At 39.3% G+C, this 137,476-nt stretch overlaps 14 protein-coding genes across 42 annotated transcripts; 7 read left to right on the top strand and 7 right to left on the bottom strand.

Moving 5' to 3' along the window:
- Window positions 1-293: 293 nt before the first annotated feature.
- Window positions 294-9,245, bottom strand: LOC127376013 (uncharacterized). Of its 6 annotated transcripts, none has more exons than XM_051422484.1 (16): window positions 8,962-9,245; window positions 8,465-8,680; window positions 8,217-8,347; window positions 7,968-8,077; window positions 6,993-7,874; window positions 6,541-6,703; window positions 6,198-6,295; window positions 5,818-6,036; window positions 5,573-5,660; window positions 5,117-5,238; window positions 4,880-4,985; window positions 4,627-4,698; window positions 4,391-4,500; window positions 1,841-4,306; window positions 1,590-1,689; window positions 294-1,486 (listed from the first exon to the last, which is right to left on the bottom strand). In XM_051422484.1, exons 4-16 carry the CDS (start codon window positions 8,024-8,026, stop codon window positions 1,340-1,342), a joined length of 4,632 nt encoding a protein of 1,543 aa, XP_051278444.1. In that variant the 5' UTR covers window positions 8,027-8,077; window positions 8,217-8,347; window positions 8,465-8,680; window positions 8,962-9,245; the 3' UTR covers window positions 294-1,339. The 6 variants fall into 6 exon arrangements, with proteins under 6 accessions (XP_051278444.1, XP_051278446.1, XP_051278445.1 ...); XM_051422486.1 differs by having other exon boundaries at window positions 8,217-8,306; XM_051422485.1 differs by having other exon boundaries at window positions 8,465-8,634.
- Window positions 9,246-10,047: 802 nt separating this feature from the next.
- On the top strand, window positions 10,048-12,451 carry LOC127376024 (Rieske domain-containing protein-like). 3 transcript variants are annotated; one of them, XM_051422524.1, is made up of 5 exons: window positions 10,051-10,113; window positions 10,235-10,350; window positions 11,049-11,160; window positions 11,353-11,387; window positions 11,598-12,451. In XM_051422524.1, exons 2-5 carry the CDS (start codon window positions 10,330-10,332, stop codon window positions 11,886-11,888), a joined length of 459 nt encoding a protein of 152 aa, XP_051278484.1. In that variant the 5' UTR covers window positions 10,051-10,113; window positions 10,235-10,329; the 3' UTR covers window positions 11,889-12,451. The 3 variants fall into 3 exon arrangements, with proteins under 3 accessions (XP_051278482.1, XP_051278484.1, XP_051278483.1); XM_051422522.1 differs by having other exon boundaries at window positions 10,048-10,350; window positions 10,921-11,160; XM_051422523.1 differs by lacking the exon at window positions 10,235-10,350 and having other exon boundaries at window positions 10,062-10,113; window positions 10,921-11,160.
- An 890-nt stretch (window positions 12,452-13,341) lies between these two features.
- gtf2h3 (general transcription factor IIH, polypeptide 3) lies at window positions 13,342-16,995 on the top strand. 2 transcript variants are annotated; one of them, XM_051422520.1, is made up of 14 exons: window positions 13,342-13,411; window positions 13,513-13,623; window positions 13,740-13,819; window positions 13,916-14,022; window positions 14,438-14,580; window positions 14,719-14,781; window positions 15,258-15,287; window positions 15,378-15,406; window positions 15,493-15,567; window positions 15,669-15,722; window positions 16,008-16,076; window positions 16,165-16,300; window positions 16,408-16,444; window positions 16,560-16,995. In XM_051422520.1, the coding sequence occupies exons 2-14, from the start codon at window positions 13,614-13,616 to the stop codon at window positions 16,627-16,629; spliced, it is 903 nt and encodes a 300-aa protein (XP_051278480.1). In that variant the 5' UTR covers window positions 13,342-13,411; window positions 13,513-13,613; the 3' UTR covers window positions 16,630-16,995. The 2 variants fall into 2 exon arrangements, with proteins under 2 accessions (XP_051278480.1, XP_051278479.1); XM_051422519.1 differs by lacking the exon at window positions 13,342-13,411 and having other exon boundaries at window positions 13,418-13,623.
- A 217-nt stretch (window positions 16,996-17,212) lies between these two features.
- On the bottom strand, window positions 17,213-19,291 carry psmd9 (proteasome 26S subunit, non-ATPase 9). The gene is made up of 6 exons (XM_051422521.1): window positions 19,138-19,291; window positions 18,909-19,008; window positions 18,363-18,556; window positions 18,129-18,230; window positions 17,778-17,866; window positions 17,213-17,562 (listed from the first exon to the last, which is right to left on the bottom strand). The coding sequence occupies exons 1-6, from the start codon at window positions 19,261-19,263 to the stop codon at window positions 17,535-17,537; spliced, it is 639 nt and encodes a 212-aa protein (XP_051278481.1). The 5' UTR covers window positions 19,264-19,291; the 3' UTR covers window positions 17,213-17,534.
- Window positions 19,292-20,466: 1,175 nt separating this feature from the next.
- On the bottom strand, window positions 20,467-25,697 carry LOC127376021 (rab5 GDP/GTP exchange factor). The gene is made up of 9 exons (XM_051422517.1): window positions 25,424-25,697; window positions 24,206-24,392; window positions 23,771-23,898; window positions 22,901-23,049; window positions 22,740-22,809; window positions 22,518-22,653; window positions 22,347-22,441; window positions 21,664-21,920; window positions 20,467-21,568 (listed from the first exon to the last, which is right to left on the bottom strand). The coding sequence occupies exons 2-9, from the start codon at window positions 24,361-24,363 to the stop codon at window positions 21,152-21,154; spliced, it is 1,410 nt and encodes a 469-aa protein (XP_051278477.1). The 5' UTR covers window positions 24,364-24,392; window positions 25,424-25,697; the 3' UTR covers window positions 20,467-21,151.
- Window positions 25,698-27,660: 1,963 nt separating this feature from the next.
- cfap251 (cilia and flagella associated protein 251) lies at window positions 27,661-34,465 on the top strand. Of its 5 annotated transcripts, none has more exons than XM_051422502.1 (20): window positions 27,661-28,016; window positions 28,169-28,309; window positions 28,473-28,582; window positions 28,682-28,790; window positions 29,215-29,295; window positions 29,403-29,480; window positions 29,573-29,614; window positions 29,799-29,992; window positions 30,086-30,262; window positions 30,335-30,585; window positions 30,693-30,844; window positions 30,981-31,157; window positions 31,269-31,453; window positions 31,566-31,680; window positions 32,062-32,225; window positions 32,320-32,410; window positions 33,350-33,493; window positions 33,585-33,813; window positions 33,958-34,068; window positions 34,160-34,465. In XM_051422502.1, exons 1-20 carry the CDS (start codon window positions 27,870-27,872, stop codon window positions 34,288-34,290), a joined length of 2,829 nt encoding a protein of 942 aa, XP_051278462.1. In that variant the 5' UTR covers window positions 27,661-27,869; the 3' UTR covers window positions 34,291-34,465. The 5 variants fall into 5 exon arrangements, with proteins under 5 accessions (XP_051278462.1, XP_051278460.1, XP_051278459.1 ...); XM_051422500.1 differs by having other exon boundaries at window positions 29,775-29,992; XM_051422499.1 differs by having other exon boundaries at window positions 29,727-29,992.
- Window positions 34,466-35,587: 1,122 nt separating this feature from the next.
- Window positions 35,588-50,764, top strand: mlxip (MLX interacting protein). Of its 5 annotated transcripts, XM_051422505.1 has the most exons (18): window positions 35,588-36,170; window positions 39,045-39,151; window positions 40,326-40,411; window positions 40,557-40,646; window positions 40,790-40,831; window positions 41,158-41,398; window positions 41,615-41,704; window positions 41,871-41,965; window positions 42,927-43,503; window positions 44,242-44,348; window positions 44,638-44,716; window positions 44,809-44,924; window positions 45,158-45,265; window positions 45,371-45,498; window positions 46,072-46,195; window positions 47,522-47,651; window positions 48,550-48,673; window positions 49,186-50,764. In XM_051422505.1, exons 1-17 carry the CDS (start codon window positions 35,848-35,850, stop codon window positions 48,654-48,656), a joined length of 2,550 nt encoding a protein of 849 aa, XP_051278465.1. In that variant the 5' UTR covers window positions 35,588-35,847; the 3' UTR covers window positions 48,657-48,673; window positions 49,186-50,764. The 5 variants fall into 5 exon arrangements, with proteins under 5 accessions (XP_051278465.1, XP_051278468.1, XP_051278466.1 ...); XM_051422508.1 differs by having other exon boundaries at window positions 40,796-40,831; window positions 41,227-41,398; window positions 48,550-50,764; XM_051422506.1 differs by having other exon boundaries at window positions 40,796-40,831; window positions 48,550-50,764.
- Window positions 50,765-55,370: 4,606 nt separating this feature from the next.
- Window positions 55,371-63,662, top strand: LOC127376020 (leucine-rich repeat-containing protein 43-like). Of its 2 annotated transcripts, none has more exons than XM_051422515.1 (12): window positions 55,371-55,909; window positions 56,056-56,268; window positions 57,006-57,116; window positions 57,368-57,507; window positions 58,554-58,792; window positions 58,945-59,108; window positions 59,746-59,905; window positions 60,354-60,493; window positions 60,564-60,653; window positions 61,846-62,064; window positions 62,310-62,412; window positions 62,623-63,662. In XM_051422515.1, exons 1-12 carry the CDS (start codon window positions 55,823-55,825, stop codon window positions 62,805-62,807), a joined length of 1,851 nt encoding a protein of 616 aa, XP_051278475.1. In that variant the 5' UTR covers window positions 55,371-55,822; the 3' UTR covers window positions 62,808-63,662. The 2 variants fall into 2 exon arrangements, with proteins under 2 accessions (XP_051278475.1, XP_051278476.1); XM_051422516.1 differs by having other exon boundaries at window positions 60,564-60,709.
- A 500-nt stretch (window positions 63,663-64,162) lies between these two features.
- clip1a (CAP-GLY domain containing linker protein 1a) lies at window positions 64,163-91,161 on the bottom strand. Of its 5 annotated transcripts, none has more exons than XM_051422475.1 (27): window positions 90,924-91,161; window positions 86,116-86,434; window positions 83,845-84,449; window positions 83,077-83,201; window positions 82,754-82,970; window positions 82,446-82,643; window positions 82,232-82,323; window positions 81,906-81,966; window positions 79,107-79,211; window positions 76,885-77,793; window positions 76,572-76,688; window positions 76,344-76,401; window positions 76,127-76,210; window positions 75,830-75,986; window positions 75,454-75,619; window positions 75,042-75,257; window positions 71,475-73,928; window positions 70,543-70,680; window positions 70,343-70,449; window positions 70,141-70,261; window positions 69,958-70,010; window positions 69,756-69,776; window positions 68,791-68,908; window positions 68,236-68,386; window positions 66,737-66,789; window positions 65,385-65,512; window positions 64,163-65,265 (listed from the first exon to the last, which is right to left on the bottom strand). In XM_051422475.1, exons 2-27 carry the CDS (start codon window positions 86,204-86,206, stop codon window positions 65,037-65,039), a joined length of 6,774 nt encoding a protein of 2,257 aa, XP_051278435.1. In that variant the 5' UTR covers window positions 86,207-86,434; window positions 90,924-91,161; the 3' UTR covers window positions 64,163-65,036. The 5 variants fall into 5 exon arrangements, with proteins under 5 accessions (XP_051278435.1, XP_051278434.1, XP_051278437.1 ...); XM_051422474.1 differs by having other exon boundaries at window positions 83,845-84,452; window positions 90,924-91,160; XM_051422477.1 differs by lacking the exon at window positions 79,107-79,211 and having other exon boundaries at window positions 83,845-84,452; window positions 90,924-91,160.
- A 1,245-nt stretch (window positions 91,162-92,406) lies between these two features.
- On the bottom strand, window positions 92,407-98,085 carry zcchc8 (zinc finger, CCHC domain containing 8). 6 transcript variants are annotated; one of them, XM_051422512.1, is made up of 16 exons: window positions 97,874-98,085; window positions 97,671-97,708; window positions 97,509-97,583; window positions 97,154-97,256; window positions 96,994-97,065; window positions 96,795-96,898; window positions 96,525-96,590; window positions 96,341-96,401; window positions 96,122-96,258; window positions 95,865-96,007; window positions 95,650-95,765; window positions 95,199-95,285; window positions 94,310-94,430; window positions 93,261-93,985; window positions 93,105-93,182; window positions 92,407-93,065 (listed from the first exon to the last, which is right to left on the bottom strand). In XM_051422512.1, exons 1-16 carry the CDS (start codon window positions 98,051-98,053, stop codon window positions 92,799-92,801), a joined length of 2,373 nt encoding a protein of 790 aa, XP_051278472.1. In that variant the 5' UTR covers window positions 98,054-98,085; the 3' UTR covers window positions 92,407-92,798. The 6 variants fall into 6 exon arrangements, with proteins under 6 accessions (XP_051278472.1, XP_051278470.1, XP_051278471.1 ...); XM_051422510.1 differs by having other exon boundaries at window positions 93,105-93,985; XM_051422511.1 differs by having other exon boundaries at window positions 92,407-93,182.
- A 308-nt stretch (window positions 98,086-98,393) lies between these two features.
- Window positions 98,394-101,087, top strand: si:ch211-110p13.9 (uncharacterized protein LOC562347 homolog). Its single transcript, XM_051422581.1, has 4 exons — window positions 98,394-98,676; window positions 99,331-99,460; window positions 99,557-99,690; window positions 99,798-101,087. The coding sequence occupies exons 1-4, from the start codon at window positions 98,557-98,559 to the stop codon at window positions 100,560-100,562; spliced, it is 1,149 nt and encodes a 382-aa protein (XP_051278541.1). The 5' UTR covers window positions 98,394-98,556; the 3' UTR covers window positions 100,563-101,087.
- On the bottom strand, window positions 101,085-107,056 carry rsrc2 (arginine/serine-rich coiled-coil 2). Of its 2 annotated transcripts, none has more exons than XM_051422579.1 (10): window positions 106,903-107,056; window positions 105,598-105,742; window positions 105,322-105,362; window positions 103,831-103,994; window positions 103,493-103,624; window positions 103,249-103,365; window positions 102,519-102,604; window positions 102,173-102,435; window positions 101,899-101,988; window positions 101,085-101,806 (listed from the first exon to the last, which is right to left on the bottom strand). In XM_051422579.1, the coding sequence occupies exons 1-10, from the start codon at window positions 106,906-106,908 to the stop codon at window positions 101,621-101,623; spliced, it is 1,230 nt and encodes a 409-aa protein (XP_051278539.1). In that variant the 5' UTR covers window positions 106,909-107,056; the 3' UTR covers window positions 101,085-101,620. The 2 variants fall into 2 exon arrangements, with proteins under 2 accessions (XP_051278539.1, XP_051278540.1); XM_051422580.1 differs by having other exon boundaries at window positions 103,318-103,365.
- A 461-nt stretch (window positions 107,057-107,517) lies between these two features.
- On the top strand, window positions 107,518-127,779 carry kntc1 (kinetochore associated 1). 2 transcript variants are annotated; one of them, XM_051421796.1, is made up of 62 exons: window positions 107,518-107,629; window positions 107,881-108,027; window positions 108,607-108,727; window positions 109,054-109,169; window positions 109,553-109,631; window positions 109,739-109,816; window positions 110,051-110,085; window positions 110,172-110,282; window positions 110,732-110,825; window positions 111,069-111,121; window positions 111,232-111,344; window positions 111,442-111,496; window positions 111,590-111,688; window positions 111,796-111,839; window positions 111,938-112,000; window positions 112,096-112,171; window positions 112,275-112,400; window positions 112,563-112,729; window positions 112,844-112,955; window positions 113,151-113,294; window positions 113,389-113,445; window positions 113,750-113,821; window positions 113,939-114,058; window positions 114,457-114,600; window positions 114,699-114,794; window positions 114,936-115,039; window positions 115,142-115,244; window positions 115,334-115,468; window positions 115,564-115,683; window positions 115,987-116,059; window positions 116,387-116,454; window positions 116,538-116,839; window positions 117,004-117,176; window positions 117,583-117,683; window positions 117,905-118,049; window positions 118,155-118,211; window positions 118,319-118,482; window positions 118,625-118,729; window positions 118,830-118,958; window positions 119,320-119,436; window positions 119,663-119,772; window positions 119,905-120,106; window positions 120,515-120,604; window positions 120,701-120,866; window positions 121,189-121,247; window positions 121,361-121,577; window positions 121,690-121,763; window positions 121,879-122,089; window positions 122,354-122,466; window positions 122,589-122,644; window positions 122,860-122,938; window positions 123,024-123,148; window positions 123,244-123,379; window positions 123,515-123,610; window positions 123,821-123,877; window positions 124,415-124,469; window positions 124,642-124,705; window positions 125,527-125,656; window positions 125,768-125,857; window positions 126,242-126,396; window positions 126,962-127,064; window positions 127,295-127,779. In XM_051421796.1, the coding sequence occupies exons 2-62, from the start codon at window positions 107,890-107,892 to the stop codon at window positions 127,328-127,330; spliced, it is 6,633 nt and encodes a 2,210-aa protein (XP_051277756.1). In that variant the 5' UTR covers window positions 107,518-107,629; window positions 107,881-107,889; the 3' UTR covers window positions 127,331-127,779. The 2 variants fall into 2 exon arrangements, with proteins under 2 accessions (XP_051277756.1, XP_051277755.1); XM_051421795.1 differs by having other exon boundaries at window positions 111,935-112,000.
- A 994-nt stretch (window positions 127,780-128,773) lies between these two features.
- Window positions 128,774-129,913, bottom strand: LOC127375682 (hydroxycarboxylic acid receptor 3-like). Its single transcript, XM_051421802.1, has one exon. It carries the CDS (start codon window positions 129,893-129,895, stop codon window positions 128,921-128,923), a length of 975 nt encoding a protein of 324 aa, XP_051277762.1. The 5' UTR covers window positions 129,896-129,913; the 3' UTR covers window positions 128,774-128,920.
- Window positions 129,914-137,476: the final 7,563 nt, after the last annotated feature.

Below are 137,476 nucleotides of genomic sequence, written 5' to 3'. Positions count from 1 at the left end.
CGAGAAAGTCAAAACAGGTTGTGTAAGTTTCTTTAGTGATGTTGCAATACTAGCTGAGGTGAGCCTCGACAACCTGTAGTGTTTAGGCTTTGTTTAGGCTGGCTTCTTCTCTAATTTAATTCACCCTGCTATCACCCTTAGCCCTCTGTGGAATAAAGGACTAAAGCTAGATTAATGAGGGCAATTTTGATAGACTGAGGTAAAAACAACACATCTGTACAGTATCTGACTCAGAAAAAACAATCATCAAATTACCTACTGCCTAAAACAAATATTTCACAACACAGAACACGTCATCTGATTATCATTCAAATTTATTTCAACCCTGAGAACTGTGTTTCTGAAGCTGTATCAACTCATGTGAATACACAAATAGTCTCATTGCTTTACAAGTGTCACAATCTTTTATCAGAATACTAAAACAATCTTGCAATTTATTCACAAAAAAGTGTGAATAAATTGAGAACCAGAACAAACAATTTGCCACCTGCCAAGTAAACAGCTCATTAGACACATGAGCTTAAGTTAAAGCAGGTTAGCAAAGCAAGTTGGTTCAGTGTATTTTCATTCCAGAGCCAGAACTTCAATCAAGACCATATTCAACAGAAGACCAACCCTAATCAGGCTGGGCTGGTTTGCTGGACAATCTGGTTAGGTAAAACACAGACTAAGATTAGACTAAAACTACAAACTGAAAGATTTGATCAAGGTCATATCTCAAAATGATCACATGCTGTGACTTTCATGTAAAAAAAAAAACAACAACTCAATATTAGTAGTTATTAAGACCAAGAAAAAAAACCAAAAAAACAAGAAAGACCAAAGCTGAGGAAAAATATTAGTCAGAATATCAGATTATAAGATACAATATACAGCACATAAATAGCAGCTATTAAAATAACTTCATTTCTAAAGACCTGTCATCTGCACTTACACAGCAGTGTAATACATCTACAGCTAAAGATGGATGTAACAAATTGTGATTAAAATAACTAAATATGTATGAATTTCATAATATACTATATGGATCTGAATTGGCATCTATACAGCACCGAGGGGAAAAAAAACCCCCACAAACCTGCATCTAGGAAAGAAACACAAACACACGTACACACAAGTACACACACACACACACACACACACACACACCAATCTGCAGACCATCAAGTGATATATGTCCTGTGAACTCTTAAAGCTTAAGTTTCTTGAACCGTTTATAAAATAAAAACATACTACCAATACTGTATCTAGTGCACTCATAAAGAATGGCATTTCTTCAATGTATGTGCATAAAAAAATGCAAATATTAGTGCTTAATATATTAGTTTATTCAATTAATTTAATCACGATTATCTTCTCCGTGGTTGTGTGGTTGGTTAGAATGACTGGTCTTAAGATATGGCTGCAGGTGAGATATCATGCTGTGGACACACTGAGCCTTTCTCTCCATGATCTCTCCCAGCTTGTGGACATACTCCCCAAATGCCTGTTAAGATAGAGAGACAGAGAGTGAGGACAGAAAAAAAGTGTGCAATCAATTTAATTGCAAAAAATGAAGGAGCTAACACATGGCTTTGAGTTATTCTGACCATGTTAGGCTGCTGGCACAGAAGCGTCGCCTCTTTACGACATAAAGCTTCCATCTCTTCTCGCTGCATCCAATGGGCCTGGACAACACAGGACCTCAAACTGGGTTCAATCAGACAACAAGATATTATTAATTATTGATATTTTATTAAAACTAATGACCACTAATGTGATTACAACAAACGCAATGTCACGCTATAACACTCATTAAGGATTATTGTGTAAGCAAAGTTGTGATATTTCTGGTACTTACTGGTCATAATCCAAGTCTTTCAGCGTAGACAGACGGATTATGGGTCTAATTTGCTGATTGTTGGAGCTCTCTTGAATATTAGATTCTGTAGGACCATTTGGTTGGAGTGAGATGTCTGAGTTTGGAGAATGGTTTGGAAGTTCTGTTTGACACTGCTTTGGCAATGTGTTCAACTGGCCCAAGACACTTTCTGACTGTGGTGTAGAAATGGAAAAATCATGTTTGTTGTGCACATTGTGTGCATATTTCTGTGGCAATTGGGTGGCACCATTTGTCATTAGACTGTGTGAGCTAAGTGAACCAGTGTTCATAGAGTGCTGGATAGAGGATGAGATGGACTGCATGACAGAAGTTTCCATAGAAGTACATGTAGAGGGCTTAAAGTGGGTTGCAGGGGCTTTGCTGCCCATGACTTCAATAGCTGGTGTGCTTTGGGGTTTGGGAGGGCGGTGGGTCTCTTTTTCCACTTCCCTTCTATTATCTTCTCCCCTTTCATTCTTAAGCAGACAGAATGATGTGTTGTTCTGTTGCCCTTGGAGGAACGAGTCTGTGGCGACCTGTTGATCCACTTGAAGCAGGGAGATGCTGAGGGGGTCCATGATATAGCTGAGAGAATTTGTAGAAGTCTCTTCTTGGGGTAAAATGGACATTTTGGCTTTTACTTGTGAATGGTTAATCTGATTTTCAGATAATATATTAAGGGGCTCCCTAGGTATTTTACATCCATTCTGTGTGTTGCGAGTAGGGGGACATAGAGTGACTGATTGAGCATTGGACAATTCTCTTCTATTTGCATTAGCAGCAAACCATGGTTCCTTTGCCCTACAGCTGCTTGGCACTCCCTGTTGGGCATTTTGCAGTGGTAGAGGCAGGATGTCTGAGTTGTATCTGGTATGTTTTAATTTAAGGGGGAGACCACTGAGTTCATTAGGGGTCAGGAGTGTGTTGGTATGTTCACAGGCTGGGGAGAGGGGTCGTTCTGCTGGAGCTCGTTGATGGGATGACTCAAGAGGCAAGTGGTTAAAGAGGCTGTTGCTGTCATTATTGCTGTGCGTGGACACTAAACTGTAGCCATCAGCTCCTTCTCGCTCCCCAGTACTCCTGTCCGTCGGGACATCTGAGGCATCTAGTCCTTCCTCCCCCACTTCTGAAACACACTTGTAAGACACTAGTGCCTCTACATCAGCTGGCCTTGCAGCTGTCATCTCGTCTGCCTGTTCTGTCTGCGCTCTTGCCACCCAAGCCCACCTCCTTTCTCCTCCTCCTTCCACCCCAGCTGGCCTACAGTCTTCACTCTTTACTCCTACCCCTCCTTGTGTACTTGTTGCCTTCAGTGACCTCCTCTTCTTAGTTTTACCTCTGTTTTGTCCAAATTCTGCCCCAGTTCCCTCCCAAGATACCCTCCAATCTTCACCAGTACCACATAAATCACCATGCCCAACCTTATCCTTATTTTTATTGCAGCTTGGGGAGGTTTCAGTTTGTAAGCAAATCTCTCCACTGGGAAGGGGTGATAACTGTCTTCTGCTACCATTAGCCCTAACCTCAACCCTGGCTCTGTACACATCTAAAATATCTTCCAAACCATGACACATAAGGGGAGACAATGAGAGGTGGGAACAGTGTTGGAGAGAAGAAGAGAAAGACGGGGAGACAGAGGAAGAGAGAGAGGCCTGATTACAAGAAGAGAAAGACGGACATGTAGAGGATGAGAAGAGATGGTCAGATGAAGAAGCAGATGAAGGCATAAACTGCTGCAGCTGCTGATGATACCATCTCAGGTGCCTCTCCCTCTCATCTCTTTCATCAACCTTTTGTAAATCTCTTTCCCTTTGCCTTTCTACTTCACCGCAGTTGTCTCTAATGCTTTCCAGTTGTCCTCTCTGTTCTATCCATCTTCTTTCCCCCTCTCTTCCCCCTTTCAAAGTGCTTTGGTTCTCCTTTTCTCTATGGCAGAATCCAGATTCCCTCTGTACCTCCCACGAGTGAATCTGCTCATCTGTTGCTTGTTCTAAGACCGGCCCTGCTCTGACATTGTGGCCCTCAGTTGATTGACCTGCACTGTCAGTTCCTTCATACCTTTCTCTTCTTCTACCTTCCCTCCCACCTGCTCCCTCCCTCCTCTCCATCTTATCACTTATTCCCAGAAAACCTCTGATTGGTGTAATTTGTCCAAACCCCTTGCTTGCTCTTGCTTTTGTACTTGTTTCCTCTCCCCATCTGCTGTTCTTGGGTGTGGAGCAGAGAATTGAGCCCCCTGGGGCCAACTTTGTGGTAGGTGTGGTGGGGCCAAAAGTCTCTCTTTGTCTCCCTAATTTTGGCTTTTTAGGGGGACTTTTCCCTCTGACGCCAACACTGCTGCCTCCACTGCTGCTGTTGCTGTTGGACAGGTTACGTTTGGGGGAGGGTATTGTCTTGCCTCTTCTTCCTCCTCTTAGTCCTCCCTGTCCCCTCAACTCCTTCACCCTACGAAAAAACCAAGTAGATGAAGATTACAGCAACTAATATCCAACCTTACCTTTCCCACACACATAGTACACAGACACTTACCGATCCGCGTATCTCAGTGTATTAAGTGTGTGTTCAGTTGCTAAGTGACCAGGTGAAATGTTGGCAATCATGCATGTCATTGAGTCACCAACAAACGAGTCTTTCAAAACCTAGAATGAGAACAATGTAGTCCAAAACACAGAGGAGTTTAATGATCAGACTAGACAAAATAAAATCAGCCACGATATCTATGATCAGTAACAGAACCATTGAAAAGTTACAACAAGTCTTAGTACCTGAGTCAGTTTACTTTGTCTGAAAGGTGTGTGTGATTGCTCTTGATCAAGGGACCGGATACATTCTTTAAGCTGAGAAAAAATAAATTTACAAATTAGAAAATATATAAAACCACGCCATACCTTCACAAATGTCTTTAACTTTATGTTTAATCTCTGAGTGTTTGAGCATATATATGTGTGTGTGTGTGTGTGTGTGTGTGTGTGTGTGTGTGTGTGTGTGTGTGTGTGTGTGTGTGTGTGTGTAGCTTACAGCCAACAGACTCTGGTTAATCTCCGCCCCCTCCATGCGACTCTGCCTGTCTGGTTCTTTGGTATCTGATGCCCTCTCACTTCCTGCCAGGTCCACAAACCACATTCTACAGACAAGCACACACACACACACACACACACACACCCCTTTTTTAGTTCAGTCATTTTACACCAATACTACTAGGCTTATTTGATCTTTAAGGAGCTATAATAAAATAAAACACATGTTGTCACTCACCTACCAGCTATCTGCTGGTTTGGACCTCTTAGCTGAATCTGAAGTAAGGCATGGGAGCGAGAGGAGAGTGGATTCACTCCACTCATCCCCTGTGTGCGCTCCTCTGTACCCTGTGAAATCACCTTTGTGAGCACAACAAAGAATGCACGAGGAGGGAGACGAGAGAGAGAAAGAGAGATTGAGATTTCAAAAGATGTTGAAATCAACTGCAGTATTTACTATTTCAAACGTAGAAAATCATAGAATTCTTTATTTAAGCTACTCAAGAGTCTGCTGGTGCATCTGTGAAGATGTAAGCACAGAATTAGCCAACTGAAGCCTATGTATATGTATATATGTATCTAAGGTTTAGGTTAAACACAATTAAAACTTAAAAGAACAAGGATTTTTCTGTCCTCTGCCAGCTCTGGCCAACACAGCATTGACATGAGGCAATTTTCAAAGAAAGGGGCAAACCTCCAGCAGTGATCGAACTGAGTCCACTCTGACGTCACGCAGCCCAGCAATGTGAACCACCTTCTGTCCATCTTCCCTGGCAAATAACCTTATGAAAGAAAAAGAGAGAGTTTAAGAGGGAGAAGAAATTGAGAAAGAAGAAAATGAAGGTTTATCATAAATCCAAGTATTGAGAAGAGGACATCCTGGTTCACTTTGATGATGATGTTGCCAAGAAGTAAACAAACACTGCCACAAACACGCACCTTTTCCTGTTGTCCAACAGGTCATACAGCTGACCACAGTAGATTTCAAAGAAGCTGACATACACCAGCAAGGGCGAGCATGTGTGTGTGGTGGAGAGGTGAGCAAAAATGTCCCGAACTGCCAATGAATACAACCCCTGTCTCCCAGGAGATGAACCCAACATGGTGTGAGTCTTCCCTGCACCTGTCTGCCCATATGCAAAGCAGGTGGCCTTGCCCCTGTGGGTGCATACAAAACACAGATAATGATAGTTAGGGAGCACGGATTCATAGAAACACAGAGCCAAAATGGCTAGAAGCATGTACGTCAAGCCCCAAACCTGATTCATTTGGACAACATACACAACTCCATAAATACCACTACATCAGTGCTACCCTACCCATTGAGCATATGCTGCACCAGGGGATATGCTGTTCTTTGATACACCTCCTCATTGGTGCTCTCCTCCCCAAAAACCTGGTCAAAGTAGAACCTGTGCTGCAAGGAGCAAGAGCAAAGGGGCAAGGAATGAAATAAACGAGGAAAAACAAGGCATTGATCTGACAAGGTGACTTTAACATATAAATAAAAATATAAAGTCCAGTATTTCATCAGAAAATACTAAGAAATTACCACAGTTTGAAAGTGTGTTTATTTGGTGTAATTTTAGTCGTACCTACAGTAGAAATACATGATAAAACGTAGATTGGTCATTGTCTCCTCTCTGGACATACTGTATCTACCTGTAGTATGTACTGTGTGAGATCCACAGCCTCTTTGCTTTCATGGACAATCACACAGTCAGCAGTTGGCGTTGTCACAACATCTTCCTCTCCTCCCCTCCACTCTGTGCGTGTCAGAGGTCTTTTCCTCACACACACACTGATGCGCTGTCCCCCTGGTTGCCTGCAACACACACACCAATCACAGAAAATCAAAAGAATGATCATGTCCAAAGGAAACAATGCCCATACGCAAACTTAATGCAAACTAATTCAAAGAAGACACAACCGCAAAAAGCATGTAAAAACCTCCCCCTCAATGCAAGTGTTGTAGCCATTTGGGCACTTTATAGCTTTCTGACTGTCTTTCATGTTCCCTAAATGCATTTAACATACTGTGGCTGTCTTCACTAAGATATTAATTCACAAATAGGGAGCTAGCAGTAAGGACAATACAAACCATTAGCACTCACTTTTTGTTTGGCGCAGGAGGGGAACACAGTGGTAGTCCATAGTTGTAGCCAGCTGTTGTCCTGGATTCATAAACAGGTGTTGCCTTAGTCATGTGTTCAGAAGCGTTGTTACTGCTGATTTCTGTATAGAGTTTTTCCTTTTTAGAGATTCCTTTTCTATCTTTGTGCCCCACTGGTTTGTTGCTAAACCTCTTTGATGCCACTGCTGAAGGCCTGGGTCTTGGTTTGCAGGATGAGGCACACTTTGGTGGTGATCTTGTGTGGGAGCTGTACACAGAAATTCCTTCCACGATGTCTGGCTTGGTTTTTGGTACTGTGTGATGATCAAATTGATGACTATGGACATCTGGCCTGTGGTTGTTGTTCCCTTTGCAGCTACATATCACCGCATGTGCAGTGTCAAGCTCAAGCTGCACAGGTAAGGCTGATCCTTGGCCTGGCTCATTGCTTCTATTATGACTTGCAGAGACATGAACAGTGCCTACTGGATGAGAAAGTAGCTTCTGATGATGATCGATGTTTTCAGAACTAAAATCAAGCCGCCTGCGAACACATGATGGTTTGGAAAAACTCGATGCATTTAGCTTACTCGCAGCAGCACCCTTCTCATCCTCATCATCATATACATCTTCATCAGGATCTCCACAACCATCATAAGTAATGATACTATCTGCCACAGCGTAGCCTTCATCACCACCGCCAGTATCTGCATAATGATCACGATCTTCATATTCAAGGCTCTCCAAGTCAAGAGTTTTGACCATTTGGACAAGCTGGAAGAGTCGAGTCCTGTCCTCCATAGAGCTGATTCCCAGGATGGGGTAGTCCTCCATGGTCAGCTCGGAAAGGTGGGCTGCGCGACGAACACCCACTGAGGTAAACCTGAAGGACAGGAGACAGAGGGAGACGGATGGTCAGAGGAGGAGAGGATTGGGAAAGTTTGAATTTGGATGTCCTGTGAGTTAGTGAGCTTACCTGGCATAGTGACCCTGCAGCCCAACTGCCCTCAGACACTCATACAGGCAAAGTGTCATTTCCTCCTCTTCTTTTTCTTTCTCTTTTTCTTTAACTTCACTCCACCTACCCTGGGAGTGGCAGACACGTGGATTTAGTCTCTCCATCAGTTGGTCACAAGAAGCAAAGACGTGCAAGAACGTGTACAACTAGAGTAATTCTATGATGACAGGCTAAACTTAAACAGAAAATTAAAAAACAACTACTAACTTGAATGGCCACAACACCAGCTCCTTTCTGTAGCTACACTCCCTCAGTGATTTCTGTCAGTGGCCAATCGTTCATTACTACCACACCATACTGTTGTGGTGGCAAGCAAAGCACAGGACACTGGTATGATGCTGAAATTTGACACTTGGTCAGGATGCACGGTGAAGTCATGTCACACATTTCTGTAATGTAGCAAATATGATAAATATAGCAGACACAGGCATGCGACTGTTGCTTCCTTGACTTACAGGAGATTGGCTGGCAGCTGCAATAGTCCTGACATATGGTACTTGAATGACACCCTCTGCATATGCACGAATACTGTGCTGTGCTGTTCATTACTGTGTTTATGAAACAGTACACTGCTTCAAATCCCACTCCTAGAGGTCCATATTTCCTCCAGGCTGAGCCACAGTTCCTACAGTGAATTCATGTTGGCATTTGATTGTCAGCAACTGTTAATTCTGCAAATTGAATTACACAAAGACAACCTGCAGTGCAGTTGAAATTACATTTAAATCCATCCTAACTACAGAGCATAAAGTATTATGCGAAGAGGGTTGTTGACACCTGATCTTTTGGAAAAGTTGTTGTGCTTTTTAAATTATTGATAAATCAAAAGAAACATCATAAATTCTTTTAAATAACTGGGTGCCTGTGCTAAGTAAAGAATTTTAGGTATGAAAAGACAAACTGTAAAGCTGTAAAGTTTCTACAAAAAGCAAAAAATAAACAGAAAACTTACCTGATTCACTGCAGACTGTTCAGCAACAAAAGACAAATGAGTGAACACGACGGTTTACCTGATGAACTCACAAAATGCATAAATATTTTACAAAGTTGCTACCGTGAGTAGTATCACTATTTCCGTACACGAAGTAGGTCTCCATAACAACGCAAACGGTTTGGGGAGGGCGCTTTGTTTTCCCGCTGTGGGTGAGCACAACTCCTCCAAACACAGTCCTTGGTAGGCAGACCCACAGGGGGCAGAAATTATGAGAAATGTTATCAGACGTAAATGCAGAAACACAGCCGGTCGAATTACGCTCACTTCGGCATGAAAGAGGGAGATAATCCCTCAGAGGGCTTAATGCCCACCAACAAACCTGCTGAGACAAAAAGCCTTCTCAGACTAAACCATTGAGACATTTGCCCCACTGGTGTTACAATATACTTTATGGAGATCTTAGTAATTGACCATTGATGGAGATGCACTTTCTGGGTTTATTAATAATAAAAAAAACCCACAGGTATTATAATTGTTATTATTATTTGACATAATAATAACAATACAGAAAACTACAGTTGTAAACTGGTAATTGGGTTGTTGTGAAATGCAGTAAAATGTAGAATCCGATTAAATAAATAAAAGAAAAAATTATACATATACAGGCTAGATAAAAAAATAAATACATAAATTAAAATATTTCAAAATATACACTATTTAACACTCTTAAACAAAATCTAAAGATCTCCAAGACTAGAAACATTTATTCGGGTTTATTTTTATTATTTATTTTCATAATTACACGTTTATTTACCCTCATAGGTCCTAACTCCCTGCCATAATCCATTACTATATTATATACCTCAACAGCAAATACATCCTGTACACAGAGCCATAGACTATAGAGATATATATAGATAGAGATATATCTCAATATGGCTCTGCATGTACATGTCTACGTTGTGTATACTTGGTACACCCTGTGTTTGCAATTTAACGAAGAAAAGTGGAGCCATATAGGAAACAACCTTTAAACCATAAAGGGGAAGGAGGCCAAGGAAACCCTGTTTATCCGCCCGTGTTTCACAGGGGACAACATTCGACGTAACACACAAACACTTCCTCAAACCTAGCAGACCCGTGGTTGTCGTGAAACGCCGACGAGTTTTGGTTTGCATTTTATAATTTGATACATGTCCAAATAAACGTAGACGGTCTGTTTCACACAGATAAGGCACTAAAAAATCCGTGCGTGTAATTTTAACGAGATAAAATCTGATGTTCCGCCCAGGACATGAAGCTTAATTAGCCTCATCAGCAACCAGTTGCTAGGCTACCAGACCCAGCCCGTGAGAAAGACTGCCATGGCAACCAAGTACAGAACCTATGGGTGACGTTCAGGGTCAGGTAGGTTGATCTAATTCATGAATGGACAGTTCATTATAAACTTATAGCTGCTGGTAGCTGATTTAAGGAGAACTACTACTCATGACAGTACTACTCAAAATACTTTTTATATATTCATGCAGCATGTTATCCCATTTAAGTATTATATATATACTTTATATATATATATATTTATATAAAGTATATATAATCTGTAACACCTTGCAGCAACATCAAGCTCATTCACAGGCCTGCAGCTTAACCCGGTCCAGTGACAGATGGATTTTAGGGGTGAAACTTAGATACTTTACTGCGCTGATGAAAATTAAAAACCTATAAGAACCAGTTTCTGAACATCCATGTGGTTAATGAAGGTGGTGATAAGGAGCAGGAGTGGGACTAATTTGAACTCAAAACCTGTGCCATATGATGATTTTCATGTGAATTGCGTTGCGTCCTTCCTCAAGAAAGTGAATTAAGTCTAATAGCTCAGCTTAAAAACAACATTTATTACTAGTATCTATCTATTTTGTTATTAATCATATCTTCAAAACTGAAATTACTTTCAAAAATGTTCTCTTATCATATCAGGAAACCTGCTGTAGGAAGTAATCAACATGTCGTCTGAGGAGGAGACTTCTCAGACTTCCTCTTCTTCCTCTTCTCCCCCTCTCTCCTCCTCCTCCTCACATCCCCCTCCATCACACTTCATCGGGAAGAAGGAGGACATTGTCAAGGCTGGGCGCGTGACCAAGCTGGTGAATGGATGCAGAGACGTACTGGTCGTGTGGCACCAGGGGCAGCTACATGCAATGGACATGCGCTGCTACCGTAAGAGTGTGGAGGGGTTGTTTGTGTTGATGTAACGTATAAAGCTACACTTGTAAAGCTTGTCCTTGCCTGTCCATCATCCTAGTTTTTAAAATGTGGAATTAACTTTGTATAATGGCTCATCACATGTTTGAAACACTGATTAAGAAACACTGCTGCTCTCTATAATGACACTTGTTTTTCCACTGACAGATTCAGGTGGGGCGTTACAGTATGGAGACATTGAGGTAAGTTGTGTACTATTTTCTCTGAATATACTCATGAATGAGTTTTTATAAGCTGTTTACAACCACATTCTTGTCAGTTTTCTACAAAGCTCTTGTTCAAGCTTTCCTGTGTATATAATAGCTTTTAAATACTGCGTTTTCTTATTAGATTGCCACTACAGCTGTTCCTATATTGTCTCTCTAATCATCTTAATTCTGTGTTAAAATCAGGAGTTTAATGGGCGGCTGTGTATCGTGTGTCCGTGGCACAAGTACAAGATCACACTGGCAGAAGGGGAAGGGCTTTATCAAGCTGTGGACGATCCTACAGTCAAACCCCTGAGAACTCACTGGCGCTCCAAGGGTGTCAAACAGAGGATTCACAAGATCACTGAGATCAACGGGGATGTATATGTAACATTGAACGACTCCAGCGAGGCCGTCGAGTCAGACGTCTACCAAACTGAGAGATATAGGACTGTCTTACTCAAGGCCCAGCCAGTACCTAAAAACAAGAAATAGAGGTGTTTGATTATTTAAAGAATACTCAAAAGGACTATTGGAGATGTTTTGTTTGTTTGTGTTTCACTGGGAAACCTTTGGTCGCATTTATAATTGTTTTCAAATACTGTTAACAACAGTGTGAGCTGAGTCAATCTAGGACAATGAAGGAAATATCTGATGAATGTATGAATATAGGACATTTCAGCAGTAGTTGCAGGAATTGTCCAATCCACCTGAATCTTATGCCTACAAATATACGTGAAACTTATGCCTTCATTTCACAAAGAAACTCAAACTACTGTAACTCTGAGCTTTTTCTACTTTGTGTTCATACCTTCTGTTTACATACACTGTTCATTACTTTGCTCTTGCTCTGATGGACACAGTTTGTTTTAGTAGGATCAGAAACATTGAACATTGAACAAATCAGCAGGTATGATGTAGAACTGTCTGGCATATATGAAATTATTCTAGCTTATTATAACACCTGGTTTTGCAGGGTTTTTTGGGGACTTCTGCACAATGTTGTGGTTTATAATTATTAAAATGTGTACAAATATACTGTTTATTTTGGGCAAAAATTATGACTATGTGTCCCATTGTCATGGTAAATGATATGAGGAATATTATGAGTCCTTTGTGACATCTGTTAAGCTAAATTCTTCTGAACACAAGTCAAATTAAGACAAAATATAAACCAAACTATCAGTCAGAAAACAATACACCAATATTATTCAATCATGAAAATAATAGTTAGTTGCAGCCCCGTTTAAGTATTTATTATATTTAAATATATAAGTGTTAGAGGACTATACAGACCACTGTCCTTGTAATGGCCCTGCACACCCCTGCAGGTCAACCAATCACTGTGACTAATTAGACCTCTAATTAGATCAATGCTAACGAGGATAAAGATGTAAGTTGTCCCAGCCTAGATGTTCAACAAGAAACTGGGGCAGATGTCAACCAAGCACATTCTGCACAGGTCTACACAGCCCTCTAATGCTTTAGAATATAACAAAGTACATTTAGTTATGTAAGTAGGTTACTATTATGAGGTACTTAGCCTTTTTCTTTTTACTACATTTATTAGACAGCTGTAAATTACTTTCAAGATTTAGATTTTACAACCAAAACATTAAATCAGCTTGTAAAATATGATGCGTTGTTATAGATTAAACAGTATATAGAAGTCTAAATGAGCTCTTCCTCAACCAACTACAACAGTAAAAGACTGCGTCCACATTACTGCATCACTCACCACAATCCAATAATATAATATATAATAATAATATAATGAAATAATGTTATTTAATGTTTTTACATTGTTTTATTGTTTCTTATAGTTAAAAAAAAAAGCTGAATACGTCTCCTAAAAAAGTCTATTCAGGCAGAATAAGTCAAAACACTGTATTGTGTATTAAGGGCGTGTGGGGACTTTAAGTGAAGTTACTCGATAGTAAACGCTACGGGGGCAGCAGAGGGCCAAAGCAAGTCGCAGCCTGATGACGCCATATTCAGGCTTCACTAGGGCTGAAGTGGTGGGTGAAAATGGCTGTATTTAAAAAAAAATAATAATAATTTTCAGTTTCTACTCAATTATAAAGTGTCAGAATAATCAGATTTAAACATGTGTGTGAAGCTTCAGGTCAGAGATGGAAGCTAACAGGAGATAAAGCTGCAGGACAACAACACTTCGCACTTTTTGGTCCCTCTTCGTCTCAAGCAGGAATATCTGCCGCGATGGCATCGGGTATGTGTTGTTTAAGATACACATACTGAAGGGTCTGATGTTGCACACTAGACGAGCTGGCTATCTTCTCCACTGAGCTGCATGCAGTTAAATCGTCTCCTTGTTTTTTTCTCCAGAGGATGAAATCAATCTGCTGGTCATCGTCGTGGATGTAAATCCGATTTGGTGGGGCCAGCAAGCTCAGCGAGAGCCAGAGGTAGTGCTCTTCCTCTGACTCATGAGTGGTTTTCAGACTGTGTGTTTTTTGTTTTTTAAATGTGGGGTTCATTTGTCCTCTTGTCTCTCTGTACAGTTCACCCTTTCAAAGTGTCTGGATGCAGTTATGGTGATGGGGAACGCCCACATGGCCATGACCAGGACAAACAAGCTGGCTGTCATCGCCAGCCACTGTCAAGACAGGTTTTATACAGTTTCCTGTGTTGAAAAGTATTCAAGTACTCTTATTGAAGTGCTATACTAATTAAATCATTTTAAAGTACTTCACTTACTTCTGTTCCACTACGGCTTGAAGAGGGACATTACCTTTATTTGACAGCTTTTAGGGCTAAAAGAAAAACAGTATCAAACTGTTAGCTGTCTATATTTTCTATATTTTAACCAAAAAAGGCAAAAATATGCTGCCAACACATTAATCCATCGATATATCACAAATAAATAAAGCTTTAATAAATCACTTTTTCATTAGAAGCCACCTTTTTTAATACTTTCAAGTAAATTTTGTTTCCAGGATTGAAGGGCCGACTGTCTTGGTGAATGTAATGTTTTGTTCCTGTCATTGCGTATATGCACATTTCTCCTCTTCCTTTTATTTCAGTCACTTCCTGTATCCCAGTAAGAGCTGGCGAGGCGGGGACAGCGGTGCTGAGGATGCATCCTCCAGCGGGGATGGAAAATATGAACTCCTGTCAATCGCTAATAACCTTATTGCTGAAGAGATCAGGAATGTTATGTCAAAAAGTGAGTACGAGGCTGTTTTATGTGGGTCAAATTAACATACAATATATACAGTGATTAATGTACTGCGTCATGTGTTTAATGATGTTGTTCGTTGTTGGTAACTAATTAATATTTACACTGTGTCTTATGTGTTTGCAGCTGAAGTGAGGGGAAATTCAACTGATACTTTGTTGGCTGGATCCCTTGCCAAAGCTCTCTGCTGTATCCTTTCAATAAAAACAGTTTACAGTTTTCAGCATTTACGACATGTACTGGACCTTTTTATTAAGAACAGGAAAGTGACTAATATAAGAATAAATTCACATTAATGAATGACTGTTACAAGTTACAAGAAGCTGAAGACATAAAGAAGGGCAAGGACATTTTATCTATAGCCTGCAATGTTTTGGGTGTCTGGATGTTTTGTTTTGTTACGACTGTGATAGACATTATTGTTTTTTATTTTATTCTATAAAATCAAATATATGTACTGTAATTGTGGAAGTTTCTAGTTTCTATATGTGCTCATACTGTTGGAAGTGATGTTTTTATGTTAGGACTTTCTATTGCTTAGATAATTTCAAGTTTAAAGGAACGTCTGCAGATTGTTTTTCATTTTCTTTCTGTACACTGCAGCGAGTGTGGCAGAGACTGAGCTGAGGTGTTTTCCAAATGTTCCTTAATCCTTTAATATTCAGATATTAACAGAGTCTCTAAAGACAATGAAGGTAACTAAAATGTTTTTATTGTTAAACTTAATAATGCTCTTCAATGGGTACAGTTTTCAACTCTATTAACGTTGCCTTTTCTTTTTTTAGTTGGACGGGATACAAAATCAAGACTATTGGTAAGCCCTAAATGGTCTAATTTCATGAGTGCTTTTGTTGTATTTTCTTACCACTTCGAACAGAACCTCTGTATTTTACCGGATAGGTGATAAAAGCAGCCGAGGACTGCGCCCTCCAGTACATGAACTTCATGAATGTCATTTTTGCTGCCCAGAAGCAGGTAAAATCATTAATCTCTCTTCTGTTTTTTTTTTTGTTCTGTTTTTCTTCTTGTAACTTTTATTATGAAAAAATAAACATTTGTTTTGTATTTTAAAACAGAACATCCTGATAGATGCCTGTGTGTTGGACTCAGACTCAGGTCTCCTTCAGCAGGTACATTTTTCCAGCTTTGTTAGGACATTAACAGGATTACAGTCTGTATCATGATAGCAAATACCATCCAACAGTTGAACCAAACTACTCGTGCATTGATATTAAATAGCTTGTAGAACAATTTAAAGAAGGCATACGTTCCTGGCAAGCTGCTCTCACACTCACATATTGATTTTTTTCAGCATAAGGTATGCCAGGGATGGTGTAGTGATACTTTGACTGTATTTTTCTGTCCTAACCTGTGTATATATCCAGTGTTTTTACCTTCAGATGTTTGTTTTGTAGGCTTGCGATATAACTGGAGGATTGTACCTCAAGATACCACAGAAACTTGCTCTGGCACAGTACCTTTTGGTAAGAGTGCAGTCCACGTTTCTGAGAGCATCATTTATCTTCCTGTAGAAAGGGCTGCTTTGTGATAATGATGGTGTTTTCTGAACAGTGGGTGTTCCTGCCTGACTCTGAGCAGCGTTCACAGTTGGTGCTGCCACCGCCTGCACACGTGGACTACAGAGCGGCGTGTTTCTGCCACCGTAACCTCATCGAGGTCGGTTATGTGTGCTCGGTTTGTCTGTCAAGTAAGTTTGATTCCCAGTTAAGAGAATAACTTTAATAGTTGTATATTGGAAAAAGCTGCAGTTACAGTATGTTTTTGTGACGCTTTCTCTTCGTCTTCCCTTTCAAGTATTCTGCAACTTCAGTCCCATCTGTACAACTTGCGAGTAAGTCTTAATAAATAATTAAATTCTACATTTTACACTGAACTGAAACTATACAATCTGACTTCGTCTGCACTTTGTTGGCTTTCATATGATCTACAATAATTTTGTTTTTTAGGACTGCCTTCAAAATCCAACTACCACAGATGGTCAAGCCCAAAAAGAAGAAACTCAAGCAATCTACGTGATTTTTGCTGGGGATACACAAATGTAGTGAATTTAGTTTCCTTTTTGATATTCAAATTACACCATTTTGTTTGTTGGTGATCTGTAACAAGCTTCAGTGACATCCTGGAAATGCCTTTGTGGGAAGCAGAGACATATGAACATGTTGACTTCACTAACATTGACTGTCTTTACATGCGCACGTAAGCTGATGCTTTACCCAACTGTTGTCAGAATAGTACTTAATAATTCCAGGTTAATTTAGTTAATGATGCTAAACACAGATAATCCACTCAGGCTATGTATAAATGACTTATTGCTTTTGATAAAATGTAAGATGGAGAATTTTTGGGATGTAAAGTTTTTTTATAATAAATGTTTGTCACACAGCTTTTTGCCATTCTCATTTTAATGTGGTCTCAAATAGCTGTTCAGATTCTTCAAGCTGAATCAGCGATTATGAAGGTGGAAATAATTTACTTGAGTACAATGAATTGTGTTCAGCTTCCAAACAGGTGAAGATGTATTAAACTTCAAGAAAATATTTCAAGTTCACGCAAAACAGAAAATCTTAAATTAAAAGTGGAACAAACATTTTGGTCATGATTCATCATTACTGAAAATAAGCATTTATTGATGGTAGTAGCAAAATAATTATTTTCCAAAGTCTCTTGTTGTTGCTTTTTAGTGTCACTTCAGATCACTGCAATATAGTTCAACAGCTACTCCACATTTCTGTCATTTATATTCTCTCAACTCTTAATGTATAGTATAAGGTAGCAATGTTTACATCCTGTATGAAGGAAAGTTCAGTTTCTGATTAAGATATTGAAAAAACAAACAGATGGAAATGTCTGCAGTATTTACAAATTCAGTTTGAAGTGGTCCAGGGGCAACATGTAGAGGAAGGGGTTTCATGTCATGGCAATCACCGACAGATTGGAACAATGTTACATCTGAAAAAGAAAACAAGGACAAGATAATGAACGATATGAACCACGTTATACCTGCTAATCCCAGCAGGCAGCTATTTCATGCATTTTAAAAGTGGATGTCAACAGAACAAAGCTGCCTTTCACAGCTTTCTTTGCTTCTAAATATTAGCTACTGTACTAGAATCAAATAACTCTCAATCCGAATCCGTGACTCTGATTGTGTCTGTAGCATTTACCCGAGCAGACCTCTGCCTGACCATCGCTGTGGAGTCAGGCTCATTTGAGCTTTCTGGCCATCCCGGACGACTGTGACACGTAATGGTTTCTGTAACAGAATATTACACTTCAGATATTACGTGTGTTCAGCAAAATGTAACCTACTGTAGGACAGTAAGAAATGACTTGAAGACTTTATTCTAATTGTAACAAAAGATATGGAAAAATCTACTTCTGATAAATGTGATAAAAAGGTCAAAAAAGGTTCATTTAGACATCGAACTGCATCACAAAACTTTCCACAGCACAATTAAGGTGCCAAATGACAACAATAACATTTGTTTTAGCTGTATATTGTGTCAGTATCTTACCCCTTCACTGTGTTGTACCACAGAAGCAATATTCTGGAGGTTCTGAAAGTTCTCCGTGTTCACAGAACCAAACTCAATGACTTCATCACCAACTCTGAGCCCCTTTGGAAAGAAACAATTATTGTAATCACAGCAACAAAAACAGCTATTTTTGTTCCGTATAAACTCCAAAGAACAGTGATGGTTTATCCAAAACAGCTGTCAAAACACAAAAGTGTAGTTCACATCACTCACAGCTCCACAGGCCGGTGAGCCCTGTGTCACAGCATCCACCCGTGCAAATGGCGGCGGAAGAGTGACCTGCTGCTCCATCGCCTCGCCCATGGCTTCTGTCTCATCCTGTTCCCGCTTGGCTTTCTCACGAGCATGCAGCTTGTGCAGGGCTTCTTCTATCTCCACCATGATGGCCTTGTGGTCGTTCTGCAGGCCTGAAAGACACGATCAAAGCATTAGCTTAGAAAAGAGATTATTTATTTTTCACACATTTAACTAGATTAAATGAATAATCAAGAAAATAATGATCTTAGATTGTAAATGTAAATAATCTGATATATTAACATATAAGTATCAGTTAGTATCATCTTTATTATCGGTCCAAGCTTGATGAACTGCCTTTATGTCATTTACCTCTCTGACAGAATGTACTGACACACGTTTTACATTTAGAAACATAAATTATCTGGAAAACCTGAACTTGTTTCATGTTGGCTCACAAACAAGTTAACCAACCTAAATGTCGTCAACAACAACAACAACAACAACAAACACGCTGCTGCTCACATGAAATATTGTGTCTTGCTGTCCTGATCTGGTAAACATTAACATCAGCTCTGGGGTAACCCTCATCGTCCACCAAGGGGCCTTGCACTCCGACACCTTGCTGTAAACATAAAGACACACAGAGACATGTTTCTGTTATCTAACGTGAGCCACATCCACTGGGAGCTGAAGCCTGCGGCCTCGTGTTGACTCAGCGGAGCCTGAATGACCGACTGACAGTAAAACTCACGTCTTCCAAAACATCGTAATAAGCTTTTATCTGCTCTTCAAGCTCGTCTTTCTTTTTAACAAGGTTTTTAACATCCTCCATTGTTATTTCAGACTTTCCAGAACTGTTTTCCCCCGTCATCTTCATCGCTGCTCAACTGACTGCGTACATCCGGTTCCGGTATTTATTTATTTATTTTATTTTTATTTATTTATTTATTTTATTGATCAAATTTTAAAAAAACATTGCATTACATTGTAAAAGTCACAATATAATACAATAAAATATAATTTTGACCCACCAGCATTAACAATATAAACAAATACATATAACAAAAACAAATAATAAATATAAATATAATAAATAATAATACATATAAATATAATAAATAACAATACATATACATTTTTAAAAATAATAATAATAAAACACAGACAACATTAAATGTACGAGGGAGTTGTAATATTAAATATACAGTATATAACTTATCTATCGTATCTATTTTTCTATTTATTCGAGGTGTCCTAATATCTTTCTTGTTTGATAATAATTAAGAAACAAAGAGTCAAAGAGATTTTGTAATTCAATATAAAACAGGTAAATATTGGGTGTGGTTTGCATTGTACTTCCGGTAGTGTAAATTCATCTGACTCAACGTATGAAAACATTTTATATATATATTTATACTTATATATATGACTGCACCTGATTGGTCGATAATAAAATAAGCAGTTGCAATGTTGTAGCCACAATCCTTCTTTCATTCATTTATTTTAATTTGTTTATTAAATAGATACTAAATGTTGCTGTAAATGAGCCAAGAGGCTATTTTTTTATTTGTAGTCTGTCGACAGATGTTACAATGTCACCATCAAAACAGATGAAAATTAAATAATTAAAAGTTATCACTTATAAACATGCAGAACAATAATAAAGAGAATAATGTTAAGTGAGTACTGTTTAAAACATACAACAAAAAAACATGTAATAGTATATTCACTAAGCAGTTGAAAAACACGTTCAAGATAAAGTTTTTTCCTTTAATATCGGAAGAGAAGAAATCTGTGGTTGGTCCCAAAAAACCCTTCATTAAAGATTTATTTTCCACAATCCATCAATCAACATTAAACATAAAAAATGTCTACCACACCTCTATTTCACTTCTCACAGCAAAGCACTCCTGTCAAATGTTCAAATCCTCAAACAGACATTTACACTCCATTGTACTTCATTGTTCAAGAACACATCAAAATCAATTAAACACAGGATATAACCATTTACATACCTAGTATTTTAATATTCAACTGCAGAACAAATGTTCTACAAAGAAAAACACAAAAACACACAATATTAAATCACGTAAGTCAACTTTAATATAATATTAGATACAATCAATGATCATAACATACACTGCTTTAATTACTTCTGAATCTTTTCAACAGCTGTAAACAATGTGTACCTCCTGCACACCAACGCAAGATGGTAAAATGTGTTATAAATTGTTTTGCACCAGGTTTCACAGACATTGAAGGCAGCAGCATGTTGAGAACAATGTTACACAACTCTGAAAAACATGGCTGGACTAAATACACCCCGCACTGACTTGTAGTGGTCTTCAACGGCCATATAACATTTTCTCCTGTAGCATAATTTGTAATTTCACAGTGGTCTATATATATTTAGGCACATTGGTATACAATGAGAAAAAAAGTGAATATTAAATAAGCACTCTTACAGTATTAGGTGTACCCTGAGTGCTTCAAATAATAATCTGGATCACATCTGTTACTATAAATGTATTGTTAATGGCCTTCATCCTGAAACAGGATACAAGTGCAAATAATTGATTAACAAAGTCATTAAATAAATCCTGTGTGCTCTGTGATACTAGTACTAATAGTTTTCCTTCATGTTCACCTTGTTAACAAATCCCAGCTTTCTGTTGTTGGAATATAAATCTGTGTTTGTTTTGCAGTCTACATAAATTAGTGCTGATGATTAAAACGACTGAAGTACCAGATTGTTATTTATATAGCTAACAGTCTGTATCTTTTGGACCTGCATTAAGATCCTTGAGCTCCAGCAGCGACTGGTCTTTGTCGTCCCCTTGCATTGACGCATCATCAGACGAGGATGAAAAACCCGGTGAGAGCTCAGCCTGAGCCGTGAGCTCCTTCTGCACTAGAGCCAACTGGGCTGATGCCTCATCCAGCTGTGAGTGAACAGCTTGGACCCACTTTTGTAGCTGCACGTTGAGAGCATCCATGCCTTGGTCCAGCTTCTCCTGTCTGCCTTGTAGCTCGTCTAACAGGTGCTGTGTGTCACTGGCAACCTCCTTCCTCTTGCTTCCTTCAGAGGGAGCACGCTGACGCAGCATGTAGCCCTCAAACTCCTCTGGACTGAGGCTGAGTGCTGGTCCATCCAGTTTCTCAATGAAGGCCACCGCACAAGACTAAAATAGGGGACAAGGGCAGAGGCAAGAGTGATCAATCGACCTCATTAAACAGCATCCTGTAATGTACGCTGGATGTGTAACTTAAAACTTACCAAATTTGTGAAATAATAGCCGCTCTCTCCTGCCATCAGACTGTGAGGGAGACCAAAACGAATCACGTATTGCATGTTGGAGTGTAGACGAGGTGGATTGGCCTTCAGCACCACATAAATCAGGCCTGACAGGAAGTCATCGGCATTAGCGGGCTCAGTGTTGGAGGTGGAGAGGGCTTCAAAGACATGCTGACTGCATTTGGACACACATGCCAGTTTGTCTTGAGGCGCTCGTTTAGCGTCCATCTCAATTATGGCTGTTAAGAAAAACAAAATGTCAAAGACTAGCATTTCAGAAATGATGTTTACAGCACATGGGGAAATATACCACTTTCTTTCATGAGCTTAAATGAGTAGTTTTGGGAAATACACTTATTTGCTTTCTGGCGGAGAGTTAGATAAGAAGACCAATACCACTTTTACATCTGTCCATTAAATAAACGGCTACAGCTAGCAGCCCAATAGCTTATAACAGCATAAAAAGGCATGAAACAACAGCTCTGTCCAAAGCAAACACATTCTGCCTTTGCATTTGTTAAATCAATACAAAAAACTAAAACCATGTAAAAATGTCTTATATCTTCCAGTGAGATGAGTTATATTGATTGATATTGATTTCTCCTCCAGAAAGTGCATAAACAACATGTTAAACTATTCTTTTCCGTATTAAAGCTGTGAATCACCTGTTATAGCAGGCAGAAAGGGGTCGCTGGTGACTGTAGTCTTTTTATCGGGGAAAGGTACACTCAGCATCTGTGGAGTAACCCAGTTTAAGGAGCTGCAACGTAAAGACATCGGTGTCAAACAGGGCTTTAGGTTAGATGTTTGGATCAAACACAGCACAGGTGACTTACCGTATCCTCCTCTGTAGAGCCAGGTCCTTCTGTTCATCGTCACAGCTGTCGTGGCAGAAAACCCATTTGTGCAGCCGTGTCATTATCAACTTCTCCACATGCTCCATTATCTGAGTGACCTGAGCCTCGGTAAAACCTGAAGATAAAAACTCAAAAGTCAATTAATGTCGACACTTTTTCAGAATAAACAGCCCAAGAAGTGTTGAAGTGATCTGTACTCACTGCTAAAATATTCAGCAAAAGACTGGTAGAAATCCTGCACGAGATCTGACTGCTTCTGTACCGGCAGATCCTGAACGGACAATGTGTGATCAGAACAGCTCTGGTATACAAAAGAGAGCTTATAAGAAGCGCCATGTTAAACTTTTCAAACAGATAATTACATGGTAAGCCTCCACTGTGTTGAGGAAAGCTGTACATCGGGACTGCAGGCGCTGGGAGGAAGGGCTTCGAAGTATCTTTAGGAAACCAGTGAAGTCCCCAGGCTCGAGGGTCTGGTAGGCTTTTAACACATTTGTAAAGCTTTCAGACTCTAGAGAGACAGAAAGTAGGGGTTATTCAAGATTAATAAATTAAGTGTTTAAATCAGTGCATGAAACAGTGAATGAAAAGAACACACAGGTGTCGAGGGGGCAAAGATGACCACAGATATTCAGGTTAAATCGCTGGTAGCAGGTTGGTTGTGAACCAGTAGTGATAAGACGACCACACTACCCATTCATATGCATATGGAGGTCTACCTGTATAATATCTAATGAAGGAAAACACCTGGTATTGGCCAGATTTTGTTGTCTGATGATTTTAGATTCATGATGTTTCCTGTCTAAGGCCATACGGAGGAGGATTTCTAAATGAGCTGGTTTACTGGAAATTGGAAAGTTTTATGTGAAACAATCTACTATTGATACATAGTCAATGACCAAAAAGGTCAGCAAGTAAAAGTTTCTGCTTTTATCTTAACAGACTTTGTCGGATCAAGAGACATCATAATAATAATAATAATAATAATAATAATAAGCAGTGTGAAGTTTAAGCCATCAACTGGTTGCAGTTTTTTATTCTGTTTTTGTTTTTCTGTCAAGCTCTCTTAGTTGTGTTCATCATTTTAAGGCTTTTGTTGCATCTGTTCAACAACAATAGCTGTTGTCTGAACCAAATGTGGGTTTTGGTGGGTGAATTTTCACCCTACGGCAACACAACCAAACACTCTGCAGATACTTTTATTACATGAACTGAACTGATAACTGAACTACCTTGACGTTTTGGAGGCGATGGGCTACCCCAGAAGAGCCTCCGCATGGTGTTAATTCGACGACTTTTCTCAGTGCTTTTCTTCTCCTCAAATTTGGAGAAGGTGACAGGAGTTCCATCATTGCTTGGCCTACAAAGTAATGACAACATTAAACAAATCTCAACCAAGTTTAAACCAAAAAACACTTTTGTTTTATGCCAATATTTAGAAGATAGTTATAGTAATAAAGCATATATTATCAGTACAAATATGAACTTCCTAAATCAATGCATGTCTTCCGACGTCTATTCAGGTAATCACGATGAAGTTTCCATCATGTGTTGCTTTTAAGATGCTGACAAGAACGTATCTACACAGAGACACCACCGTGTTCACATCATACACAGATCTAATTGCTCCTTTGAGTCTGAATGATCGTTAGCGGCAGTGGGTTTACCTTGCGTCTTGCCTTGTGGCTCCGGCCGTACGGGCTCTCTCTCTCCAGCACTTGGAGCAGAAGCCTTGCCACACAGGGTTTCCATAATATCCACAGGCGTTCTTGCAGAGCAGCTCCTCCTGAGAGACTCTGATTCCTCTTTGCTTGTCTGTCCACATTGTAGAGCTCTCTCGTATACTACTCCCACCTGTTGGACATAATAATAATAATAATAATAATAATAATAATAATACTTCAATCAGAAAGAGTTTTCAATACTCTGTGGGTCTGATGTTTAAATGACACTCAGTTTGTCCGAAGTTTTGTGACTGCAAGGGTCTAAATCTCAGAGGTTTAGTGTTCACTATAGCCCGGTTATGTTACACTTGGCCCTGTTTATGTATCGTGCAGACAGTGCTGCCATTAAGGGGACGAAAACAGTGATTTTGGTTAAACAGGTTTGAATTGAGATACTGTGAGATTGTACTTCTATGAAAACTACAGATACTTTCATTAACAAGACTCAAAAACACTTTGCAAACAAACATTGTATTGTGAGTATTAATAATTTACAAAAAAAGTTACTATGTAAATAACCAACTTACTTTGTTATCCGGTAAATTAAAAAGTACATTTTGCTCTCAGAACAAAAGGAAATGTTGTCAAAACACTACTACAAAACTACTTTATAATGCAAAGGTTCATTATAAGTGACTTTCTTATACACATATATATCTCTTTCATGTGATTGGCTAGGAACTACTTTACGCTATTTGGAAACAGTCAGTTCACAGCAGCTGGACTGACTGTGGAGCAGATTGAATCCTCTTTGGACTGGTTGCACAGCAGACATGGGAACTCACAGGTGTATTAATCAATGACAGCTGCATACCAATTAGAGGAAGTCCTGCTCATTGTGGAGGCCGCTTCACTGAAAGCCATCGTTACTCTTACTAGTCCGCATGTTTCTCCGGCTTAGACAAGTCAAAATGTCTTCAGAGCAACCAGTCCATTAAAAAGAGAAACAATCACAGTTCATGAGAGTTGATGGTTGGCTAATGGCGGCAGCTGACTGTCAGCTGAGGGGATTTGAGATAAGCTATCGTCGAGTGGCAACCATTTAACAAGTGTTAACCTATTAACCAATTAATTAAGTGTTTAAACTAACTCAACTTCAACCAAAAACAAGCAGAGTATCCATTAAGATGAGGTCCCAATTATTTAAAAACGCCTCCTCACCTGTCAGCTGGTGAAATCATAACTAGCCGCTTCCTTATCGGATCGTTGTTGTTTTTTCCCACCTTCCGGTGTCTTAAACGTCACAAAGTCATCGTAACTCGTACGACGACAATCCTTCAGATGTTGGAAAAATGTTCTGACCAAAGTAGGACACAGAGGAAGCGAAAAGAGAGGCACTAAATAAAGTTTAAAAAAAAGAAAAGTTGGCAGCACGACACGCAGCCAGAAAATCAGCTGCTTTCAAACCTGTGCAACCGGAAAATAGCCTCGTGGAAACTACTGTAAAGTTGGAAGAAGTGACACGATATCGACCCTTTCAAAGCAAAAGTATCACGGAAATAAATTTTAAAAAACCCAACTCCCCCCACTACAACACATCTTCTACCTAATGTTACATTTTATTTCCAATGTGTCTAATGGAATAGCATTATGCTATTAAGTCTGCCTTTGATGCCCTTTGGTTTGATGGTTGTCATGGTCATGAATGTACGTTGCCCTCTAGCGGCCACAGTGCGCAACCGTTATAAAAGTTTTATTTTGAATTTTAACCGGAAGTATTCTTTATAATATTGTATCTAACTTGATGTTAGTGGCGCGCCGTTGTACTTACTCGGTGTGACCACAAGAGGGCAGGAGCGCTCATTAAGAGCAGTTTAGTTTAACGGAGTTTAATCAAGAGTCAAGTCTTCAAAACAATAATTATAATTGATTAAAATGGTTGAGAATAATTAATATTCACGGGGAAGAACTGCAACACATTCAATTAACGTTAATTAATTAATTACTCACGTCACTGAAGACACTTGTAAGACATCCGGTTGAATACTTTCAAAATACAGTGACACAAACTGGAGCAATTATGAACTTAATAGAAATTATAACGATCAAAACTAATTGTTGTCAAGTGTTCACAGTTTGAGAGACTACACTTTCTTCCGTGGGAAAATACAGAGAGTGATTGTGGTTTTAAAATATGTTCGGTATTCATTGTCGTTTTAGTAAGAAGTGTTTTTAAAATAGCTATTATAACTACTATAATTATTAAAGTGTCCTTTAATCTCCTGCTTATGGTTCTTTGTGTTCATCTGTCTGCATGTCATCTCCTGTTAAGACATCCTCAGCTAAAAGTAACCTCTCCACTGTCTCTGTCTTTCCTTTAAATCACAACATATGCCATTAATCGCTTGATATTTTCATATTATATTTAATTCGAGGCTTCAAAGTCTGTTTCTTCAGCTGAAAATATTCCCAGATTGTCTAAATGTACAAAGATAACTTAATCCTGACAGGAGTATCCAAGTTTTCAAACACTGTTCACATGTAACACTTGTTAAAAGGGATCAGAATTACGACACTTTACTTCCATCCAGTGGTCAAATTGAAGAACAGCAAATTATGCAGAATTTAATAGAAATAAAAGAAAATTTAACAATTAATGTACAATATAAAGATTCTTAAGGTGTGTTCAGACAGAAAGCAATGTGGATTTTCACATTATTCACTCCGCTCTTGGCCTTCGTCTTTTCTCTTCGCCCTTTTGCCACAGACTCCACAAGTGCCCTCTCTTTTCAGTTAATATAATAATGGGAAAACTAAAGCAGTAACAAAAAAATAGATACATTCCCAATAGGCTACTCCACTCCTTGCCATTTTCATTTGTTGTTAAAGGCTTTTTGTGGTCTAAAGTGAACTTTCCAGTGGAAGGAGTGGCTCAGCTGGGTGTGTTTGTCACTGGTGATGTAAGGTGGGAAAGCACAGCACAACTAAGTAGGTTTGTATAGTTGTGTTGGTGTAAACCAATCCATAATCCACAAAGAAAAAGTCTATTTATTAAATATTTTTTGGACTGGTCTAAACATCTGAAATCATGTCAAATTAGCAGTGCAATGAATAAAGGTGGGGTGCTGGGGGTAATTGGGCTCCTAACCTTAAAATCCTGGCTGCAGTACTGGTAGTGCTCGGTTAACTCTTCCGCATACACAGTAGTTTAGTTTAGATTGTATTTTACTTTAGTATATATTTATTATTATATGTTTCTAAATTAAAATTAACTAACTAACTAACAAACTAATTTCCACTTTGACAACCTGGGGGCATCTGAGCGACAGTGCATCATACTTTATGGGATATTTGCATGTTTTGCATGTATAATCTCTTTTTGGGAAAGTAACAGGTAACTTCACTCCACTGATTACAGCTATCATTAATCGTGCTTTTAATTTGAAATGCACCTCCAGAACGCTCTCTCAACGGTAACTAGGCAACAAGACGCTTCGCAGACGCTAACGTTAGACCAGCTAAAACTAAACAAAGAACATTTTATCTTAATTTAAGCGACAGAACAAGGGGAAAAAAGGCTTAATGAAGTTGTTAAACAGAGAAAATTAATCATCCAAGACGTGAAGTGTGTGTGTGTGTGTGTGTGTGTGTGTGTGTGTTAGACATCATGTCAGATACTGAAGGTAAGGAGGAGACTTCAGGAGAAGAAACAGAGGCTGAGTCACTGAAGATGACCGGACAGTCTCAGGTCTACACTGCAACCAGAGACACACTTTTCCCAAAGAAGATAACTCAAACTAGGACACACTCACTGGTAAATATGTCTAAATGTGTCCAACTGGGCGCTATTTGTATATTAACCCCTGCAGCTGCACCTCAAACACAACATACTGCTTTAGATAAAAGGGTTAATGAAATATCTGAAAACTGGATTAAAACAATACTGCAAATGTGCTCTTTATTCAGTCATTAGATTGGGTATTAGGGATGAATCCTTCACTTCCTACCTTCAGTCTGCAAGACCACGATCAGCTGGTGGTCCTCTATGCTGGAGCTCATGTTGGGATCATTTACAATCACACCTCCAACTCCCAGCACATACTTCAGGTAAACATCAGTTTAGCCACAGTCTATAATAAAGTGTATAATAATATGTTATATATTCAATGGTGTAAGTGATCTGTGTAGACAAGCTGCAGGTATATTTTAATAGTAGCAACATACAAGTAGCAGTGTTGATTTAAATACTGTGTATATTGAATCTTCTCAGGGTCACTGCAGTCCCATCTCATGTATGTGTGTGAGTGAAGACAGACGCTGGATTGCAACAGCAGACCTGGGCCCGAAAAGCACCTTGATAATATGGGACTCCTACTCTGGGTATCCCCCTGATTCTACGTGTATTAATGCATTTGTGTGTGTGTTTTTATATTAACCTTTGCTTTTGATGCTTAACCACATGTACGATTGATATTGCAGCATTCCTGTACACACGATGTTCGACTGCCACCCCGAGGGGGGTGTCACTGCGATGGCATTTTCAAGTGACACCAAACATCTGGCAACCCTTGGGGCTGAGGAAGCTCAAGTGAGTATGACAGCATGGCATTTTTATTTTTTATAAATGCAGGTTTTATTAGTAGCACCTGAATGAATAGAAAACAGACACAGGACTCCCAAACGAAGGTCAAGAGTGTGACACCACCAAACACTGTGACAAAAAGTCTCTTATAATGACATGATAGTGTAGGTCAGATATATATTCATACATTTAGGACCTTTGAACATTATGTCATGGTTTTATTTTATTATTTTTTTAGGATTAAGGGTCATTTTATGTGAAATAATTTAAAGAATGTATGTATTCTTATCAGATATAATATATATATATATATATATATATTAAAAACAGCTTATAGATTACTATTTCATTCTGGATTTGACAGTATGGAACAGTACAACACTCATCCATCTATTCACAATCTATTAATCATACGACAATCTTCTCACAGTGTGTGTGTATTTGGGATTGGACAAACGACATAGAAAAGCCTTTGTGCTGTACTCAGCTCAATCCTAAACATGGTTTTCAAGTAAGTAACCTTCGTCTTTTTCTGATATTTTACATCTAAATGTCACCTAACTTCATGAATATGGTATTCAGGAGATCTAAGGTTTCAAATGTTGGATTGATTTTCAGGATTACATCATTTTTAATCCAAATGATAGCACTCAGCTGCTCAGCAGCAGTGAAAGACAGGTGTTATTTTACACCAGGGTGAGTCCTGCTGTTCCCTTTTTATTGAAATACATAGATAGCTGTGATTTTATTTTATGTTTATTGCAATAATCAGCCGGTCTCTTTTTCAGGCCGCGGATAGTCTGCAATACATTTCCCCGAAGTTTAAGAAGGTAAAGATCATTGTTAAAAATAAGAGGTGGCATCGTGGTATCAGAGATGTTTCTTTCTTTTGTGACAATGAGTGTTTTTATTAATATTTTAAAGTGTTTCAACACATCACAGCAGTTCTCTGAATCAGCCACCAGTGGATTTGATTCTATGTTTACGCAGACTTCTCCTGACAACTCTGTCAAGGTGGCTGGCAGGTCATTCAGCCAGTCTGTGTTTCACTGGAGAAACCCTCAGGTCCTTACAGCAACTACAAAGGGAAGCATTGTGGTGTGGGATGTGATAGAAGACTTGGGTCCAGACCAAAGCCTCCCCAAAGACAGAATCAAGTTCATTCTTTTACAGGACAATCCGATCACTGCTCTCACTGTAACTGACAGGTAGCCAGAAATATTCATCATTATTGTTTTGTAAGACATGTATTTATTGATTTCTAATCTCTCTTATGTTTTTTGTGTCGTTTGTTATTACAGTAGTATCGTGATTGGTGACACTCAAGGCCATATCAAGTTTTATGATGAAAAATTCAGGCTTCTCATTTGCTACAGCGACTTCAACCTGGACGCTATTGTTTCCATTTCCTTTTCCAAAGAGTGCACTGAGGCATACATGGAGGTTTGCGCTGTGGGGGCAAAGCCATTACTAATCAGGTAGGAGAAATACTGTCTATCTTCAGTCTAAACTGTTATGTGGATTTCAAGCTGGCCTCTCTTTTTCTGCAGGAACTTTGTTGTGTCCACAGTCAGTTCCACAGTAGTACACGTGAATACACAGAAAGGCATCCCTCAAATCCTTCTGCAGGAGAATTGTGAGCCTCTACATGCAGTGGCCTGCCACCCCAAACAGCCAGCTCTAGTCATGGGCAATCAAAGGGGTATTTTAAAACTGTGGGACTATAACAACAAAGTGATGATCTGCAGCAGGGTCTTCACGACAGAGAAGCAGATTCAGTGTGTCACTTTTGACCCTCAAGGTGAGCCAAAACGCTTACTGACCTTCTTTGCAATCAAACAAATGTTGCGTATAAACCAGTGGCAACATGAATCTGCAAATTGCTGCCTTTTTTTGGTCCCTCAACAGGATTATACATGGCAGTTGGCTTCGGCAGTGGAGCTGTTCACATACTGAATCCCACCACTTTACAAAGTGATCCAGAGGAGTGTTTCCATTACGCTAAAGACAGCATCCATCACATTACTTTCTCTTCTGACTCAAAGTATCTTGCCACTGCGGTGAGTGATTATGAAGTGTAACGTGTCTGGGCGTGTTATTGGCAACAGTGGTTCTGGACTGGAATTTGTGATATATTGTTAAAGCTCTTCTTATAACTTTAAATATGTATGTGTTTATTCTTGTGTTTACTGTTAGGATGCTGGAAAAGCAGTGACGGTGTTCCGCCTGCAGACCAATGAAGACTCTTTGCCTCGCTGGATGTATGTAGGCAGATACCGCTCCCACTACAAGCCCATCAAAGACCTCCTTTTTGGGGTTCACCTGGACAGCACCCAACCCAGACTGCTCTCTCTGGGAATGGACCGCCGACTGGTTAGTCTGCCTTGTCAGAGTTGTAGAGCTGTCTAGCTGACTTGTTCTGTGTTTTTGTGACGCTGTTTTTATGCCAAATGTTTAGCGCACACACCTCCTTGTGAATAATAGGTGGAGTATGACCTGGAAAACAGTGATGTGAATAATCTTCTCATCTTGAGCTCGGAGCAAATTGAGCAAAGTGCTGTGCCAATGTGCATGACTTGGTATCCTCCCCTCACCGCGGAGCAATTTCTTCTCATCGCCTCAGACCGATACAAGATGAAGCTTTTCAACAGCACTACCAAGATGTGCAGGTCTGTGAAATACTGTAACAACATTGGACTGTTTGTTAAAATGATATATATATATATCTGACTCATGGCAAGTACTGGAAAACTGTATTATTATGTGTTTTATTAAAAACAGAAAGACGCTTCTTGGGCCAACATATGGCTCTCCCATCAAGAAAGTGGTGCTTCTTCCCATGTCTAAAGAGGTTGAGACAAATTCGTATTACCTGGCGTACATCACAGAGGACCAGGTCAGTGCTGGAATTCCTTTGTTGTATTTTATTAAGTAATCTGCTATTTTTTAAGTTATTTTATCAAATAACAAAAGAAAATCTAAAGTAAGTAATTTATTACTCTTAGAAATAAACCACAAGTGTTTGTCTTTTATTTTATAAAAAGCAAGACCAAGCTGTTGCTCTTGTCGGTGTTAATTATAAATCTTTGTTCATGTTTTTGTGTGTTAAGTGTCACAAACGTATTATGTGAATATGTTCTGTTTAATCCTGTTTTGTGAGATTGACCCCGGGGCCTTTCAACTGTATTTAAATGTAGTCGTGTTTGGAGCCCAGTTTTGGTAAGGCCCACCGATTACCATCATTGATATTGCCACAAACAGTGTAATGTATTTCCAGGTGGGTCTCCAGATTTTGCCTCTGGACGGGAACCCCTACAGATCCAATGCTTTGATCTGCCATCCGACAGGGGTGTCTGCTTTTGCCTGCTCCCACGATGGCCGATTTGTTTTCACTGCAGGAGGATCTGACTGCACTGTCCTGTCGTGGGAGATAAGCTTAAAGTAAGGTCCAATAGTAACCGGAGAACCAGAGGAAATGCATGAGCAGTGTTATCATGTTTTCCAGAGTTTAACCTCTTTCTTGTCGTCAATGAAGTGCGTTGGAGGCAGCAGCTACCTTGGGAGGAAAGGACCTGTTGCCCTTTTACACTCTTTTAAAGGGAGGCAGAGATGGCTTATTCTACAGGGTGAGTTAAACGCTTCCTTGCTCTCTATGACTGCAAAGTGTAAAGTAAACAGTCACGGGTTATTCCATTAGCTTGAAATGAGCATGTTACCTCATATTGTCATAGTGCCAAGCTTATTAAAGTTGTGCATGTTATTTTTTACTTAACTGAAAGAATTTGTTGTTGTTTTTTTGGTTAAAGTAATTTTATAGAAACATTTGTGTTGTGGTTTTACTTTGTTATGTTAGTATTTCAGTGTGCTGGTGGAACATGGTTTCTCTACACAGTGAGAGTTTTATTGAGCTTTTGGATTGGTATTAGTAGTTATTAGTGCCCTTCTGTAGTATCATTGAGTTGGTCAATTTTATATTGATTTCCCTTTTACATCAGTTTGTTTGATGGTGAAGATGACTGGTGGATGTTTTTGTGGCAGAATATAATATTCAACATACAAATGTTGTCTGTAATTGAACAGCGTTGCTTATTAGGGGTGTAAGAAAATATTTAAAATATTGTATCATGATATTTTGTTTTGTGATAATTGACTGATTTTTGTGTTTATATACTGTTTACTAACTATGAGCGCTATGATGTTGCAACTTCAAACTCAGATTGTATTCATATGTTGGTGTGTTCTTTATATTATAACAGTTTTCCTGAAATTAGATTTTTTTTAAATTGCAATCTATCACCTTGCTATCGCAGTATACATTGAAATATGTTGATATATTGAATCATGACCCCCGGTATCGTAATGTATATCGTATCGCCAGATCCTTGACAATACAACGCCCTATTACTTATATTCACATATATATTATATTTCTGGATTATACAAAGCCACAAGATTAAGTTTTTAATTGTAGTTTCTCCTCCAGCTAAGATTTTGGACGGTCATTTCTGATACCATTTAAACCGCAGATCACAGATTCTCAGTTTTCTACGCTTTTCTGTCTTTAGGAGATGGAGGATTTTTTCTATTACTGCCAAGTCCGCCATCAAGGGACTGACTCAATGGAGAAACGACAAACGTCTACCAAAATCCCCCTGTCAGAGGTTCCCTCTTTAATGAGAGCTTTGGCCTACTTCCCTACTGAGCAAGAGGTACAACGTTTGTAAATCAAGTGACATATTTCAGTTTTACAGCTCAGGCCTGTATTTACAAACTGCTTTGTTGTTATTTTTGTATTTACAGATAGAAGATATGCATAACGAGGTCAAGTTCAGCAAGTATGCAGAAACAGGACAATATGTGACCGACATCGACCTGGAGGAGTTTATCAAGCTGTACGTCAACCACCGACCAGCTTTCGGCATCTCTAGCGATGAGTTTGCTCAAGCTTTTCATGTCCTTGGTCACTGTGATAGTACAGAACAGCCTATTCTGAAAAGACACGAGCTACTAGAACTTCTACAGGCTCGAGGTACGCTGCAGAAATGGATTAGTGTGTTTGTTTTTAGCTGTATTGCTGTCAAAGTCTTGATTCTCCGTTCCAGTGTCCACACACAATGTTTATGTTTCATTGTCAATATGGCACAAAATCACAAATTGATATTATCTGTGACAGGAGAACACATGACGGAGGAAGAGGTGACAGAGTGTTTCACAACACTTTTAGGTCTCAAAGAAGAGGAAGAAGAAGGAGTAGGGGGAGGTTCTGAGCAAGACAAATCTGACAGTATGTAAAAGAAACTCTCACTCACAAACCATAATCTGAGAATTAACATAACAGCTGATAAACAACCTCACTTTTTGATATGTGTGTCCAGGTGGAGACTCAGAATATTCACTGGAGTGCGTGATCCCAGATGAGATTTCTGTGGAGACGTTTACAAGTCGCATCCTGGGCTTCCCACCATTCTCGGCAGAGCAGCGTGGAAGGTCTTCCCCTCCAGAGTGATAAAGGCAATGAGCCTCAGACTCTTCTCCTCATTTTCTTTCCATAACTAGCCTAACAGAGATGCTGGATTTTTTTATGTATTTGAATTCAAAATATGATCGAAAACCTTAAGTTAGATCCTCATGTCCAGCTTTGTCAAATACTATATGAAATTAAATACATACAACATATAAAATGTATTTTTTTTTGGGCCTTTTTATTGCCTTTATTTTGATAGGACAGCTGAAGATAGACAGGAAAGGGGGGCAGAGAGGGGATGACACGCAGCAAAGGGCCGCAGGTCAGATTCTAACCCTGGGCCGCTGCAGCAAGGACTCGGCCTCAGTACATGCGGTCGCCAGCTCTACTGACTGAGCAGACCGGGCACCCATAGAAAATGTATTTGATGAGTGTCCCAGTAGCTCACTGGGTAGAGTAAGTACCACATATCAAGGCTGAGGTTCCTCATGGTTTGAATCCAATTGTTACTATAAAAATAAACAAAATCCCCCCCCAAAAATAAAATAAAATGTGTTTTGTAGGGAAAATGTAAAAGTATCTGCAGCAACTAATGGTAGTTTGGATCCAAACTAACATATTAAAACAAGTCACACAATAACACAGACTCACGGATCAAGGTCAAGTTACTCCCCTATTCTGCAAGGAAAATTAAGTTTTTTGTCAAATAAAAATGCTTCAGCTTCCCGTCAGAAAGAGCGGTCTGCAGCAAGGTAAAGAGGTTTAAATATTCTAAATATAGCGTACACTCAGACTGATTTTGAGATTTTTAGGTGGGCGTTATTGTAGGTGGCTTAAATAGGTTTTGCTGCAGCCCCCACTGAAATAAGGAGAAGTACCTCGTACAACTCCGCTTCAACTATCCCTTTTAGAAATAGACTGGATTACACTTCTCCCAACATTGGTTTATACAACTTTATTACACCAGTTGCATCCAACATTTAAGGGAGAGAGAGAGAGAGAGAGAGAGAGAGAGAGAGAGAGAGAGAGAGAGAGAACTGTGCAGTGGGGATCTCTGCAAGCATTAATTTCTGTTTCTAAATGTAATTTCATGGATAAATTATATATATAATTACATAACTAAAAAAAGGCAGCAAATGCATCCATCAATCGTTATTACAGTCTCTTAAAGGCTGGATAATGTTAGCCACATACAGAAGTTGTCGTTTACTGTCACCGACCTGTCGCTTCTGGATTATTTTGAGTCCATTGGTGGGTGGGGCTCTGACTCCGACCAATCAGAAACGAGTTAGCACAGGAACTTCCTGCTTCGGAGAGACGAAGCCTGCAAGCTGTTTTCTTTTTGGTCAGCTGGTCCTCCCCCCAGACTCTTAGTTACGTCAACTATCTAATAAGACAACAAGTTAACTCGGGGCTTCTTCTTTTTTTTTTTTTTTTTTTTTAAATGAGTGAATTAAGGACTCGGACTTTACAGCACGAGGCTGACAAACTTTACCCAGCAGCCTCACGCGCGTTGTTAGCGAGCCTCATGTAAGGGAGGTTTATTGTCCTAGCTCGCTGGCTAACGTTAGCCATTTGTCTGGTTTGAGTTTTGCCGACATGGCTACTAGAGAGATGGCTTCACGGCAGAGATACCGTCGCCCACCGACGAACATAAAGCAGGAGCAGGAGGACGACTCGGACGCCGAGGAGACTCACCTGGGGCTGAGGAGATCGGACGGGCTGGAGTCTCAGATCATCCACAGCGGACACTTCATGGTGTCCTCGCCCCACAGCGAGCACCCACCGAAGAAAGGCTACGACTTCGACACTGTCAACAAACAGACCTGTCAGACGTATCATTTTGGGAAGGCGAGCATGTCCCACCTGTCCATAGACGCTTCCCTCACCAAGCTGTTTGAGTGCATGACCCTTGCCTACAGGTGAGTTGTGACTCACTGCCATGCATTCACCTGGGAGAGGGAGGGGGAAACATTAATGTTCGCTTTGTTTAGCTCTTCAGTGCTGTGTAGATCAGTAAAAATCCTCAGGCCTGAGATGCATTGGTGTGAAATTGCTGTCACGAGTCCCCCCCCCCCTTCATGTAACTTCCTGATTGTCCACCCATGAGTCTGTTGTAGTGCAGTGGTAACCCTTTTTCACTTAAATAAACTCTCCATTTAATGTGCTGCATTCAAAATTCAGCTTTGAAGCATATAAATGTTATCAGACAAATGTAAATAATCTGCAGACATAATGCCCCTGGGGACTAATACTGTATTATATGCTACATTGTCAGATTGTTATTAGTACCTCTGTGGACCTGAATGAAACCATCAGAAGAAGTTTACAGGGGAAATCTCAAGTGGGAATACTAAGAATACATGAAATCTGAAAAACTAAACCCTAAACCAAAAAGGCTGGAGACAACTGGTTTAAATAATTAAATCATTGTAACTAGTGCACAGTAAAAATCTCTGAAATATAGTTGATTAAAAGTATAAAATAGCATAAAATGCAGTAAAGACCAGTAATTTAGCAAGTGTACATGTCATTTTCCATCACTGGATTGTGGGGACATTAGGAGCGCTTTAACATGTCTTGCCAAAATTCCCACGGGCTGTACAAGTCCTAGATTGGATCAGAGTGGTTTGACACCATTCTTTCTTTCATGACAAAAGAAATACAAATTTTAGTTTTGACTGTGCTGAAAGGCAACACTGGCATGCACAACTTGTTTAGTCATTTAACCTCATGTTCTGCTGTGGATCAGGTGTCAGAGCAGATCAGAAAAGTGTGTGCATGTCGGGCGGGAAATATGGACATTTGCTAAATTAATGTAATGTATGAGACCGTTGGTGGTTTCCTGTGTGAATGAGATTTTAACATACTGGGTATCAGCTGGCGAAGGTGAGAACAGCTTTTATGGTGACGTCTCTCTCTCTGTCTCTATCGCTGTGTAAACCAAATATTTTGAGAATTTTAGAGTCCAAATTCTTTTTGGGAGGGAGAGATAGCAGCAGTTAGTCTACTACTGATACCAAATGTGCTCTTTAACATGGCCGCTCTGACTTTGGCTGCTCGACTATTATTATTTGTCTGGAAATTATTGTTTTAAATGTCATTTAGTCAATAAAATGTCACAAATACTGACAGAATGAGTCACCACAGCTCAAATCAGTGTCCTCAAATCATTTGTTTAGGTGTTTATTCTGTAATTGTGTGAAACTGAAAGATGTAAACAACAACATTCATTCAATATTGGGAATTTTTACTTAAGAATTTACTAAAATTATTAAATAAAAATCCACATTGAACTTGACAGAGAAATGTCAGCATTACACCCAACTTAAAATAACAATTATAGACTCTTCATAACGGCACCACCTAATATTACAAAGCTTTTGTTCTCCCATCCTCCAGACCAAAGCCTTAAATTAAAAGCTATAATTCATAATGCAGCCTTATGTATTTATAGGCTTTATAGACACTGTAAAAGTGTAGTTGGTGCAGATAAAAGTTGGGTTTGTGCAGTTGACGGCAACAAGAATAAAATGCTGGTCTCACGTTACCCATAGTTCTCTGTTTACAGCTGTAGTGTTACTGTAGCGTTCCTGCCAGCTGCTCAGAGGATTCCCCCCAACTTTCCAAATGGCACCAACTTGGATTCTTTTGGAAGACTATTAATAGACCAGGAAGGCCCCTACTAACTACGACCAGTTACTGTTCTGCTGTTGTCATCCGTCCGAAACGGAGAAGTGATGAGTATTTATGTGCAAGAGAAAATATTCACTCACAGCAAGAATATTGGCAGAAGATTTACCCTATAATCCTGCCTCTGTATTGTTCATTGCACCAAGCAGGACTATCTACCTATGTATTTAAACAGCTCCCAAGGACTCGTACAGTACTCAAACAGAAAGAAAGCACACAAATGACAGCAGGAAGAAATGGAAAAGACTTGACAGGAAGGACGGACTATAAATAATACAGCACGGGAAGAATGGAAAGAGGGAAACTGAGCTAGTGCTTTTAGATTGTGAGGATTTTCCTATCAAAACAGATTGATTTTTTTCTTCTTGATCTTCCATATTTCCCGTCAGTTAAAAGGAAATGTAAGCATTGTAGTAGTGCAGCAGTATTGATACACTCAGATGTAAATTTCATACCAGTGTTCTTCGTGGCAACTTGGTTGTTTATTATTGCTTGTTTGACAAAATTGTACAAAATTGTGAACAGACGTTTGCACATACTGAAGCCACAGCCGTACACACGAAGCGCACGTGTTGTTTCCTCTGGGTTTATTTGACTCCTTGTCTCCATATCACAGTTGTAATTATCATTCTAACTTCAGCTTGACCTTGGCACATTCCTGCTTGTTTTTTTCCTTGCTTTATTTCTTGAGGTGTTTTCAGTACAGTGCCAGTGTTGATCAAGGTGACCTGTACCTTCTTTTTGTCTTTTTAATTTATTTGTATGCTTGGACTCTCAGGGTAGAGTTTAGCTTTTTTCTGTGCCTGTGGCAAGAGACAAATCCCAATTAGTGTCATTTAGTGTGAAGCCTTGGCTTTAGGAGTCAAATGAAGGCCAGTCCCATAGCGAAACAGTCATCAGACATGTAACTCATGTCGCCAACTGGAGCTTTCTTAACAAATCCAAATTAAGGCATTGTGTTATTGCGAGGTAGTAGACTGAGTGTTTTTGAATTTGTTTTGACTGACACAACTAACACAAAGGAGAGCATTATTGTTGAGATATTGGTGATGTATTTGAACAAGTTAACACACATTTCACTGTTCATTTTCTTGTCTTTTCAGTGGTAAGTTGGTGTCTCCCAAATGGAAGAACTTCAAAGGTCTAAAACTACTTTGGAGAGACAAGATCCGCCTCAACAACGCCATATGGAGAGCCTGGTATATGCAGTGTAAGTTTCATGCGGTATCCATAGACTGTATTGATAAGTTTGCAATGACTTAAAAGGTCCAGTGTGTAACAATAAGGAGGATCTATTGGCAGAAGTTGGATATAATATCTATAGGTACGTTTGCATAAGTGTATAATCACCTGAATATAGAAATTATTGTGTCTTTGTTACCTTAGAATGAGACACTTTTATCTACAGATGCCTCGGGTTGCCTTTCATGGCACCGGCATGTTGAATCACCATGTTTCTACAGTAGCCCAGAAAGAACCAAACACTAGTTTTACATTAAGGAGTCTGTGTTTTTTGCACGATCTGTGGTCACCTTAGTTTCTCCTTGGCACTTGGAGGGGGATGGTGAAGCAAGGGAGTTGCAGTTGGCAATTATACTGCTAGATGCCACTGAATCCTAACCACTGGACCTTCAGTTTCTTTAATCAAGCTGCAGTGAGGACATCCGGCTCAGATACACAAATCTGTTGTCAGAAATGGTAGAGGGAGTCCTTCATAAATCAGAGGCTTCAAATTGATAAATCTACATTTCTGCACATATTACCCACTTCAGAATCCAGGGTGTCACCAGACTTTATGTTTCCTCCCAGTTCACACAAACACATGACAGTACTTGCAACATTATCTGTGTAATCATTAGCTATTATTGTATGGAACTGAGTTCTTTTTTTTTTCAAGATAAATATTGTCACAGTCTTTTGCAACTTCCTGTAGTATATTTTGTTTACATACCATGAACAGTTTTATGACAGTGACTAACAGCAGCTCTCATTCATGTCTCATAACTGTGACTGTTCACCTGAAGCTGTTGGCTATAGTCAGTAAACTATAGCCAACAAGATGTCAGTAAAAAACTATAAATGGAAAAGCCAGATGTTAGACATAGACATAGGATGCTTTCCTTTAAAATATAGAGTTTGTGTGTAATAATCTAGATTATTTAGCATTGTGTAAAGCATGTTTTGTGAAATTATTAGTATTCTTTTGTGATGCTTTCTGGGTGTCTCGGATGGTGATGAAGAAACATTTGTGATATTTATACCTTTTAAAGCCATGGGTGCTATATCGTAATAATTTATTTTGCAAATGTAATTTACCAGTATAAAAAGATGCTCTGTGTATTACAGCTGAGGGGGATTTTGACGTTTGTTTTTTTTACCCCTAGATGTGGAGAGAAGGGAGAATCCTGTTTGTCACTTTGTGACTCCCCTGGATGGAAATATGGACTTGGACATTCATCGCCCTGCTGAGGTTAAGATCCTCCTGTGGATCATTTTATGTTCAGTCTATTAAAAACATGCTTGTTATTTAGTTTTATGTTTCCTTTCTCACTTCCTTTTTTTGTGCTGTGTGTTTGTTGTAGAGTTAATTTTCCATCTCCCTCTTTCTTCTGCAGGCTACTGCCACAGAGGGGAAATGCTGGAAAAGAAGAATTGAAATTGTCATAAGAGAATACCACAAGTGGAGAACATACTTTAAGAAAAGGGTATTATACTTTATTATTCAGCTTTTTATAAATAATGTTTCAGTTTTGTCAGGGGGGTACTGGACATTTTGTAGGTGTATCCTGTTTGTTTGATTGGTCATAAAACATTTACATAACGTGGCACTCACTACTTCTTTTTGTAGTTACAGAAGCACAAAGATGAGGACCTCTCGAGCTTGCTTAAGGTATGCAGAACTGCATCATGCAATGCTCAACTCATCAAAATGCTGTTCAACAGATGTCTCTCTCTGTGTGTGTGTGTGTGTGTGTGTGAGTGTGTGTGTGTGTGTGTGTGTATTTATTTATTTTTTAATTTATATATAATATAGATATATATAATATATTATATATATATATATATATATATATATATATATATAATATATTTTAAAAAGTGCATGAAGTGTGGGGAGAAACTGTTAGTTTAGTGCCATCACATGTTGGCTGTACTCAACACTGCATGCTTGTGTGTCATTAACTGGCTTGGTGGTTGCATTTTCAATATTCGAAGGGGCCAGAGGAGCAGTTCTCGCTGTTTGGGGAAGTCTCTCCAGACATGCTCCGTGTCTCCTTTTATCAGGATGAAGAGACCGCAGCGCGTCGTGTGCCTCGTAAGCATAATGAAATGCCTGCCCCTATGGAGATGGACCCCCTCTTTGACATGGATGTTCTGATGTCTGAGTTCTCAGACACATTGTTTTCTACGTTGGCCTCGCACCAGCCCATAGCCTGGCCCAATCCAAGAGAGATTGGTGAGAAAATCATCAGCTGTCTATTTTGTGAAATCAATAGAGACATCCTAATTAGATTTTTATTAGATTGTTTTCTCTACATTTGAGTCTGTTAACGAAGCTCTCTAAATTATGTAACATCTGAATGTGAACGTTGCTTGTGGCTGGATCTCAATATGTATCTGTCAAAATACTGGATGTCTTCCCCCTTGCTCTCCCTACCTCTGCCTTCCACAGCTCATGCAGGGAACGCAGACATGATCCAACCAGGACTCATCCCCTTACAACCCAACCTAGACTTCATGGACTCCTTTGATCCACTCCAAGGTAGCACTAAGGCACAGTAGTGACTGTACACACACTAATTATGCACACTTTAGAGTAATCATGCGCACATGTTCTAGTAACTCTGCTACAGCAGTTTGCTTAGCCTAACACAAAAAGTAGTGTGGTTTTTACTAACCTCTAGCTAACATAGAGACTCTTGTTCCAGACTTATTTCACAGCCTCCGTCCGTCCATCTTCCCCTCTGTTTCTCCCACTGCATCATCTGTCACCCCTCTACCCAGCAGCAGCTCTCAGTCACAGGTAAACACCGACCCAAGGCACAGTCCCTAACACACACCACCATGATGAGAGTTTGTGCAAGGGCTGTGTTATTTTTCCTAGATTCGAGAGTTTTCAGTCAAAGGATTTCCACCACACCTTCTATCACATTTCTGTCTTAATATGGTTACACAAAAAACTATGTAACATAATAATATTACTAAACTATATTTGCATAGCACTATTCATACATGACTTGTGGCTCAAACTGCTTAACATTAAATGTATATTCTCATGAGAATCAAACTCAAAATATGGCTGAATTCTTTGCTTGTCTTTCATGCTGTAATCCTTGAATCGCCCCCAGATGTAGTCTAATCAGCCATATTTTGTTGAAGTATGCTTCAGAGTTTCTATTGGATCCATATACGCAACTTTACTGTAGGTCCTTGTCTGACTTTTAGGTACAAAAAGATAATAGTACATTTATCTGAGAGCCATGCAAAGTTATATTTAAGCAGCATGTTAGTATAGTTAAGGGTACATTCATTAACAAGTTTAAAACAAATGAATGGATCCAGAAAATCTAATATTCAGTTTACTGGAAGCCAGTGGAGGGACCTAAAAAAAGAGTGATGTGACCTTTTTAATTTGCTGCAGTTGAAACTTATACAGATAGCAGTATCTTTAGTATATTTTGTAACATTTTTACGTTGTTCAGACTTTAAGCATTATAAACTTTGCATCTGCATGAAATGGTGGAAAACTAGGGGTTTAGTTGGTTGTAGTCAACATTGCCATTAAAGTCTTCTGACATTGTCGTTGCTGATGGATAAACCATGTAAAAGGTTTAGAATATGTAGTAAGACATAATCTAAACCAGCACAAAAGAGAACATTTCCAGCTAATATGAGCCTGTAAAGAACTGTCTCTCTACTATATCATATTGCACTAGAAAAAAGGACTAAGTGTTTGTTCCCTTTCCTTTGTCATCCCTTGCCAGGCCCAGTTAATGTCTCCCATGCAACTCACAACCAATCACATCTCCCCTCCCGGCCCCCTGCCCATCCCCTCTCCCATGGCCAGTCGAACTGGTGGCGGTGGTGCTGATGCTGCCTTTGTACAAAACTACATGCCTCTGTTTCCTGGGCAAGTGGCGCCCAGTGATCAAGCTGTAGTTTCTGCCGTTTCTCAGCCATTATCCCATGATCCTCTGGCACAGTGCCTCTCAGGTCGGGACATGGCCTCAGCGGCACCCATGGTTCCCTCTCCCTTGGACAACACCTCAGCGCTGGGTGAAACTGTAGCACCATCTGTGATTACACACACGGCTTCTTCTACTGTGACGCCCAGCGAAGCAGCCACCACCTTCAGCCATGGCTCAGACTATAGCTCCTTATCCAAACAACCTCCTCCACCTCAACTCCAACCCTTGGCTCCATTGCCTGCCACTTCTGTCCAGCACCCTCAGACTTTTGCCCTGCCTCGCCCCTTTCAGCCATCCAGTGCCAATAAAAACCGCCCTGTGCAAAGGATTGCTCCTGCTAACACCCTCCCCTCTTCCCACCTCATCCTCACAGGTCTGTTGTCTCTGATCTCAAGATTATTCATTCTGTATTTGGAAAAAGAATTGCGCATGTAACTTTGTTGATCTGGCAGTGGAGCTGTATCACTTAATTACCACAAGATAGCGCTCAAGTCATAGTCATTAACAAAGATGTTGATGTAGAATTGTATGCATATCGGAGTCACTGTAGCTGTGGCTTGATAATGTCTTTTGGCAACCACAGAAACTCTGAGGGAACTGTATTGGTATTTGGATAGATGGAGAAACATTTTTTTATGTTAATTTTGTTTAACAACATAATATCCACAATTTAAACATAACATCAGGATTTTAAACTTTCAAACCAAAAAGACCGACTGTAACTCTAATTAAAGCTAATATTGGGCTAATTATATTTACAAAAATTGGTTGTACATTCTGCTTTTAGTTGGGGATTTTTAGGGTGGGGAAGTGGGATATGCCTTTATTAGGGAGCTGGTAATGTCAGGTAGCTGGTCAGCACCCCCACCTCTGGTACACTCATGGACCAGAGGTGCTGCTTTTGTTTTAGTAGCTTATCTTAGTAAAATTCAGTTTCTAGATTTTCAGTTGTGCTACTTATAACCTATTGAGCGTTGTGTTTACAGTAAAGTTCTGTATTGATGGAAAAGTCACTGAGGAAAAAGAAAAAAATATTATTTATGGATATTCACGTGTAAATCCACATAAAACTAACACTGCGGTGCCTTATTGTCAATGTTCACCCTTTCAGCTCCTTTCCCAGGTCGTAGTAACGATGTGATTGTTACACCAACACCTCTGAAAGCAGATGTGGTCCCTAATACCGTAGTGGTCATTGCTCGTTCTCATCTTGGAGGGGTATGTTTTCAGCTCTGTGTGTGTCATCTTCACTATTTTAGTGTCTTCTTACACCACTGTGAGTCTTGGGTATTTAGTTGCCATTAGAAAATTACAAAACTGCAACATTTAGATAATTCATAAACAGGACATTAAACGTTAAAACTCAAGTGATCAGTTACAAATTAAGAAAGATCATATTTCAGTTTTGTGGTTCTCGGCCTTGTACGTCTTTTTTATTTCTGTTTGTATTGCCTATTTGTTCTCTTTTCATGTATCCTGGACTCATGGATTCCACGTTGTGTCTCAGACGCAGAAGTCTCCGCAGCCGATTGTCCCCAAAGAAAAGTCTTTTAGCCGCAAAAATCAGAAAGTCTCATCTAGTGTCGGTGAGAGTTCACTCTACACAGAAAGCACATCATAACTCCAAACCCACCATTTCTTACAAGTTACAAGTTTGTTTGTTTTTTCTTCCTTTCAGTTCACAGTCAACCGGGATCAGGTCAAGGATCACCGTGTGCGTTTGATCAAGTCCCTAGTCCCCAGTCACTGATTAGCAGCAGCAGTACACCTCTGGTAAAGAATGAACAAAATCAGGTTTGTGTCTCTTAACATAAATGGTTTGCTGGCACTCTGTTTTTGTGAGCATATTATTATTTTAATAACATTTAAGGGTTTCACAGGATTGGGCCAATCACAGACTGAACTTGATTCCCAGGCAAATGAAATCCTGTTTGTAACATCAATAATATTTCTGCTGTTCTGCTATAATATATGACACACTCCTCAGTAAGCCTTTGTGTAATATTTCCACTTCTGTTGTGTGACAGAGCCGAAGGACAACACACATATCTGCTGAGCAAAAGAGACGATCAAACATAAACATTGGCTTTAAAACACTCTGCAATCTGGTTCCCACTTTGAAGTCACAATCAAATGTAAGTCTGTGTACTGGTTTGTTTTCATAAAACATTCATAATAGATCATAATTATTTAATTGGCTTTCTCCCTTCCTCCCATGTTTGTTAACTTTGTGCATTTAGATCACAAATGCAGTCACATTGCAGAAGACAGTGGAGCACATTGGGAAGCTCCAGCAAGAGAGGCAGCAGATGCAGGAAGAGGTCAAGAGATTACGAGAGGAGATAGAGGAGCTCAACACCTCCATTAAGTATGTTAAAATGTTATATCATGGTCTGTATGAATACTGAATACTGGCTGCAGCATGTCCATTAATTCCTGATATAGGATTCCTACTAAATAGTTCCAGTGAAATGGAAATATCTGCCATTGCCAAGTCATATCTAAGGTTGGTCCTATTTACTGGAGTAGTAAACAACCAGGTTTCCATTGCATAAAAAATATTATGGGATGGGATTGTTCCAGGGATTAATCAAACCTCCTGGTATCACCAGGGAAACAAAGTTATGACTGCTGAAAAACATGAGATTTTGATTGCAATGAAACACATAAAAATCTAAATTATCTTAATTTTTTTCTTTTGACAAGTGACCATGGTATAAATAGGATAATGTCCTTCGAGGTGTCCATTATCAGGAATTAATGGACGCCACAGAGGGAACCATCCTGCTCTGGCTTTCCGTGATCAGTTAATTCCTGATAATGTACCCTTCATCTGGCATAATACATATCTCTCACTGCTATTATGAAAAAAAAAAAAAAAAGTTGCACAGACACTTAACTCTAAACTGTTTATTTTTCTCCTGTCACTGTTAAACCACAGCTTGTGTCAGGAACAGCTTCCTGTAACAGGGGTTCCCGTTAGGCGGAATCGCTTCGACCACATGCAAGAGAGGTTCAATGAATACGTAAAGAGCCGCACTCTTCAGAACTGGAAGTTCTGGATTGTATCCTTCAGTGAAAGAAAATATACTGATGTACGCTGTTACTGCTTAGTCATAACACACAGTATGGTGTAAGCGTTTTGCTTTGATCTGGAGCAATCTTTTGTCTGAGAAGTGCCTTGTTCAGATCAGACTGTTGCATAACCGAATGATCATATCCTGTGTCAAGCACTGCAAAGGCAGACTTAAGAAAAAGTACAGGTTATACAACTGAATCATTTCTAAAATCTTCCCATTGTTCTTGAAGAAAGCCAAGCTACTTGAGTCACACTGTATTTTACAAGCGGTTTTGTTTTGAATGTTTATTTACTAGTGTTGTCAAACGATTAAAATATTTAATGTCATAGTTAACTCGCAATTAATCGCACATTTTTATCTATTCTAAATGTCCCTTGATTCCTTTTTTCCCATTATTTTTTCTCATTTTAATGCTCTTTATCAACATGGAAAAGTGGATGGGCTTGCTTTGTGCAAATGTTTTTTTTTATTGAAAACAACATTGGCATATACTGTAGTGTTCAATTTCACACTAACATTCTCATGTGGAGCAAATAATCTCTCACACATACATACTGTCCATCAATAAAAGGGTGAAAAAAATCCTTTGTCACACAAACAGCCCCTTCAACAGCCCTTTCTAAGGGATCAAAACAGGGCAATACAAAATAAAATTACAAAGTGCACATGTAAGGTAAACTAGGACTCAGCCTATAGTGCAGTTAAACCATGGCTTAATGCTTAATTGACGAGGGGGCGGACAATTCGCATCAGCTGTGTGCTTGGCCATCAAGTGGTATTTCAGACTAGACGTGCTGCGATGATAGCTCAGTTAAAAACGGCAAAACACACAGATCACTTTGGTCTTGTCAATAGAACCATTTGGCAAAAGAACGTAAATCTTGCGATAAAAAAATTGACGCTGTTAAAATGGGTTTGCGTTAACGCCGTTAATAACGCGTTTAACTAACAGCACTATTATTTACCAAATTATTTTGAAAGTACAAATGCTTCCCACTCTGGAAGGTGTTGTCTACACACTGAGCCACTCCTAGAGCACCTCCAGCAACCTGTTCACATTATCTTTTGAATGTGGCCTATATCAGATTCCAGTGTGACCAGGTTACGGTCCTGAAGAGACCCACATGCCATCAAAACGTAGACATCAAAGCCACATGAATGAGGATATGACTGTTCACACTGAGAGTTAAGCAAACCACACATTGAAGTGGTAAAATGGCTACACACGTACATGTTCACACAGTTGGTCAGGCAGAATTACATTTGTCTCACTCTGTAGTGTAATTGATCCTTGACCGTCATCCATTGTAGTTCAGCATCATCATCAAGCCTCTCTTTGAGACATTCAATGGTATGGTGTCAACTACAAGCACAGCAGAGCTGTGTCAGACCACGTTGCAATGGTTTGATCATCACTGCTCCCTTCCAGTGCTCAGACCCAGTAAGTAAACAAATATTTCTCCTTAACAGATGGCACAAGCACACACACACACGTACATCACTAGCCAACCTACTCTGTGGGTGCAACAGAAAGAATCAGTAGCTGTGGGTCCTTTGCAGGCCAAAGGGGATTCTACAGCTGCATTCAGTTACTCTACATATTATCTACTGCCTATCTCTCACTATCTCTGTTTGTTTTTTTCCTGCCTTTTCTTCTGTGACATAAAAGGAAACAGTTTTTTGATAATACTGTACTCCACCTTTAATCTCACAGGCAGAAACAGTGACGATCACACTTTCCAATAGTTTTTCACCTCCCACTTAGTCAAAATAATGTTGTTCCAGACTCAGTCCAACTTCAGCAGTTACACTTTTTGGATCTGATAATTCAACTTGACGTCACCAGATTTCTGTAGTTGAGTCAACTCCGCTTCCGGATGCTCGTCCTGCGCTGCAGTATGAAGGTTGACGCTTTAGCTTTTTAATTGAATTAATTGAATCATTAGACTGTTCTGCAGTCACATCCTCAGTTGTAAGATAAGAGTTTTCCCATTATCCTGACCCAGAGTGTTTAATGCAGCACTTGTGAAAAACTCCCGGTAAATGACAAACTTGCCTACAATGTCCTGGAAAACATTAAACACAAAATTTTGTCACTCCCCCAAAATTAATGTTTTCTTTAGAATCTGAGCCTTGCCACTCATTATTTACAGTTGAGGGGTTGTATTAAGCAGCCAAATAACAATCAACTAGGAATGTGGTGAGTCAAGTACATACCTACTTTGTATCCCTCTGTAAGGATATATAGCACATATAACATATATAACACTTCAAGATGTTGTGTTTTACAGTCAGATTAGCTGGGTTGTGGTTATTAAATTGTGGTTTCTTATTTTCAGTGGTGCTGAGTACCCTTCGTCAGCTGAGCACAACCACGTCCATTCTTAGTGATCCATCCCTGCTGCCCGAAGAAGCCATCCAGGCCGTCACACACACAGATATGTAGCCTTAATCTCACAGGAGGTGAGGTCACCTGAACCTTTTAAACAGCAATCATCAAAATGACATATCACCTGTTAACCTTATAGACTTTTAGCAAGGTCACCACGTCTTCCACAGATCCACGACTTCCCTGAAAAATAAATGAAATTATAAATGCAAGCTAGGCTTACTATGGTCATACATTTTTTCTGCTGTGCATTGACTCACGCAGGGAACCCCACCTTTGACACATCTCTAACAATTGTGCAAAAATGGCACCTAATATTGCCTTTACTGACTTCAGGTGAAGATCTTCTAAATGCTTTCTTGGAAGGTGGTACTTGTGGTTTGATTTTTGAATAATACATATTTAAATTTCAGTTATTTTTACAATGTAAAAACACAGCATTGTGTTAAAAAGGGAAATATTGAGTGATTGTTCATTTATGTGTTCTCTCTCATGTGTATAAAGTGAAAGGATTTGATGCAGGAGATGAATGTGGGATTTTTTTTTTAGGACTAGCTAGCACTATAGTTTTTGTTTTTTTTTGCAGGATCTGAAACCTCCCAGAAAGACTTCACACCAGAATGTAGAGGGTTGCCAGAAACATGGTCAAGCAGACCACTCATGGGCTGATTTGTGCTTAATTAGTACTTGAAGATGAGCGTCTTTTTCCATCCCTCATTTACTCAGGTGATTGTTATTTTGCCAGTAAACTATAGTGGTTTCCTGGTGGTTTTCCGTCCGTGCTCGTCTTCCTTCGTGCTGTTTGCTCTGCCCATTTCCATCCAGTTCAACTACAAATTGTACAAGAAAGCGGTCATGTTAGGTACAGTATGTTACACACATGGGTTCCTACTGGGCAGGTCACAGAAAAATGGAGCGACATTACTTACAGCCCTCATAGGGAGCATAACTGAAATAGCAGTACAGATCATATATATACTTCATTCATATGTACAGTGTTACATGATCCTAGCTGAATACACAGAAGCTGTAGGGGTCTTTTCTTTGTTGGTCACTCAGGGCTGCGCTGGTCAGCGTAATTCATTTATGAACAAATGGAGTCAGGATCCTTCTCAGCAGGAGGACATGGTGTCTGTAAAGGTACAGCTTATATAACATGGTTTGAGTTACCAATGTTTTTTTTCTGCTTTCACAGAAGAAAATAGTCTGTCGTGTTATAAGACACAGCACACAGAAACAGACCAAAAAGCCATATCAGAGTAATTTACCTGTCCACTCAGTTCATTAGTTTTGTGTTATTGGTGTTATATTTGACGGAGCACTCTTGTGAATTAGACACTGTGCAGATTTAGTCAGCATGTCTGACGTGCATCAGCCTTAAGGTCAAATTAAGTGCCCTTACTAGTGATGTCTGCAAGCTCTTTTTTTGTGGTTCAGCACTCCTCAGGCAGACGTTGACTTTGCGACTTGGGTTTTTACTTTCCTGCAGAACAAACTTAAGTTTACTCTGACTTTTACATTAGGAAAAGGCGAGGAATGGATATTTGTTATTTGATGAATGTACAGCTTTTGTGCTGCGTTTTATTTACCTGTTTAGCAGTCATCAAAATTCCCTTTTTACGGTGTACAGCAGTGCAGCCTTTTTGAGGCATGTGTAACGTTTAGCAGCCACATTTATCCGAAAATATGGATGTTACTACATAGAGAAAATGGAAATGCGCCTCTGAATGCAGCTTTGGTTGTCATGATTGTGGGTTAAAATGTTTCCCTTTTTTGGCTTTCTTTTTTTAAATTCCCTTCGAACTGAGACTTAAAACATGATTTAACTTATGACAGAAATCCCACATGTTCCACTGCAGCTTGGCATTTGTGTGGTTTGTTTGTTTTCTTTCCTCATCCTATGATTTTAAAATGTTTATGATACCAGGTTGGATTTCCAACTTTTGTTTGCTGTTTCTGTGAGGGGAATTTGCAACAGATGATGTACAGTATATCATTGCAGATTGGATCTGCCTAAGTTGTTTCTCCCCAATTTAGTATTGTATTTAATTTGTTTTAAGGAGTAAAAGTATTTTATTATGCTGCATCTGAGTGTTTTGTGTTTCTGAAAGGTTTAATATGCCTTAAATGATTTGGAATCACAATAAAAGCAACAACAATGCAAATCTTCATTTCTTATTACTTTATTTTCAATAAATATCACTTTGTTTTTAATAAATATTACTTGAATATCAGATACTGATAAGTGAATAACTATCAAGTAACTAACAAGTTTACTTTCTCATCCATGTAATACTATTACAAAAATTAATTCTTCAATAATTTAAGGCTGTGTAAAATAAATTACATTCATTACATTCTTACTAATAGGCATTAAAATCAAAATGTAGCTTTGCTGAGCCTCTGGTCCAGAAGCTTCAGCAGACATCTGAGAAACACATAGCCATCAATGTCCTGCTCAAAGCTGGGTAGGCTGCAGTCCCCACAGGCTGTCTGGTTGCGCATCTGCAGCTCCACATCCTGAATGTACTGGCTCGTCGCCTGCAGCTCACGGGACAGTTCCGGGGTCAGCGTGGACATCTTGAGCATGTTGCAGCGGAAGGTGGAGAGCTGGTGCGCGGTGAGGGGCTGCTGCTCCGGCCCCACCAGCTCCGTGATGTTCAGGGAGTGGCAGGAGATGTTGGGAAGCAGTCCGGGCGCATCCTGCAGGAGACGGAGTGAGATTAGATGCAGAGTTTCTAAGTAAGAAGGCTACATTACTTAAGTATTGGACTTTAAATGCAAATTTTGAGATACTTGTGCTTCAGTTTAGTGTTTTAATGTGATCTTCCTTTATACTTCGACTTCTCTAAGCTACAATTCAGAAGGAACAACTTATTTGGTTACTTTGCGCATTCAGATTTTACAACATATCATCGGTTTATATCATATTTTGTATTATTATTAGTTAATTGTATTATGTCTTTTTACACATTACTCTACCCAGCAGTGTGAGGCAGATATAATTGTCTCCACTTTAACCAAATATATATATACAGTAGGCTACCGCGTAAATGTTAATGCATCAGTAATAAGTATCAAACATAGCCTACCACTGACAGGGATCATTCTGCATAATGAGGACTTTTACATCTCTACTTTTAACCTACTTCAGTAACATTGCAAATTAATACAAGACTTTTAAAGTAGCCTAAATGATCTGAACACACTGATAATTACACCAATGGAGACACTTAAAAATGTGAGCACCATCACCAATAATCTGACTGTAACCATTTCACCATAAATAGCCCTGAAACTAATCTCAGTGCTCTCAGTGGTAGCCTACCATATATTTATTTTAAACTCAGTATGCTTTTGATTGTACCAACACTGAATTATCCTACTCAGCTGCAATTCATCTCCCTAAAAGTACTTCATGGAAAATCAAAGCAATACAATATTAGAAAGCGCTTAATACCTGCAGAGAGTCCACGCTCTCCACCCCTGCATGTGAATATCCATATGAGCTGTTTAATTAATTAATAACTTAACACTGGCTAATAATTAACTATGCACAAAATAAAAGAAGCTTACAAGGTGGTGCAGAGAGGTGCCTATCTTTTCCCGAATCAACTGGATGGTTGCGTTCAAGGCCGCGGCTGGTCTTCCAATAGGGTTGCAGGCTGTTTGTGCAATGAGCACGGACATGAAGATGAGCACTACAACAGAGACATAAATGAGCAAAGTGGAGATTAATTATACACACACACACACACACACATGCACGCACACACAGACACACGCAGTCACCACTAGAGAGTTTCAGTGTTGTGCAACATTGACCGCAGAAATTAAAGTTGTAGGACTGCCTGGTTTAAAAATACAGCGGGACTCTGAACCGCACATCAAGATGCTCACCAGCACGGCAATCCATGACTCCAGGAGATTCTGGTCCACAGCAGGGTCTCTGGTTTGACGATTTCTCTGATCCATCTTTGGAGGATCACTTTTATTACGGCTCCTTAGATTAAGATCAACATCTTAATATTTTCCCTTGCGTTCACTGCCGCTAGTCATATCCTACAGGGTGCAGTTTTACATTCTGGGGCTTCCCTGTTTGGAGTCTGGCTTAGAAAAACCTACACATCCCGTAACATGACTACAGTCAACCAAAGTCTGATTAAATCTTTAAATATGAAATAGGTGTTAAAATACTCAACACTGTTAAAGTGGCGTGCTTTACCCCTTCTTCGATGATTTGATCTTTTGTGATTACTCATGTAAACAAAAAAAGAAATAGTGATAATTATGTCTAATACATCTATCATTGTGAGAATAGATTTCAGAGTTAAAACAACTTACTGAGGACATGTCAGCATTGTTAGGCCTGTTCTCTTTACTTCAAAGGACTGCTTGAAGGTTAAGACTTGGTTAAGGTTACTGTTTGAATTAGGTTTAGGTTTAGGTGTTTGAAATGGTTTGTGGTTGTGATGGTTAAGATGGTTAAGGTCCTCAGGTGTGTGTGTGTGTGTGTGTGTGTGTGTGTGTGTGATGAAAGATGAACAAGTGGTTTGATTGTTTTTTTTATTATTGGCAATTTATATTTTTAAAAAGTCAGGTTTTAAAAAAGTACTGCTATTTTCAATATAAATAAAATAAATACTGACAAACATAAATAAATATCAGATCAATAAATACACAAATAAATAGCCTACATAAATAAGTTGTCTAAGTGTTTTCTTTATATAATACAGGAGGAGTTTGTGAAACTCTTCATCCACTTTATAGTAAAGTGAATGATATTTAGGCCGATTTCTTTCCTAGCGTAATTGTGTGTTACATTTATGTGGCACTGTTGTGGGATCCTGTTTTCCTTTTGACCTCTGCTGGCCTGTCGAACTGCACTTTTGAACTGGTTACGAAATGCTGTTATGTTGCCAATGATGACGTCCTGGTGCTGCAGAATGAGAGTCCTGATGATTTTTGGCAAGTCACGCGTTAAGTAGTGATTGATTGCCCAAGTGGTCTGGATTTCCTCGGTGGCGTTTCCCACAGGCAAAGTTATGCACGTGAGAGGGTTTAATCGCATATTTTCAGGTTTAAGTAGTGTATCGTTGACCTAGAGAAAGAGATTCATTTTGACAAAATCAGTGATGGAGCACAAAGCTCCCAGGCTGTCTTTTAATAATGGGTTCAAACAGTCCCTCTACAGTGAGGAATCAGCTCTGTTGTAGCTTTATGTTGTGTTACATGAATTGGCTTTTACCACTGAACACACCATGTTCTTCAGTCAAAAATGTCAAAAATGTATAAACTTAAAGTACGATGTGTTTACTTACGTAATCCTGTTGTGCAATCTCTAGATTACAAATAAACATGTCTATATCCTTCAGGTTCTTCCGAAGTTTCTCTATGTCAATTCCTTGGGAGGCCATGAAGGTGATGTGTATCATCACGATGCAAGAAAGCAGGAGCTCTGCAGGAAGTCATACACAAAAAGATGTGATGTTGTCATCTGGATAGTAAGCAACCAAAAGTTTGCTCAAGTCTAAATAAAATCAACATCACCAAACCATCATCTTCAAAATTCAACATTTTACTGAGAGAGAATAATAGACTGGAGATGTTAAAACTCCAGCTCACGTTTTGGCTTGTGGCTTTCAGGGTCATCCAAATGAAATTAAATGTTCTTTATACTACAACTGCTCCTTGAGTTTTGAGCTACTCAGACTTCTCCCTTCTCCATGACCTTCGGGAGTAGGTGAAGTTGTGTGAGGAGAATAATAGACTGCAAGGGAATATTGCTTTAAATCTCATTTCAGATTTTAGGCAGCTTGGCTTCAGACTGTTCAGTCCCTCAGTAATCAGACAGCAACCATTAGGAAATCAACTGTTAATAAAGTCATAAAATGTCTGAGTTATTTCTTAAAACTTTATTTTGCCATCCTCCTGAAATCACAATATAATTATCAAGGAAACTCTAAAGCACTGTTACACATACACAATGAAAGTGACACGTTTCATTCTCCTACTCTAAATTATTTAATTTAAAGACATCTTACCTTTACCATGAGCCATTGTGTTGTTGTCTTTTGCTGTTGGGTTAATGCTCCTAAACTGGCACAGTCACTTATATATCGAAACATGGGATTTTTTTGTTGCATGCCATTCTCTAGTAGATGACGCCTTTGTGCCTTTATCCTACAGAAAATCTTATAGTAAATGTTTCTATTTTGCAATTGTAGGTCATTGTTGACCACAGAGATTTAATGTGGGTTGGCAAAGCAAACTGCCACAGCGAAGGTATCTGATGTTTATCAGTAGACAGTGGCAAATTCTGCTACTTGAAACAGGTTCACTTTTCATTTGTCACAGATCTTTAAATCCAGACATCCTGTAAGACGACATATATATGTATATATACGTATGTATTGGGCCTTTTTTTCTCTAATCAACATCCTTGGTACAGTGCCAGCGCTACCAGGTAAACTATCAGGTTGCCTCTCAAAATACTTAATTTGATCATACATTTCCTAGTATTTCTATCTCTGAGATACCTGGATAACAGACCACAGGATGTTTACTTCTCATGCGTAAGAGGAAATTCACCTTTAAGTATCATCATTAGTAATATTAGCAATGTTATGCATCAGCATGTGTTGATGTATGAATCCTACTGACTTTGGTGATCCTTTAGTAAGATGGTAAACATGGTTAACATTAAAAAAACATAGGTATGGGACAAGGTGTCCTATATCAGAAGTTAATGGACACGGTACAGCCAATCAGATTAGAGTATTTACCCAGACCATGCGAATAATATAATTTTCTAAATGATAAAAATGTTTACATGGGTAAATAAATTGTGACACTACAATGGAGGAAGAGAGGTCAGTATGAAAAGTATGAAATTATGTATGTAGGGAGCCGTCACTAGCCACAGCAGGGGGATTGATTACAAGAGCTGGCAGGCCTTGTGTGTTATAACATTAGAGGGTGCCAGTGAATGGGTGCAGTCGGATTAATAGAAGAAACAGTTTCAACAATTTCACTTACACAAACACTGAAGTCCTGACTCGATGCAGCGTTCCTGAAGAGAGCCTCAGCTGTTGCCAGGCAACCGACAACCATTTGTAAACAATAAACAGCAGGGGCCTTGTCTCTGAAAAGACTAACTGACCACCCATTTCCTGCAGTAGCTGCTGTTTCTCTCGTACGTTACACACATTATACAGTAAGGCATGAGCTCAAACACACTTTCTGCCGTGTTAGAGAAGCAGATTCACCGCCTGTGTCTGAAGGACTTCCCTTGTGGATACGGCAGCTGGGTGAGTTTTTGTTTCAGCTGTGAATTGGTCGCAGTGTTTTCTATATTATCTTATGTCTATTTAGTTGTTTAAAGTGGTCTCATCACAGCATATAGTAGCTTTCTTTTTGTACAAGATACTAACAAACGCAGTGATTATGTTCTCAGAGAAAGACAGGATACGGTGCAGGGGGAGCAGAGACGGAGGAGACAGACGCTCTCCTGGATCTGCTGAGCTGCCCTCACTCTCCATGGTTGTATGATGAATCGTGGAGTCCTCAAGCTCCGGCCCTGAGACAGCTGGCCGTGCTCGCACCTGAACGGCTGCACGCTGGCTTCATATATAATTACTTTACCACACTTCGCATTGTGGACAAAGGCGTGAGTTATTTTATTTCCCCTACACCCAAATGTTTTACATTTGATTCAAGCCACTCATCCATGATTTGATGCAATGATCCCCAAAGTCTTATGGAAAGCAAAGTTTCCAGTTCAAAATGGTCTTTTAGTAGCGGAACTGAGCAGCAGCAAATCTACTGACTACCTTTGCATTTTAATTTGAAGGTTCACGACAGTCATCACCGAACGGACAACACTCACAGTTTGACCAAATCATACTGGCTGAAATAACCACAGATATAGTGTAGGAATGGTGGAGACACTATAGAACAAAAACAAAGCAGAAATGTTACAGACACATACACAAACAGAAAGTGGTGTCTGTAAAGCTGTTGCCCTGGTGCATGCTGGGAGGCTTTCTGTCACACTTATCCTCCCAGGATGCTACAGTAACAGTATTTGTTATAATCCCTAAAAAACTAATGTTCCTAAACCCAAAAATCTGCTATATAAGCCCCCCAAAACTACATGATTTGAAAAGTTTTACGTAATGTTTTGAGGGATGTAACAAAACTACTTTTTAATACTTTTATTTCTAGGACAAAAATCTACAAAATATATTTCCTCTTATATCTTCTTTATCAACTTAAATAATCATTACTGAGGTAGGGTATAAACTGTGTTCTCTGATGGAGTATCACAATTTGTTTTTCACTGGTTTGAATCTTCACATATTGGTGTTGCAGTGTATCTTTACATTCCCACTATGTTGTGTTCAGGTATCAGTCATTGACGACGGCCTGTTAAAGTTCTCAAAGCTGGAGGAATTGGTGCTGAGCGCCAACAAAATCTCAGATATTCCTGCAGTAAACCTTCCCAGCACCTTGAAGGTGAGTCACGGTCCTTCACCAGCTTCCTCTGCAGTTCATCAGAATACTTGAAATTTTCACCAGTTTCCTCTGGCTAAAGTTTGTCATGAAACTGGGGGGTTCACAGTTGAATCACAAAGAGTAGTAATCAAAGATAAAACACATCACTGGCTGAAGTATGTCCAGTAGAGCAACAGTTCAAGCTAATAGATCAAAGCATATTGTGACATATTGATGATTAACTGTTTGTTCGTAAATGTGATTCTTTGAAGATATTGGAGCTACGTGCCAACCAGTTGTCTGCTCTTAACAGTCTAACCAGCTGTCCGCCTCCTCGCCTACACTACCTCGGCCTGGCCTCAAACAAGCTGCGTACCCATGAAGACGTCTCTCATCTCACAGGAAGACACTGGTTTGTTCGCACACAAACACACACAAACACACACGCGTACACACAGGAAGCCAACTGGTTTATAAGGAGATAAACTATAACCAGGTCAAAAACTCAAGTAGTAGTGTGTATTTATTTTATTGTTTGTAAGGTAAGACAAAGTATTCACACACTGATGACTGCAGTTGAGGCTGTGAGATAGAAAATCTTTTGATCCCACCTAAAATAACCACATCTTTTAACTGTGTGTGGAACAAAAAATTACACTAACTTTTCCATTTTGTCAGCTGATATCACAGTTTAGTAAATGTTTCTGTCAAAGCTGGGAGACACCATTAGACCTAGAAAGTAAATTCATTGAACCACTCTCAAGATCAACTCCTGAAATCTAATGTGGTTGTTGTATTAGTAAGCCACAGGGGAAATTACTTTCTTAAGCTTTCCTTCTTTATCATCAGTTAAACAGAATTGTAAATATCTTAAAATACTTACTCATCACAAGGAGTTTTATACCGCAAGATCTTCATGTTGAGATCAAATGTCCACCGCCACCAAGTGCTTACTCATGGTGGTACAGTCTAGACCTGCTCTATTTGAAAAGTGAGATAACTTTTGTTATGATTTGGCGCTATACAAATAAAATTGAAGAAATTGAAATTGAATTAAATTAGTTTTTTTTTTTAATCACATAATACATATAACCACTTCAATTAATAAAACATGGAAAATAATCCAAATGAATTGAAATGTTTGACCAAGTCCGGGTTTGGAATGGCCATTTGGACGCATGAGCTCAGTATGTCTGTGCTTCCGTTAACAGGCGTCATGCTTGAAAAGCACACGGTTTGTGTGTGTGTCATTAATTTAACACAAGTGAGCATTAGTTAGTTAGCTCAGTATTTCAATTTAATAATAAATTGATTGGCCCTTGAAATAATTAATGTCCAGCTGCATATAATAGAAAATGATTTAAAAGCAGCTTTATCTGTTTCATTTTTTTGCTATTCAATCGGTGTTACAAGTTTTATTTGTGAATAAAAAGGAAAAATGACTGTCACTGATCTCAGGCCGCTGCTGGTGTGTCTGGACCTGAGTGACTGTGAGTTTCAGGACCAGCAGACCCTGCTGAACGCCTTGAGCACGCTCCCCTGCCTCAGGACGCTGGTGCTGGAGGGAAACCCCTTCATTCTTGCATGCTGCTACCCGGGCTTCACCGTGGACAGTCTGCCACAGCTCTCTTGCCTGGACGCCTCATGGATCTCCCCTGAGGAAAGACATTGTTTCAGGGGCATGGCCAAGATGAGTGGTGAGACTGTGGACAGTGCTGTCAGTTAGTATGTCTGAAATCCTCTGAAAGCTGGCTCTTGTTTCTCTTTAATTTGAAGTATACAGCTCTGTTGTTTAATTTAGACAACATGGTAGTTGTTTGTAATATTAAGATCGTTATTTTCTGTACAGGTCTGATAGTGGACCGGGCATCCGCCACAGTGAGCGTGGGAAGGATGAGAGGAATCCCAGACCCGTTGTTGAGTGCTGATGAAAACACTCCGGACTTCCCTGTTGTCACCTACAGATATTTTATCACATACGAGTTCCTTAGTCATCAAACACCCATGAACCTGGTGATGTAACACTGCCACACTTTTCAGTCTGTTTACATCTCTAAATTTAACACTGTCCAGAACATCACATGTGAAAACTGCCTTCAAAGCAAGTGTGTTTTTGATATAATTTTGGATTTCAAATGGGATTTCTTTACATTGTATCATATGACAGTTTTTAGTTGACAATGATAATTCATACATGTTTGATAATATTTATTTTACATGTAAGAATCTAAAAGATAATTTAAATTATTTTGTCTGTCTCAACAATACTCACATGCCCAAAATGTACATTTCAAGTCATTTGTTGCTGTAATTGTTGCTCTATACTATACAGTATGTGGTTTCAGCAGTCTGAGTTAGAGAAAACAAGTGTGTTTCTTCTAAAGTTACAGTCCTTTTAGTATAACATTTCCTTTTTGGCATACACTCCTACGACCACACCACAGCAAGGAAACAAAAAGGGGAAATTTTTAGAAAATATTTAAGCTCTAATTTGTCACATGGGGAATTTCACATTGACAGTTGCCTTGAATCCACATCGGTTTTATATGTGCTTTATTTTGTAAGATTATCTTAAAACAATCAATCACTGTGGAATGTGTGTTTATATCATCCCTTGTTTCTCTCTTTCTTTTGGTGGTGATGTTCACAGAAATTGGATAGTGAGTCTAAATTTGATGCCGCAGCCACAACACACGTGACAGACGGAGGCTCCAGTGATGCTGACTTCAATCCAAACAAGAAAGAAACCTCCAAACTTGACAGACGTGACTCGATGTGTACTGAGGACACCTGCCGTGATACTGCACATGGTAATAACACTAAACGCATGTAACCTTCGCAGGTTTTAGGCTTACAGGAAGAGGGACAGCTGTAGAGCTGAAGCAGTTGTTTATACAGAAAGATAAGAAAGATAAACCGCTGACATTCAGCTCAGTGATCTGAAGGAGTTTGGAAAATATGTCAGCTTTCATGTTTGGATTTTCTAAACTTAGTAATGTATCCTGTATAACTAGGATTTATTTTTCTTATCAGTTCAAGAGAAACATAGTCAGAACAGCCAGTAGAGTGTTACACACCCAGAAACTGGTTAACTGATCATTTATCAACCATTATCAGGTTCCTTGTATATGTTCTTCTTCTCAATTATGTGTCTCTGACTAACCAAAAATCCTGACTTGCATCTTTGTTTTTCAACATGTAGTACCTGCTGCGCGTCCAACTTTGACTTGTGTCATTTCCTGATTTCATTTTCTACAGTGTCGAGACACTGCACATCAAAGCTGACATGGTCTGAGTCCATGGACGTCAGTGACACACAAACATACATTGTAAAAGATCTAAGTGGCTTAAAGAGATTTCTCAATCAAGGACTTTACCTTAGTATAGAGGAGGAAAAGGTACAAACTATGAGATTTGAGGGGGGCAAACATTTAGACGCAAAATGTATAATGACATTTGACATCTTAGGTCTTATCGTGGCCTGCAGTTTCGGAGGACGTCACAGTGGCCAAACCCAGCCGGACTGGAAAAGAAAAGAAAGGCGCTAAAGGGAAGGAGGTGACTCATCAACTGTTGGCACCCCTTGCATTAGTCAGCTGGTGGCCCACCCATGAGTTAGTTGGATTTGTTGGCTTTCTAGGGAATCCTGGATTGTTTATTCCCAGCTCACAGGAAAGCCCACTGATATGCTAAAACTAACCTGCCATGGTATTTTAGCTCCTGCTTATCATTCAAATCACTTTAGCTGTTTCTACTCTCATTATACCGTGGCTACATGTCAGAGTGCAGTTCATTGTAATTCATAATGGGCGTTTCTTTTAAATACGTTCCCTCAGTATTATCCACATCGTCAATCCAAAAGCAATTGCATAATTAATTATTTTTACGGTTACATTATAGTTTATATTTTACAAAGTCTTAGGCTGACCAATATCCAGGGTCGTCTATTTTCGCTCATCCTACATTTATATTCTATTTGAGCCTTCCTTTTCAATATTATATTAACAGTAACATAAATTGACAAAAACAGGACAATTGAAACAGTGTATCATGGTTTCATTAATGTGTGGATTGGTGGTGCATTTTATTTAAAACAAATCAAGTTACTTTAAGATGTTAAAGGTTGAGTATGTAACATTTAGGAGGATCTATTGACAGAAATTTAATATATTATATTTATAATCACGTGAATTTAAGAATCATTATGTTTTTGTTACCTCAGAATGAGCCGTTTATATTGCTGCAGTTTGTGTTCAGTGGAGTCTGTTGAACTGCCACATTTCTACAGTAACACAGCGTTTTGCTGCCATCATATCCTTCAGGGTTGGAAAGGGAGGGTGCGATCTGTATTTACACTGTATATGAAATGAGTAGTATTTATTTAGTAATGTTATATTATTCTGAAATGTTGTGGGAACATTTCTAGCGGACACTTCAACAGGAACATTAATAACCCTAAGGAGGGCCTTCCTTTCTGTACAAAATAAAACATTAGGTTCAGCCCCAATCACCACCACAATTATTTACTTTAATTATTTATAGGTAAATGTGGTCAATAACATGCAGTAACATTTATTGCTCATAAATGATAGCGCTCATTTATTTCTGATGTGCCAACTAGCCCTTGACTTTAGTGTCAATGGTTATAAAGTCAGCAAGGATCGTTATAAACAGTCATCAGGTGAATCCACCAGAGTTTGCCACATTATCTCTGTGTAGCATCATTTCACTGCTTTCTTATTGTCCTCAGTCTCCAATCAAATCTGGTTCCACCAAAGACAAGTCTAAAGACAAAAAGAAGAAATCTTTACCAGAGCTGGTCCAGGACACCCCCATCAGAAGAATCCTTGGCTCTGTCCACGTCCCCTTGCAAAGCCTCATCAAAAGAGGTCAAAAGGTCAATGTCCTCTGTGACTTTGGTGCTTTGCACACAGAGCCTGAGGTGGAAGCTATACAGACCCCTGAAAAGGCAAGTTTACATGCTAAGTAGGTGTTTACACAGCCAGCACTTTACAGAGAGAGCATGATCATTATCTGGTCCATTCAATCACTGGAATCACTGGGAAACACTGAAACAGGATGTATATTGTCCAAAAGAGTGATGTTGACTATAAGATGAATAGAAACTAGCAACATGTGGGACTACCAAAATAATAATCCAAATGATATGGAGCCCGACTTCATGTGGGATTTTTTTTTTTCACTCAACGTTAGGGTCCAGGAAAGAAGATCAAAGAGGACAAGAAGAAGGAGGAAAAGGAATCAAAGCACAGAGGAGGCAGTGATACTAAACAGAGGAATACAGCATCTTCAAAAGGTACATTCATTGTCTGTATAACAGCATCAAATAACTCAGATTGTTCATTTTAAAATGTTTTTTCTGTACTGTAAAATATGTCTAGACAGTGAATATTATAGAAGATGAGTAAGTGAGGGGCACACTGTAAAATATTAAGAATTATTCAGTGTCCTCTTCTTTTGAGTCTGTTTAAAAATCCTAAATCCTGTTTGATGTTGTCATCTGTAGGCAAAGGGAAGGGAAGGAAGGAATGCGAGATGGATGTCCTTACAGACAACTCTGTGTCCGTCCAACTGGAACCAGTGACTGTGGAGTTGAGTGTGGAGCTGGAGAAATGGCAGTCTGCGTCTGAAGCTTATCAATTACTACATCTACACCAAAACTCCCAAAGCAAACAGCCTGTTTTATCTTAAACATTAAACCAGCTCACTATTATAAATGTGGCTTATTTTCAGTTTGACCTGAAGTTATTGAACTTGGCCAGGTTAGTTTTCAGGCTTCAACAATGGTACGATCTACCAACCGGTCAAAAAACTGCTTGTTAAAGAAACCGTAGACTTTAATGGCATATTTAATTTATTTAAATTTGATGTAGGCTGCAGTAATTGCCCTCCTCAAAGGTAGAATTTATACACTAATCAAGCTATAGTACCTGCATAATATTGGGCAGCTTGAGGGACATTTGTTTCCACCATATGGAGGACATTATATCACCTTTACAAACCAAGTAGCATCGTAATTATAAGGTGAGCACTACAACAAGCTGAACAAACATGTAGGTCTGCTTGTAAACGTGCTGTCAAACTTTCCTTTATGGCTTCATATACGAGTGTTAATTACTTCCTACTTTAAGCTTGCTCTGTGGCTGTGGACATCACAGATTTCTGTTTACCTCTAGTGAATTAACCCATCAGAACCCAGACCCATTTCTCCTTGAAGGGAAATTATGGGGGATATACCACAGACCAAGTAGAACTTATAGAACACATTTCTGATGTTTTTTTCAATTTCAAAAATGTCAAATATGTTTTGTGACCTAAAAGTCACAATGGGCATTTATGGTAAATAAATATTTTATTAATACCTAAATAATTTGACATTATTTTTTGTTTATATTGCTTCAAATATACTTTAAATTGAACAACAGGGCATATATTCATTCTAAATAAACAGTGAAATTAATTGAGTAGCCTATCACCTTCTTTGTTATTGTTACAGACGTCACATCCATGACAACTTTACGATTAAAAGCCCAATGTGTTAACGTACACACAGCGACTTGTTTTATATTATTTTGTTCAGAGAATATGGTCAGAACAGGTTAAATGCAATACAGGACACACTATTAAAGCATTAGAATTGTTAAATGGGTTTAAACTTACCATAGTAACAAAAAACAAGCTTTTTTTAAAATTCATTTCTGTTTACCAGTCACACCCACATTTTGGAGACTGTCATATGACTTAATGAGTTATGGTCAAGCATAAAGCTGTATATATATGGAAGATTCAAGAACATTTAAAGTGTGTGTCACCATGGGTTCACCGTCTTAGAAAGGCTGGATTACTTGATAGCCAAATGTCCTGGGGACTTTCCCACTATGACCACAAACCAACTAGGAGTACTGGTTGGTTTCTGGGGCTCTGTGTAAAATATTAAGTCATATATGTAGTGTGCTGTGTGCAGGACAGTACTTAAAGTTACATGGTAAAAGCACAGTGCAAAGAAACGGCTCATAGTGCTTTCAATTGAACAATCAAAAGAGATGTTTGATTTTTAACTCATACATAAATTTCATTTATTTTATACAGATATTCAAAACATTTGCCGAAGTATTTCATTGTTTCATACAGAAATCATCTTTTAATTGCAAAGAAACTTTTTTGGAAAGGCCCTGTCACTGGAACTGAGAGTTTTCAGCAAGTGTTAAGTGCTTGAAGTTTCATTGTTTACTTCTTACGAATCATCCTGCAGCTCCCTTCATCAAGACCATGAAAAAAAGTTCCAATTAAAGCCAAACAGCACTGGGTTTAACCGCTTCCCTCCAGGCAGGAGTGAGCAAATCTCTCCCGGTGTGTCCCCCTCACAAAATGACACACATACTATCAAACCTTTAAAGAGTACATAGTATTTCCAGGCATAAAAAAATAAACTATAGCTCACCAATCTTTTGTGAAAATTGACTGTTTTTCAATCAAGTAATTTACAGTTTCAAATAAACACCTTTTATGATACTATATTATCTTTGTAATCCCCCAACAAGCTGTGCAAACAATGTTAGGATATTGATAAATTAAATGATCTGAAGAAGACCATCGCTTCTCCCACAACAATACATCCACCGACAGTATCTCCTCACTCACACAAACCCAGGATATCAAACAGTTTCCGCTCAAGTCATTTACAAATACAAATAGTTAACTGCTGTTTATTATTTTTCTGGATGTATGAACTTTTGGAAAGAGATTCTGAGGAGACCATTCTCCTATAAGAGCGCTTAAGGACTGGCGTGGACAATAAAGACGCTTGGCAAAAACAAGCACAACGAAACGCACACATACAAACCAAAACCCCAAAAGCACCGCATAATCTAACATGATGTGCAAATATAGTGATTGTGCGAACGAGGGTAAAAAAAGGCTTCAAAAGGTCTGGTCGTCGTTACAGGAGTCGGTCCAGTGGCCAAAGACCTCACAGATGTCGCAGTAGGGCCGTTCTTCACCCTTACTGCCGTGGTAGGTGGTGTGTGGAGGGGAGTCGGGCATCTGCATTTGTGTGGGACAGTCCTCAGTGTCGTGGAGGTCGAAGCAGTCACAGATGTCACAGAACAGCCTTGGGGGAGCCTTCTTCTTCACAGGTTCTTTATCATGGCTGCAGAGAGAGGAAAGCGGCTCCATGTGTAAATGACTGTCCGGTGGTGAGAAAACTGTGCCACACAGCTGGCATTATTTTAGAGGAAGTCTAAGAAGGTCTGCTATGATGGGACTCACCTATCGTAGTTATCCAGCTCACTTGGATTATTCCCATTGAGGGCAGCAGCGGCCATTTTCTCCAATTTGTCCTTGAGTTCCTTATTCTTCCTCTGGAGGTCAACAATGACTGAATTCAGGAACTCAATCTGTGAAGGAGATACACAGCATTAGCTCCAGTGCTGCTGATGATTAATGGTTATTATCCAGTAACACATTTTCTTACATAATATTTATTTTAAAAAATGATATAGGGTCTCCCTGTGAGGCTCATTCATTATATAAAGTGCCAAGACTTTGCCTTAATCCTATTGGACTATAGGTAGTATAATAGTAACCATGCCTAACCTTATCCCCCCCAAATAATTAACCCAATTTTGATAATGTCGAATGACCACTGTGAGTTGCTAGCCAAAGAAAAATCGAAGCTTGGAGAGTCAGTAAAATACCCACTTATGACGTGTCTTACTTAGTAAAAGTAATCCTTAACAGATCTGTTATCTGCTAAGCTTCTATGATTAACTGCAATTTTACCGAGGAATTTCAACAGAGAGCTTAATGAGTGCGAAAGGTATTGAGAAATCAAGCTTGATTTGTCTTTGGAAGATAGTTTGACACCAACTATAATGTGACGAAACATGAGAGCCACAGTGACAGTGACAGAAAAACATGCACAAGTGAAGCTGATGAAAAACATTAACAAACCGCTGCCTGATGGTGGTGTAGCATTGCCAACATCAGAGACAGGGCAGAGAAGAGGAATTGGGATTTAAGAAAGAGGAGGGAGAAAAAAAAATTTAAATTCAAATTAGGACCTACTTACTGCCAGGCAACACACTCAAATCATCACTGATGCAGATAATACAGTATAACGTTTCAGAATAAACAGAGGCTGGAGGTTCTGAGAATGATGACACGGCATCATCCCACCACTGTGGGTGAAATGCTCCAATAAAACTGAGATATCAACTCATGTCTATTACCAATGTAAGAGCGGAGATGATGTCACAAGCTAGATATGCTTGTAAAGAAATTTCAAATCAATTTTACACCCATTTCGCCTCTGTAAACATTATACTGTAACAGCTACATGAGTCAACAGTTAAACTGTAAAGTTCAGAAGTATTTGTTAGTAAATGTCTGAGTAAGCAGCACAGTCATTTCACAAACAGCATTCAGTAAGAATATTTCCCTACAACTGCCCCAATATGATGAAAATGTAAATTAGACCGAGTTAGTTATTGTCAAACCAGAAGATTCTATGGGCCAGGGTAGGGAAGCATCTTTACACCGAAGGTATGAAAGGCAAAAACTCTCAACCTATCCAGGCTATGATTGGTATTATTTAGGACGAGAGGAAAGATAAAACATACCTGACTCTCTGCAGTCTCCTTATCCTCCCTTAGTTGATCCAAAACTGCATCACCTAAAAACAACATCAGGTACAACATTAAAGGGGAACTTGGCAACTCTAGCCATTTCTTCGCTGGTTTTCACTTTTGTCGTCGCATGTTTTCTCAACGAGCTCCCCCTACAGCTCTGGGACGTATATTTCAAAACACTGTCGTAAAAAAACTCACACCCTCCTCCCCCTTTCTACCGCTGCTGATGTGCATTTGTTGCCAGGCAACTTTTTCGCATAGAGTAATGTCTACCGAGATGGATAATACATTCATCATCGCTTGTTCTTATAGCCGGCATGGCTAACCGGTATTGAGGGGGGCGTGTGCGTTTATGTGGAATTGCTGTAAAGCAGTTTGTGTTTCTCGCTCGTTCACGCTTCTCACGATACTTCCTATTTCCAACTTAACGGGACGGTAGTCCCATATGGAGGACTGAAAGTGCCACAATTAAATAAATAAATACACCATTAAATAATTACTTAAATGTGTCACTAATTAATTAAAATTGGAATTAAATACATAAGTGATATTAAATGTGTCATTAATTAATTCAAATACCGATTCATTTTATGTAAAATACATATATAATTATTTCACTATTTACATTTACATTTCATGGTCCTATCCCAAGGATTTCGTTGAGCAGAAGCCTAATGTGACCATACCTTGTTTGTTCCTAATTATCTGCCTTCATTTCGTCATCATGTGGTTAACACACTTGTACCATTACATGAAGATGATTGACATCACATAATTTTAAAGGGGTAAAGTACCTGAAAGCATTGTTTGGCAGGCTTTGAAGGAAAAGAGCAGCATGACATACCATCCATGTAATTACAATCGCACTGCATGTTAGCAAGTGTCACACAGGTGAAGGCATTTGTTCTTTTTTTTCCCAGTTCAGTGGCACACTAAACTCCCATATCATGGAAATGCTGCTACATGAGTCTAAGATTAATGCCTTTCTTCATCATCTGTGACATCAAAATATCAGATTTCCACAGTTAAAGAAAGTAAGCGTGCGTGCTGCTTGTAGTTCAGTTATAAAATCTTAGTGCACAATGGAGCGTCTCTCCTGCCAGGTTGCTGCAGCGCTGTCAGCTGCTATTCATATTGGACAGAAGTAGAGGAGGTCGTACTGCTGTTTAAAAGTGGTTTAACTGGGGTGTCCTGCCAGCTCAACAGGAAGACCCCCGTTTCCGACACAGTCATTTTGACACTCTGTAAAGTTTACAGTCTGATATGGTGTCACTCTGTGTACAATGACGCAGCTAAAAAACTAAAGTGCAGAGACTTGACTGACAAAATGCACGTCATTTTGGTGTCTTCTCGACTGATGGCGTGAATCATCGACCTTTTGTGGGCGGCCCCAGAGTACACAACGTAATCTTTTCTTCTTTTTGAGGTCACCTCACTGAGAACTGATACCAGAAATATGAACTCTGGTCTGGAGTTAAGCCCACTCTTACCTGAGAACGTGTTAATGGTGTCAGGCCCTGCAGTCAGATCCTTCTCCAGTCTCTGAATACGCTCCTGTAGATAGGCCTTGTCCTGCTCCAAGGCCTGAATTGTGCCCTGCAGTGTCTTAACTGAGGCACTTTCCCCACGTAGGACAGCCAGCTGGGAAGAAAACAACCCATGCTATTCAATACTGGAAAAATACTAAATATTACTCTTTGCTCTATAACAAATAGTGTTATGACAACGAGTAAAATCACTCAATGACATGTTCATTAACAACACTTATGCAAGCACAAATTCAATTCAAGCAGTTATTCAATCTACCAGTCGAGCGCGAGTACACAGTCCTTTGAAGAAATGTGTCACTAGGTTTTCACAGGGCTTACTTGCTCACAGTCGCATTTTCAGGTCAGGAAGGTTGTAGGATCCTTTGCATACACATTCAAAATGAAAGCTGGCCTACAAGTGACTCATATCTTGACTTGCATGAATTCATTTTGCGCAAGCTCAACAGTTCCGTCAATAAGACAATGGGGGCGTATCATCATGCAATAGCTTCTCACCTCATTCCTCATGGTTTCCACCTGCTGGTCCTTTTCTGAAATTAAGGCACTGTTTTTATGGATGGACTGTTGGAGGGTCGCCTTCTCCTTGTCAAACTGCTCCTTCAAGGTGCTCTCACTATCAAATACACAAAACCAAATCAATCTCAGAGGTACAGTACACAATCACTCCAGGCAAAGAATATATGGCCCCAATTTACCACATCGTTTCTCAGCAGATGTCCAACTTTGGAATTCAAACTATTTACCTGAGATTTGGGTTTCACAAATTTGAGGCGACATACAGAAAATTAAGAGCCATTTCTTCTCTGGCAGTAAATATATTTGTATGTAATATATAATTGTAATATTATATCATGTATATATCATGTTGACTGTTGGAGATTCAGAGCACAATGGCAAAAATCAGTAATGAAAGCAGATATAAAACTGTTAAGCAGGTGGGATGCTAAATAATATGTATATAGGATGTGTTGTGCATTGCCTTAATGTATGGTCACATTACATTTCAGTCCTACAAATATTGTTTCCCATTCCCTTCTATTGAAGTCTGTATGACTGAACAATTTAAGTGTGCGTTTTCTGGTCACAGTGCATCTTTATTTAGCTTTGACCGAGCGGATGTGCCTGTTCTGCACGGGCACACTGCTGTTAATATTTTAGCTTCTTCTTTAGTTTCTTCACCATTCTTAATACACTATCACACTACCAGAGTACAAACTGTAGTGTCGCTCTCATACACTTTCTGATTGCTCTTATCAAGACTTATTTATCTGCATCACAAACGTGACATCACATCCTTTTTTGGGGCCGCATGTGGGAACATTTCGTTGAGCAGAAGCCTAATGTGACCATACCTTGTTTGTTCCTAATTATCTGCCTTCATTTCGTCATCATGTGGTTAACACACTTGTACCATTACATGAAGATGATTGACATCACATAATTTTAAAGGGGTAAAGTACCTGAAAGCATTGTTTGGCAGGCTTTGAAGGAAAAGAGCAGCATGACATACCATCCATGTAATTACAATCGCACTGCATGTTAGCAAGTGTCACACAGGTGAAGGCATTTGTGCTTATTTAGGGAGCATGCCATAACATATTGGTGAATTTGCAGAGATGTGAGAAACTGCTTGAATCACAAAATGATAGTTTATTCTCTTACCTTTGCTTAAACTCTTTTAACTGCTTTTTGAGTTTTGAGTGCTCATCCTTGAGCTAGGAAAAAAAGAAAACACAGTTCAAATCCAATAATGGTCAGCAGATCAATAGCTTAAACACAAAATGTTCTGATGCTCGTAGGTTTATGTCAGATTCAGTTTTTAAATAAAGATGTAAAGTGTTGCACCTTCACAATATCACTCTGGCCTTTGTGATTGTTATCAAGCTCCTGAGTCAGCTTGTTGTTTTCATCTTGCAACATCTGCAGGGACTGCGTCTTCACAGAAACTGCTTCTTTAAGCTCCTCACTGAATAAATACAAGTGTTAAAATCATCAACCCACGTAGACAACATATTATAACAGCAGCCAAAATGAAGGATATACTCACATTTCCTGACACAGACTCTTAGCCCTCTGAGTTTCTGTGCAAAGCTGCTCTTTGGATAGATTCAATTCTTCTTGGTACTTGGATTTGTCTTTCCTCAATTGTTTTAGCTAAAAACAATAACGACAAACATATTCATTTTCACAACTATATGACACACATATGCCAATTACCAATTTTGTCTGTCAAGACCCATCTCTTACCTGGGTCTCCACCTCCTGCTTGGAGTTCTGGAGCTCTTCCAGCAAGGATTGGGCTTTGTTCTTCTCCTGCATCAAAATGGCTTTCTCTTTTGTGAGCTGTTCGAGAGCCTCAGCAGTCTTGCCAGAGGCCTCTGTAGCCTAAATGGTGCATGAGCAGGATATTTGCTAAGAACAACGGTTTCAAATCAAAAGTTGACATCAACGCTTAATGACTTTAACCAGCCACCAACCAAAATAATAATTGTGCAGGTCATTTGATGAAGCTATTCATAATGCATTGACTTCAACCAATTCTCTCATTTTGTTATTCAATAAATTAACTGCATGCTTAATGCAACCTTAATGACTGATTTAGAATCAATTATCCAAATCTCAGTTCGATGCAATTTTCAAGTGCATTCTGGTTGAGAATTAATAACATAACTACACATATACAATTATACTAAGGAGGAAATAAATTAGTATATACTCTACAATAATCTACAACCTGTGGCCTCAGAACGGATTCTGACAACACATCACCTTTTTTAATGTGTCAGATAAAAGAGATTATTGGGGCTATAATCATAAATAAGTGTGATGTAAATGTGTGTGAAGAAATCTCCACTCCTTTTTAGGTAAGTCTATTAACATCAATTATACAATCAAATAAAATATGAAACACCATTACATGGTGTGTGTGATAAAGATTACTTTACACCTACATAATCATACCCAGAAGAACTTGTGTTAGATCACGTTATAAGCCCACAGGCAAAGGCTGGGAACTAAGGGTAATAAACAGCGGTTAGTAAATGGAAGATGAAAGTTAAGACACGAAAATAAAAAGGACAGGGGAAAGGGAAACAAACCAGCAAGCATGCAGTGATTAGGTGACATAGCCCCAGCCATTCTAAGGTACGTGTCAGTGATTACTACTGGAGGAGGTATACCTCAAGCTGCTTAGAAATGGCATTTTTTAGTTGGCACTCGAGCTGCCTGACTTGCTGGGTAGCTTCATCTCTCTCCACCTGCAGGGCATCCTTCTGAGCTGTTAGATTTGAGATGCTGGAGGAACTCTCTTCTTTCATAACAGCAGAAGCCGATACCTCCTCAACAGCCTTCTTGTATTGCTTTTCTAAAAGTCCTTGTTCAGTCTGTAGGCCCTTGATATCAACCTCGAGTTGTTTCTGTCTAAGGTGCAACTTCTCTACCTCTCCTAGGAGTCTTGATCGTTCTGCAAGCCAGTTTTCTTGGCTTGTGCGGAGAGAAGAAAGGTCCTGCTCCAATTTACACTGTCCAGCCAAAAGGTCCTCTTTCTCTGTGGTAAGGGAGGTCATCTGTTTTTCCATCTCTTCACGCTTAGATAAAAGCTGTTCTTTATCTTCAGTCAACCGACTAGTTTCTTGTTCTTGCTGCTTCAATTGTGCTTTCAACGCATCCATATCCACCATAAAAGACTTATTTTGCTCATCAACATTCTTAAGGTTGGAAGAAAGCTCTTCGTTTTCTTGTGTAACTTCGGACAACGCTTTCTGCAGCTCCTCAATTTGTTTGGAAAGACCATCCTTGTCAGATATCACTTTATTCCGTTCACTGGATTCAGCCTGTAGCTGGGTCTCAAGAAGGTGCTTGGCCTCTGACACTGATTTTGTCTGACATTTTAACTCCTGGATCTCCAGAAGCAATTCCTGTTTCTCTTTCTGCAAGGACTGCAATTTTTTACCAGCCTCAGTCTGCAACGATTGCAGACACTGACAATCTTTTGTAAGGTTATCAATCTGTTGAACAAATTCTAAATTACCCTTCTCAAAATCAACTTTTAGTTTAGTATGCTCTTGAACAAGTTCAGTTTGGCCCTTTTCAAGAACTTCAATGTCAGACTTGTGTTTTTGCAGTTCATTTTGTAGGTCAGCCTTTTCTCGTTTCAAAGAGGTCATCTCTGCTTCAACTTCGTCTTTTTGCTGTTTGGTTTCCTCTAGCATTGTTGTTAAATGAGACTTATCTTGAATAAAAACAGCATTGTCTTTGGAGTAACTGTCTAACTGGTCCTTAGTTGTTCGGATATCACTAGCTAGTTTATCCCGCTCGAGAGACAGAGTATTTTTGTCAGACATGGCTTTTGTGTACTTCTCCTCCAATTCTCCCTTCTCCCCTGCCAAACGTTCACAATCCATTTTCTGCTGCTCTAGCGCTGCATCCAGGCTCATCTTTTCTTTTCGTATAGCATGTAGAGCCATCTCAGTTTCAGAATGCTGAAGGCGAAATGCTTGCTTCTCTTGCTCCAAAGATGATAATGCTTCTTTAAGTTTCTCATTGGACTGAGACAGTTGCTCCGTTGAGACTTGAACCTTCTCCTTTAATTCTTCTATCTCTCTGAGGAGCTCTTCCTTCTCATTACATACTTTTCTTTGGGTTGCAAGTAAGTCTTCTTTCTCCTGCAGAAGGTGAAGCCTCTCAGAATCAGTCACTTGACTGCTTGTCTTGAACTCTTCCAGCATCTGGGCCAGGCTCATTTTTGAGGCTTTAAGTTCTTCACATTCACGGACAGAGATCTCCAAGTCTTTCTTTGTACCAGTGAGCTTATTCTGGAGCTCCTCCTTTACTGTCTCAAGGCTCTTTTTATCCAACAAAGCAGCACTGATTTCAGAGGACAGCTCCACCTTCTCTTTTGACAATGTTTCTGTGAGGGCCTGCAGCTGGGTATTCTTCATAGTAAGATCTTCTTTTTCTAAGTTCAAGGATTTAAGTTTTGCCTGCAACTCAGCATTCTTAGCATCAAGAGATTTTTTGGCATTTCTAGCAGAATCTCTCTCTAAAACTAGATTGTCCTTTTCACATGTGAACTTTGACCTGCTGTCATTGAGGTCATCTTCAAGTCGGTTCCTTTCTTTGCAGACATTTTCATAATCATCAAGAAGTTGCTTCTTTTTAGCCTCAATCTGCTGGATGTCATGTTGATGCTTTAAGAGCAAGTCATTCTTCTCTGTATTTTGTCTTTGAAGCTCCTCAATATGGGCCTGGTGTTCACTTTTAGCATTCTTCAGGTTTTTGTTTTCAGTCTGGACTTCCTGAAGAAGATCTTTGAGCTTCTCCAACTCCTTGTTCAATGAAAATCTTTCTTCATCTGAGCGCTTCTTACTGTTGAGTAGTTCCTCTTGAGTTTTTGAAAGCTTATCCCTTGTTATTAGCAGTTCTTCATTCTTTACTGAGAGCTCTTGGTGACTTATCTCAAGGGCAGAGAGCTTAGTCTGGACATCTGAAAGCTGTTTCTCCAGTATGCCTTTCTCAGCCTTAACAGCCTCACTTTCCTTACACATATTTTCCAGATCTAGACTCTGCTTTTCCAGTTTTTTGGACAAATGTTCAACATCATGCTTGTAGGAGTCAAGTTCAGCAGAAAGACACTGGGAAAATAAAGTTGAAAGAAAAAAAAGGAGGGGAATATATATATACACAGGGAAAAGAAAGATGAATCCAAAAATAAACCAAGCAGATATGCACATAAGTGATATGCAATTGGAAAGGTTAAGCAATAGAAGCATCAAAAATGGCAGAAGACACACCACAGCTTACACCACAATGGAAAAATAAAAGTGGAACATTTTCACTTCAGCCCTTACTTACTTTATATAAATGTATTAATTACATTGATGCCAACAACTTTCACTGGCATATAAACAAACAGTTTTAGACAAACAAAGAGTTGATCCATGATGTTCAAGTACTTTCTGTATATAATGGCGTTAGATAGAAATGAAGAGAAAATGTATACTTTATAAGCCAAAGTTGTCCTTGAATGTAGAAATACACACAAAAACCAAACTTTTTGTTAGAAAGTGAAAATGCTCTACTTAAATGAAATATCAGGCTAATAAACAATGCTAGCAGGGATACACAGGAAAAGCAATTATCACTTAATTTTAGCTCAACAGCTAAACAGACTCAACTTGAATCCCCAGAGCATAAATATCCATTAAACAGCCACAACAAAACTATTTTCTGTGAAAAATTTATTTGGCTTTCCAATAAATTGTCTTTAAAGACCCCTGCAAGCCCATAGCCCATGCTAAGATGAATATGAAAACAGAGGTTATTAGCCTTAATATCGCAGGAAAATTAGCAACTCATCACAAATAATCTGTATGGTGGTAATTAAGAATGAAAATGTTGATGACAACATTAATTCATTTACTGATGTTAAATGAAGACATAAATATTACACATTTACATATAGGTCTGCCACTTTGCTGTAAAGCTTGGTTTCACGTTCAGTCTTGGTCTTCAAACTGTCTGTCCGCAACATCTAATGTAATAAACATCACCTTTCTTGATGTATCAAATTATCATCAACAAAAAGGATAGGTCACACTTTTCCTGATAATTTTTAATGAGTGAACATTAGTATAATAATACCATCATACATCAAAAACCTTTTAACTTCAATTGAGTTATTTGCGGAAAATGTAAAACATGTTGATTAAACTAATGTGTCTACACTTTTGAGGGTTTGTTCTTACCTGAACCTGTTCCTTGTATGGCTGCAGCTCAGATACCAACTTGTCCAACTCCTGGGTTTTGTCCTTGGAGGAGGAGAGGTCCTGCTTCAGCTTGTCAACTTGATTCTGCAGTACCTCAAGTTCCTTCACATGAAGCTCTGAAGCCTGAGAGAGGGATTTCTCTTGTGAGGCCTTCAGCTCCTCAACCAAGGTCTCACCCTGTTTAACAGTATTCTCCTAGAAAACAGGAAATGAGAAAGGCAATAACAAGTCATATTAAAACATGTATCTACTTTTTTCGAAGCAGCCAGTGACTGAAGGAGACAGGTAGAAGATGCTACAAATTGTAATGTCTATAAAACTATTTCTGTCTTTATCTGAAATATAATTTTCAAACACAAATATTTTTTTGTGACTGCCCTACAATACTAACCAAGTTAGCAATCTTCTCCTGAAGGCTACTTATTTGAGACTGATGTTTATCTCTGGTCTCTTTCAGCTCCTGCTCTTTACGGGACTGTTCCTGCTGGAGTTGTTCATTCAAGTGTGCCGCCCTCTCCTTCTCCTCTGCTAGTTGGCTCTGTAACTCCTCGAGCCTCCTTAATGATGACAAAAAAAGAGGATGTTTGAGAAGATGTTCAGTGACAGGTTAGATAACTGAAAAAAAGTAAGTAAAGCATAGAATAAAATAAGATTTGCATATTGATTTTAACATGCCATAGTGAAATAAGAATCATATTGTGACATGATTGGTATAATTTGTGGAGTAATGGAGTGATATAGGAGCAGGGAACAATAAAGTGTGGTACCTTTCTTTCTGTATGAGGTCTTCATTCATTTTGGTCAGCTGTACTGAACTATCACCAGATGCCGTCATCATGTCTGAAATATCATTTTCCAGCTTGCTTTTGTCTTTTGAAAGCTGCTCAAGCTTCTCATCTGCAGCCTTCAGCTTCCTCTCCAGCCCTGAGTGAATCCAAGACGAGTTTGTTTATAGGTTTTACAGTTATTATTCAATGATAAAGGGGAAAAAAACATAACACACCAATAATACAAACTACTTAGAAAACATTTAACACAAAAGAATGCATTTCAAATATTGTCACCAGCAAGTTGACTTCTTAGAGACTCTGATTCTGTGGTCAGGGATGTGCACTGCTCTTCCTTATTACTGAGCTTCTCAAGTGTTTCTGCAAAAATAAAAATGTTACATTTTAGATGCTAGAAGACTTTGTAAACTGAAGAAGGCCGAACAGTAGCAGATGACAGGTAAGAAAGGTGGGAGGAAAAACTGAACGAAGAATAAATGCTTATTTAATTTACCTTGCATAGTTTTTGCTGATTTTGCCTGCTCCTCTGTGCTTTCAGACAACTTTTGTTTCTGTGGGGAGAAATAATATTGCATCAAATTTCTGTACATGATTGCACTAGAAAAAAGTACAAGTCAATATTGAGTGTTGTTTAAGATTTCTGTGGGTTGTACAGCATTTAAATGTGTCTAATGCAAAAAGGTACTATTATCTACATCCAGAAACAAGGCATAAGCCTCACCAGGCCTCCAAGGTCCTGTTCCAGGGTGTCCTTCTCCTGCTGTACAGTGGTCAGACGCTCCTGTAAAGAGAGGACTTCCTGCTGCCTGCCCTCCAACTGAGAGCTCAATTCACCAACCTACAGCACATGTCAAGTAGAAAATACAGGGGACAGAAGAGCAGAAACAAACAGAAAAGAAATATTAAAACAAAACAATCATTGTCTAACAATGCCATACTAACCTTACAGAAGAAATATCAACACCACCTCACTAAAACATGAGACACACTGAAAAGGAAGTATTTAAAGAGGCAAGAGGTGAATAAGAACCCACCTTGGCACCTTGGTTGTTTCCTTGGCTCTGAACCACCTCTAATTGACTCTTCAGGGTTTCAATCTCCTGGTTACATTGTGCTACTTGGCTGCGGAGAGCCACTATTTCTGCCATCTGCTCTTTGGTTTCTCTGACCGTATCTTGGGCCTGTTGTGCCAAACTTGCTTCTTTCTCCTCAAGCTCCTTTACCCTAAGTTCGGCAGCATGAAGCTTTCCAAGAACATCCTCCATCTCCACAAGGTGCTGCTCCTCTGTTTTTTCAACACTGGACCGTAGCAACTCCTCCAGTCGCTCCTTGTCATCAGTCAAAGACGACAGCTGTGCCTTCAGGGCCTGCATCTCCCGAGTCCAAACTGTGGCGTCAGCTTCATGTTTGGCTTCAGCCTCCTCTACAGCAAACTTGTGCTCCAATTTCAGCCTTTCTAGTGTACTTTTGGTTTCTACAAGTTCTTCTGTCTGTGCGCCTGCACCTTTGCTGAACGACACTTTCAGCTCCTCCATGGCTTGCTGGTGAGAGACGACGGCAGACTCCAACTTGGAACGCCAAAGTTCAATAATGTCGGCGTTCTCTTTCTCAGCCTGGCTTAAGCGCATCTGCATCTGCTCGTTGTCACCAGAAAGCCTTACAGATGTAGTCTGAAGCTGGGCAACTGCCTCACTGTGGCTCTTTTCTTGAGCTTCTAGCTTCTCCTTATATTTTGCCAACTCTTCTTGTTGTTTAGCTTCTTGGGAAGCCAACTGATCCCTCAGAGAATTTATCTCTTCGAGAAGGGGAGAAAGAGTAGAGTTTGAGTCCTCAGAGCCCAGCTGGGTCCCAAGACGTAGCTTCAGGTCAGCTACCTCTCTTGTTCGCAGTGAAAGGTCCCTCTCAAGCTCCATAATACGGGATCTTTCTGACACAGTAGCAACCTTTAAAAGCAGAAATCTTAAATTTAAAAATGCGTCCAAAACATATTGACCCACTGTACTAACAAAAGTGTGTTAGGGACTTAATCATACTATACAGTTACTGAAAGAATGAAAAACTAATTGGTAACTGCCATAATGGATAGCAAAGCACTTGGTAATTGTAAAAAGTAGGCTTGCTTTTTGATCCCAAAAACAAGATGTTATACTGACCTCTTGGGGCTATAAAGGGTATGGTCCAAATAATGGAAGTGAACACTGAAAGCATGTATGGCGCTATAGTAGTGTGTAGACATTTTCCACTATCCATTAAACTAAAAAATTCATGCCATGATTTAGGAGAGGTATGAACTAAGAAAAACCCTGAGGGAGCATTGACATGTTCCATTCTTTGTATGTAAATCCAGCTATGTTTATTCTAATGTTCTTTAAAAATGCATCTCTATTTGCAGTTTAAACTTAATATTTAATGACTTGGTTAAGACAGATGAATAATTTAATCAAAATCAACATTTTCTTAATAAAATAACTCAAAACATAACCTGTAAAAACTATGACCCGCATCCTCACAAAACTATAGGACTATATTTTTGCTGATACGTCTTATATCTATAATACCCTAGGGCAACACGAGGATGCGTAGTCTGGGAGGTGCAGCGGATTTTTGACTAGCAAAACGCAGAGACACCAAATAAGCAGGACAAATGGATGCTGGGAAGGACTTGGGAATAGAACATAGGATAACTGGGAAAATGATTAGCTGGGACAGGGAGAAGTTTGTCTGTCTGGTTAAGCAGTGATTCTAGTAAAGCAAGAGTGAGTTCAAGTTGGGTAACTTATTAGAAAATAGTACAAGTAAAAGAGCTGTCACTCAAGACAGCTGAAAGATGCACGTGGTTATTTTTTTTTTTAGTTATAACAGAAATTTTGTAACATAATGGAATTTTGCGTGGATCCATTTAAATGTGAGAGAAGTTAATATTTCCAAAATAGTCAACAAATGAATCTGCCACAAATTAGGATGCTGAATTTGCATATCTAAGCTTTACGCAGGATGGACTGATTTGAGCATTTAAATAAACCTAACATATATATTAGTTTATTATTTGATTTAATTTGTTTGTTGTAAAAGCAGGAGTATTTCTTAGGCAAAGCTCAAAAAATGCATTTGTGGGGTTCATTTACCACAAGCCCATACAAAGCAAAGCTCGAGTTGCTGTTTGGCACCTCTCGGTACCACTTGCAAATTATTGGCCACTATCCCCGGCCCAGGCCCTCTTTTCCAACGCAGCACACTGCAGAGCAGAATTCATTACCCTAGTGTCTTCTAACTCTCTTTGGAGTTTCTCAGCTTTGGTCTTTTCAAAGAGCAGGCTCTGTTCAAGCTCCTTAATGTGGGCATGCTCCAGTCTGGTCTGCGTCTGTTAGTAAACAAGGGGGAGAGGAAGAGAACACACCAGTGCCACCATCACATGCCAGCCCAACGCAGACAGAAAGGGAGGGAGACAGGAGAGAGGATGGAGGGGTTTGGACGATGACAATGGTGATGGTGTGTGTGCGTGTGCGTGTCTTTGTGTATGAGACTCGGGAAAGTGTATTGAGTGGGGGTGGGGAGTGGCGGATGAGTGGAAATGGGAGGACACCCCATGCAGAACTTTCAGGCTGTGCCATAAATAGTTGCATACTGGGAATTGTGTGAAAGAATGGTGGGAAATACGGAATGAGCGGCAAAAGAGGGGGGGCATGTGTTATGGATGTGCAGAATGAGTATGTTGATGGAGGCAGTTTAGAAGTAACCATGCAAAATTGACACCTGGTGAACAAAGCACATCGATTGTTATGATACATAGAAATTTAATAATATGTCAAGCCAGCAAGTAAATTAAGTGAAAATTATTTCCCCACATCATGGAGAGAAAGCAGTGATGGTTGTTTCCTGATCCCTATACTTCTTTCTGTAACGTGAAGCCAATGCACTTTATTATTAAGTTATTGTTGTAGATAGAAAGTCACTATAAAAAGATATGTTTCTACATTTTTTGTATTTTCAACTAAACCCACATTATGTCTTGATTTTGCACTCAGAAACTCATAAACCCTGTATCTTTTTGAATATCCACACTGCTTTCTCTCTTTGGTTATAAGGCCATTGTCCACACTGTACACAGTAAGTATTATAAGAAACCACCAGTTATCAGACCACCATGTGCAGGATTTGTGACCAACTTAACAAAAATCAATCAGTAAGATAGAAGCATGTCAGGCTCAAGAAACAGAAAGCATTCCCATTTCACTTCTTGGTATTGTGTCCTATGAATAAGTGTTTTATGGGATCTTAATGAAGCCTTTCCTGGCACAATTTTGTGCTTCTAGTCTTACATGTTACAAGTGTATGTAGACCTAGAGTTTCATTTTAAAAAGGGGAATAACACCAATTTTAAATGTTATACTAGTGGCCCAACCCAGGTAATACAACATGAACACAATCTGACAAAGTGAGCTGTCATGTCTAACTAAATAACTAACTAACTAATAAACCACATTCAAAGGTAATGAATGAGGAAAGAAGGTTATGATTATGAAACTATAACAAATACATTTTAGGGCTCACTGGATATTTTCTGTGTACTTCTAATGAAGGAATACACAGAAACAGTTGCACTGTCTATTGTCGATGGAGTAGGTATCAACTATACTGTAGCCTGGTACGTATATCTTTGTGTAAAAATAATCACATTTGAATTCTTAAACTGAGTGTTAGTCCCCCTTTGTTGAAGTGAGCAAACTGAATTCAGGTCTGTGACTGGGCAGTGGAATGACAAGGGAGCATCTCCAGTGGTTCCATGCTGAGCACTGGACCAACATGAAAGACGAGGACGAGAAGGAAAAAGAAGCAATAACGTCACATCACTGAACAGGGAGGCACTGAGGGTTATAGCATAACATTAGTACACCTTCAACAGTTTGAAGTCAATAAAGCAGTTGTGGCCTATTCGGAGAGATTTTCTGTCCGTGTGTTTCAAGCTACATGCAAGTTTTTAAATATATCCACAGCTGTGAGTAAGAAATAAAATGTTAGTATACACGTTTAAAAAGAAGATAAAGGGATACTCTAACCCTGTAGCCCTCATTTTAAACATCTATTTTGAGCTTGGATGCCTTCAGGGTAACTGAGATGATCCCCTGTGTAGCACTGTGGAATAAATAACAAATCCTTTGATCAGATATGAACACAGATAATAATGGGCCCCAATACTCTGCTTATCATTAGTTGGGATAAGAACATCACTCACTTGAGAAAAAGACAATGAGTAATCAGAGCCTACTGTATAAAATGACTATAAAATATTATGTGAAGGAAAAGGCTAAATGCATGCCTTTTCATAACAATCGCCATAGCTTTCATAATTAACTAGGAGAGCAAAATATTTTATCAATCCATAATAAGTAAACATTAATAAAAAAAATTTTTAGGTGGAGAGTTCCATAAACATATCATTTATCTTTCGACATTAATACGTTTTTCACTTGGCTAACCCTAGTACAACAATGAATTAGCCTATTAAGAAGACAGGTTTAGTGACCTGGTATGTATTTATTTCTGGTGGCCTGTTCTTGACATCAAAGCCACAGCCTTTCTGCACCACTGGGTGCATTTGACAGCATATCATCTAATGAAAGATGAAGCCAGTATCATGCAAACATTCCTACTAAGACTGCATAGTGTAATGTTTCTACTTCTAACATAAATGAGAGATAATGCAAATGCTCTGCCTGGACCCAACTGTAGCTCTGTGACAAGGGATACCAGTTAATCATGTGCAATCTTAAAGTGCATTGAACCTGCACTCAAAGAAACAAAAACATTTAAATCACTTTGCCATGGATATAGAGAAATGTTTGTGTGAACTGGAATCCTGAAATGGAGCTAGGATGCAAGGTGACTGAAGCACCTGCTGCTTCTGAGTTTATATTCAAATTTTATTTAAGAAAAGTACTAGAATTGCAGTCTGGTTTAATATTATTGAACTGATAATTTTGTTTGATTGTTTTGTTTTAAAAAATTCAATAAAGTGTGTTTGTTTCAATTCTGTGTATCTGTGTTGTGCATTTACCTCTAGGTCTCCTTTGGTAATGCAAGCTTCCTCTACACGGAATTGAAGGTCCTCCACCTTCCTATTGAATAGAAAGAAAAAAAATATCTTGTTGTTGTTCAACATATCTGCGGAACTAATGACCTTTAACTACAATGACCAAGAGCAAGGTTAGGCCAATTCAGGCACAGCTCTTTTCTCGTGGCGTTATAGGACTGTAATAGTATACACAGCATTATGATCTTTGCTGCCATTTTCTAATTTTCTGTCCAAACAAACTAACCTCATAATATCAAAACTCTGAATGACTGTCATGGGTGACTAGTCACACCTCTGGGAATCCTTACCTACGCTCCTCCTCCAGCTGATTGAGCAGTTCGACTTTGTCTTTGTCAGCAGCTTCTACCAAGGCACGTAACTGGTCCATCTTAGCCTCCATCTTCAACAGAAAGGTTGACATTGGACAAAAAAATCAATATAGAAGACGAGTCAATTATTCCCTAATTTATAATCAACAGGAGAATCATGCAGTTTTATTACGAAAACAGTGGGTGAGCTGACCTGCTCCTGATCATCCCTGAGCAGGCTAATTTCTTGCTCCATCTCTCCAACATGGCCAGTGGCCTTGGCAACTTCAGCTCTCTCCATGTCCCTCTCAGCCATTAGCTGCTCAATATGCTGCTGCTTTTCCTTCAGCGCCTCTTGCAGGGCTGTGGTGCCTGAAATCTTACGGTTATACCGTGACGATGTCTCTGTTAGCTATGGAGTGACAGAACACAAGCATGGTCAGAGTGCTGAGTAGGCACCACATTAAAATGATGGATGAGTACTTTCTAACACTGTTGAAACTCAGTATGTCCATGTCTCACCAGGCCTGTGCGGCTGGGCTTAGCGCTGACAGAGGATGCCACAGAGCTCATGGTACTGATGGAGGAAGCACTAGGGCTGCGCTTTAGCCCTGATGGTGTGGCCACTACTTTCCGAACTGTTGTTTTTGCTTTGGCTGGTGTGGTGGAAGGGAAGCCAATGCGTGTGACTTTGTGCACTGGAGCAAATAAGCCATACTTGGGTTGACACTGAAAATATCTGGGGACAGATTTGAATACAATCATGATTATGAAAGTCATAGTATATAGTTAGCAAGTATAACAAATTTTCTTTTAGTTATTAACAGATCCAGTGGATTTTGTACCTTGTGCCTGCCACTGCGCCGTCATTCTTTCCTAAAGGCTCATCCAATTCCACACCACACCACTCGCCTTTGGCGAAATCTGTTTCTCCAAGGAAACGTACCACCCCTGCCTTTGTACCACCAACCTTAGAAGAAAACAACAAATGTTAACAAACATTTAATATCCTCAACAGATAAGAGGATGACTAAAGAGCTTTGCCTGGTGAACCTGTGAGATAATTCCATTGAAGCAACAGAAACAAACATATACAAGCTTTGAGTAGAATGTGGCCAACCTGTCAACATGTGAAACTGTTTTTGTTTGAAATGTTCTTTTCTTTCATATATTTAAAAAAGGTCGAATGAGTAACATTTGGATTTCGAAAAGAAACTGATAAATATTCTTTGGCGAATCTACATCTGTATGTAAGCAAAGAAACTTTAAAAGGTTACATTTAAAAAATGAATTAATTTTAAATATAACTGGAAAAGTAAAACAATGTGTCCTTAAGCAAAGAGGAGAAATATGGCTCTGAAATAATGTACAAGTTTGTTTGTAAAACAAATATTTCTGAGTGGATCGTTGAAATAAACTAAAATATGGAAAGACTTGTAAAACATGACCCATTTAACAGTTTGTTTGTACATGTCCAAATGTTCTGTAATATTGCAATTAATTTCCAACATGCGTGTATATAACCATAATTAGAAGATCAAGCAGAAGTTTAAGTACATTGAAAACCTATTAACATCACTGCACTCCAGGGAAGTTATTTTTTTTTACTTTACCAATACACGGTCGCCTATCTTCAGTTCCCTTTCTCCCTTCTTGACTGATCCAGTCTCTGAGAGGTTGGAGACAGATTCACTGTTTGTGCGTGCAAGGTTGGAAGATGGTGTAGCTGGTGTAGCCGGCGTAGCTGGAGTAGCTGGCGTAGCTTGAGTAGCTGGAGTAGCTGGAGTAGTAGACGAGGCCTTCTTGGCTGCCGTGGTAGTTGAGGGTAATGTTGATTTTGTTGTGGGTGTATGTGAGGCTACACTACCAACTGAAGGAGTGGGCGATGAAGCGCGTGAGGGAGGTGCTGTCTGAGTTCCATTAGCCTCCCCTTCTGTGTGAGACAACTTGGATGGGCGGGTGAATATTCCTCGCAGGGCTTCGCACTGGAAGTAGCGCACCCCTGCCACCGACCCGTCATTTTTCCCAATTGGCTCATCTAAAACAATCCCTGCCCACTGTCCTGGGGCAAACTGTGTCTCTCCCAAAAACTGTATGTAGCCTGGCTTATTCCCATTCACCCATACTCGCTCCCCAGTCTGGAAGTTCTCCCCACCACTCTGGCCATCTCCTCCACTGGCACTTGCAGCCGATTTGTCGGCCGCAGCAACTTTCGCTCCTGCTGAAAAATAAGGAAAGAGGAAGGGGAGAGAGGAAGAGAAAAACGGTTTTTAAAACTCAATTGAGTAATTGACATGAGAAAGATAAATGTCACAATTGCTGTGCAAAATATCATGTGATTTGATTTCATGTCCAGATTATAGTAAGTTTATTCTTTCCTCTGTTTAAATGTATTTACTTACTAGCTTTACATTAAATCACTTGTTTTTATTGACAGGGTCTACTGTGACAATTCAATATTATTGTTTATTATCTTTCCATATATGTATTGTAACAAAATACAAAGAATGCTTAAATAATTGAGATCATATATACTTTTTACTAGTGATTCAAATGGATGGTTTGGGTATAGTGAAGTGGGGTTGTGTGGGGTAGGTAAAAAGCAGCCTGAGAGATAGACAGGAAATTGGGGGAGAAGGGGGGATGATACGCATCAAAGCACATGTCAGCCTTGGTACATGGAGCACAAATGTGAAGTTTGATTAGTTTGAGATCTGGTAACTTTCTGACCCAAACAGGTGATCTGCGAGTTAATACAGCGCACAGCACAGCTAGGTTTATGCGCAGAAGTTCTGCAGTTAGTGCTGCCAACGAGCACTTGGCTGTCTGACCTCAAGATAAAGCAGTGAAAATATTCTTAACATAGCATACACTTTGAGGTGGGCCTGTTTTATGTGGCTAAAATATTTCTTTCTGCAACCCCTGTCCACAGCGGTATATAGCTCTGCTTCTGTGCCAGTATCCCTGTCTGCAAGCGGACTGACAAATAAACTGACTATGGATGTGTATCCCACACAACACACAAAAGCAAGTGTCTAAATGCCAACAGCACAAACAATTAAACTCGGCTTGTTAGATCCACCACAGTCTCCATTAGACATGACTTCTTTTTCTTTTGGCAGTTAGATGTTTATAGGAGCATAAAAAAAACAAGGTTCTGAACCTCACTGTTTATTCATAAAAACTGGCTAAGTGTCTTCATCAAATACCAAGGTGGGTCTCCTGTTGTATAGTTTGGCTCACAGGAAGTAGGCTGTGGGGATAAGCCAGTCAGTGGCCGGCTTTTTCAGCTGGAATTCTCCTCCCCTTCAACTATCTTCAGACACTATTTTGCACCAGGCACTGTAACTGCATCCTGCACTTAGCATTACCCAAGACACTATGTGACTGATTTAAAGACATACCACACCTTTTCTCCACTGCTGGAACTAAAATTAAGTGTGGAGAAGTCCCTTGTGTTAAGATAAAACAGCTGTTAGTGTGTCTCATATTTTATGTGTTCTCTCAATCTAACGAAACTGTCTAATGAAATTGACCATCTCGTTTATCGGTTCTGGCTGGAGTTGCTGACTAAAGACAGCATGAACCCACAGAAAAGTCTGTTTAGCCACAGCCTGCCACAAGCTGAGCTATATCACGGCAAAAACTGGCACCAAGCACAATGTAAACAGGTCTGCTGACAAGTATGGGGACAGTGTGGCACATGTGACATGAGGTCACATTCACAAGCCCTATTGAAAAGATATAAAATCCCTTGGTACCACTCACAGCACTCTAACTACCAACAAAACAACCCCTGGCTAAAGAACATTCAAGGGCAAACATTGCACTGCCACATGTTCACCACAATTTTAAGAAGCTACACATGAAAAAAAGTTTCTTACCTGCGCTGGGGTTGGTTCTGGGGGCTGCTGTCCCAGGTTGCTTCGATATCTTGCTGGGCACTTTGATCCCACTGGGCTTAGCTGTGCTCATGTTTCCTCCTGTGATCTCTTAGACCAACAAGGCTTGTGTCCGTCAGTGGGTACAGACTGACCCCAGACCATGAAAACAAATGGTTGCAGCTCTGCGATGGCGAAGTTGTTCCGCACCAAAATCAATTCAACAAAAAATTAAAATAAAAACAAATAAAAAGTTTTAAACAAAAAAGAAAAAACCAGGAAAAGGGAGGAGGGAGAAAAAGTGCTGCCCACGAAAAGCACCCTGTTTGGAGAGACAAAAAAACAAAAAAAACATTATTTGATTTCATTTAGGTTTACTCAATTCAATTTTTACTAAGCACTGAGAGTAGAGATGGCTAATTAACTAGTAATTTAACAACAAGTTAATTAATCATTTGGGGAAATGTACTTTTCTTGCCTCTGATTCTGCTTAGTAACCTTGAAAATAAATAGTAAATACAAATATGCCTTGGAGGCATGTTTATGTACTTTGTTTTTGGTGCTCCGTTAATGGAAGCATTTTGTTTCTGTTATGACAACAAGCTCCTCAGCACACACCACGTCACAGACCTAAAAATACTCTGTCAAAGGCCAAATGATATGCAGTCTATGTTACTGCCATCATGAACACCTCAATAGCTCATCATCTGTGACCTTGACCATAATACACACAGTACCACAAACAAAGTCTCTCACTCAATCCATCATTCTGGCACGCAAAATCATGCAAATCTGGTTGGCAGATTTTTATAAAATAGGATTACTGTAGAAACAAGACCACCACCAGCAGCAGCAGCTGATCCTATTTGTCAGATTACCCTACCACAGAAACTGCACTAGCTGAATGTACTATTTAAACACAGTCCCTCTGTTGTTAGTTGTGTTCTGACATTGAGGCAGTAGGATTGTTTTTATACACTGATAGCCTTTATTATTTATATCAAACAAGAGCAAAACTACTGAAAAGCTTCGCAATCCAGGCCAATCTGTAGTACCTCAGACATTTCAGTGGAGGATTACCAACATGATCTCTACAAATCAGGAGCACAGAGAGTCTACAACACTAAGTCTGATGCTTGGTAGTGCAACCACAATCAGTAAAAATGAACCACACACAAGCAGCCTAAAGCAAGGATGAGCTGCTTTGTCAACAACATGACCCACTGCACAGCGTATGTGAACAAACATGCCTCTATAATTAAGCCTTATTGCAACCTTACATTTGGTTAAAAAAATAAAATAAAATCATGTTAGGACAATATGCATACAACCGTTACCAAAGGGACTTAAACATTATTGAATATAGTTATTGGATTTCATGTGCTGCTCACCTGTCTGAGAACAGCGTCACTTTTGGATAAATTAGTGAGAACAGGGAGCTTATTGACTAATTATTAACAGAATCATTTTCTGTTACACACTGCATGCCAGTGCCTCAGAGCAGTGCTTTTGCTTATAATTACTCTTACCACAAATACAGAATATTAAATGGCTTGGATATATTTTTAAATGGTTTCATTATTTTCTGTCTTTAGCACAATTAATGACAGGAAGATCCTGCGGCAAAGTAACTTAATGGTGAATTCAGAAAATGTTCTGAATGTTCTAAGAGGGTGTTCGATTGGAAGTGGAGGCAATTCTTTTACTTGTCCTTTGCAGTAAAATAAACCTATATAAAATCAACCAACCCAGTGCCTTCACACTTCTCCTGCAAAGTCTGCAAACTGTTCTGAGTCAGTTTTAAAATCAGCCATGACGCTTGACCTCACACAAGGTAGAAACATAATATAGAACTTGTTCAACGGTGTCACACAAACATATCTTTCATTCCTGAAAGGGCCAAAGAGCTACAGTATGTAGGTTCATCGAAACAACCGAGGAGACACCATGTCTCACACCCTCCTAGATATTTCTCAGCAGTGGATAAAGGGTGGCCATCAGAAGGCAGCGACCTAGTTCAAATGCAGTGTTCCAGTTTTCGCCCGCTGTGTCTTTGAATGATACCGACTAGTGCCCTCAGGTCAGGACATCTCAATGGCTGAAGACCACATGGTTGAAATTAAAGTCACACAAAAGGAGCCTGTATGTGACTTTTAAAATCTTTAGTAATTCATTTTGCACCAAGAATAAAAGGGAAACTTGTATCAGTACCTAGTCTGATTAACTCAAAAAACAGCGAAACATGAGAAGAAAAAGTTTCTAAAAATCATAATGCATTGTGATGTAGTAGCACTCCACCAGGATTTACTACAACTGTCTTGTGAGCATTAACAAGAGACGTTTCAGCTCTGATTGGTGAACTGAAGCAGTCAGCTGAAAATGATCCACTTACTCTGGAGAATTTCCCACTGCAGTACTGTTAATCTTTTGCCACTGACTCTCACTCTAATCTGTAGGTAGGAAGAAAGCCAAATCAACATGTTTTGCAAAAGTTTAAGGGAATAAATATGCTGGTGTATTAAAAACTAGAATTCTTAAATACATTAAACATTAAGTAGTAGCCATACCCAAATCCCATATAGTCTGATTTAACCCAATAGAAACGGGTGGATGGCTAGCTTGTAAAACAGAACTGAGATTCACTCTACTTCTCAAAAAGACAGCATAGACATAATCAGCTTCCATGTTGGTAATGACAGACATTTATGTGCTCAGAGTCTGTCCAGGCAATGAACAGTATGAACCGCAATCATCAAAACAATGTTGGACAAACCTTCACACAGAATAAAACAAAATCCATCTGCGGAAGAATATCTTCATAACGCTGTTACATAGATAACCAGCTGACTGTTCAGGGTACAATACGTAGAATTTACATATTTTTTTAAGTTGAGCATATCTTGCTGACTACAGGAGTGCAAAACCACTTAAGATACAGACGATAGCTGAATTTGCCTGTCTGTTTTGTAACGACAGTAGAAACTCTTCACCCTCCCAAGTATTTATTAACTGATGGGAGGGTGTTATTGGTTACACAATCCAGAAGGCTTTCATTCCACATTGTTTTCCAGTGGCTAGCCTAATATTAGCCATTGACATCAAGAATACTGAAGTGCACGCAGGTTTCTTTGCAATGTTTTTACAGGAAGTCCAGCTGTGACTAACTGGTCTAGTCTACAGGCCTGGCTGCTGAGACATCCCTCTTCATTTTTGCTTCACACAGACATTCATTGTGAGATTCATAAGCCTAATCCAGTAAAACTCACATACAGTTTATACCAAAAGCACAACCTTAAATATTCAGAAGTGTGTATTCACTGACCACGTAACCTACACTCCTACACACTCGTTATTGTCATCACAAGGCAAAGGCAAGCTCTGGTTCTTCCTTTTTTGAGGAAACATCTGCTGGGATGATTATGTAGGCCCCTGCTAGTAACGACAGAGGAAGGTTTAGAAAAGCATTAACAGGACATAAGCACAGAATAAGAGCCAGAAGCATCCTGTGCCTTCAGTATTATGAACACAGATCCACCTGTTTAAAAGAGTCTGGCACTTACAATTGTTCCCAGACATAACTGAGACCTGGAATATAACTATATGGCCGGGTAGTCAAGGCTTCCACTGCAGCCCCAATGTAATATCCAGACTTTCCAGAACTAGTATAACCTCTTCAATTAGAGCAGATAGGGTGTATTACATTGAGTTACTGTAAAATCAAACATAATGGGCTCCATAGTGTACGGAAATCAACTAATATGATACATACTAAGACAAGATACTCATAAAAATATAGATATTTCTGTAATGTTTCCTGTAAGACATCCCCTCACCATAAATACCATATTGAGAGGTTCAAAGACTAGTAGATAATACAGGACTGTCAGAGTTTGAAGGGGTGTTGTCTTTGTAACCCATTAAAGCTTTAACTCATGCCCGTCAGTCCAAACAAGTTAAACTGCTTCTTGCCTGAAACAGAAAGGCTTCATTATAAATACCAAAGTCACACCTTTAAACCGCACTAGTGTCTAATGCAGAGACTCCTCTATTGCACAGCTGCTTCACTGACACATTACACGGTGTGCCTGTGCAGCTTCCCAGCAAGTGGCCTACCTCGCCTTGTCAAATCTATCAGTAGCCAGCGGACTGAGAGCTGTCGATGAGGTGGCACATCTGGTACGAGGGAAGTCTGTAAAAACCCATGTCAGCTTAAGTTACCTTACTAGCAAACTCTCTGATGAGACAATATCCCGTTTGTTAGGAGCTATATCGGTAGGCACATCCACATGTTCAAACATCCGAACAATAACCCCACTGACCGACCACCGTCCTAAGCACAACAACCGAAGCAAATTCCACAAGTCCAAAAGTCTCCGCAATGTCACCGAAGCTCCGGTAGGGCACACTGCTGCTACAAGTTGAGAGTCGGCATGACAAATTGTTACAGATAATACCACCTGAAAGGATAGCTCGCCGTATAATGCTGTTGTAATAAGCAGCACGCTGACTGCCCCTGCCACCTCCCCGGCTTAATCCCAGTCTGTTATCACGATAAGAATAGACGTGATTAGTTGCTAAGTAACGTTAGCAACGAGGCCCGAGCGAAACCGGTGGTCGGGGGACCGAGAGAAGCTGCTTAGCTAGCTAGCTGAACTAACACCTCAAGTAACGTCTACGCGTTTACCTGAACAACTTCAACCGCTCGTTTAGTTCACCCTAACTACTTTTATCAGCTCAGAGGGGGGGAGGAAAAAAAAGGAGAAGTACAGTTCACAGAAATACATGACCTCGACGCGATAGCTATTACTGACCTGATGTGTTTCTGTGCAGCCTACGTCTTCTGAGGGGGGGAAAAGAAATTACACAGCTAGCAAGCTAAGTGGAGAACCACCACCACCACGACGACGACGACTGCTGCTCGGATCAGACACAGGCAGGCACAGCCCAGTTTACGGGCTGTCTGTCCAACGGCCGAGGGGAACGTCAACGGTAGGTGTCGACCAAAGATGATATGTTCAGTAAGATGGGACACTCCTCAGAGAAACAACTTCCACACACACACAGACACAGAGAGAGAGAGAGAGAGAGAGAGAGAGAGAGAGAGAAGGGCGCAGCGATTAGGAAATCAAAGAGAATCACATAAAGCGAGATCGGGGTTAATACTTTGCTGGCAAGGTACAGGTATGTAGTGGTGTGTGTTAATGCTGTAAATAAAAACCGGTTTTAATGGCTTGGTGCAAATAAGCATACACCCATTAAAAAGCTTTGTCAGTGTTTAGGAATGGATTCATTGAAAAATGGTCTACAGTTAACGTTGTGTATTAATTTCAGACTTTTGAGAGGAGATTCATTAGATGCATACTAATAGAAAAGTTGGAATTGTTCAAATAAAGTCAAATTTGGTGGGGAAACTAAACTATCTGAGGAAAAAGAAAGTCTAAATTAATCAAAATGTAACTTGCATTCGGAATTTTTAATATAAAGACAGCATGTAAAAGTGGAGTTAAAAATCCTAAGCATATGGCTGCAAGGTACTATCTTTATTATTATTATTATTATTATTATTATTAACACGAGTATAGACACCATCAGTTTCACTTGACTTTGCAAGGGATTAAATAAATCTGTCCTTCTCTGGGCTTTCTCATAAATTGACAACACCCAGACACGAGCCTTTGTATGCATGTACATAGCTATGTATTGTATGTAGCTGTGCGAGTATGTGTAAGTCCTTTAAAAGTAAAGTGCAAGTATTTTATGCGCATGAGTGTATATTGCAATAATATACTATGCTGACTTTTTAAAACTGTAAATTCTGTAAATATTCTCAATTGCATCTATGAAATGATTAGAGATACCAATTTTCCTGCTCCTAAATTAATTATATTAAAGACTGTATGCATAAGAATAGTAGTTTTACCCACCAGGCAACCATTTTATAAATGCCTAATAATGACTGACTGACACTAACATGCATAGCTACCCTCTAAAGTCAAACATATTGCTTTATTAAAGTTGTGTTAAATCTGTATTTGGACATTTTATGATGCCTTTTTGCTGGTTAATCAGTTTGAAACGGGAGAATGAACTTTATTTCAGTGGTGATATGAATCTATTTGCTGAATGGTACAATAAAGTCAACAACTTGGGTCAACTCACAAAGAACTGCTAAAGATGTCTAACAACTATATACACTGTTAGCTCACATATTGGACCATCTGTACTGTCAACATACAGAAAGTTAAATTAAACCCATTTCTAGTCATAGGGTGCCAGATAAAATAACGCACTGAAGCAAATACAAGAATGTTTACTTGATGATTTTAGAACAATTCAAGTGGGACAAAAATAGAAAAAGCCATGTAAACACCATATTAAAATTAATACAGCTCAGGAAACAACCTTTTACAAATGTACAAGAAAATAAACCAAATGAGTAACACTACTGCTACAAAAAAATTAGACTAATTCACCTACGATCAATTGCTGTGGCAGCATCCCTCAATGCCCCTGTGTCATTGTATGTTAACAGATCAAATGTATATACAGCATAGACAATCAACTTGGTACAAAATAATAAACAGCTAAAAAACATGCTTGATAGGATGGTCATGAAAATGAAAATATAACTTCTTGCTTAAAAAATATCCATGTATACTCCTGTTTCAATGCAAGAAGGTAAACCTTTATTTCTTCTTTGCCAAATTTCGAGGGGAACTTTTAAGCAAGTCTCTGATCTTAAGGTATGTCCCTGTGGCTTCAGCAACCTCAGTGAATTCTGGTGTATCTTCAAATGGAACGATGCCAGCTGCAAAGTTGCTCCGATGAGGAACAGCGGTTACCTTTTCAAAATGCTTAGGAGATGCACAATCTCCAGCCCCGCCGTTAGAGAAATCTGGAACAGGGCTCTGAGGATTGTCTTCCTGGTATTTGAATGGAACAGGGCTCTGAAGGTTGTCGTCTTGGGTTTTGACTGGACCAGGACTCTGAAGGTTGTCAACTTGGGCTTTGACTGGACCAGGACTCTGAGGGCTGTCGTCTTGGGCTTTGACTGGACCAGGACTCTGAAGGTTGTCAACTTGGGCTTTGACTGGACCAGGACTCTGAGGGCTGTCGTCTTGGGTTTTGACTGGACCAGGACTCTGAAGGTTGTCGACTTGGGCTTTGACTGGACCAGGACTCTGAGGGCTGTCGTCTTGGGCTTTGACTGGACCAGGACTCTGAAGGTTGTCAACTTGGGCTTTGACTGGACCAGGACTCTGAGGGCTGTCGACTTGGGCTTTGACTGGACCAGGACTCTGAGGGCTGTCTTCTTGGGCTTTGACTGGTTCTGGGCTCTGGGGGCTGTCATCCTCAACTTTGACCGATGCAGAGGCCTGAGAGGAAATCTCTTGAATCCCTGGTTCCTTTGGATTTTCGCTGCTATGACAAGTTTCTGCCGGTTTTGTTGTGTCCATCGCTTCTTCAACATTTTCCGTTTCTGTGTCTACATGCACAGGCGTGGAAACACTTGGTGAACTGGGTACAGGTGTTCCCATTACAGGTGTGTCACAGTCACTATTGGTGGCAGTGTCAGCATTTTCTAACGCTGCCCAAATGAGCCTCTGCTGCTCTTCCAGTTCCTCCAGTGACAGGTCATCCTCTGGTTCCTCCACAGTCTCATCAACTGCTACCCAGTTACGCCCCCGCAGAGCTGGAGAGCCGTTGGTGGGTGTGGGAGGGGGTGTACCTTTAGGAAGAGGTGGGGGAGTGGGTGTAGCAGGAGGAGTGCCATGGGGTAAAGGAGGAGGTGAACTGAAGCAAGGCGAGCCAGGGGGCAGTGGAGGTTGAAACTGGAAGTCACCTGGGCCAGTATAATAAGGTGTTCCTGGATCTGAGGAAAGACATGAATAAAGTCACCCAAAAATTATGAAGTGACATTGGCCAAACAAAGAGACAGCGGATTCAAGTATTCGTGTATATTATTCTGCATTTCAGCTATGAATAAAACAAAAGATCTGTTTATTTTAGCATTTTAAGCATTAAGTCAAGAGAATAAAAGAGAGGATATGGAGAAATCAAGAGAGGAAAGTACAGATTACTGTTGCAGTTTTCGACTCTTAGCTAGTTTTAAAACATATCTTGTGTTCACTTGTAAAGGACATTTAAAATGCATAGTGATGTGCCTGCTGAAAAGAGAGACAAAATTAACAGTTACCTGATTCAATATCCATATCTGAGCTTCTATCCGAGTTTCGATCAGGACTGGACCTCGTCTTCTTCCTTAGCTGTGGAGATGAGTCAGATTCGTGCCGTCTCTTGTTGCAGGTGGCACCAGGCTGTTGGCAAGAAAGAAGGACACGTACAATCAAAGTATTCAAGGGCTCTTCCCAAAATACATAGTCATCACATCTCTTTTTCAGTCTGTAAACTGATAAGGATGGTAATGTGAAAATCCAGAGCCTGGAATGACAGAGAAGACTCTGCGCTTTAATTAGTATGACTGGCTGTTCAAATTTTTTGTCTAACTGTTAACTGCAGCACTTCAGTTCATCAATCCTCTATATGAATTACATATATTTCTGTATTCCTAATGTTCTTCTACAGTTTTGTGGAATATGTATTTAGTGTATTAATATGTAATCGTTCTTTTGGAAATGTTTGTAAAATCAATCATATAAGTATGTACATACTATGCATCTGATTTATGTTGAATGATAAGGATGCAACCACTTAAATTCCAAGTATTTTATGAATGAATAACCATGAGTAGTGAGGAAGCAGTATCAAGATTGAGAAGAGCCAAATTCATGTTTTAAAAGGTGCTAAAATTACTGCAATATCTATTATGGGGTTGTAATAATCCTCATGTAACATTAAAGCCCTCAGTATCTTCCATCTTTCATTTTAAGCCACAGTGGTGTCACGGAGCACAAGTACAGGTCTGACAAATAGTACCCGAGGTTGCAGTAGTGTTGACAGTAATATCTGTAGTTTGGTTAAAGCAGTGTAAGACAGTCAGATATGAAGTTGTTGCAGGAAGCAGGTTTGGACTACATATTTTGAGAGGAAAACCCCAACCACTTGAGGGATTTTAAGATAGTTACCATAGGGAAGTTGTTGGACAGGTAGGCTGCGTAGTTTTGCTTCATGTGAATGGTCTGCATTGGAATAGATCCATAGTGCCTGAACTCCTGCAGGTAAAAAAATAAAGAAAAATAAAGAAAAAGTGTGAGATGCACAACTGTAGATGACATGCAGCCAAAAGGCAATTAACATTTTTACTTATATGACAGCATATTACCATTATAATGCTGACTCCTGACAGACAAAATAAATTATACACATATAGCTCAAAGTGACTCCATACTACAGGATTTGCAGAAATCAATTATATTCATTTTGTGACAGAAATATTGTATTTTCAGATTTTTGAAAAAAACGGAAGCTGTAAATAACAAAATGTTAATATACCTGAAATGTAACTCAGATATCTGGACTCACATAACTAGTGATACATTCAAGCACAACATCTGAAAAGATTATTGTAGGACTTACATCTTTGATTCGGTTTGGTGCAGGTACATTGAAGCCTGGGAAATCGACCAGTTTGGAAACATCATAAGAGATGTTTTGCGAATTGGTGTTGTCTGTTACACTGCCGTCATTTGAAACTAGTGAACAGATAAAACACGGATTCAGCTCAACCTCTGTACATTTCAAAATAATTATGTTTTGCACTCACACTGGTTTCAGTGTCATTTAAAACGTACCATTTCCATCATACATCGTTATGCCCGAGTTTTCCATCTCTGCCTCTTTGAGCCAACCTGGTGGGTAGCCCAGCTGCCTCATGCGATAAATCAGAGGAGGGAGGGTGTCGCCATCGATTCCCAGTGCTGTCAACAGTTCCTCACTGTTTAAAAGCACAACGTGGTTTAAAACATTCAATGACCATTACTTGTTACAATAGATATTGCATGCAATTAAATTATGTTTGTGTCTGTTGTGTACAAAATAACAATCCTACCTCATGACTCCAGGCTTGTATTTAGCGAACCGCTCCTCCACTTCGTCAGCATGGTATCGCTGGTTACTCTGCATGCCCTGGTTGCTGTTCTGATTAAACTCCTTTCTTCTCTCATTAATTGCAGCCATGTCTTTAGGCTAGGAAGGTAATAATATATAAATGTAGTAAATCAAGTTATGACCCTTCTAATTTTTAACTTAAGTATTTGCGTGTTCTTACCTTGGGACAGTCTCTCAGCTGATGCCCGCTCAAACCGCAGTTGAAACACATGGATTTGGGTCTACAAGGAACAGATCAGTGATGGACTCATTATATAGTTAGATACAACAACAGAACCAAACAGGGCAAGCAATAAACTGAATATGGAAAGTCAATAAAGCTCCATTAACAAGCCCAGACATACCTTTTGTCTTTCATTTCTATTTCCTGTCCATCTGTGCCAATGACTTGGTTGAAAACCTGGTGGTAGCTATGCAACAATTCAGGAAATTTTATCATGTTTGTGCAAAACATAAAATCATTCTCTTTTCTAATTCAACACCAAAGAAGTTCCTCTTATACACTGGATATTTTTAAATAAACTGAACCAGGACAACTATCTCAGAAAATTCTCATCTCGTGGCAAAACAGTTCAAAACATATGGCCTGACAGACCAGACAGACTTAAAGATACGTTGGAACGTCCCATCCATCTGTCAGCTGGGGGTTTTCATTCACCAGAGGCTGTCCAAGTTTATCAAGACTGAAAGTAGTGAAATATAAAACACTTCCAACCACCTACGAAAGAACAATAACAAAAATATATGAGACAATTTGAAAGTATCCCATATTGTTTTGCTATCCGCTTCAAATTACAGTAACGATAGACTCACTTTAAATGCTTCTGTTGTTGTTCTTACACTACTGGAAGACGACAGATCTTCATCCACAGCAAAAGCTGAATTCTTCATAGAGGGTAGAACATTTATTTATCTTAGCAAAATCATAACTGTATTGATGTTAATCACAATAAAATACATTTGGAGTATATACCTGAGGTTTAATGTGAAAGGTGGATTTTTTCTTTTCATTGCTTGGGTTCTGGTGCTTCAAAATCAGACTACAGATACAATCTTCAATTTCTTGACGACACTGCCTAAACGGGAGACATTTATTATTGTTTTTTTATTTTATGATCATTTGCAACACAGTTTTTACACACACACACACACACACACACACACACACACACACACACACACATATATATAAGGGTGGTTATTATGCTTTAATTTTATTAGCCGTATCGTAAAAACTAGTGTTGAGGTAAATGTTTTATCACTGACATTAAAGTGAGCATTGCTAAGTGTCTTCAATTCAACATTATACATGATAAAAGATTGCTTACTTTGAAATCATGTTGTTTGAATAAAGGATTTGAAGAACTGGCCCGTCATAGTCGTCATCTTTAATAGCAATGCCGCTGTAAAGTCAGGAGAAATACAGCATTGGTTACTTACCAGTTTCGTTTAATTTAAAGTGCGCATTATCTAATGTCAGCTAAACGTACCTGGGTCGTGTCAGGAGGTTCTGTTTTCTTCTCAAGCTGTTATGTGGTCTGCGAGTTAAGGAAAGAGACAGTAAAAAGCATACATATTGTTCAGGTTGAGACGTTTTGTGTTTTGGTTAAAGACACAGCCTGTGTTAGCCGACGTTAGCTGCGTGCTAATGTTACATCCACAGCGTTAGCACAGTGAGCGCAGCCGACACAAGGATATTCTCCTCCGTGAGTCTCTGGAGGTAGTCATCACTCTCCTCCAGTCCGCCCCGCGCCTGGACCGGCTCCTCTTGGTCTTCCTCATCATCTGTGAAGCGGACATGCGTCGGGACCGGCGGTGCGGAGTCATCAAGCTGCTCAAAGAGCTCACTGTCCCCGAAATCGACTTCAGCCATTTTTTTTTTAACCAGCTCTGCGGTACAGGACGGGAGTTCAGAGGTCGTAGCAGCTGCTCTTCGTATTCATTGGTCCTCCGTATGTCACGTGTTTGGAGAATACGTAGTGGTGGTTTTTTTGTTTTTTGCCCTCAATTTTGTTTTACAGGTTGGGTAAATCTTATTAAAAAAAAAAAAAGAGATGGCTGCTGTAGGTTAAACATAAACCAAGCACTACGATGAAGTGGCTTATTTTCCTACACAATATACAGCTGTGTATAGATTCTCGTGTCTTTTGGAAGAAAGCACTTCAATTCATAGCGGCTGTATGTGGTCTGTAAGACATAGTTGAGGGCTTAAAAAAACTCACAGTGAAATGTTTCTCTTCTGTTGAGCCTGCTCTGTTTGTGGACGTCGTTTGGTTTCTTTGCCTTCGTTTAACAGTATTCTGGTAACACATTACGGGTTTTATACAGGATAAAACACAACTGTGACTGAGGGAGAAGCTTAATTTACCTCCAGCAATGTCAAGTTGCTCAACTATCCACTTAACTTTACCGCAGTGGGACGGAGGCTCACGGAAAATTCGCTTTATTTACTTGGTGAATGTGACATCGTTCAGGCTGACAGGGTGTCCCAGCAAGGTGAGTGTGAAGTGTCACTGCAGGCTCAAATATGTTTCTACTCTTATAGCTTCGAGGATGTATTCAGAATTTCCCATATTTCCTGAAACCAGCTGCCAGAGGGTGCTAAACTAAACTAAAAGATGCATTTTCACATAATTTTTAGACTATAAAAACCCACACAGGTCGAGGTTTTCACATTACCCTCAGACTTTAGGAAGCAAAATGTCCTAATCTGGATTAGAATCAATCAATTTTAATCTAGATTAGGACATTTTAACTGAATATTGTTTCTAGAGGAGCAACAGTAAAGTTTACAACAGCAAAGTCACTGTATAAACTCAATAACAAGTCTAAAATGTTAATTAAATAAATAACATTCCTGATCAGTCAGTATCAGTGCTTCCTCCTGTCATCTCAGATTAATGGCAAACTAACACTTAGACTACATACAGACAGCTTTATTCATTATTAGATTAACAAGTGCATCCTGAGATAATGCCACACAAAAACACAAATTCGATGTAGTGTTTATTAGTGATTGTGTCATTTACACGAATACCATTTTAACACAGTTACTTCGCAAGAGATTGTTTTAATATAAAAATCTGTCCATTTCCCAACGTATGTTAGTGTGAGATGGCTTCATATGCATCATCTCTGTATCTGTTTCAGAGTCCGATGGTTCCTCTCTATTTAGGAGCTGATCTTTTCTCCAACACCGACATCCGCACAGAGAACCATCCCAGACACCATGCCAAGTTTGCCAAGAAAGGATTGGCAACAAAAATAAATTTTTCCCCAGGTAAAATGCACACTAAAAAACTGTACCAAGACATAATATTGACTTAACTTACATCAGTGCACAGTTATAATTCACAATGTTCTCTTCTCGTTGCAGCATTCAGGTTTCATGGGTTGAAGGTGCCTACTGTCAATAACAGCCTCTGGTTCTACAGCATTCAAGGACTCTTTCGAGTCGCCTTTGAAATGTACAGTAAGCAAGAGCAGCTTGCTGTGCTAGAAAACTTCCAGGTACAATACAGTTCAGCAGTTGTCTCTAAAAGTTACATTTAGTTTGTTCTATACTGTATACCCCAATTTCTTCTATCTTTTAATATGTGAATGTTTTTCTTTTGTAGGATGTTTGGAAAACGCAGATAAATGACAGCCCTCTGAAAATGGGTTACAGCCTCAGTGTGCAGCTCGACTTTGCTCTATCCAGCTGCTCGCATGAGACAGAATCAAGGAATGAAATGTCACAACCTCAGCACTGCCAGGTTGGCAGAGGATCGGTGGATTTATACAGCGGTGACACATCGGCAGATCACGATTATTGCTGTTTTCCCAAGAAGAACTTGCAAACTGAGCAAAGCCATCTAGTTGTATCCAAAGTGAGACAGAAATTGCACAGCTTGGATGACAAACTCTCTTCTGAGACTCCAAGCTACACAAAGCTTGAGACGATCTTGCTGCTTTTGGAGAACATTGATCGGTACATAAATGGGAATCTAGAAGAAAAGGATGTTACAGAAACTGTGTTAACCCTGCTCAAGGCCAAAGACTGGGGCTGTGTGTATTCAAGTTCCCTGCTTAGCTGTATAGGACGTTGGCTTGGCCAGCAGTTTCACGCAGCCAACAGCAGCATCAGCCAGAAAGTGGAGGGCTTTAAAGTTCATCATATTGAGCGAATTAGTGACTTGCCTCCTGCCGAGGAACTGGCCACAGAGCTATTCCCAGAAGCCATGCAAACACTGCTGCTTCATTGGATGGGCTTAAGTGAAGAGTCCACCCTGGAGAAGAGACACAGCGAGTACCCAATCCTGCTCCTTATCCTCGAGTTTGCCAATCACAACCTCATCACTGGTGTGGCTCATGTGTTGTACTCCAGTCTTATATGTAAATAATTATAAGTTTCCATGTAAGCATCAACAGAAATCCCTGGAATTTAACTGAGTATTAGATTAGTGTATTAGAGTACTGGATCCTTAGATAAATTGCATCCACTGGAAACAAAATACCTGGACCAGCAAGAGTAACTTAATCTCTACGCAAATTGTTAACATTTGTATTTTTGTATGTTAACTTATCCTTTCTTACTTTGGACAGTTTGTTTTTGCTACAGATTACTTCTATAACTCAGGCTGGATGACAACTCAATGTTCAATATATTGCAACATGATCATTACATGGTTATTATTTTATGTTTAAAAACTAATACAAATGAATGTGAAGACAAATGCGAGTTATTTGTTTGATGCAATGCTTAACTGTTAAAACATTTGATATCAGTTTGATCCTTTTGTATAATTTTGCCTTCATTTGTTGCAATATATATTGATACTGGAATCTAGCAACAGCGCAAACTTCATTTGAACCAAAATGTACACATAATCACATAAAATAAACAAAGTGATGTATGAAAAACCTTATTCAACACAAAACTAATTTATTTCAAGAACAATGTGATTACTCCTCAAGCACATCTTTGTCCAAGGCAAGCCTGAAGACAATATGTATTACAACCCACTGTTTTGTTTTTCCCCCAATAAGGAGAAAAGAAACAGATTCTGATGATGCTACACTGACTTCAGATACCTTTCCTTAAATGGATGTAAACAGTGTTCACTTGAACCACATTATATTCAGTTTATGTTCAAACAATCACATATCAATATATATTTGAGTTTAAAAAAAAAGCTACCACATTATTCAAACAAATGTCTAATTTTAACCAGTATCAACCAGTCAAACTGATGCATCCTTTTGCAAAGATGTACAGATTAATAAACACTGAGGCAAACTCAGCATCTGACTATTTACACTGTAATGTTCCAATATGTGAGATGTTTGTCTATAAATAAATTACAAATTCAGAGCAACATCCATGCAAGCTTGAGGGCTGGCGATGAATTGGTGGTCCTATATGATCAGATGAGTGGCAAAAGACGGCCAATGTTTGGCACTACATAGAATCCATTCCACGTGAGAATGAGGAGGAGAAGCCGAGGCCCATTCCCCTCTGGGTGTGTGTCTGAGACCGAGCCATCTCGTACTGAACGTCAAGGTTCCTAAACATCTCCTCCTGCTTTTGAAGAGTCTTAATGCCTTCATCAGTAATTGGTTTGGAAGCTTCAGCCTCATCGTCTCCCTATAAAAAGGCAGAAAATTCAATTTAATTCGGTTGATGGTTAGAAAGACGAAACACCCGTTGGTTAAGTAAAATACCAAAGTTATACTTACTTTAATACCCATTAGTTTGCGAAATTTAACATTTTGGTCCTTGTTTCCAAAGCTCAGCTTCTCCCACAGCTCAGCTGTCTGGGACTTGTCCTTAAATATTAAGAACAGAAATGATAAAAATCATGTAATGATAAGTAAATAAATACACATATTGTAAATCAAAATATCCTTTTCTAGTTTACATATTTTCAACACCCTATTTAAACAAATGGAAAAGCTGGGCATGCTTAAAACTGGTAGATAAATAACAAATAACAGCGAAATCTAATCTTACCCCCTCCTTCTTCCCCTGCCATAGCATTTTTCTCTTTTTCTCCTGCTCTGCAAACTTCATGGGGTTTACAGAGGACGGGTTATAGTAGCTGGGCACAGCAATACCAGTCTCTGCCAGTGTTTTTGCTTGAAGGGCTGCCATCTGTGCTGCCATAGCAATCTGAGGCGTGACCTGCGTCCCAGAGGCCAGGAGGGCTGCCACATTGAGGCCAGGGTTCGAGGCGGCGGCTGCAGCAGCAGCAGCTACTGCGATAGGGGCAGCCACTGGAAACAAAATATACAGAAAAGGTAAGTAACTGAATCAAATGAGCCAGGTCTTAAAACTTGGCTCAAAATGCGGCTCTCACCTGCAGCTATCTCCTGCTGTTGCTGCTGCTGTTTCTCAAACATTTCCTTCTCCTTTTGCTCCTGTAGTTTCTTGGCTCTCTCTAGCCTGGTAAGAAAAAGAGTGAAGACTATGTTACCCGTTTGGTTTAAAAGCATACTGTGTTCTCTGCTGTGTACCTAAAAGTGATAATATGCCCTGTAAGCAAAAAAATCATAGCATAACATGTTGGAGACATCAGCCAGACTTTACATAAGTATAAATTGAGCATTTTTTGCCTTTATTTAACAGGGGGCAGTACATATTTGAAAGGAAATGAGGGGAGAGAAAGGAGGGGCAACATGCAACAAAGGTCCCCGGCCAGACTAAAAAATATGGATGTTGAAATTACATGGTCTGTGTCTTAGACACCTAGGCCACCAGTACACCCCACCTATCATAATTTTATGTTTCCTTGTTTTCCTACCAATGTGATTTCCTTCTATGAACAATGCTCGCTGGCAAGTGCAACATGGATGAAAAGTCAGATTACAGCTAATGAACCTATGCTTGACTGCTAGCCATATCATCTTCTTAAAATGTCAGGCGTTAATAAAGCAGTAAAAATTGACAATGTCTGTAAAATAAGAAAAAAAAGGCTTTGTAACTGCATTTATGCAGATGCAATAAGAGCCACTAGCATTGCTCAGAATTGGCCAAAACAGAATGACCAACCATCTATATTGTAAATGCCCTGTAAGCTGTTGCCTTGCCTTCTGGCCAGGGCCTCTTGTGCATCCATAGCTGTGTTTCGGCCCCGGAAGGCAGGTGGATTAACAGACCTGCTTCGACTCTTTCTGCGCACTTTCTCACTCCTTTTCTTTCGCTCCCTGGTGGAACAACCAAAAAAGTTAAATCAAGATACTGTTGACATGTTATAAATGACATATAGAATGGCAATTATGCAGCACAAGAGTTCAATAATACAGGAAACGCTGACGCTTTAATTAAACCCACCTGCTCTTACTGCGACTTCTGCTATGATGACGGTGTTTGGTCCTTGAGCCTGAGCGAGACCTAGCCTTCTTCTTCCTGTCCCGGCTGCGCGAACGTGATCGACGTTTGTCCCTACTTCTGCTGTGATGCCGCCTGAAAGCAATAATACCCATCAAAGAAATTAAGAAATAATGTTCATTCGTGGGGCTTGACTTATATAAAGGTTCTAGCTAAAGCATCATCAAGGCAAACTCAACAATTAATTAATAAACTATAAATGCACCCGTGATAACAACACATTTTCCATTAAACAAGTTAGAAGACCATATTTCTTTATGCTGTTTATTGCCCAGACTAACCTCTCTCGAGAGTGTGACCTGGACGCACTGCGGCCCTTGGAGGGCCTCTTGTCCTTGCGTCTGGAACGCTCCTCTCCATTCTCTGCTGAAAGTCTCTCTGGCTCTTGCTGCTCATCTGTTTTTCTGTGTGATTTGGATGGCTTCTGAGAGTCTCTCTTTCGTGCCTGTTTTAAGAAGAAGTTGTCTCTTTCAGGAAAATAGTGCAACAAAAAGAGTTAGTACCATGGCTTAGAGCAGAAGGTATTTAATTAAAATTTTGACAAGTTGAAAAAAAAAATAAACCTTGTCATTTCAAATCCACTTTTACAACATATACAGAATAAAGTTCTGTGAAGATGATTGCAAGTGTGGGCTCTTATAGGAAACAGACTAAGTTGACTATGCTCATTTCAATTGAATCATAGAAATTAATCAACCCAGCCAGCCACATAAGTAGTTTGGAACCTCTCAAATATTTTAATAGTGTGCATGCAAACCTTAAGATGTGATTCTCAGGAAAAAATGAAATGTAGTTTGTCAGTTCAGCAACAACAATTTGTTACCTAAATGTTTTAAACATGAACCCACTGAGGTGGAAGTAGGGATGGGCATTAACTTACTTTTAACTGCTTCTCTACTTACGCCATCCAAATCATATAACACACAATAAATTCACATGGAAAACACTGGTTAACTTCCTAAATTAAAATGATGCATTCGTACAATGTATTTTTTGGCAAGTTTAACTTTACTATGCGACATCTTATGTCAAATTCTCATACCACCTTTATCTCATGTGAACACAGTTTGGAATGGGTCGTCATTAGTATGATGAGGCATATCACTAAAGAGGGGGACAGTAGTTATACAGACTCTTTATACAGACAAATTGGTTTTACAGGCAAAACTGCATAATTACATAGGCTATGAGAAAACATCAAGAGATTCTGTTTGGGTTCATTGAAAGATTAGTTTAGTTATGCCCATCCCTAGCTGAAAGAGATGCAAAAGTTAATTTTTTCTACCAACAGTGTGAGACAAATAGAGTTTGAATGGCAGATAGTTACCTGTCCCAGTAGTAGACATATTATTTTGCTATGTCAGCAGCGTCTTCTGTTCAGTCTCTTCGTGCAATAGCACGCTGAGTATGATTTATTGTAGAAATGTTATCATGTGATCTACACACAGGTTTTTAACAAAAAATAAAAAAAAAAAAAAAAAAAAAAAAAAATCTACTCTTCACCATTTTATATGGTTACAAATAATGACAGACATCCAAGGATGAAAGCTTCCTTTGAGACATGTCAACATAGGGAGGGTAAAAAAAAGGACCCTTTCCATGTGAGTAAGCCATCTCCATCTATGTCTTTTGTTCTTAACTTTGGTTATTGTAACTTGTCTAACCTAATAAAACATACTCACCTCGGCCTAAAACTAACAAGGACTACAACTTAAGGCCTTCAAAATCACATCACATGTGTTTCTACTCATAGAAATTAATGTATTAATTACCTCTTTGCTCCTGCTGCGACTCCGTCTGTATTTTCTGTCACCTGGAAACAGCAGAAAGCAGAATGCTGACACATATACATTTGAAAAGTTGTTTTTTTTAAGCAAACCTGAGATAAAGAAGAATGAGTGTGCAAATATGAAGAAAGACACAATAAAGCTACTGTATAAAGTGTTTTACACAATAGGTGGACCAGAAGAACAAATTTCATACCATGACCCTAAACTACTTTTTCTGGCATATTTAGCCCTGTCTGGGTACTGTTACTGAATACTTACGTTTTCGGTCCCTGGAGCGTGACCTTGACCGCGAATGGTGATGTTTGGAGCTTCTGGGAGATCTGGACGACTCCATGTTGTGTTTTTTTCTGTGATGAACTGGGGAACCAGTTCTGGTCAAGTCGACAGAGTCGTTGTCACTCGCCTGAAAGAAATGGATATTACATCAGCAGCAAGTCACTGTGGTTTAGTATGCTCAAGCATTGATGTCCTAGTTGTATACACACCCAAAGACAGTGTGAACTATTAGCACATAGCCCACTAGAGAACATAAAACGAAATATAAATGGGAATTACAAGGACACACAACAGACAATGACGATCTACACCATGCCAAATACACACCATTTTAATAATGTTACATCCCGAATTTATCTTTAAATACAAATACAGATGCTTTATAAAATGTTACTGGTGCCTTGATTAGTTAAACAAGTGGCTAATTGATAATATCTGTTTGTATAAGCTCTACCAAATACTATTTGAGGCTGATAGTTTATGGTAACAGCTTGGGAACTCATACCCCAAGTCTTCGAGTCATATCAATATACTCTTAATGTCTATGCTCTTTCTACAAATAATATTATAAACCACCTTTTGCACATTATTTAAAAACAACTTGTCAGCCGAGTGAATTTATTTAAACCGTTTCAAAATGTAAGTTAAGACGGTTTTAGCTGTGCTGCTGTGCTATTGTTTAAACATTTTGCATTATCTATATGAGATTTATCGTTTTATATATTGCACATTTTGCTTTTGATGCACTTTTATTTCACTATACGTGCTATGGTATACTTAAAATCAGTCCAGTCGGGTCCGGTGGTAAATAATTAATAAAAAAAAGAGACACTAATTTGGTATACTTCAGTCAATGTGCCAGTGGTTACCATCAATACAGACTAAAAACAACGCTTTTAAATGTGCTATCAATAGCACCAGCTTAGCTACATTAAATCTCACAGGTCACCACGATGTTAAATAACAGCTACTGAACTTTATACGGGAATGCCTCTTCATTTGAGATACATCCGGACCGAAATGTAACCACATAGGACAGACGGCGGCAATATAACAAGTCGGTTAGCCCCCATATGCTATCTCCATTAGCTCATCCCACTACGTTCGTCATTCATACTTCACATCACAGAGCAATGTAACCGTTGGCTACGTCGCTAAGCTAACCAACGGTAACCGCCATCTTTAAGAAAAAAAGATATCTAAATAGAGTCGCAAACTTATAATAACGTTATTCAGATGTCGCTGTATTCACGTATGTCTTGATTATGTAAGTACGATGGTACTTACCGACATAATCCTGGAGCACACTGTGTATGTAACGCGGCTGTTTTTGTTGACTGTGCAACACGGAGAGGTAGCTAGCTGCTAAACAGCCGTTGTCTAGCTCAGCTTATTTATACTGGGTTGCCAGGTTGCGTCTCTTGAATCCCCCATACCCTACATTCAGGAGAATTACAGATAGATCTGTTCAACCCAGCTTGAATGGACTAAACATGGATTTCAGTTCAGTTTTAACACTGTGGGTGCGATGTTTGATAAAATAGGTTAACTATTATTTCGGGCATTCATTTTTTACACTAGTGCCATAAATCCGTAGATGTAGCGAGTACACTACGGAAAAGATATCCGACCTGGCAACGCGAGACAGGCCCCGCCCCTCTGTGTGAACTAGAACTGTTAATATTCCCTAAACCTTGTCTGTCAGGCGGCAACCACATCTCAGGCTGTGCTCAGCCCAAACCAGCATAATCAAATCAATTGTTAAAATTAGACTACAGATGGATAAAAGTAAAATAAGAGCTGTGCTGGGTGTGTACTTCTGCCATTTCTAACGAATAATGCATGATTTGTACGTACCCTTAGAAGGAAGTTGTATCTGGAAGGCAAAACCGAGGGAAAAAATAATCCCCACACACCCCCCCTGTTAACCTACAGCAACCCGCCAAATTCTAAAGCTAACTAATCGATTGAGTTATGTCAATGCTGTGTGTTGTCTGATTATTTCAGCAGAGTGGTGAGTTATTATCATCTGTGAATAGATTGTAACCTGCCAGTTAGCCATTGTCCATAGATACCTGTTCACCTTGAATGTGTTGGTCTTAAAACTCGTCTAAAGTTAACGTTACTAGCATTAGCGTTATCACAACAATAAAGAGCGATACATAATGCCAGCTAGCCAGACTCATTGTTTATCGAAGTTCAGGTAAACAACTTCACATTGAAGTATTTTTTTGATATATATATATGTACATTTCTTCCACTTAGCTCCACGAAATGGCGATGTGGAGCGACGTTGAACTTCTGACCAACGAGGATACAAACACTGTCCGTATCGGCAGTGTGTCAAGGGAGGAAAATGGTAGCGGCTTGTATCAGGTGGACACACTGGTCAAGATCTCCACTGCTAATGAGGTAATCAATACTTGCATCTACAGCACACGAACTCGAGCGTGCTCTTATAGCCCTGTTTATTTAGGTTATTTAGATTAAAAATAAGATAAGATGGGCTTTATTGATCCCACACTGGGGGAATACACTTGCTACAGTAGCTCCAGATTCAACACAACAGATAAGCAAAGTACACATTAAGTACAAAATAGAATAGAAAAAACACTAGAATAAGAGTTGTGTGTACTCTATATACAAATATATATATATACAGCTTTTATTCAGATGTGATTGATATGGAGGATTGCATGGTGTACAAATACATTATTGCACAGAAAATATGTCTTCATATATCTAAATATGTATGTGAACTGTACAGTACTCATAGTGCAAGTAGTGATAAGTGTTGATAGATGCACAAACAGTGCTACATTATGTGGTTGCTGAGTTGTATATATTGCTGACAGTTGTTGGGATGAAGGATCTGTGGTAGCAATTTAGATATTAAAACTACAAGAAACTTCAGGATCCTCTATGTGCAGTCTGTCTCTCGAACTAGTGTCAGCACTGATCATGATTGGATGGAAATGCTGGTTCTTGCAGGTGCAGGCGGATCCCTGTCTCTCCTCCTCCAGTGGTTCAAACTGGAGCATTGTTGTTGCTGACAAGACGGTTATCCTGTTCGACCAAAGCTATCAGACCATCCTGCTGCTTCTTCACTTTGGTATATAACTCCATTTTATGTTCTTCCTTCTGTCTTCACGCTGTTTAGTATCAGTCGGATGTCAGTTTGTGTCCTTTAAGACGGCGTATGGTATGTGTCTTCATCCAAATCAGCTGGTCCAAGGATTTTTAAGATAACTGATGGGGACATGGCTTTCTGTTTGTTAACTTCTTGTTGTAGCTCTATAGTCCAAACAAAATCAGTTTGAAGATATTATAAAGGTTTAGACACACGGCAGATTTCACATGCCAAAGTTCATGCCTTTCCTACTGATGCAGTTTGACCTTTCACAATAATGTACGCTAATACCAAGATTTATTTTTCAGAAACTGATGTGGATGCCATTGACGTATGCCTGGAAGGTCAGTTTTTGGTGGTCTGTGAAAGAAATGGAAACCTTCATTTGATCTATGTTCCACACAAGAGGATCCTTCTTACCAGGGTATGGATGTTTTTTCTTTTAATATATATTCATAAGACCTTCTAGTGTAGGATTATTAATGTTTGATTCATTGTTGAGTGTTGTAGATGTATATCTATATATTTATTTAACTTGAGTTCCTAGAAAGTAAATATTTGCTCTATAAATAAAACGTATTATTATTATTAATAATATTAATATTAATATTACTCTGTGCCTGGCATTGAATTGTTATATTGTTACCTGTCTGATTTAACCTGTAACACTTGAGATGACAGTTAGTGGCACCAACCACGACAATCTTAATAACGTTGTGTCTTGTTTTCAAATGAGTTTCAGTTTAATATCATGGTGCGTTTCACTTATGTGCATTAACATCTTGTGTCTTTTTTCTGGGTTTGTAGCCTTTGGTAGAGAAACCATCCAGTGGAGATATGAAAACATACCGCTATCTCATCATAGAAGAGGACAAGGCATCCTTAGGTAAACTCTCTATATGAATATGAGAAGAAGGATTTATTCTGTGTGTGTGAATTTGATTTCTGAATGGTTGTTAATTAGATTTTTTATGTTGTTGTTGTTGCTGACAGGGATGTACCATGTGTTCCTTCTCATAAAGGATGGTTTCTTCCACATTACAAACCTTGCACTGGAAAAGATTGAGACAGGTATTAAAACATGATGTGGAGGAGCACACTGTAGCCCACTTTATGGAGCATACAGCTCATGTAGGCTGAGTTCTTACTGCAGTGGGTTCAATCCACCCCCCTTTCCTCCTTTCAAGTCTATCTTCACCTGTCCTATCAAAATATATCTAAAAAAAACTATGATGTGCAGTAGGCTTAGTTTTGTTGGAGTCATTTTGTTGACCAAATTAAATAATATTTCTTTTGTCATCACAGCCATTGAAAAAATGGATGTGGGAGCTTTGAAAGAGGTAAGTTAAGTCAATCTTCTTGTCATGCTGTAGCTAAATATTTTTTTTGAAGAGCAGAAATATAATCAGACTTTTCTTCAACTCAGCTCCAGACCCTCATCAAGATAGACTTCTGCTCCACCAGAGATTACCATGATGAGGGCTGCAGTACAGCAGTGATGTTCAATCTGGGCCATGAAATCCACTTAATGATTGGGGTCAGTGTCTTTGAGAGAGGTTTTATTAATTTACTAACCAACTTCAGTTATGATACATGGATCCAAGCATATTTAAAAAAACTAAATTAAATTAACTCTATTTATGGACTATTGTACTTCTAATATTTATTGCTCAATTTATTTCAGTCCCTGTTTTTCTGAATTTATTTAGCTTGCTAAGAAATGACAATGCACAAATGTACAATATTTAATTTAAATTCATGTATTGTACTTGAATGTAGATTCTTGCATTTTAAGATTTTCTGATGGAATTCTTTTTAAAACTCAGTTGTGTTTTTGTTCCTCAAAACAAAAACTTTAAATTAAGCTTTAATGTGTATTTGTGTGAACAACACATTTTTATAGGAATGGTAGTTACTCCTTATTAAAGCAGTAAAACAGCATGTATTTCTTGATGTACTTTGTCACAACATTGTGTATCTTCGCAGGGGGATAAAGAAAATGTTTTGACTCACTGGATGATGGACCCTGAGCAGGCCAAGATGTGCCTTGCTCACTCTGTCAACAATAGCTTAATTCCAGGTAAGCTCTTGCTTCTTGTACAGTATATAACTTTACATTGTTAATGCCTCTTTCGGAAGATGCTGAATATTTATTTACGTCTACATAACTTCTTTTATCAACAAGTGACAAATGTATGGGCTCTTTGGACATGGATAGGAATAAATATAGTGTGTAGTTGTAAAACAATCCTAGATTAAAATGCCTCTAAGAGTAGATTGTGGGATGGTCGTAACATATATTCTCCTTTTGTTTACTTCAAAGGTGTGAGGAAGATGGTGGTGGTGGAAAATCTCTTGTATGTTCTTGACACTGAGGTGAGTTTAGTCGTGTCGCCTGTGGCTGTTTGATATATCATTGCATGAGGTTCAATCAAACGTATTTAAGGTTTACATGGGGGTTGCTTTGTGTTTTTCTTCGGTCCCAGGATGCCTTGAGTCTTTGGGACCTACATTTTCTTGTCATGATTCACTGTTGGCCAGATCTTGCCATTCATGACTTTGAACTCACCACAGAATGCGTCTCTGCCTCCCTGGTGGCGTATGTATCAATGTTTTATGACATACTGTAGTTTACAGAGATATATGCCTCAATTAAACAATCTTTGTTAACAACATGTAACCTGTGTGTACCACAGCCAGGACAAGGGCAGCAATAAGATGATCACACTGACAAAACAAGACAACAGTCAGGTAGCAATACAACTCCTTTTGAAGAACCTATAATCAATGATTATGTCAAGTCTTATTTTGAACTCGATATGCTGGTTTTTAAAATTTTTTCAGATCAACTCGCTGCAAATACGATTTCTGCCGTCCATGACTGTTTGCTACTCTCTGGATGTTTCCTCAGTCTCCTGCCTTGTCCAGACAAAAATAAACATGGTAAACAATCGACACGTATTCAATTGTTATATGGATTTTGGATGTGCTGTTTCTAGTTGCTAATATTTCTGCACATCTAAGTCAGTTGTTTTGTCTTCTGATTTCAGGATACAATTTATTTAGTTGAGGGGATTTGTGAGAATCCAGAAAGGTAGGATATGTTTTTATATGATTACTGGGATTTTCAGCTGTGTCTTGAGGGATATGGTTAAAAAGTGGTCTTTTTTTTCCTTGTTCTTCATCAAGTAGTCGAGGAGAGCCTATATCTTCTGTTGTTGTCAGATGCTTCACAGAGGCTTTGCCTGAGAACAGGTACCTAATTTTAATTGGCTACATTTCTACATTAATTGCAGCTGTATAACCACAGTCTGTATAATTTCACTTGCTTGATTTTTCTCTATTCCCAGACTGAGCAGACTTCTTCACAAACACATGTTTGAAGAGGCTGAAAAGTTCGCCATCACATTTGAGCTGGATTTAGAGGTCTGTATTGTTAGTATTGTTACTTTAGAGCGGCAGTGTAGGTGGTGCTAATTCACTGTCCTTATTGGGGCTATACACAAATAACAATCATATTTTTCTTCAGCTTGTTTACAAGGTGAAGCTTGACTTTGTGCTGGAGCAGCTGGCCTCTGCGTCTGTGGGCGGGTATGGACAGGATGTGTGGTCTGAACTTGTGGACGAAGCAAAGACCAACCTGATGAAGATCACAGTCAGTGTCCAATGTTGTTTTTCTAGAGCATTTAGTCTAATCTCAATCTATAGTTTGAAAGATGTTGATAAAACTTCTTGAGTTAGTCACAGCAATTTAAAATGGGTTGTTATTTAAGTATTAATCACTTACTGATAGAAGTACATTTTTTGTGTTGCCTAGGATGAGCATTATGTGGTGGAGTATTGCCTCAAGGCTCCATGGCCGACCTTTGAGACAGCAGAGAAGATGCTGAACCATGCTGCCACACGATACTCCTCCTTACAAATCCAAGAGGCCTTGGCCAGGCTGGCAACATTTTGCAGCCTGCACGGCCCAGAAAACTTCAAGTAAATACTTATGTCTTAGTTGTCTCCCGTGTTGTAGAATTCATTTTCACACATTGTCGTTTTTTCCTATGTACACTAATGTGTGATTTTACTATGTTACTCTGTCATCCATAGTGGCATTGCCTGGATTGAGTTTCTGAACAGCAGTGACAATTTAGGAGACATTCTGACCCACCTGAGAGAAGGAGACATGAAGGGTGCACAGCTGCTTTGGCTGAGATATGAGGTAAAGAAACAGCTTAATGCCCTCATAAGGGCACAGACATTTGTCATATAACAGTATCTTGTGTTCTAATGCAGGAATGTACTTACACATACATTTAACACTGATCAATACCAATGATGAAACCAAAACATTTCTGTGAGAAATATGTCTCAGGATCAGTTGTGTGATGTTGTTTACTATTGTGTTTTGTAACAGGGACAGATTACAGCAGAGTTGGATGAGCGCAAGCTTGAAGCCGTGCTCAGTGCCATCCCAGAGGACCTGCCATCCCAAGACCTCTGTCCTTGGTTTAGGACAGTTTTTGTTCCCTTTGTGAGGAGAGTGCTTCCAACAGGACAAGTAGGATATGTTCTCTCAAGTCTAAAATACAGTTATCTTCAATATACAGTGCAATGTTTTGAGTTGTTAAAGGTCTGTTTTTATGTATCCGTAGAAAATCCTGGCACGATGGCTGGAGCAGAGGGCGAGGAATCTGGAGTTAACAGAGAAGGTAAAGAAAAAATCTAATCTTGACTAAAAAATGCTAAAGTCTAGTAAAACGAGGCTTTGTTATTAACCATGAGTGATGAGCATACATTAAAATAATTAGTTCTGATGGATTTTGATGACTTTGTAGGCTAGAATCACAATAATAGAAAATGGGGAAAAGCACTGGTCATCATTTGCTCATAAATACAGAACCCTTATTATATGAATCAGATTTTAAAATTATTTTTTCAAATAGTTGTATTAAACAGTAAACTATCAGCCACGATAGTTGAACCAATGATTATAAATGTAATATGTTGTTCTAGGGTGCTTGGCCACAGAACGGGTTGGACTTGGCAGTGCTTGGATTGCCCTCTTTATGGACATGGATGAAATCTGTGAGTTAGCCACATTTGTGCCTTCACAATTGTAACCTACCTGGTAGCGTAAATTGTAACTTAATTATGTGATCCAAGATTTATTTGTGTCTCTTTTTTTCCTTTTTTTTTTTTAAGGATGATAATTATGGTGCAGAAGAAGTGGAAAACCTCAAGTCCCTGGTATCCAACCTCCGTCAGCTCCTGGACCTCCACCGGAAATACAACTGCAGACTTTCACTTTCAGTCTTTGAGAAGGTTTGTCTATTATTTGTGGCATTCTCTAATGACATTTGAGCTTTAAACAAATACTCTATTTAAGTACATGAAAAATGTTTTGAAAAATAGTTTGGAGTCATGAAGGGAATCAGGTTATGCTTATTTATGCATGTAGATGTCAGCAGAGGACTGATATGATCACACTGTTTTAAAGATATAATGGTTTACATGTTATTTCATTATAGAAATGAGCAAACATACAGTACATTGTGGTGCTGTTGCTTTGAATTACATTAAATTGTAATATATTCATGCTGTTTTTTCCACCATATATGTATATGGGGACATCATGTTTATAAGTGGTGTTATTCCTGGTACATTTTCACTGGGTTTTGTGCTGTTACTTACTAATTTATCTTCTTTGTGAATTTAAAAAGGGAAGTGTACGAAGTGTCGCCTTCCTCATGCTGGACAAAGTGCCGGCTCCAGAGCTAATCGCGGCCACAGTGGAGAGCAGTATTCTGCCGTATGCTGAAGAGCACGAGATTCCTTTTGATGAGCTGCTTTTACAGTATATCAAGGTAAAACATCACCCCTGCTAAAGCCCACTGGCGGCAAATATTTAATTTTCCAAATGCCTAATGATAAGTGTGTCCCCTCTCAATCTGATCTCCCCTAGGATCTGCTAGAGCGCTGCAGTTCTCAGACCACAACCCTTTTCACAGAATGGGAAGCCAAAGCAGTGGCTGTGCTAGATTGCATGACTGATACTGATGTAAGTCCCTGTAACATCATTACTCTTACACACAGTTAACAACAATGGTTTATGGTTTATAAGCACACATATATGAGTGGAAATCAGCCACAACAGTAAACCAGGATTTGTGAAATCTCACATTATTGTATTTCTTGGCAGCTGATGGTGGATGCTGTGCTGGAGATCATGCAGAAAGCTGTAGTGCCCTGGAGTAATGTGGTAGAAAAACTGGTTCAGCAGTACCTAGAGATGGATGGACCAAAGTGCGTTTACATTGTCATCACCCTGATTCTTTTTTTGATACTGTATAAAATGTGTTAATATTAGCAGTTTCTAAATGGTTTTCCAATTGATATATTCCCCAGACAAGAGCTTTTAAAGGAAAGCTACCGTCTGATGGAGATCAGAAAACTTCTGAGGGGCTATGGGATCCGCAACTTCAACCTCTCCAACAGCACTCAAATAATGGTAATTTTTATTTGGTTAATTATGTGACATATGACCTTTGCTGTGCCTGACTATAAACGTTGGTGTCGTATGCTGTGCATCTTCCCCAGACACTGATTAGATACATCCTGAAGCAAGACTTGCCAATGTCTTTAGAAGACTCCCTGACATTAGCTGAAGCATACAAACTTCCAACCTCACAGATAAATTACTTGTATCTCATCCAGCTGATTGGCCAAGGAAAGGTATGCTCATCTCCGTGGAAATATTAAATCTATAATAATACATTTAAATTTCCTTTCTTTTTATGTATCCATTATCTATTTTATGCTGCTTTCAGAGCGAGGAATGCATGACCGTCCTGAAGAATCTGTCCTCTGCAGAGGCAGAGTGTGTCATTGAGCGTCTCACGTCCTGGGCTAGGCTGCAGCTGCAGGACAAAGACCACATATCTGATGAGGTGAGAAGAGGGAAGGTTTGTCTGAAATAAAAGGTAATTTGGTAATCAAGGCTAGATTAGAGTTTGTGCTTGCTAAGCACTAAATGTCATTTTAACATGCTCTGCTGCCTTGGTGCCACTCCCTGGGCTCCTGTGATTGCATATTTAGATCCCTACATTTATGATGCCTTAACAGCTGAAAACATCACAAACAAGACTCAAAATAGACCGTACATGAAACCTTTAATTGATAATCATCTCAAGATCTGAACATAAAAAGTAGAACAGCATTATGACAACTTTCTCTTGGCATGTCTTGAATAGCACAAGAAACACCAGATGGTCATCGCTCAGGTGATTGTGGAGGCTCTGAAATACCTGCATATAATTCAAAAGCGTAAGTACTTACTTACAAGTTACTAATTATGAAACATGAACAGAGGGTGGCATCACTTAGAAACCACAGTTTCAATTCCCTGTCAGCAAACATCCACCTTGTGGAAGTTTTTATGAGTAATTCCACGTATTCCTCTCAGTTCCAACTTTTCTCTTTATCTTCTTCAGGAAAGCGTAGTTTGCTACATCGAGTAGTAAACATTATAAAACATTAGAAACACCCAACATTTATTGTCTAAACTTAGCTTACAGACAAAGATTAGGGGAATATATGTCATAAACGTGCACCTTAATATCCGAGAGTGATACCAGGTTTTATGTCTTGCAGATGATGCTTTTAAAAGCATGGCGTGTGAAAACAACCTCATCATGTTCAAGGCGATTGCTCACCTACAGGTGAGTTTTCATTGAAGGGATGTTTTTAAATTCCAGCTGTTCTTTAATTGATTTTTTTAACCTGCATCCTTTCTTTTCTTCAGGAGGACTTTGATGTTTTCTTCACCCCCTCCAACTATGAGGATCCAAACATCAGAAAACAGATCCAGGAGCATCACATCACAGCCTATGAAAACACACATGGCCGCCGTTCGTCTAAGGGGAAGGCTACGACAACTCCAGTAGTGGCTAATGATCCCGATGGCAAGACCAAGACCATCTCCACAGAAGCTGGCTTACGTCGTCTAGGAAGACAGCTGCAGCGCACCGAACAGGAACTCTGGTCTGACCTGGCCCTGCGAGCTTTGGGAGTGGGCAAGGTGGACAAGGCCCTCAAGATCCTCAGGTTTGCATGTGTGGATGTTGTGCCGTGTGTATGAGTCCAGGGATGGGAAACTGATGGGGGGTATTGTTGTTTTCCCATCCATTAGTGATTTTTGCTTTGATTGTATTGATTGCGTACGGAAAACCTCATATGTTTTCTTTGTTCTCTTTTCTTTATGTCCTCAGTGAGCTGTATGAACACCACTATAACACCAGCACAGGGAAGGTTTTGTTCACTGCAGCCAAGACATTGTGCCAGATGCTGGAGGCAGATGTGCCCATGGTGCTTCCTGATGACATGGATTTGCCAGCAGTCATCCACGATTTGGCCTGCCAGGCAATCACTGTGTGCCACTCAGGTGAAGAACATTTGTAAACATAAGTGTTGTTAAACTACATGTTATGTTGGTGAAAATAGCTAAATATGTTTCTCAACTTTTAGACTAGACAGTTGATCTCTGTTAATTTGCTATGATCTTGCAGTAAAACATGAATACACTTTTGTTATGAAATGTGTCTTCTATCTCATCTTAAACTCAGTAAAAAATAAGTTGGTTACAAATCACACAGATATTATGTATCCCTCACAGCTCTAGAAGCTTATATTGCTCTTTTCAATATATGTGCAATAGTTTATCTCGTCTTGTTGAAGATGCTGACTATCTTCAGGACAGTTTGAGCTCTGAGCTAGCCCAGTTGCTCTATTGCTTCAAATAATTTCTAAGGTGCAAATTCCCCAAAGTGATATTAAAATAACTGTTACAGATCTGCTCCTGGACTGTCTGGAGCTTTGCAAGTGCACACGGATAGCTATGGATGTCTATCATCAGTGTCAGTTATCAGACACCTACGGCTTTATAGCCAAGGTCAGTATCTTATCTTTTTACTTAGATTCACACTTCATTTACTTTTATCATTATTATTTTGGTCTGATTTGATGTGTTATTTATCTGCAGACATCTAAATCAATTAAATGAGCATCATTTCCAACCTGGACTGCAATTACACTAAAGGGCTGTGACAAAGTTGTGAAATTAACTGAATGCATAAAATAAAATTGTGTGTTTTAAATTATGTAATGTCACAGGATTTGACCTTGGAGGCAGAAAAAGATCCATATTCTCAGTGGAGTTTTCAGGACGTATTTAACGAAGATTGCATTGTTCTGGACCCCGTGTCTGTGCTTCCAGTCCAATATGAAATTACCAACTGCTTGCTGCCTATTTCTCTTGGTAAGATGCTCAAATTTCAATGTATATTTGGGATGCAACCAGTAAGGTAGCCTACAGCTTACTGCTTCTGTCAGCTGCTATCCTCATTTATTCCCAATCTTGCAGACACCAAACTGTACCCACTGGACTGCTCCTGTCTGTCACACTGCTCATTTGAAGATGGTAAGTACTTACATTTATATAGCCTTTATTTATTAATTAATTAATTTTTTCGTCTTGACGTTGCCATTTTGAAAGCTTACCTTGTGTTTGGCCTGGCCCACATCCAGGGTCAAACTACCTGCAGCCCCTCCTGGGTCCCCTGTCCAATATGTTACAAATGCTACAGGAGTGCAGTCAGCTTGAGCTGGCACTCAGAGTGCTGGTCAACTCATACGGCAGCTGCCTGCAGCACGTCACCTCTAATGTTATGGACATAAAGCTCAGTGTACAGGTATGGTTACAACATATCAATTACTGCTATTAGTGCTACTTCTGTATATCTTTCTTGAACAATGGTGCAATTATTATAGGCTCAGCTACTTGCCATTGAGACTAAGGAAAATGTCACTATAACCTGTTAACTCTTCTTTCAGCTTTATGATCCACAAGAGCTTAAGAAGTACAGTATATGCTTGAATGATCTTCGAAAAACAACTACTTTGTCTCTGAATGCTGTTGCTGTGGCTCTCTTGAACAAGGTGAGTCTGTCGGGATTGATGTCATGAGAGGGTATTTTCAAATTTACTGTATTTTGGTATCTATTTAAATAAATGTATCTCTATTTTCTATGGGCTGCAGGTGTTCAACTGGAGGGTGGTCGATTGTGATTTGGCTATTGGACTCTGTACGCTCCTCTCCAAAGCAGAGGTCTTCAAAATACTGTGGAAGGTTATTGACAACACCTGGCAAAACTATGACAAAATCTTGGTAGGCAACATAATCACTGTTCTTCTGTAGTTTATTGTCAAACCTTAATAATTTAAATTAAAGAGAACCAAGGAAAATTATACATTCTAAGGCTGGAAACTCATGAAACCAGTTATTCTGTGGTGTATTTAACTGTTATTAGGGTTGTTGTGATACTAACATCATAACATAGAGATTAATAAGTTCTTTTGGACCATCTGTCTTCACCTGACTGACTTAATTATCTGAAATCTGAGCCCTATACACTGTGTATGCAGTACCACCTTTAGTGACCACTGAGAGATCAGCACGTGTGTATGCACATCTCTGTTTATGTTATCTTGAACAAATGTAATCAGCGACTTCCTCTTGATTATTTCAGGCAGTGGCCAGAATCGGGGCCAATCTCTGCTGCTTGTACAATGAGGCAGACGAACAAGAGAAGTTTTTTTCGGTCATCACTGATGCTGAATGGGGCATCAAGCTTGGCAAACTTGAGGTGTGTGTGTGTGTGTGTGTGTGTGTGTGTGTGTGTGTGTGTGTGTGTGTGTGTGTGTGTGTGTGTGTGTGTGTGTGTGTGTGTGTGTGTGTGTGTGTGTGTGTGTGTGTGTGTGTGTGTGTGTGTGTGTATTCACACTATACTTAATAAGTTGCTCTCTCTTGACTTGACCTTTTTTATTTAACGTGACTTGAGATTTGCCACGTCTGCCCCTGCTCTCCTCCAGATATCCATCCAGCCAGTATTTCGTCAGCGGCCTGAGATGAAGAGTAGTCTGATCCCAGATCTGGTAAAAAATAGGAAGATCACCCCAGACATTATCCTCCAGTATTGCAGGTCAGCTGCTCAAACTCTTCAATCTATTTCAGTGTGGAATAAACAATTAAATTTTGGATCCTGACTGTGATTAAGTGTCACCACAGTCTTTTCATGCGTATGCTAAAAGTCAACATTGGCTTCGATCTGCAGCACCTTTGGTCTAGACCGCGACGGTGTGATCAACCAGTACATTACCACCTTACTGCTGCTCCAAGAGGACGAGGAAGGTATACACCAGGAAGAGATGCAGCCTCTGTGTCATGAAGATGCACTGGAGCGTGTCCTACAGATTATCCCGATGTTACACAGCACCAGTGAGCTCACAGACTCTCTCTGTGCTGCCATGTTCAAGGTTTGTGCTTGTGGGATGAACTAGAAACGGGAGATCTTCTAATTAACAGGAGGGCTCAATAGTCATGTTTTTCAGCCCTTTTTTTATGAGTGAAATGATCATTTCTGATAGAATAAGTTTATATCAATTCCAGCCAGAGGCTGATCGAATGTGCTATGCTAGTATTCTTAATTAAAAATTATATTTATAGAACCAACAACCAAAAAGCTATATCTACATGCTTTTAATGGTGTAGCTTTTAAATGACAACAGCCCAATTACTTTCTTCCACTCACTGCACAAATTACTTGAATTTTGCCTTGAAAGTTTTATTTTTACTTTCTACTTGACATTCTTTTGGTGTTTCTATCACAAACTAAATTTAGGTTTGGCTATGCACCTAACTTGCAAAATACCTTTCCCATACAGCTCAGCCCTTACAACTATGAGAGGATCGAAGTAGTGCTGAAGATCATACAGGCTGCAGATGAGAATGTGACAAGCTTCTCTGTTAGTCAGGTAAAAAAAAAAAACACATTGGCACATTTAAAATTTAAATATTCCTGTCTTCAAAATGTATTATGCAGACTAGTTCCTGTGTCTTTGAATCCACAGGCAATGGGTCTCCTTCAGCACCTGAAGTCCTTCAAGCGAGTCTCTCCTGCGTCAGATGTTGAGAACACATATCTGCTGGAAAACAACCTGCTGCCCAACCCCCTGTCCAACAGCAGACTGCCTTTCCACCTACTTATGCAGACCAAACATTACTGGAAGATTATCTGTGAGTCACTCTGATATTTTTATCCTTCACTTTTATTGCTGACAAACTCAGACTTCTCTGTTTTTATTAGACGTGGTTGCCTGTTGGTATTAGATGTAATCTTTAAGGAAGGATGTACTCATTAGTGGTCAGAACATCCATTCAGATATTTTTAACCACCTGTGACTCTGACTGCACGTGACTTCCTCAAGTGGGTGATGGATGAAAGTTTAAACACACTGACCATTTCGGACGTCTTTGTGAAGCCTCAGATGGCCAAATATGTATATTTATTATAAATAATTTATTAATATTAGATAATGAGATGTGTGTATTTTTTTAGCTCCGGAGCTCAGCGAGGAGACGTTCCCTACTCTTCTTCTGATTAGCAAACTGATGAAGGTAAAGCAAACTTATCTAAAAAGTAGCTTTTACTCTTTATAATAATCACAAAAAAATAGATTTATCCATGAAGTTTGACTGTTATTCAGGTTATTTATCTTGTCTCTGTCCAGGTGAGCCTTGACAAGTTATACATGTCAGCAGCCAACCATGTGTTTGAGAAGAAGATGAAGCCTTTACTCTTAGAGCAAAGGAAAAAGGGTCAGGGTCATGGCTACAACAAGGAGACTTTCAAGGTGGCCAAGACCATGATGAAGTACATCCACTGCATCCAGAGCCCGGAGTGGGCCGCTGCCACGGCCCACAAGATCACCCAGGAGCTGCCACCAGGTCTGACCTGCAGATTGAACACTGCCACTACGCTGCCTATGTGTTTGTACCATTGCTATATACTGTCAATGGTTTGTACTGTATGTACTGAATTGTTTCCTGCTCTCTACAGGCTATGAGAAGACACAGTCACTTAGGTTCTGTTTGGCTCTTGGGGATGCCTGGCTGAAAGATCCAAACCTTGAGGTCAGTATTTGTGACTTAATTATACAGTATAAACTTACAGTATCTCACATCTTTATCTGGTTAGTTTTATCGTACACTGGTTGGTTTTAATGTACTCCCCAATAATCCTGAGCAGGAGGCAGCGCGGGCCAGAGGGGAGACCTTTCTGTCAAAGCTGAAGCTGCAGTTCCAGCGTTCAGCTACTGAGAATACTTTGATAACCAGCCAGCTGAACAGCCCAGAGCATCTGAAACTGACGGGGTTGCCAGCCAGGCTCATAGTGGCCCTGTATGAGCACAGCAGTGTGGAGCAGCACTACAGAGACACGGGAGGTCAAACATATCCTGGTGAGCACACTTTGACACAGCAGTCTGCTGTAGAAGCTGAAGTAAAGCAATGTTCCTCTATAAGACCAGCTTTAGCACTTGTGTTTTATTGTCCATTTTGCTTTGTACTGCTTCAAATGACACTGAAAAAAAGTTTCTACTAATTAACACAATACAATATCCTGATTCACAATGTATGCTAAAATAGTTTGATGTGTTGTAACTGGGATCAAGTCATTATAATAGTATTGATTCTTTGTAATTGGATCATTTGTCTCTGAGCAGACATACATGCAGTGGTTAAGGAGATAGCCACCATCAACAACGTGGATCTCTTAAAAATCCGTAACATGATGTTGGAAAAATGGATCTGCAAAACAGGCCCTGCTGTTGCCAAGGTCTGTCTCTCTGAGCTTTCCTTCAGTTTTATCACATATTCAAAGTTTCTGTTCATCTCCATATTTTAGCAAATTTGGTCCATTGTGTAGAATTTTGACAAAACATTTTTTCTTTAATAAAGGATATTGGTAATTACGAATGTGTCAGCAGCATCGAGGAGGACCCAGACTTAATGAGGTAGAGACATTACTGTTAATTTCTGTACAAGAAATAATTGCATGCAAGTAAGTTTGTAGCATCAAATGGTTACTTATACAACATGTGCCTTGTATGTTATTTTCAGTTGCTCATCCGTTATGAATGAAATTAGCAATTTACTGTACATTAGGTTGGTGGTCACTGTATTATTTGATATAAAAGTTTCTCTGTTTATATTTATTTGATGCTCTCAGGGTGGTGTACATGCTGCAATCTTGCCCCATGGATGATGCTGTCCGTCTTCTAAACCCTATCCTATCTGCCGAAACCTGGGTCAGTAATAAATTAACGCAAGTCAAAATTGGCCAATGTGTCTACAGGAAGTGGCTGATGTCTGTTTTTGGACTTCCTCCTGTAGCCACTCAGCACTTCTGGGCCTCGTCTGACCTTCTGCCATCGGACTCGAGCGCTGCTTTGTCTCGTCCGCCTCGCTGATGCAGCCACTCTGGAGACTCAGTTGCAGATCCCCACGGCAAAAATTCAGTAAGAGGCCAGGAAATCTTATTTAATACTGATGGAATCGGTCAATGTAAGGGTTGTGTATGATAATAAATGCTTCTGTATGTTGTTCCATGCAGATATTACTTGAAGTGCTACGTGTTTGTCTCTCAACTGGAGGCATTAAACATCCCTTACACGGTGCAGTCTTTCCTCAGTAGTCCCAAAGAGGGCTTGGTTAAAGGGCTGTGGAAGAACCACAGTCATGAGCCACAGGTACTCTCTAACTGAAAACATCAAAACTATACGGCTAGTTAGCTAGCTACATGACCTTACTTCACTATGTTAGAAATGGTACATACAGTACACAAACTGCATGCAGGAAAACTAAGACACCCTTTGTTCTTTCAGGCTGTGCGGTTGGTGGCAGACCTGTGCTTGGAGTATCAGGTGTACGACCCTCAGCTGTGGAACAGTCTGCTTCAGAAGCTGCTGGGATTCAACTTGGTGAGAGGACATGCACCCACTTGTTTTATTTTTTTCACACAAGTAGTCTGAATTGTGATTAGAAGAAAAAAGAACTGAGCACAGTACATGACGGTCTTTTTAGTTTTTCTCCAGTCTTTGTAAAATTGTTGGATAGACTGCTCAAAATCCTTAAATACATTAAGACAACTTGGTTGTGTGTTTTGAAATAAAACATGTTTTCCCCCTCAGATCAGCCACCTCCAGAGGGTGCTAGAGGCAATAGTGGCTGTGCCTGCTCTGTGGGAGGTAATGTCATAGTTAAATAAATGCAATTGATGTTTCATGTTACATTTTCATAAGTAAAATAAAATATAGTCCCAAAAGTGTACGTGATAATGCAGTCATGGTTACAAAATGTCGTTTCAGTTCAGTTTTATTTTTTAACGCAGGGTCAGCTGTAGAATGAAACTGTACATTATAGATATGAGAAAGTGATCAATGTGTATAAAAGTGACAGGTATGAAGAGTATTGAAGATCACTGTTATGAATATATAAACATACTATATAGATGTACTACATTATATATGTATAAGTATTGCTCATTGTGTATGTATCAGTCCTGGTACAATAGTAGCATTTTAATAGTGCATTTTATAGTCACAGCAGTCTTAAAGAGTTGAAAAACCTGGTGTTAACACAGGAAATGCCAATTGGAGAGGGGGGTCAGCTGTTGAGCCAAAAATAAAAACACCTCCAACCATCACGGCCGCAGCGTGACCAGATGAAAGTGATAATAGAGAAATGGTTGCCAAGTAAATTTCCTTTTGTTATTTTCTCCCCAGATTTCTAGTTTCTCCAGGACCTGGAGAAGTATGATACTGGCACCTTTTGTCTCAGGTACTAATTTATATATATATATAGAGATATAAATCTATATTACAGAGAGCAAGACAATATGTTAAATACTGAGAAGATGGTGATAGTGAGTAAGTAAATACACAGAGTTATTACATGTTTTCATGAAGCTTTTAAATGCTCCTGACTGTCTTATCTCTTTTCTTGGTGACAGCTTCTGTTCCTCTGAGTCCCGATCAACAGGCAACACTCTATAGGACGTTTGTTCTCCTGCTCAAGTATGCTTTACTCATCTTTAACCATTTATCACCAACTGTTCTGCATGCTAGCACAATGTAGCACTTTTATGGAGTGATATTACTAGAATACAAACATATCTTGAAAGATCTCCTCCAGTTATACACTGAGACTTATAAATAGTTACAAATAGTCTGCTTGTAACAATAATGTGTGTCTGATATGGTTGGGGGCACACCAGTGGCTGTTATGTGAACTGCAGTCAAGTGACATAAACTAGACTGAAAATAAATTACAGTGATATTTCGAATAACATTAATATCTGCAATGTTCCTCTGTTTTATTTGAATCATTGACTCCATACTACTAACTAGCTTGCCATTTACAAATCAAGCCATCATCCAATGCCAGACCCACACCGTGCGGCTGAGCCACAGCCAGCCGGTTAACCCTAGCTTAGTTTACAAGGCGGATGCCCCTGCCTTGGTACACTCTTCACTAGTTGAAAGCACGTTGTTTGCTTTGTACCTTTACATCATTTATATGGAACCTTTAAAAATTGCATCTACTCCTTCTACCTCATTTAAAAACTCCAGAATCTATAAATATGCAAATTAGTTTAGTTAGTTAGTTTCTTCAGTCCTACCAAAGTCTATTCTCAGTGTATGTGGACTGGTAGCTTCACATTTCAACATCATACTTATGTAAGTTGCAGACGGGAGCGCAGCCTAGCATTTAAGTGTCAAACTGCACATACATCATTCTGCACAGTGAATATCAAACATAAATAGTCAATTTGGTTTAATTTTAACACCTAACTCACAAAATTCTGACTGTCCTGCCACTCATCTCTCTCCCCAAGGTGCCCTTTCCTGTTGAATCTGGACCTGATAGGAATTGCCAATCGCTTTGCACAGTTCAATCTGCCAGCCTTTGCCCTGGGAACTCTCCTTCTCATACCCTGTGCCAATAAAAAGGCACAGCAGATCCAGGTGAGTCAATACAACATGTGAGAAGGAACTGTCTGGAAGATCTTCTACATCTTTTAGGGCATAATTAAAACCACATTGTCTTGACCGTCACTGTCTTTTTGCTGTTTCCAGGGCTTTCTGTCTGTCTGTAACCCAGTCGCTGTCCTTGAGCAGGTGGAGGAGCTTATGAACACTGGGGAATTGGCTGGAGTTCCCTCACAGGTTAGATGTCAATTTAGGTTAAATGTTTCCACTCTTTGCCTCCTTCACTTCACCCAGCCCTTACACTCGAACTGGAACTACATCTTGTTGTTGTAACAAAATACATACCCAATATATGGTATGTATTTTTTGGGGATGGAAACATTGAATCAGCTGCAGCATCAGTGAAGGTGTTAAACCGGAAGCTGAGATGGCTCTGATCGTATGAAGATATTAAAGTTAAGTTTGGCAGTGTTGTTATAAACATAAACAAAAGTGATCTCTAGCACATTTAAATATATTTGCATGGTTGTATCCAAAACGAAAAGAAATGGCAATAAAAGTTGCATTGTATTATATTACATGATTACAAGACATTACAATATTACCTCTGTGATTCCTCAGGTCAGGGAGACTGTATTAGCTTTCATCAATGAAAATGGACAGCACCAGAAACTGCTGAAGACCAAACACTTCAAGCATCTGGAGCAGCTCATTGTGTCCAGTGGTCAACCTAACCAGGTGAAAGACTTGGTGGACTATCTGATCAGCCAGAACTGGTAAGTTTTGGGAGTTTTTTTGGTTGGTTTGTTTGTTTGTTTGTTTGTTTGTTTTTAGCAAATTAAAAAACAACATAATACAAGGATCTATGCGTCATAACCATACACAGATACATTAACTGAAGTTGCATGTGGCTCAGTAATAATAATAATAATAATAATAATAATAATACATTTCTTTTATATAGGGCTTTAAAAGGTACTCAAAGACGATTTACATGGTGACAAAAGAAAAACAACAGAAAGAGTAAAGGCAATATCAGTATAAAAACAACTATAAACAAAATAATCAAAAGAGCATGAAACAAAAAACAAAAAGAAAACAGGTGGAGCGATGAAAAGCGGAGAAGGCGGGGTGATAGATCAGAGAAAGCAGATTTTAAATGGATTGGTTTTGAGTTTAAAGGACGCAAGTTGTGACTGTCTGAGGTGTAGGGAGAGAGTTCCAGAGGGAGTTTTTCTGCACAGTTTGTAGATGTGGTCTTTAATTACTTTTACTTTTTCAACCTTTTCAAATGTGAAATTTGAGTTCTTCATATCAGTTTCCTTTTAATCTTCTCTTCAGTCAGGATGATGCTGACTCACTTGCTCGTGAGTACATGAAACACAGAGAGCATCAAAGAGGGAAAACGCTGACAAAAGGCTCAACTTCACGGAGCAGCCTGAAGGTAAGTGAAGCTGGACCCAGTTTATTCCTGGATACAGTGGAGAATAAGACAGAGAGAAACCTTGGGTTTGATGACATAAACATACAGTATAAGTTCTGATATATATAAGATTAATTTAAGTAGATTTATTCCTCTTATTAGTTCAGATTGTGTACTTTTGTGTTTTACCATTATCACTTTGATTATCAGACTGTTATAGACTCATAATTCTACTTTTTTTTTTTTTTCAGGAGTTTCTCAACAAGCAAAATGGAGTTTCAGGATGAACTGACACTATTTCTGCAGCTGTATTTATGTATTCTTACTTGGTCTGTCTTGGACTGAGATGCAACATTTGCACTTAACATCTATCTTCCAGTTGTTCTTGTACCATTTGAGTAAATGGTTTACATTATTGATTGTGTAGAGGAATTTATGAAAAGAAACTTAGTGTAGACTCAGCAGGCTATTGATCCACTTTTATTTTATAACCTCCTGCCTTGTTTATGAATATGTGTATATTGTTATAATTGCTGGCTAACATGTTGCAGAAGAAACCATCTTATGAATGGATGGGATAACAAATAGGAATTTGCTTGTCAGTCAGATAAAATAACTTGAATGTCTAAAATATACTCAAAAAAGTACCTAGATTGCCTCTGCCTATTTAACTGTATTTTCTTTGTATTTTTATTTGTTTTGGTGCATGCACATTAATAAAAGTACATAAATCTTTTGTTGGCTTTTGTTTTGTTTAAGTTTTTGTTGTAAAAATCTTACTTTCACACTTAAAAAACTAAGTTTACGGTTCCTGCCTCACAACCTGAGTTCATATTTAGTAACCACTATTTAGATGGGTTTTTTTTTTTTTTGTCATAAGTTTCATTTGCAGTCATACAACTACCCACGCATCATTTGATCCCAGACATGCAATGAAGGCCAGAATCACATTCAGTTATTTCACCAGTCTGAACCAACTTCCCTTTTAAATTCACTTGAATTTGGAAAATGATGAATGTCATGTAGAAAGCTGTGTCAGCTGCTTGCTGCGTAAGTTATGTCTGTGTTAAAATTACACAACACATCAAAGCCCAGCCTAAAATTAAATTAGTGTTACTGTTTGATCTCATATTAGAAATACATGTCATCCACTAATGTCTGCATTGTAAGACCTGAGGTTTATTAGTATCCTAACTGCTAGAAAATCTTATCAGGTATAGTAATTCTCTGCTCATTACCTGGCATTGCAGATTCTGTATGAATGGTAATATGTTGCAATAGGTATTACTGATTCACACCACTTCCCTTTGTGTTTAGAATAAATGAAAGAACATTTATGTGCAGTGTTATTGGGACATCAGATATCAAACACCAGCAGCTGCTAAGTTTTAGTCTTTTTAAAAACACAGTTGTGTGTCATGCTGTTCACTCATTCATTTAAATTAAGTTAGTATGTGTAATGTAATGCCTTCACACATCTCTTAATATGACTTGGTATCAATGTGATAGTAAATCACATGATGTGAGAAAGCTATGAGACATTGTGTGATTATTATTATTTTTTTTTAATAATAATTATATTGTTCCTATCGATAAAAGATGACAACATAATGTTTGAGAGTTAAAAAGAATATAGTCACAGCTTTATAATAGGATATGTTTCACAAAAGACATATTAACAAAAGTGCCGTCATATAGATGAAATGTATAAAAATAACACAACTAACAACTTAAGGCAATATTTTATATATGTAGTAGCATTTCTGTATAAGAAAAGTAATATCTTGCTGTAGCACTTACTTAACACAAACACAGCTTTGGCATGTTAGTTCATTAGTTAGTCCATCTCAGTGATTTCCTTGACTGTGGCTTTGTGATCACAGCTGGCTGAGCGACTGGGAGCCTGTTTCCTGAGGTTTCTTCTCCGTACTTTCATCAGTCTTTGTTTGGGGCAGATGAAGAACTTTCCTGCAGATGTTCTTGATTGTAGAGCTGGAGAAGTAGTAGACCACAGGATCCAATGCGCTGTTGAGATAGGTCAGGCTAAGGGTGATGTAAAATGCGGTGGTCAAGTTCTCCAGGGCAGGGCACACTTGGGATGTGGGGAGGGTTTTGGCTAGTTGATTGGTCTTGATCCAGATCACCAGGTGCATGATGTTGCTCGGGAGGAAGCAAATGAAGAAGAGCACTGCCACTACAATGATGTGGCACAGAGCCTTCTTAATCTTTGCATGTTGGGCCAACTGTCTCCCTCTCAGGTGGCGAATAATGCTGATTGTGCAGTAGAGAATCACAAGCAGAGGTATAATGAAGGCAAAGGTAAACTCAAACTTATGCCAGATCTGATTATGTTGGGGTTCAGTCTCAATCATGAAGCTCTCGCATGAGGTTGTGTTGATATGTTGCAAAGTGAAGACATGAGCTGTCATTGAGATGGTGAGCAGCCACAGTACAAGAGCCCCACACATGGCTTTGGAGACACTCAAAGAGTTGATGGGATGATGGGGATGCACCACACGCATGTACCTGTCCACAGCTATAGCCATCAAGAAGCAGGTACTTCCACTGCGGTTCAACGCAAACATGAAGAGGCAGATGTTGCAGAGAGTGCCTCCAGACATCCATTCAATCTTAGAGCTGTAGTAGCTAGCACGGAAAGGCAAAGCCACACTGAGGACAAAATCAGCCATTGCCAGGTTGAAGAGTAACACCGTGCTGCTCTTCCAGGGCCTCAGGTGGAAGCAGAAGATCCAGAGAGCAAAACCATTTCCAAGGATTCCCAAAAAAAACTCTGTGAACAGCAGTGGAGGGAGCACCCTGATCAGCAGAGTCCCATTAAAATGACATTGCATGTTGAGTTACGTTCTGTCTTGCTGGCTGCAGATGAAAGAAATAAGCCCTTGAGGGCTGTCTTCATTCTTTAAAGGGAATGTCTAAAAAAATACGTGGTTGTGGTTTTGGCACTTGCAGGAAGCCTGTGGGTTTTCATATGAATGAACATTAACTCTTGCCTAATGATGTTTTTTCTTTCGAAAATGATCCGTACTTCCTGTTATGGCCCAAGCACACTTAAGTAAGAAGGCCCTATTGGAATTGCTTTGGTTATCATTATCAGTCCAAATGAAGCCCATGTTTGAGGGTCTAAAGGTGCTCGAAATCTCATAAAATGCGGCAGACGGAAATTTACATCTTATATGGGTCTTGGGCATGGGTGTGGCAAAATGGCTAGGCCCTGTAAAGAGCAACCACTACGGCATGTTTCACCAGTATGCATCAGTATAATCAGTAGGCATGTATATCCTGTCCAAACAGACAGAAAGCCTCTTGTAGCAATACCCTCAACCCAACAGGACGTTGGCCATTGTAAATTTAGTGGTTATATATCGAATTAAGTTTTGATTTAGCTATCCAATGAGAACTTGAGTGTACATGGTCAAATCCCAAACTGCACATTATTTGTAGGAGTCCTGGCCTGAACACATCTACATGGCAATATTAAGTCATAATCAAAGTAAATACTTTGGGTGAATAAAACCCCTATTTTTCCACCTTTACCTGCTCCATCACATATAGGCAATAGCTGAAAATGTAGCCCGTTTACAGACTTCCAGAATCGAAAGCCACGTTGCAGATTTATTCAGCAATTTAGCTAGAATTAATGAACACATGAGCTGCAGAGGTGTGAAGTAATCCTTTTGTGAGATGCATCACCATTGTACTGAAATATGTCATTCACAGCCTTCAGAGGAAGACCGGTGTGTGCAGCTGACTTTGTGTGAGTAGATCAGAGTCATTATGAAACACCTCTGCTAAGGCAGACACAAATGTAAACATCATCTTAATGAAACTGGACTATTTAATCTGAACTGCACCCACTGACATTTAAATTACTGAGGAAGATGGTCTAAGGTTATGGGGGTTTGTAAACCTGTACTGCTGTCTAGTGGTTAATATTTAAAGTGCTTCTTTTGCTGTATGTTTTGGAGACTGTGTCATGTGAAGCATATTTCCCTGAGTCATTTCTTTAAAGTGACCTCTAGAGTGGTGGAGTGGTGGTAATTTTAATAGGGTACCCTCAGTTCAAATGGTTTTCTGCTCTCTGCAAGCTATGAAAAGATACAGTCAATTAGGATCTGTTTGGCTGTTGGTGATGTCTGGCTGAAGATCTAAACTTTGGGGTCAGTATTTGTGACTTAATTATACAGTATACACTTAAAGTCCCTCACATCTTTATCTAGTTAGTTGTATCATAAGATGGTTGGTTTTAATGTACTCCCCAATAATCCTGAGCAGGAGGCAGCGCGGGCCAGAGGGGAAGACCTTTCCGTCAAAGCTGCAGTTCCTATTTAATACTGATAGAATCGTTAATGGCACAGTTAATTTAAGGCTTAAAGGATATTTAAGGGATATTACTTGAAGTGCTACATATTTGTCTCTCAACTGGAGGCATTAAATATCCCTTACACAGTGCAGTCTTTCCTCAGTAGTCCCAAAGAGGGCTTGGTTAAAGGGCTGTGGAAGAACCACAGTCATGAGCCACAGGTACTCTCTAACTGAAAACATCAAAACTATACCAGCTAGTTACTTCATTACCCTACTTCACTGTTTTATAAAAAAAAGAACTGAGCACAGTACAAGACATACAAAAAGATTTTTGACAAAATCCTTGAATACATTAAATAAAAACAACATGGTTGTGTGTTTTGAAATAAAACATGTTTTCCCCCTCAGATCAGCCACCTCCAGAGGGTGCTAGAGGCACTGTGGGAGGTAATGTCATAGTTAAATAAATACAAATGAGGTTTCATGTTACATTTTCATAAGTAAAATAAAATATAGTCCGAAAGTGTACGTGATAATACGGTCATGGTTACAAAATGTCGTTTCAGTACAGTTTTATTTGTCATATGTAGGTTAACACAGGGTCAACTGTACAATTAAATGTGTTGGATGAGAAGAGACAGGTCAGCAGTAAGAGCACTAGCCATATAAGGATCAAATAAGATAAAGATATATCAAGTGTGCATGGAGTATAAGAGTTTCACTGCAAAAATATGTACATACTTAAATATAAATATGCTATAACACTATAGATATGAGAAAGTGATCATTGTTTATAAAGGTGACAGGTACAGTATTGAAGATGTATCACTGTTATGAAGATATAAACATACTATATTACATTATATTACATTATATGAATATATTAAAAAGAAGATTGTGTGCAAAAGTAATGCGTGTGGCAGAGAGGGGGGGTTTGTATGTAACTATAGTTAAATGTTATGTGACTAACCACTGACCCACTGGACGTCCCACTGGAGCAGATGTTAAGCCAAAAATAAAAATGCCTCCCACCATCACTGCTGCTGACATGTGATTAAAGAGAAATGGTTGCCAAGTAAATTTCCTTTTGTTACTTTCTCCCCAGATTTCTAGTTTCCTCTGAGGAGTAGCAGGAGCATTACACATACCAAAGGGCACTAAATTGTGTTGTGGGAAACTGTCAGGGGTCATAAAGGGACATGACACATGTTGCAGGACCAATTTAATCAATGCAGCCATCAATAAGAGGTAATGAACGTGTAACTGGGACAGTGACAGCATTTACCTTGGGGAAGTCTTTACCTGAAGACTTTATATCCACGACAAGGGGAACTCCATTGACTAGAACTTGGCACTGCAAATCCATTTTACACGAGGTAGTCAACCTGTTTCTTCATGACTTTCCTCTTAGCAGGACTAGCCCAATGGACACGGTGCTTAATTGGTTTTGGGTCAGTCAGAACAATGTCATGAGTTATGACAAGTTTAAGAGGAAATGTCATTAAGCAGACACATGAGTTTCTCAACATCCTTATGCTGGTAAGATGAGACAAGTAGTGGGGCAAATTGGACAATATCTCAGTGTTGCTTATGCCCTGTGGTTTAGTATTACACATTAGGAACTCATCATCGTCATCAGGAGAGCTCACCATTGAAAGCTAATGTGTCGTAGAAATTCTTCCCAAAATTGAGAGGTGCTAATTCTCTGAAGAACTTTCAAGCCAGTGTGGTAATCAAGACACTTTAATACATGCAGCATGGAGAGAAGACCACATCATGAGTATTCTCTCTAGACTTCCAAAATGCTCTCCCTTATATACATCTCAATACATCGTAAAACAGTGAACACCCTTGTTTGTCTTGTTTATGTTATTAATGAAAAAGTCCAGGTCTCTCCCACAAATGGTCTTGAGAGCTGTGACCCAGCAGCCAGCCAGCAGCTTGACACACATGGCAGGTACGACAGTGATTAACAATATCTGATTTGAGTCCTGGCCAAAAGAAATGTTTAAGGACTCTGCTATAAGTTTTGGTGTCCCCCATGTGTCCTGACCATGGTGATCATGATCCGAGGACTGTACCTGAGAACGAGAGGCTGTAGACACAACAACCTGGTAAATTGAATTCCAGTCCACATCTTCTGGAACATAATTTGTCCAGCGACGCATCAACAAGCCATCATCAAGAAAGTAAGCTATTTTCATCTTCTTGGCTTCTTCCTTGCTAAGAACAGAGGAGTGACATTTTATAAGGGTGATATCACCTTGTTGTGCTACAATGAATTCCCCCCGGGGGATTTTACAACCAATGGACTGGAGAAGGATGTCACAGCGTCATTAGGTTGGACCTAGGTTTGGCCTAGTCTCTACAACATCTGGAAAATCTTCTGTGACCAGAAAAGAGTCAGACAAGTCAAGACCGTATTGCTTTGACTGGGCCCTTGTAACCACACCAGCAGGAAATATGTCAGGAAGCATTCGTGCTGTTTTGTCAGACTCAGGGCTGTCTAGTACCTCAGGCACTGGCATAACCTTACCCCCAGCTAAGTCATTGTTCTGAATAAAATCTGCACCTTTAATAGGCAAGGCAGGGAGAACAGCAACTTTAAAGAGTCCACTGACCAGGGAAGACTGAACATGGACATATTGCAAAGGGGCAGGTATGAAACTCATTCCAACACCTTAAACAACTGCACATGAGTGACATGACGAATGGGGTGATAAAGGTAAGATGCTTTCATGAATAATGGACTGGGGGCCTCCTGAGTCTCTAAGTGTTGTTACTGGCTGCTGATCTTTTGAATCTCCAGTAAGCAACACAGAACCCTCTAAAATGAAGGGTTTAAAACAGGGGCTCATTATATTTGTCTGTGTATTTTTGTGACATTTCGTTATTTGGTTAGATGTCGCTGTAGATTTAGCAGTACAGTACTGTAAAACCAACAGTACAATACCACATTTTTTCATTACAGTAAAATACCTCAGTTTATATTGCATTCTTGGTCATTTTGATTAAGCGGGAATATTATACAGTATATTTTGGCTTGCTGTAACCTTACTGTAACCTGGCTGTAATATGCCATGGCAATAATACAGGATTACTGTAAATAGCGAAAGTGCGGCACCCGACTTCACATCACGCGGAACACCTAGCTCGTTGTTCAGCCGCAGATACTGGAGAAGGAGAAGTGCTACCCGGTGGATTGCAGTTACAACATCAACGTGTCACAAACACAAAATTGTTAATCATTTTGATAGTTTGTTGAGTTGTAGAAAGAGAGACGGTGTTGATTACTGTAAGGTTTTTCTCCAAAGTCATATTGCACTAGTGGGCGAAATGTGTTCTACATGAAGACGTAATCCCGGTGAAATATGGTCTGAATGTGAACATTCAATCAACGTCTTCAAATAGTCGGTGACAAAACTTTCACTTTTGAACCAGTTTTGAACGTCTTTTCACTGGAGACCATAGTCGTTTCGTCTTTTCAACCAAAAAAATGCTCACTGGGAATGCTGCAATATCCTCCCACACCGAGTACGTTTCTAGCTAACCTTGTCACTTTAGTGTGGATAGCAAGTGGCTACATTTAAAAAATTTGTACAGAAAAAACATTTAAATCAATATGTGGCGGTCAATGGTGATATTGTGGCAGGCGGCCACAAATAAATCAGTGTATGGGAAACACTGTGGGGTTAGAGAATTTAGCTAGTTGGGTTTGATTCTAGCCTTTTGACTTAAACTATTTATTCGTAAGGTTATTTTTACCACGGTTAATGAAGTTAATGATCAAAGACATGTAAAATGCATGCCATGGCAAAACTGCTATCCATTGTCTCGTAAATCCCGCGCCTGAGTTGGAAAGCGTAATCTTGCAGCCATCTCGCGATATTTCACTGAGACCCCCGAGCTAGGGTGAACGTACGACTCGTAAAACAAAGATGGCAGTGCCCATATTGAGATGTATTTTCTTTGTATTTGTACTACGTTGGTCGTTTTAATGTCGATTTTAAATGCTCCTACACACTTGTTTACATTGCTGCTTTAGTCCGGTCACCAATTTATGCATTGCACGGTGTTGCTGTGCGTGCAATACAATGTAAAGTTTTGTTTTCGAGCTGGTTTGCTAAATAGACTAATGTAGCTAGCAATAACACTAGCCTGCCACTGCCCCTGGTGGCCCCTGGTGGCCCTTGGTGGCTCCTGGAGGCCCTTGGTGGCCCCTGGTGGCCCCTGGTGGCTCCTGGAGGCCCCTGGTGGCTCGAGACAAACGCCACAGCACTTTTTGAAACTGAAATAGGTGAAAATGGCAAAATATTATTGAAATGTAAGACTTGCAATAACGTAATTATTATTTCTGTAGAAAAACATTTTATTAATTTACACTAACCTGAAACCATACCCAAAAAACAATAACAACACAGCTGTGGCACTTCTTTCCAACTCGTAATACCCAAAGACAAACTGGAATGCTATAATTGGTACAAGCCAGGCAATTACGTCACGTTCGCGCGTCAGAGCAACTCGGGTGGGGGATTTACGAGACAAATGGATCGCATAGTATATATATATATATATATATAATATTATGTATTCAGCAAGGTCAAGCATAAGCTGATATTTACTAACCTTGATGTATTGTTGGAGTGAATGAAATACACAGTGATGTATTAGCTCATATCCCCAAAAAGTAACACATCATGGAATCAAATATAATTTGCTTTCTCATAGTGTGGTCCATTGTCTTTGCACCCTGCGGAGGGCATCCCTGCCGTCAGGGGTTGGTGCAGTTTATGAGTTTTCTGTAAGTATGATATGCCATAATAATACATGTTTTTAAAGTTTAACATTTTTTTGTATTTTGTTTTGCTACAGAAATTTCTTTCACCATTTCTCTCTTGTGCTCTCTGTCCATCTCTCTCGGTACTGTGGCTAACAGGTTTTGTACTTGTCTTTGTGTGTTTTCTTTGTTACAGTGTGTGATCTGAGTTTCACCATTGCTGCGATCTTCACTGGGTTCCCAGGCAGTCATTCCAGTCCACTTATCTGCCAAAGTCATCCCTGCCAAGCTTTTAGTATGTCCAGCTACAACTGCAAGTCATGCAGTTTCTCAACCTCTCTCTTAAATACTTTCACCACACACGTAAAAGTACACAGGAATGTGGCTAATCATTGCTTTGCATGTGGTATACCTGAGTGCCCTTGCATTTTTAGGAAATTTCAATCTTTGAAGTCTCATATGTATCGGCACCATGGCAAGGCAAAAATGGCACCAATTGAAGATAAAGCTCAACCCCAGAATGTTATATTGTCATGCCAGGTTGAGGGTTACAAATTTCAGAGCACTGTTTTTTCAAGTCTGCGTGCACACTTGAAATGGCCTATTAGGGATGGGACTTGAGTGCATTAGTCTTCTCTACAAACATATTTATTGACTGGTATGATATTGGTTACAGGTTTCTGGTCAGGATCAACCCTGAGGATGGCAAGAAATGCTCTGCCAGACAGGGAGTGAGCAAAAAGACTGGGAGGGTGGTGCAGAGGAAGGCCATCAACCCCCATGTCAACAGTTTCATTCGGTCCTTGATGGAGTTTGAATGGAGGACTTCAAACTGAGGGTATTATAGTAAAGGTATTGTTGTTGTTGAAGGTATTGTTGTTGTTGTTGTTGTTAAGGTTAATGAAGTGTTTTTGTTATTTTTCTGATCTGTTTCTGTTGCTCAATTTGCACTGTTCTCTGGGCTGAATGTTGTCAGTAACAAAATGTTTATGAAATGTATAATGTCAATGAAAGTTGTATTGATTGAAAAAAAAAATATTTTTATTAAGAACATTGTTTGGTTGCCTTTTGATTTGTAATGTTATTCTGAAGTATAAAATTACAATATCAGTAGCATTTGAGATTATTATATAATTAAAATATATATTATCATTGTTAGTAATAATAATAATTATTAGTAATTATTATAATTAGTAATACATAGCAGTGATATCAATATTAAAATAACTGCAGATATTACAGTACAATATAATAAAATACTGTAGAAATAGACAAAATACAGTAAAAAATACAGTAAAATACTGTTTTGTAGTAATACAGTATGTTCTATATA

The sequence above is a fragment of the Dicentrarchus labrax genome, unplaced genomic scaffold (genome assembly GCF_905237075.1).
Source record: "Dicentrarchus labrax unplaced genomic scaffold, dlabrax2021, whole genome shotgun sequence".
NCBI lineage: Eukaryota > Metazoa > Chordata > Actinopteri > Moronidae > Dicentrarchus > Dicentrarchus labrax.
This window is presented reverse-complemented; position numbering and strand designations above follow the sequence as displayed.

Excerpts from the sequence above, each read along its gene's own strand:
- LOC127376020 (XM_051422515.1), top strand. The coding sequence starts at position 55,823 with ATGAGCTCAAACACACTTTCTGCCGTGTTAGAGAAGCAGATTCACCGC. Across the intron at positions 59,109-59,745 it reads ATCAAACACCCATGAACCTG|AAATTGGATAGTGAGTCTAA; the intron begins GTGATGTAACAC and ends TGATGTTCACAG. Across the intron at positions 60,494-60,563 it reads TTAGTATAGAGGAGGAAAAG|GTCTTATCGTGGCCTGCAGT; the intron begins GTACAAACTATG and ends TTGACATCTTAG.
- rsrc2 (XM_051422579.1), bottom strand. Across the intron at positions 103,995-105,321 it reads GTCGCAGCAGGAGCAAAGAG|GCACGAAAGAGAGACTCTCA; the intron begins GTAATTAATACA and ends TTCTTAAAACAG. Across the intron at positions 103,366-103,492 it reads AGAAGTCGCAGTAAGAGCAG|GGAGCGAAAGAAAAGGAGTG; the intron begins GTGGGTTTAATT and ends TTGTTCCACCAG.
- kntc1 (XM_051421795.1), top strand. The coding sequence starts at position 107,890 with ATGGCGATGTGGAGCGACGTTGAACTTCTGACCAACGAGGATACAAAC. Across the intron at positions 109,170-109,552 it reads AGAGGATCCTTCTTACCAGG|CCTTTGGTAGAGAAACCATC; the intron begins GTATGGATGTTT and ends CTGGGTTTGTAG. Across the intron at positions 111,689-111,795 it reads TCCAGACAAAAATAAACATG|GATACAATTTATTTAGTTGA; the intron begins GTAAACAATCGA and ends TTCTGATTTCAG.
- LOC127376024 (XM_051422522.1), top strand. The coding sequence starts at position 10,947 with ATGTCGTCTGAGGAGGAGACTTCTCAGACTTCCTCTTCTTCCTCTTCT. Across the intron at positions 11,161-11,352 it reads AATGGACATGCGCTGCTACC|ATTCAGGTGGGGCGTTACAG; the intron begins GTAAGAGTGTGG and ends TTCCACTGACAG. Across the intron at positions 11,388-11,597 it reads TACAGTATGGAGACATTGAG|GAGTTTAATGGGCGGCTGTG; the intron begins GTAAGTTGTGTA and ends TGTTAAAATCAG.
- gtf2h3 (XM_051422520.1), top strand. Across the intron at positions 15,407-15,492 it reads ATACAAAATCAAGACTATTG|GTGATAAAAGCAGCCGAGGA; the intron begins GTAAGCCCTAAA and ends TTTACCGGATAG. Across the intron at positions 16,301-16,407 it reads GTGCTCGGTTTGTCTGTCAA|TATTCTGCAACTTCAGTCCC; the intron begins GTAAGTTTGATT and ends TTCCCTTTCAAG.
- zcchc8 (XM_051422509.1), bottom strand. The coding sequence starts at position 98,053 with ATGGCTGAAGTCGATTTCGGGGACAGTGAGCTCTTTGAGCAGCTTGAT. Across the intron at positions 96,259-96,340 it reads AGCTGAGAGACTGTCCCAAG|CCTAAAGACATGGCTGCAAT; the intron begins GTAAGAACACGC and ends TTACCTTCCTAG. Across the intron at positions 93,986-94,309 it reads AGATATGGATATTGAATCAG|ATCCAGGAACACCTTATTAT; the intron begins GTAACTGTTAAT and ends GTCTTTCCTCAG.
- si:ch211-110p13.9 (XM_051422581.1), top strand. The coding sequence starts at position 98,557 with ATGTCAAGTTGCTCAACTATCCACTTAACTTTACCGCAGTGGGACGGA. Across the intron at positions 99,461-99,556 it reads AAAAATAAATTTTTCCCCAG|CATTCAGGTTTCATGGGTTG; the intron begins GTAAAATGCACA and ends TTCTCGTTGCAG. Across the intron at positions 99,691-99,797 it reads CTGTGCTAGAAAACTTCCAG|GATGTTTGGAAAACGCAGAT; the intron begins GTACAATACAGT and ends TTTCTTTTGTAG.
- clip1a (XM_051422474.1), bottom strand. The coding sequence starts at position 86,206 with ATGAGCACAGCTAAGCCCAGTGGGATCAAAGTGCCCAGCAAGATATCG. Across the intron at positions 70,450-70,542 it reads AGCAGGAGGTGGAGACCCAG|CTAAAACAATTGAGGAAAGA; the intron begins GTAAGAGATGGG and ends TATTGTTTTTAG. Across the intron at positions 68,387-68,790 it reads TGGAAACCATGAGGAATGAG|CTGGCTGTCCTACGTGGGGA; the intron begins GTGAGAAGCTAT and ends TTTTCTTCCCAG.
- LOC127375682 (XM_051421802.1), bottom strand. The coding sequence starts at position 129,895 with ATGCAATGTCATTTTAATGGGACTCTGCTGATCAGGGTGCTCCCTCCA.
- cfap251 (XM_051422497.1), top strand. The coding sequence starts at position 27,870 with ATGTCAGATACTGAAGGTAAGGAGGAGACTTCAGGAGAAGAAACAGAG. Across the intron at positions 28,310-28,472 it reads ACTCCCAGCACATACTTCAG|GGTCACTGCAGTCCCATCTC; the intron begins GTAAACATCAGT and ends GAATCTTCTCAG. Across the intron at positions 30,263-30,334 it reads GCAAAGCCATTACTAATCAG|GAACTTTGTTGTGTCCACAG; the intron begins GTAGGAGAAATA and ends CTTTTTCTGCAG.
- psmd9 (XM_051422521.1), bottom strand. The coding sequence starts at position 19,263 with ATGAAGATGACGGGGGAAAACAGTTCTGGAAAGTCTGAAATAACAATG. Across the intron at positions 17,867-18,128 it reads TGGTACAACACAGTGAAGGG|AAACCATTACGTGTCACAGT; the intron begins GTAAGATACTGA and ends ATTCTGTTACAG. Across the intron at positions 17,563-17,777 it reads TCAGGCAGAGGTCTGCTCGG|ATGTAACATTGTTCCAATCT; the intron begins GTAAATGCTACA and ends TTTCTTTTTCAG.
- LOC127376021 (XM_051422517.1), bottom strand. The coding sequence starts at position 24,363 with ATGTGGACAGACAAGCAAAGAGGAATCAGAGTCTCTCAGGAGGAGCTG. Across the intron at positions 23,899-24,205 it reads GCCACAAGGCAAGACGCAAG|GCCAAGCAATGATGGAACTC; the intron begins GTAAACCCACTG and ends ATTACTTTGTAG. Across the intron at positions 21,569-21,663 it reads GCTATTATTTCACAAATTTG|TCTTGTGCGGTGGCCTTCAT; the intron begins GTAAGTTTTAAG and ends CCCCTATTTTAG.
- LOC127376013 (XM_051422484.1), bottom strand. The coding sequence starts at position 8,026 with ATGACACTTTGCCTGTATGAGTGTCTGAGGGCAGTTGGGCTGCAGGGT. Across the intron at positions 4,986-5,116 it reads AACCAGCAGATAGCTGGTAG|AATGTGGTTTGTGGACCTGG; the intron begins GTGAGTGACAAC and ends GCTTGTCTGTAG. Across the intron at positions 4,307-4,390 it reads ACACTGAGATACGCGGATCG|GGTGAAGGAGTTGAGGGGAC; the intron begins GTAAGTGTCTGT and ends GTTTTTTCGTAG.
- mlxip (XM_051422505.1), top strand. The coding sequence starts at position 35,848 with ATGGCTACTAGAGAGATGGCTTCACGGCAGAGATACCGTCGCCCACCG. Across the intron at positions 40,647-40,789 it reads GAACATACTTTAAGAAAAGG|TTACAGAAGCACAAAGATGA; the intron begins GTATTATACTTT and ends TTCTTTTTGTAG. Across the intron at positions 41,966-42,926 it reads GCAGCAGCTCTCAGTCACAG|GCCCAGTTAATGTCTCCCAT; the intron begins GTAAACACCGAC and ends ATCCCTTGCCAG.